Source organism: Clytia hemisphaerica, unplaced genomic scaffold, assembly GCF_902728285.1.
Source record: "Clytia hemisphaerica strain Z4C2 unplaced genomic scaffold, Clytia hemisphaerica genome assembly, whole genome shotgun sequence".
In the NCBI taxonomy this organism is placed as follows: Eukaryota; Metazoa; Cnidaria; class Hydrozoa; order Leptothecata; family Clytiidae; genus Clytia; species Clytia hemisphaerica.
Genome location: NW_027103892.1, coordinates 28,319 through 172,497, shown reverse-complemented (window position 1 = coordinate 172,497; position 144,179 = coordinate 28,319). Strand labels below are relative to the sequence as shown.

The following is a 144,179-nucleotide window of genomic DNA, read 5'->3' as shown; positions in this document are numbered from 1 at the left end:
TAATAAACGGGGGGATCCTAGAATGGTCCGGGGGATGGAAAACATCGAAAGATTAAGAACCACGGCCCCCAGCCTTTGGGTCGCCTCCGACTGCGGTCACAGACTTACTAACAACCTTGGGCCCACTTATTAGGACGGCTTTAATAAAGACTTACCTGTCAACCGTACGATTTTACTGCTGAAGTATTTGAAATATTTTTTAGATTCGGTGAAATCATTGTTCTGTTTGCCGTCGTTTGATTGGTTGGTTAGAGAAAGGTGTGAAAACTGCGTCTTCTCTTCCACAAGTGTGACGTCATTCGTATCGAATTCCAAAATCTGTTGAAGGAATGAAAAAACTATTTTGAAACCCGTTATTTTGAAACCCGTTATTAAGATATCCCTTATTAAACCTTACTTTATCTTTATGCAAAAAAATGAAATAAAGAAGGCACTTTTTGGCCCAGAAAATCGGGCTTTGTCACTTGTTGGGTCACTATGCAAAAAATCATCTATCACGTACCACGTTTTAAAAATCAAAGACCACGCCATCACCTTTAAAATAAAGATCCAATCACACCATCACGCAAACCACCTGTGGCCTCTTTTAAGTAAGGCACGCAAGAAAAACATCCATCGACGATACATTAAACTTCAGACACATTTGACGTCAATCCTAGCTTGGAAACTTTAACCCAGTCTACTCACGCTTTATGAGTCGATAGGTGATCATAACCTACTATTCTATTTATGTTCAGGCACCTTCATCGACTCTCATCAACACCAGATTGAATCGAATAAAGAAAGGGTAGGTCACGTGATATGATGATGACGTCACCACAAGAGATTTAGGATGAAGATTTCGTCAACGAAGACGAAGAATTGCATAAGGATGAAGGTTTTAAGGTTACGAATCTTTAAAATAGTAAAAAACTAAAATTCTTAAAAGTCTTTAACCAAATGCAGTCAGTTGGATGCAAAAGATCATGCTGCTGCAAATCATTTTCTGAGATAATATTTTGTTTAAAATCTGTTACTGGACAAAAACTCAGCTTCGTAGCAGCCCTCAATCCTGAGATACGAGCTGGGTGGCTTCTCTAGATCCTTCATAATTAAAAAAGTATCGTTAACCTTATTATCATCAACCTTTTTGGGGGTTCCTAATATCAAGGATAAACTCCCCGGTTTCCACCAGCCTCGAAAACTTTTGATCTAGAGGTGCTATGGACTTGAAACTTGGCAGAAATGATCCAGTCCGTGAAAGAAATTAATAGTAAAAAATATTTGGGTTGATGACGTCATTATAAAGGTAATGGCGCCATCGTAAAGCTATCCCCTACCACTGACCAATGCAAAAGACCAAAAAGGATATTTTAACATACTTGCTGGTTTTCAAAATACCAATGAAATTGATGAGTGAAGTTTTTCAAAAAAAATTTTATTTCAAAAATTTAGTAAACACGTTGCTAAAAAGATTAAAGTAAAAGTCAAAATGTTTCAGAGTGTCAAAAATGAGCTATTAGCAAAAAAGCAACAAGGTGGCGGAAACATCCCCTAATAAACATAACGAAAATTATGAAATTTTTTTCTCAAAAAACAATGATATATTTGCGTACGAGTAGTAAGATAAAGTTTTCCTAACATTACAAAAAAAAGACCATTCCCCGTGAGAATTACAATATCAATGTCATGTTGTGAGATGAATTATTTTCCATAGCGTTTGTTGTGAGGGTATGGACGTCCGCCAGGTCCGTGAGGGTATCTGCCGTATGGGTAACCACCTCCGTATGGATATCCACCCGGGTAATAAGGGCGACGTCTTCGGAAACCAAATCGTCTTCGGAAACCAAATCGTCTTCGGAAACCGTGTCGTCTTCGATGTCTTCGTCGGCGACGTCGCCACCATAGCAACGGTTTCGGATCGTTCAGGTCTGCTGTGTTGAAATAATTTCAACAAATTGTTGAAGTCGGATCTCACAATAATCAAAAAAATGATTCTCTCGAAAAACTTGTGGTGGACACCGATCAGTAAAAAGATCATTTCTAATCACTTCCAAGAAAGAAGAACGATGTAAGATTCAGATTCTATAGAAGACAAAGGTCAAGCGGATCCACAAGCTGTAATCTAAGTCTCATCTAAGTAGAGAAAGCAAGTGAACATGTAAAGATGCCTAGAAACCAGGTAAAATAGAATAAAGATGAAACGGAGCAAAAAAATCCATCCAATGGATTATAGGATTTGCAACATACCTTCTTCATCTTTGACTTCGTCCAATGAGCTTTCATCTTGCTCCACGATATCTTCTTCATCTTGCGATGACGTCATCATGTCTTGCGATTGGTCGTCTTCTTCATCTTGTTGTTGTTGATCGTCGAGAACTTTGTCTTGTTGTTCGCTCTCTTCCGTACCTGAACATAGAAATTGGTAAGAAATTTATTCTTTTCGCCTTGAAATAGTATCTGGCCTGTTAACGACAAGTTACAAAGATTCGATTTGGAAGGTGAAATAAATTGTAAAACTTACAATGCACTGCATAGACACAAAGTGCCAAAAGCAGCAAAGTTTTCCAAATCTTCATTCTGTTGATTGTCTTGCTTGCTTGAGCAAGTTGAATAATTTTGGAAGTTGAAACTCCAACTTTTTATACAGCAATGAGACAAGGAAGTGTCCATCTTGAAAATGAGAATCTCTCCTCATACCACATCCGGCCCATCGATAATAGCGGGATATACATGAGCTCATTTTGAACTTTGTTAATTGCTGCTTCCTTGTAAAAATACCTTAAAATATTTTTGTGTCGATTATAGAAATAAATATTACAAAATTGAAACTGAAACCTCTTTCAGCTCGAAAATATCCTATTAAGGTCCTATTATGAACAATTAAACCGAAAGGTATATCACCAACAAGAGTTTGATAATCTAAAAGCGTGCGTGGTTATATGAACTACATGAACTAGTAAACAAAAATCAAATTTAGTAAGTTCGTCCACCGTATCGAGTACTTTCGTTTTCTAAATTTCATTCCACACCGCTGCCGCCACGAAAGGCTATCGTAATACTTTCACTAGGAGAAATTAATAAATAAGAAATACTTTTATGGGCCCACCTGGTTAATCTACAGAATATTGAACATTGAACACAAAATTTGAAACGATTGAATCAGTAGACTATATAGCCCTTATAGTGACTTTCTTTGACAAATGTGACACTCATTAAAATTGTAAAAGAAGGCCGAAAAGCACTGTTATACAAAATAACAATACAACGATGTATGCTTACAAAACATAAAACTAACTAAAGTCTCTAACTAAGTCCTCCAAAGTTGGATAAAAATGGGCAAAATGGATGGCTTGTGGCTAGTTGGCTTTTGGTCCAAGAAAGATATAAAAAATCCGAAAACATATTTAAAAACTTATTTAAAATCAGCTAAGCTCAAAGTTTTAAAAAAATACAAATTTAAAATTTTGGTCAAGTAGAAAAGATCTTATTTCATTTTCATTTTTCAACTTCATTTTTTTCATCTTCATTTTTTGTCTTAAAAGTCTTAAAATGACCCACTTAAGATTATCTTTTCAACGAGGTATTACTTTACATTTTATGTTTTCTCCTGAAAAGAGCAATGCATCAAAAACAAAATGTACGGATGCAATTTTTTGGAACAGACTTTAATTGAACTTTACAAAACTTTGGCAAGGATACAAATCAATTCTCAAAAGATTTAGTAATTTGGTAATCAAATATATTTTTAAGTACATTGTGAGTTTTTGGAGGCTTTTTTTCCAGAGATTAATTTTGAACCTAAAAAGAATTTTCGAGACAAATTTATCTCAGCGATTATTAGCACCCAAAATTTGTTCCGAAAGTCGGGTCCAGTTATATTTTACTTTTATTTAAAAGCTTTGTTTGTCAACCCAAATCTCATGCCCAAACATAAATGTTGTCCAAAATGGCAACTTCACATGCAGAAACCAGGTGCTTATCAAAGAATTGCGTGACTAGGATAAAGAATATTTATTTCTTTATAGCTAAAGATTCATTTATTGAGCCGAGAAAATTTAAATTTCAAAAGTCTGCGTCAGCCTTCTACCTATAATGGCATCCTATTTTTTGGAAAGAATCACAAAAAGTGAACTATGCTATTTTTCAAAAAGCCGAAACACCCTTTTTTTACCCGTTTTTCGGCTGAAATCTACCAGAATTTTTTTCTCGAAAATCAGGTGCGGTCATATTTGAGAGTTTTGTGGTTACACATCTTTGTGCGAAAAATTTGAAACATTGAATAAGTTCATCACCAGGAAAGTTTAAATGATTGGCAATCCAATGTGCTCCTTCCCTCTAACTGAATCGAATTGTTTTAATTCCCGAAATACAGGGATATAGACAAAGCTCGACGAAGAAGAAACAAAACATACCCATAAGCAGACAATTAGTAAAAATCGAAGAAAGGAAACAAGGAAAATACCATAATACTGATCGAAATTTCCTTGCTATGATTATATCTCATGATTTTAATCGCATCCGATGTTAAGTTTCATTTTTGTGCAATGAAATAGGAATTTAGAATATAATGTGATTTATTTTAGGACGAAGGGAAGCTTAAAGCACGGAAAAGAGACAAGGAAAATACCATAAAGGTGATTAAAACTTCCTTGTCTTAAGGAACTGTCAGAATATTTATCACATCAATAGTCAGATAGATGATTATGTAAATATCTATAATATAATTAGCACACGTTTTAACGCAATACATGTTTTTTTATAAGCAAGTGTATGCCCCTTGGTCAGGCTCGTGTATGCTTAAGTTCTCAAAGCATCCAGGCATAGTTTATGCTTATTATATGCTTAAAAATTATGCTTATGATTTACCCCGAGCCAAGTTTTTTAATGAAATTTCAGAAATTTTGTAAAAAATTCGTTCAGATTTTGGGAGCAGTGGAATGTAGCTAGCCGTGGAATGTCTTATTTTTTACTTGACCTCTACCAAACCAGATAAAAATGAAACAAAAACAGATCAAAATGACCACTTGAAAAATATTATGGCTGACATATATGCTCATGTTATGCTTAGGAATTCTGCAAATCTGAGCCTTCATATGCTTATAAGCGTTATGCTTATAAAAAAAAAACATGTATATAGATAAACCAAGATATTCAGTGCACCGATGGAAGAAATGGTGAATGGTGAATGAAAGCAAGCAGAATGTTAATCATATAGTCGGAACAACAACCCGTCATTTTCGAAGTTCTGAAAATAGTAGAGGGATTAATTAATTTTTTGAGAGTTTTCCAAAAATATACAACAGGTCTCTCTTTTCTCATAGTAGGGGGCCAAACCTGGGCTCCCATGACATATTTTTTACGACCTGGTCATTTTAGCCTATTCTAAAGAACAGTATATTACAAGATATCTTTGAGAGGGAGGACGCAGATTTGGCCCGGGAAAACTTTTTATGACAAAAATATTGACGCCATAGGCAAAACTGCAAGGGAAAATAAGGGGTAAAGAAATAGCTGATTTTCAAGAGTCAAAATAAACGAAAATGATTGGTACCATCTGAAAGAGCATGAAATTCTGAGCAAAGAAATATATTACAACAACTCTCTGACTAAAACACACAAAGAAATACTGTCGCTTGAAGTTCAAAAACATACCTACGTCAGTACGATCAAGACAAGATTTGACGTCAAATCACAGTAGTCCTATTATCAAGCTAAAATTTTCATAAAAAGTTGACCCTATGATTTTTGCCTAAGACCGTTATATTTGTCGGAAAAACACATAAAAGTGTTTGAAAAATGTTATATAACATGTTATTTTGGTTCCCTTATCCCTTAGCTTTTCAGAAAATATAACAAGTGCTTTGACTAAAAAAGTCGAGCGACCTCAAAAAAAAAAAAAAATTCCCCCTTACTAAGATATGAAATGTTAATCTCGAATAGTATATATAATTTTGCCACCTTTTGAACAGTAAAAAGATTGACCGATGAAGCAGGCATTCCAATTTTGCCCGTTGAATTGTTTTTTGCAATATTATGAAACAAATACCGAAGGGCAATTAATATTGGATTGTAGACACAACTTCAGCTTTACGCGTAACAGAGAAGAAACTGTAGCAGTAGCAGAGGGCTCAACACTAGAGTCTTCTAAACATCTTTTAAAGGGGGGGGGTTTGTGTTTTTACGGTGTGACGGGATTGGCCATTTTTTAGTACGGTATTATGGGATTTGACGAAAAAAAAGACGGGAAAACGGTATTTTTTTAAATCAGACGGTGACGGTATTTGGCCTTATTTTTTGTCATTATGCCGGTATTTGAACCTGTACAAACCGGTGTGACGGTGTTATTACTGTTCTCAATTTTCGGGATTCCGGGATTAAGCAAAAATTTTGGCGGGAAAACGGTATTTCGAACCCCTACAACAACCCCCTCCCCCTTTATAGGTTTAGCCAAGAAGGACTTCATTTTAAAATGTAAAATAGATAGGCCTGGAGAATATTTTTATGACCAAAAAAGTGATGCATGCAAAAAATGCAAGGAAATGAGGGCTAGGAAAATATCTGATTTTCTGAAGTCAAATCAAAATGATTGATATCATGTCGAAGAGCGTAAAGTTTCGAGCTAAAAAAATGTATGTTCTTTTACTCGAATTCACAAAGAGGTAAAACTGTAGCCTGACAAGATTTGACGTCAAAATGATATGGAGGTACTTTTCTTTGAGTGTTTGTGGCTCAAAATTTCATACTTTTTCAGATCAATCATTTCCATTTTAAATGATCTGGAAATATAATTTATCGACCGACTAAATGTCTTTTGATCTAATGAAGCAAATCACACCAAATTTTCACAAGAGTTGTAAATTATGATTTTCTTTTGACTTCTAAAATTAAAAAAATAATTTCTGAAAAATGGCGATTTTACAGACTCAAAATTTCGTTCCGTAAAAAAGTCTCCGTTTGAGGTATTGGAATAAAATTTAGCAAAACTTTATTAGCCCCTACAAAAAATTTGAAAGGTCTACGTCTACGATGAAATTTTTATTTCGAAAATAATGATATATAATAACGACTAAAAACGTTTTACTAACATTACAAAAAACAAGGTTCCATTATTTACAAGCATTTTTAAGGTACACACCAAGCTGTAAAGAGCAGAAATATCAAAAATAAGAAAATATTTCACAGCTTGAATATTCAGGCTAAGCGTTACAAAGTGATCAAATTATGAAATCTTTGTACAAGGAAGCAGCAATTAGCAATCTTTAAAATGAGCTCTTGTATATCCTCCCAATGGCATATAGTACGGAAATGAGAGACACTGACAAGTCTTATTTTTACATATTAAAGTCGAGACTTCCTTGTCTCATTGCTGTATAAAAAGTCAGAATTTTTGACTTCCAAAATCATTCAACTTGCTCAAGCAAGCAAGACAATCAACAGAATGAAGATTTGGAAAGCTTTGCTGCTTTTGGCACTTTGTGTCTACGCAGTGCATTGTAAGTTTTACAATTTATTTCACCTTCCAAATCGAATTTTTGTAACTTGTCGTTATCAGAACAGATATCATCTCAAGGCAAAGAGAATGAATATCATTTAGTCATTTCGGATCTTTTTGTCTATATTTGATAAATCATGTTTGTCGTAATAATAATTTTCTTAACAATTTTTGTGTTCAGGTACGGAAGAGAGCGAACAACAAGACAATGCTATCGCCGATCAACAACAACAGGATGGAGAAGACGACCAATCGCAAGACATGATGACGTCATCACAAGATGAAGAAGATATCGTAGAGCAAGATGAGAGCTCATTGGACGAAGTCAAAGATGAAGAAGGTATGTTGTAAATCCTTTAATCCATTGGATGGGGTTTTTTGCTCTGTTTCATCTCTTATTCTATTTTTCCCTGGTATTTAGGCCTCTTTACATGTTCACTTGCTTTCTCTACTTATATCAGACTTAGATTACAACTTAAGGGTCAGTTTGACCTTTGCCTTACATAGAATCTGAATCTTAAATCATTCTTCTTTCTTGGAAGTGATTAGAAATGATCTTTTTACTGGTCGGTGTCCAGCACATGTTATGCGAGAGAATTTATTTTTTCATTATTGTGAGATCTGACTTCACAAATTTGTTGAAATTATTTCAATACAGCAGACCTGAACGATCCGAAACCGTTGCTATGGCGGCGACGTCGCCGACGAAGACACCGAAGACGACACGGTTTCCGAAGACGATTTGGTTTCCGAAGACGATTTGGTTTCCGAAGACGATTTGGTTTCCGAAGACGTCGCCCTTATTACCCGGGTGGATATCCATACGGAGGCGGCTACCCATACGGTCGATACCCTTACGGACCTGTCGGACGTCCATACCCTCACAACAAGCGTTATGGAAAATAATTCATCTCACGACATGACATTGATATTGTAATTCTCACGGGTAATGGTGTTTGGGACCTTTTTTTTGTAATGTTAGGAAAACTTTATCTTACTACTCATACTCGAAATATATCATTATTTTCGAAGAAAAAAATTCATAATTTTCGTTTCATGCCTTTAACCCTATTATTATCAGGGGGTGTTTTCCACCACCGTGGTGCTTTTTTACTAATAGCTCATTTTTGACACATTTTGACTTTTAAGGCCGGCGCAAATGAATTCAAAATTTAATCCAAAATTTCAAATTCATTGTTGGACGAAATGTTGGACGAAAAGTCACGTGGAAAAATTAGAAAAATTGCATGAAAAGTCATTTGTGCAAAAAAGTAAAACATTTTCATCCAACATGATTACGCAAATGCATCCAAAATTGGATGTCAATCTCATAGAAAATGTTGGATGAAAGGTTTGACGGCGATCAAACTTCATTCAACATGATTTCGAACAATTTTCTTAAAAAGTTGCAATTTTATGACTTGCGCAAATGAACCCAACATTTGATCCAACAATAAAGCTGAATCAAATTTAATATAGTTTTATTAGCAACATGTATATCAAATTTTACAATCATGCATCCACTACGACCACACTGTATAGCAAAACTGCTTCGCTCATAATTTGCTTCACAAAAAGTTGAAAATTAAACGGTGTATTTGGAATGAACCACACCTTACACGCTTTAATAAGAATAGTGTACTTTGGTACGATGAGGGTCAAGTATGCTTAAGAAATTGCCAAAATTGAGGGTGAAATATTCTTGACGTATTCTTACTTTTTTAGACTTGACTTTTTTACAAACATGAGAAATGATCAATTTCAAAGTTTTGAGCTTTTGAATGAACATTTGGAACTAAAATTGCATTTCTGCCTCAAAGTTTAAATTCATATCTAACAAAGGAAGCAGTTTTTTTCTGTTAATCAAATACAAAATGACTGTATTCTTATCAAATTCTGTGAAATTCACCCTAGAGGGCATTCTCAGGGTATTCTTACGATTTTGCCAATTTTCATCCTGATATTCTTATAGAAGACATTCTTATAAAAAAAAGCGTGTACTTCGAAACACGGAAGAGTGAAAAATATAAATAAGCTTATACAGAATTTTCTTGCTTTGATTAGCTTTCGTGATTTTTGAAATTGTAGTCTGGCAATGATACAATCATCTAGCTCAACATGTTTGCACAATTCTTTGAGTATGCGATGTTTAAAGGTACGGAAGAAAAGGACAATCTAAAAACATGGCTGAGAAAAATGGAAAAACGATAAATATCATTTATAAACTTTCTTTGCTCAAGCTATCTCTTGAGAGTTTTCAATAACGTCAGATAGCTTGACGATTTTCAACTTCATTGCAATGACCACCTACAAATTCATGATATGCACCACTGGAGAGCCTTCCAAGAATTTTCAAAATGTCCACCCCACACGTCACTTTTTCTATTTTTTAAGTGACGTATTGGTAATCGTAAGCTACGTCCCTTTGACGTCGAAGGGTACTCCCAATATCAAATTACTCCAAACATTAGACAGACTTTGAAATTGAATAATTGAAATTTTTTTAACGTGAATGATACCTGTAGTAGAGCAGAGAAGAATGTTTTCAAGTGCGAGGAGGACGATAAGAAATCTTCGAATGAGTCACCAAAGATTATTAAATATCCTTTGATGATGTCATCGCTCCCAGAATGCATTATCCATGGCAGAGATAGAAACATGGAATGGAGTTTGTTTTGTAGAATATCAGTCATATCAAGGACACCTAAACACGGGTAAAGTGCACATTTTTAATTAAAATAGTAAAAGAACACTTAAGGCTACGAGGCTCAAAGTTGAAGTACATTCAAAGAACAAGCACATCAATGTCGTTTTTCATCTTTAAAAAGACATGGCTTTCAGCTGTTTTCAGATCCAGAATTTAAGAATATTCAAGCGCATTAGGGCTTTGCAGGCTCTAGAACATGGGATTTTTTGATACTCACAAAATGCTGAAAATAAAAACATTTCTAAGAACCTTTAAACGCAAAGAGGTATAACTGAGGTATTCAAAGGTTTTTGTCTTAGTTTAATAAAACGTGTATAGGTGTAGATTGTACAACTAAACCAATAATGTTGAAATTTGTACACCTAGCTTGCTTTTAAAACGAAAGGGAAAAAGTCTAAAAATTACTTGGAAATTAGTTAAAAAAATTAGTGTTTCAAATGTGAAATTAGGTTGTTGTCAGAATATTTTTTGACTCTTTGCAAAGCATTTCCTAATCAGTATGTGGTGGACTGGATGTTTTCCTATTATTATTTATCATTTAAAGGCAACTTTTTTCAATTATAAATCTTAGAACATATGTTTAATAAGTTTAATTAAGGCTAGTCTGGTGCTGAATAAACAATATCAAACCCAAAGAAAAGTCGCTCTGCTAAAAACTACCATTAAAAAAAGCAGGGTTTTTAATCAAAAGGTAATACCTTTAGTTTTGAAATCATCTTTGACTTGTTCCAACAAATGTTGACTCTTCATTTTTACCTAATCTATATCATCACTAAGAAATTTGGCAAGTGAATCCATAAGAATGGGAATCGAATCTTTCAATGCCAATAAACATTTGTTCAGCAGTGTTCCAACAAAATCAACCAATGCTAACCTTATTTTGGGGTTGTAAACACCAATACTGGAAGAGCGTTTTGTAAAATGGTTCTGACGTGTTCTGAAGTTGTTTTGTACCAATTTTTATCACGCTGTTTCTGTATACTTTGAGAGCCTTCGTCCTTGCTGGATTTATCTATACAATCAGCACCGTTGGTATTATCAACTTTGACCAAAACCAATTGCTGTATATTATCCAAAGACAGTTTGGGAGGTTTTGGCAAGTCATTATCATTCAATACCAAGCTAGTAACTTTACCAAACATTTGCAAAGCTGGGATCAATAATTTTGTTGATTGGTTAGTATTTGAGGTGAAGAATGTATGATGCAACAGTATTAGCAAGGGATGAAGTGGTAAACTTGCCACCACTTAGAAGTTGAATGGCATCAAGAGCTGTCACCAATAACTCTTTATTTCTTTGTTTCTCTAGAAATTTCAAAATAATCGACAACACATGACCAAGGAGCGGTAAATTATCCTCCTTATTGTAAATGGTTTGCAGAACTTCAAGATTTGTTTTATTCAATAGTTGTTTGATCATTTCTAATGCTGCTATTATATGCTCTTCTGATTTTACCAGTGATTTCGAGGCTAGAATATTTTCAACTGTGGCATCATTATGCCATCCCACATTTGTTTTGGTGTGAAGTAAATTGAGAATGTATTCAGCATCCATATCACAGTTTCAACTCCAATTGATTTATCAGCTGCTTTACAGCACAAAGCTGATAAACATTGGAAGAATAAAATCTCTTCATTCCCACATAATTTTGCTTGCCGGAAAGTTAGTTTGAACGGAAACAAAGCATACTCAAATAACGACTCTTCACCGATGCAGTCATTATCTAAAATTTGATTGCTTCAATAAACCGCTGCAAGTTTCCATAAGACGAGTTTTACACCAAAGGAACACAGATTGCCTTCAATTTTTGAAATATTGTTGATGATTGCATTATCTTTCTCTAGAATAAAATTTAAGATATATGAATTTATACATTTACCATCTAAAATATTATAATAGATTTATATGGTCAACACAAAAATCATATATTCTTTTAAATACTTTCTAAAACATTCTATAATATATGAAATTTAGATTGATTTTTTTCCGAAAAATCTTTCAGAAGAAATACTGGATGACATTACAATAAAAAACCTCTTAAAAAGGTCATTTCTCAGTACCAGGTGGTGTTGAAACTATATCATATTAGAAGATATTCAAAATGAACCTCTTGTATATTTTGAATGAAGCATTACACAAAAAATATGCATTATATTGTACATACAGGTCGTAGATACTGTAGATACCCTGTTTTCTTATGAAAAATCTCAATCCATTAAAAACAAAAAGATTCCTAAAAAAATGCGACAAAAAAATTCCTTTTAATAAGCGTAAAAAAACCTTTCAATTCAGAATAATTCAGAGAACTGTAATAAACTGGAGAAAAATAATTTTAAAATTCTTTGAAAATGAATAAGAAAAAAATAACTTTTCGTCATTCTTTGATGCCAGAAACTTCATTTTGTGCTTCACTTGGGCAAAGTTAAGGATACAGACTTCGGTCAAGAGTTATTTACCACTGTGTGCATAGCACTACTTCGTCATATATCCTTACTTCGTCTCATATTGTTATTTTCTTTTCTACATCATAATTTATGCTTAAAAATTAAACAGCTGAATATACATGGTTTCTACTAGATTATTGTTAATCATTTAAACATGACGTAACATACGCTATTATGCAAGCTAAGAAGTTGATTGACAGATATCTTTGAATAAAATATGGAAAATTGATTGACAGATATATTTTTCTAGAATACGTAAAATAACTACAGTTAGGTGTGAAAATGATGGGCGCAGAGGTAAATAAAAAATATATTTTGACATTATACATTTCTTTAACTGACCAATCAAATCACTACTATACATGTAACATTTTGAAGAGTGAGTGCACGATAAACAATCGTGATGGAAATTCTAAAGAAATATCTCGAAGAAACCATAATACGCATGCACGGATGCTCTACACATTTCACATGACTTGAAAATTATATTTTGCAGATCAGTCAAAAAAATTTATCCCTATTTGGTCACATGACTTGAAAGTTAGATTTTGCAGATTAGTCAAAAAAATTTATCCTTACTTGGTCACATGACTTGAAAGTTAGATTTTGCAGATCAGTCAAATAATTTTATCCTTACTTGGTCACATGACTTGAAAGTTAGATTTCGCAGATCAGGCAAAAAGATTTATCCTTACTTGGTCACGATGTTTTGCGTAAGAGTTCTTTAAAAATTTCACAAAAATTTATATTCTGACCACACGGTCACGTGATTTAAAAGTTAGATTTTGCAGATCAGTCAAAAAGATTTATCCTTACTTGGTCATGTTTACATCAAACACTACTTGGTAACGTTTTTTCATTCATTAGAAATGTTAATAACTTGGACCAAAAATACCAAACACTACTTGGTCACGTCTTTTAACCCATTAGAAATGTTCATAACTTCGACCAACAACTCCAAACACTACTTGGTCAAGCCTTTTTGCTCATAAGAAATATTCCTAATTTGGACCAAAAACTCCAAACACTAATTGGTCACATTTTTTTATCCTTAAAAATGCTCATAGTTTGCACCAAAACACCAAACACTACTTGGTCCTGCTTGGTCACGCCTTTAAACTCATAAGAAATGTTCATTATTTGGACCATAAACCACACCTTTTTACTCATAAAAAGTTTTCATAGTTTGGTCCAAAGACATCAAACACTACTTGGTTACGCCTTTTTACTCATAAGAAATATTCCAAATCTGGACCGAAAACACAATATACTACTTGGTCACGCCTTTTTATTCATTAGAAATCTTTATATTTTGGACCAAAACAGGCACGACGGAAGCTTTTTATATCTGGTACGGCGAATGAGGAAATTTAAGCGATTCTATTGCGATTTGACCGACGAAGAGGAAAACTTCGGGTATTTTTGTGAAAATCTGGTACGGCGGCCGCCGTACCTGCCGTACCCGTTGCGTCGTGCCTGCAAAAACATCAAACACTACTTCGTCATGCCTTTTCACTCATAAGAAATGTTCATAATTTTGATCAAACAAACTAAAAACTACTCCGTCGCGCGATTTTCCTCATCAGAAATGTTCATAGTTTGGATCAAAAACACCAAACACTACTTGGTCGCGACTCTTTACTTTTTAAACATTCAGATATTTTTCACATAAAACCCCACCAAATGTTACTTAATCGTATCTTTCATTAAAAGCTCTCCTCACTTCCATTATTCGTCCAAAAATTTCTTCGATATTTAAAGAATTTTACGATATATTGAAAGTTCAGGTGAAGAGGAATTGCTAACTTGCACTTTTAGTACATTTGCGGCCGAAACGCCCGACGAGACAGAATGAGATATACCTTTTTCTATTGAGATTCGTTAAGAATATTCAAATTTTTTTTAAGCTAAGGGTGTTCTTTCTTTTGAATCTTAACCCTAAAAATATTATTGAAATTTTTAGGGCGATCTTTAACCCTTTAACCGGTATGACCGATTTTAAGGGATCCCAACCGTCACCAGGATAGGATAGAGTGATCTGTCGAAAACGAAAGTGTCCCAGAAATTGTGACCTGGTTGATGTATGTATCAAAAAACTTCTTTCTTCTACATTTTGACTTGTTATAAGGAGACTTTATCATTAGTTTTAGAGATACTAAAGAAACTAGCTGAAAAAAATTCGATTTTTAAAACTTCCACAGATAGAAATTGTTCAAAAAATAATAAGCGATCATCCCGGCGATCATCCATTCACTTTATTAAGTTTGTTTGTTAACCCTTTGAGTGCCAGGGTCCTTTTTTCTAAGTTTTTTTTAAAAAATCGCTAGTTCAAACTTTAAGGGCTTATATCTCCTGATCTAGAAGGAATTAGAAGCTCGTATATAGCTCGTTGGATAGCTTAGAGTCTCTTCTTTCTTTTGGGCGCCTTCGGCGCCGCCCGATTTAGGAAGGGCGTGGTGGGCGGCGGCCAAGGGGGGGGGGGGTAGGTTAGGGAATTAAAGCAGTCAAGCCCGCTGCGCGGACCTGACTGAACTGATGAAAAGGTGCCCAGTGGTAAAATTTCAAATCAATTCACTAGAAGACAGAATAAAGTAAAACAGGGCCAAATTTGGAGGTTCTTGGATCACTCGTTGACCAAAAATAGTCAAAAAACGGTCAGAATCTCAAAAAAGTGAATTTTTGTCAATTTTTTGCATTTTTTTGACTTTTTTGCTTAAAATTTCGCTGGAAAGACTCACTTTTGAATTTTTTTTTGCTTGACCATAAAGGACAATCTAATTCCTACGAGTTCGACCAAAAATAACGATTTCTAACTCAAACTGGGCATTACAGGAGGGCTTCGCCCTCCTATATAGCCCATGTCGTATATATACGACATCGGCACTTAAAGGGTTAAACAAAGTGAAAAAAAAATTTTGAAAATGTGATTTTTTGGTGTTTTTCAGCATTTTTGAGTGAGTTTAGGCCAAAAATTGAGAAATCTAAAAAAAAAAATAATTTTTGCAATTTTTCTTTAACCCTTTGAGTGCCAGGGTCCTTTTTTCTAAGTTTTTTTTAAAAAATCGCTAGTTCAAACTTTAAGGGCTTATATCTCCTGATCTAGAAGGAATTAGAAGCTCGTATATAGCTCGTTGGATAGCTTAGAGTCTCTTCTTTCTTTTGGGCGCCTTCGGCGCCGCCCGATTTAGGAAGGGCGTGGTGGGCGGCGGCCAAGGGGGGGGTAGGTTAGGGAATTAAAGCAGTCAAGCCCGCTGCGCGGACCTGACTGAACTGATGAAAAGGTGCCCAGTGGTAAAATTTCAAATCAATTCACTAGAAGACAGAATAAAGTAAAACAGGGCCAAATTTGGAGGTTCTTGGATCACTCGTTGACCAAAATAGTCAAAAAAACGGTCAGAATCTCAAAAAAGTGAATTTTTGTCAATTTTTTGCATTTTTTTGACTTTTTTGCTTAAAATTTCGCTGGAAAGACTCACTTTTGAATTTTTTTTTTGCTTGACCATAAAGGACAATCTAATTCCTACGAGTTCGACCAAAAATAACGATTTCTAACTCAAACTGGGCATTACAGGAGGGCTTCGCCCTCCTATATAGCCCATGTCGTATATATACGACATCGGCACTTAAAGGGTTAAACAAAAAGTGAAAAAAAAATTTGGAATGAAAATGAAATGTGATTTTTTTGGTTTTTTCAGCATTTTTTGAGTGAGTTTAGGCCAAAAATTGAGAAATCTAAAAAAAAAAATAATTTTTGCAATTTTTCTTTATTTAACCCTTTGAGTGCCAGGGTCCTTTTTTCTAAGTTTTTTTTAAAAAATCGCTAGTTCAAACTTTAAGGGCTTATATCTCCTGATCTAGAAGGAATTAGAAGCTCGTATATAGCTCGTTGGATAGCTTAGAGTCTCTTCTTTCTTTTGGGCGCCTTCGGCGCCGCCCGATTTAGGAAGGGCGTGGTGGGCGGCGGCCAAGGGGGGGGTAGGTTAGGGAATTAAAGCAGTCAAGCCCGCTGCGCGGACCTGACTGAACTGATGAAAAGGTGCCCAGTGGTAAAATTTCAAATCAATTCACTAGAAGACAGGAAATAAAGTAAAACAGGGCCAAATTTGGAGGTTCTTGGATCACTCGTTGACCAAAAATAGTCAAAAAACGGTCAGAATCTCAAAAAAGTGAATTTTTGTCAATTTTTTGCATTTTTTTGACTTTTTTGCTTAAAATTTCGCTGGAAAGACTCACTTTTGAATTTTTTTTTGCTTGACCATAAAGGACAATCTAATTCCTACGAGTTCGACCAAAAATAACGATTTCTAACTCAAACTGGGCATTACAGGAGGGCTTCGCCCTCCTATATAGCCCATGTCGTATATATACGACATCGGCACTTAAAGGGTTAACACCTTTGAAAAAAAGAGAGATCAACCATAGAACAGCTATAGAGGTGTTACAGAACAATAAAATAAAAAAAAGCAAGTAGAAACCACCTCTAATCTCAAGATCAATCAGAAATAATTTATGCAATTATTCATGCATATATTATGACGTAAAAGAGAAAATAACAATAGGAGACGAAGTAAGGATATGTGACGAAGTAGTGCTATGCACATGACGGGGTCATGCCCCCTCATCTTTTTTGCCAAAGAAAGCCATTTTATGGTTCAGTTCATATTTTTTATATAGGCTGTATGCATCGAGGGGTAAAAACCATAACTAAAAAACGTGTATTTAATCGAAAGATTTTAAATTTTTTTCAGATTTTTTGAATTATGCTATTGTTGTGTTTTTTGAAAAAGAAAGTTGCAAATGAAAAATTAAAAAAGCAAAAAGCAAAAACAAAACAAAAGGAAAAAGAGTAAAAAAGAAATCTTGAAACAAAATATTCAATTCAATCTATTTTCTACTCTTTCAATATCGATCATGATGTATATTAAAATAATTTAAGGTGTTGGAATTCCGCTTGTTGGCAGTTTCGAATGCCGCTTACAAAATCTGGGTTCTGGGTCAATTGACAAGTGTTGGCTATCCCCCCTGTACGAGTATAGCATTTCTTTACATCATGTTTCCATTGCCAATGATGGCACTCTGCTAGTGTACTACATACATCAGCACAATGTTGCCAAGTTAGGATAGGGAAGAAGTTCACAAAAGAACCACAATCATACCAAAATCGGCCATAGTGTGGTGTGCAACGATTGTGCTGAACTGAGTTGGTGCATCCTTTAGATCCTGAAACCGCTCTCCAATTTTTATTGATACCACTAATTACTCCTTGCGATTTTAGATAGCATCTAAGTTGGTTAGACCCACCGGCTTCGTTATGAACCCATGTCCAAAAGTTGCAGCCAGGCACAGTGTCGCACCAAATAGCACATTCTTGCCAGGTACCCAGAATCTTCGAATCAATGTTGTGCCGTGGATAGTTAAGACCATACTGAACCTCACATCCAATAGCCGTTTGAACTTGAAAAATCAAGAACACAACAACAAGTATCATCTCTTTGACTTTCAACATCTTGAATCAAAGATGAGAGCAGATGAATACAATTCTCAACTAGAATGAAAAGCTATTTATAGCATTCCAGTTTAGACTGCGAACACCCCAACATGTTTTTTTATAATCGCTGGTTGCGAAACCGTCCAATTCTTTCCTGTTCAATAGGTTCACCTGAATTTTCATATTTTTGCACGATAATGATTAATACAATTGGATGAGAAAGAAAAGGAAATCTTTGTATGGATGTTTACAAACTTTCTATTCGTTGAAGAAAGAAAAATGAAGTTATCGTGGGTGAATAATCAAAGAAAAAGTATACAGACCCGGGGGTAAATTAGGACAAAAACAATGGAGACGATGCTGTGTTACACGTAGTCCAGAAAAAGGAAGATATTTCAGTGTTTAATTAGTGGATGTTGCAATGCTTATCTAATGAAAAGTTGAGTGTTTATTTATTTTGTACCAACTAACAGCAAACATATTTGCTATCCCAAGGTTGCCTATTTGCGTCATTGATATGTGTAGAACCTGTAAGCTCACAACACACTTCGCACTTTTCCATGTGGCACCCAAGACTTAACTTTTCACTGTTGCGTGTGTTACCTTGGACTAATTTTTTAGGGGGGGTTTCACTTTTACGGTATGACGGTATTGGGCCTTTTTACCCCCGGTAAATCAGTATTACGAGAAAAAAACGACGGGATTACGGTATTTCATTTTCTACCGGTATCGGTAAATTGCCTGTTTTTTGTCGGTATTTCGATATTTTTATCAATAAAAAAGGGTATTTCGGTATAAAACTATTTACCTTTTAGTTTCTTCATGAGTTTCATGCAGAAAAATTTTCAAAAAAGATAAGTCTACTCCGCTATTTTAACCAGTAAAATTTTCTTGCTCGCTTCGCTCGCACAATCTTGGATGTCCTATTGACTTATTGTCATCGCAATGTTATTCCAAATAAGCAAAACTTTACGATATCTAAACAAATATTTTCGTTATTTTTCTGCGGGCGCATTTTTTTAATGACAACTTTTGTGATGCAAATACTGCATCCAACGAATGAGTCTAGATAAAATTTTCTCCGTCAGCACTAAATGATATGGTCGTATCTCCGTATTCACTTATATTGCTACTACAATACAATACACTGATACTGCAGTAACTTAGAGACAGTAAAGGCGGTATTTACTCCTTCAATAAGGAAAAATTTCAACTCACAACTGAATAAAATGGAAAACCAATTATAGGATCAGGAAAAACTTTTCATAAGTATATACGACAGCACAGTGATGTCGCACTCTCTGTCATAAACTTTGAATTTAAGAATATTCAAGTTGCTAATGTTCCAAGCGGTAAGATTGAAAGATTTCCAAATTATAGATGCTAGGTGTTTTGCATTTATATGAATAACTTTCATTTGAATACAAATTTTTCAGAAAATGAGCTAAAACGCTAAGTAAACCAAGTAGCCCTGATTCGTAAATTGAAGTCATTTATAAACAAAATGTGTACCCACTTAAATATCGACATTGTGGATATTTGTCAGTTTTGAATTGAACTTTAGCCTTGATTAGACTCTTGTCATTGTTGGTTTGATAGAATTCGAATTGAATTGCGATTTTGTGCTCGTTGAAAATATATTCTTGAGTGGAATATTATCAAACAAAAAAAATTGGAAAAAAATTGAAAAATGAAAATGAATAAACCAGCTGCGCTGGAAGGTCAGCCCAATAATCTTAGAACAATTAGAAGGAAGTACAATCAAGAAACCTAGCGTTGTTAAAGCCAAAGAGGTTGAAAATCTCATTTTGGTTAAAACTGCATACGAAAAAAAGTTTAACACAAAGTTGAATTTGTCCAAAGCGAAATAGATATGATGTGACATTATTTCGCATTATTTCATCCTTGGAATTTGACCTAAATCTGTTCTTTGGAAGTTGTCTTAAACCTGTTTACCTCCTGTTATTCTCTTAGAAAGTATCCGAAGCGTCCGCTTTAGATGTTCACTCAAGACAGCTTTCACCACTTTCGCTTCGTGTCATATTGTTCATTTTTGACATTTTTATGTTGATTTATTTATTTTTTTCCAGTCCAGACCGCCCCTCGTAAACCTGCTCAAGCATTTAAAGGCATGTCCAAATTTTCAGTAATTTTTAAACACCAATAGCACTCGCCAAGAGGTGTTCATTCATACCGTTTTGGAGCGTATTTAGGGTGTAGAATATGAAAAGAGCTGTTCAATAATTTTTTTGCTTGCCTAAATAAAGATATATGAATAAATATTGCAAAAAATATAAAAATGCTGACGTCAGCAAAACTTATTTTTTGAATAACTTTTGATTGGCTTAACTTTAGATGCTGAAATTTTATTCAAAGTAGGACATTATAAATAGCCACATTTCAAATCAAATTTTTTTTTGAAATCTTGCTGACGTCAGCATATTTTTTCAAAAATGTGTTTTTTGTTTATTTCTGCTGACGTCATCAAATTTCTAAAAAAATTTTGTTCCAAAATGTGCTTTTCAATATTCTCTTGCATTTTGCAAAATTTCAGCATCTAAAGTTAAGCCAATCAAAAGTTATTTAAAAAAGGTATGAATGAGCACCTCTTCTCGCACCTCTTGGTGAGTGCTATTGGTGTTTAAAAATTTGCCCGGGGGGGGGCACTCATATGATCTGGCCTACGTCAAGTGCCGCGCTTAAGGGTGGGGTTTTTCAGCATCCCAAAATGCACTGTAAGGGTGTGTTTCTGTGAGATTGCACTGCAAGAGTCGAATTTTAAAACAAATTCAAAATAATTGATAAAAAGAAAGGTTTTTACTTCTTGTTTGTTTGAAAAAGATTCTATTGTCTGATAATTACAGCTGACAAGAACAATTTTGACAGTTTTTCTTTGAAACAGAAAATTTCCCAAGCTTCTTCTTTCGCACAGATTTACAACTGAGAAATATAGTGCACTATAAGGGTTGGGTAAATCAAGAGAAAATGCACTGAAAGGGTACCTTTTCAGCCATATTGAACTGCACTGTAAGGGTACGATTTTTCAAAAATAGAAAAAGGAGAATCGTTAGGTGGCAGTTACCTGAGATTTAGAAATTCATAAAAAAAATTCTAGATTTTTGAATCATGGGTGTTTTGGCAACTAGAACACTTCCTGAGCATGCCCTGAACATTTCAAAGTCATACCTCAAGTATTTCAATCAGAATTAAGACTTAAGTTCACCATGGTAGTAGAAAAATCTCCTTAGCAACCAAATTTCAAGTCGTTGCTAAAGGCTTATTCACCGAATCCTTACTCTAATATAACATAATTGTATGACTGATTTTATTTAGGTTGCGGGTTCTTATCCTTCAGCGGTGTATTATTTTGTAATATCCCTCTCGAATTGTAATACCCCGCGCTCCCAAACTCTATGACACGCCCGCTTTCCCGCTGTCCCGCCACAAAAAAAGAGGTTATCTTGCAATATATACCTTCCCGAAACTATTGTTTTCTTTTTTATAACTGTCGGACTTTAATGTCGGATAAATATCATGGCATTTCCGTGCACGACGTTGCCGTTAATTAATCTAGCTATAAATAAGATATGTTTATGCGTGTAACTGTGTAATATGTATTAAAATGTATCACATACGACATATGTAACTTCTTCAATAAAACATAATCATTACAACAACACACTGGCCTGGCTAGTGCAAGTTGTCTGGGTATTTGCAAATGTATACACGCCCACAAATATAAACCTCAGCCTGGGTAATGAAAGTTGTCTAGGTATTTGAAAATGTATACACGTCCACATTTATGCACCCCAGCTGGGTATTGCAAGTTGTCTGGGTATTTGAAAATATATATACACGCCCACATATATACACACTAGCCTGGGTAATGCAGGTAGTCTGGGTCATTGAATTCAAAGCCCGAAGGGCTAGAAGCAAATCTTCTTTGTAGGATTTGAAGCCGTCATTTCCTACATAAGTTGCGCGGCCTGGAGCGTTCCTCGTCGTTTTTATCCAAATGCCGAAATGCTAAACAGACCTTCATAAAAGCTGCTCAAGCCTTGCTTTTGTTTATGAACCTTTGGGTTTTCTGTTCTTTTAATTCTGCTTTTATAATTTCTGTATTTTACACATTTTTTTAGTAAGCAACCGAGTTGCTAAGGGTTCAGGCATCAAAATGGCTTCAAAAAATTAGCAGCTTGTTTAGCAACCCTGAGGCCTCAAATCCAAGTTAGCAACTTTTTTCCTTGGCAATTCAAAATAAATTTGACACTACTTTAAAACGGAGCCTTCCAAATCTTTCAAAATTGCCCATTCAAAATTGACAGAATTTTATGTTATTCAATAAAGAAATTCAAACACTAATTTCCCCCATTTTCAACTTGAAAAATTTAAAGCAACCCTGTCAGCAACTTAAGGCCTGGATTTCGAAAGTTCCTTAGCAACTCTAGACCTGACCCGAAAATTGGAGTTGCTTATAAAAAAAATGTGTAAAGCTAAAGGGAAACCTCTCTTGGGTCCTCTGAACTCTTTTTCCCCTTAGTATACTTATATTTATAGATGTTTTTTTAAATAAAATTACTTTGTTTTCACTAATTCTTTGTTAATAAGGTACGTTTTAAAATTGTAAGAATTGTAAATACTTTTGATGATAATATTTTCTCTGATTGATATTATGAAAATCCAAATCATCAGAACAATCAACTAAGATTCAATCCTCCAATCCTTCCACAACCATTGATGCAATCCAAAAACCTGAATTTCAACCGAACAAACCATCTACCGAACCATCAATATCCAACGTTACACCAATAACAAAATATTCATTTCTTAATATCCATAAGGCTTGTGCCCACAAACAAAACCGTCATCAGTTCCATACCTACGTGACATTCTACACACTGACAATCAAATATTTTTAGGTATAACTGAAACTTGGTTGTCGAAACATCACAATAAAGCTGAGCTTGAGATACAAGGTTATAGAATTTTTCACTATATGTTATGATCTTATTATCTTTTTTCCGGTCTGCACTTTGTTGACCTGTGACCTGTGACCTGCGACCTGTGACCTGTGACCTGCGTTTCGAACTAGCCGAGAATTTTTAGAAAGGATCGAAATCGACCAAAAGCCAAACATGGTAGATACAGTGGCGGTGTTGCATTATACATTCGTGAAGATGTTGCCCCTTTTTTCACTCCACTACTGGAATTCTCAAATGGAGTCAACGAAGCCCTTTTACTCTACTCTAAACAATTCAATATTGTTCTTGGCATTGTTTACAGGCAACCAACAAACAAACTCCATAAATCGGACGCCCCAGAATTTATCCAATTGATTTCTTCTACAATATCAAAAATTGAATCACTTCAAGATTACACCCCAGAAATTGTAATCTGCGGTGATTTCAACATCCCTCATACCTTAAAGGAATTATACGGTGTTATATACACCCGACTCGTCTGAAACTGATGTCAGCAAAATTTTAATAAAAGAGTCCTTTCAAATTTGTAAATAAAAGGAAGAAAAAAATCTTGCTCCACATTTTTCTTTATTCATTACAAAAGATTCTATTTATTTCAATCTGCTGAATCAACATACATTATAACTATGTAAAAGGTCAATGGCTTTAATCAATGACAGATACACCCCAACTGAAAATTGCAATAAACAACTTTTAAATGCTTTACAAGATTTCATGATATACCTAAACCTGAATCAATCCATTCACAAAGAAACTCATTCAGATGGAAATATTTTAGACTTTCTATTGACAAACAATCATGAAATGATATTTGATTATGATGTTATTCCTACAGTCCATTCAGATCATCACTTAATAGACATTTTAACACATTTGACTTTTACTGAAACAAGAGAGGTTGAAAACAAAAAAACTTTGAACAGCAAATTCGATAATTTTAATTTTCTTAACAAAAACATAAATTGGGAAGCCATAAACAAAGATTTACAATGTATTGACTGGCGTAAGATTTTGCACTCAACCTCAGACCCAGAGAAACAATACGAAACTTTTATTGATAAGTGTATATCAGTTATTTCAGCAAACAAAGTACCAGCTCGAAAACCAAAACATTCTTATAAAATAATCCCAAGAGACAGATGTGTTTTAATGCGTAATAGATCAAAATTAAAAAAAAAGCATCGAACGAACAAAACCGCACAGAAACTTATCGATATTGAACTCAAGCTTCAACAGTCACACATAAATGAAAGACAAAAGCAAGAACTTGATGCTACTTCAAAAATTAAATCTAATCCTAATATTTCTATGCCTATGCAAAGAAGTTTTCAAAGCATAAAACCCAAGGTTGGACCCTTAATAGATCCGTCAACAAATGAACTTACAAATGACAGTAAACGTATGGCTAACATACTTCAGAACCAATACAGTTCTGTCTTTACTCAACCATTGGAGAGATACGACCTGAATGAAAATGACAACAACACTTCTCAACTATGTGATATAGACCTCACAGAAGCTGATTTCATCAACGAAATCAACACCCTATCTTCAAACTCTGCCCCTGGACCTGATGGTTTCCCTGCCATCCTGCTCAAAAAAGCCAGACAACAACTTGCAAACTCCTCTTTGTTGTCTTATCTGGAGAAATATTCTAGACAAAAGTCAAACTCCCCATCTACTGAAATCAAGCTACATCACACCAATCTTCAAAAAAGGCAATCAAGGTTTACCAGAAAACTATAGACCAGTCGCTTTAACTTCGAATGTCTCAAAAATTTTCGAAAAAATTGTCAGAAGTAAGATACAAAAACATCTTGAAGACAACAATCTTTTTTTTCATGGTTTCAGATCTGGTAGATCCTGCCTGAGCCAACTTCTCTCTCACACAGAACGACTTATCCACCATATAGAAAACGGCAATAATGTGGACGTGATCTACCTTGACTTTAGCAAGGCTTTCGACAGAGTCGACCATACCATTCTTCTGAACAAAATTAAAACCAATGGCATCAAAGGCAAACTGCTTGCTTGGATCAAATCCTTTCTAACAGGTAGAACGCAACAAGTTTCTGTTGACTACACATTATCAGAAAGGTCAGAAGTCATCTCTGGTGTTCCCCAAGGATCTGTGCTTGGACCACTACTGTTTCTGATAATGATACAAGACATTGACAAAAAGATATTACACTCTTTCTTATCATCATTTGCTGATGATACACGTCTAATGAAAGAAATCAAAAACCATGCTGATATCATTCAGCTCCAAGATGACATGAACGCAGTCTATGAGTGGACTGGATTGAATAACATGAAATTGAATGGACTTAAATTTGAACATCTCAATTATGGTAGAAATGAAGAACTTAAAGAACTCTCCAAATACTTCTCTGATACCCAAAAGGTGATAGAGACCAAGACTACAGTCAAAGACCTTGGGATCACTTTAGATGTGGGTATGACATATGACAATCATATAGAAAATGTAATCGACAAGGTCAAAGGTATCAGTTCATGGATATATCGAACTTTCAAAACAAGGGACCCTACTGTAATGCTGACCCTATGGAAGACATTGGCAATCCCTCATATTGATTACTGTTCACAGCTATGGTCACCATCCAAGAGACACCAAATGCAACGACTAGAACAGCTTCAAAAATCATTCCTAAATGGAATATTCTCTTTACAAAAACTGAACTATTGGGAAAAACTTAAAACTCTAAAACTATACAGTCTGGAAAGACGTAGAGAAAGATATCAAATCATCTATACTTGGTATATCTTAGAGAAATATTCTCCAAATTTCAACCACTCTGAGAACAAAGGGGGTATCACCTGCTACGAAAACCAGAGACTCGGACGAAAATGCCACCTTTAAAGAAGTAAATTCTAAACACAAAAACATTTGGAGAGGCTCACTATCTGAAGAAGGACCTAAGCTTTTCAATTCTCTCCCATTCTACATTCGTAATATCACAAACTGCACAAAAATTAAATTCAAAAGACAACTTGACCTTTTTCTTTCCACAATGCCGGACGAACCACTGCTCCCGAATTATTATCCCTACAGGAGAGCGGATTCAAACAGTGTGAGAGAAATGGTGAATCATCGGATTTCCAAATTGGATGATTGAGAGACTCAAAGAACCCATCAAAAGTATCAAAAGTAAGTATGAAACAACCTGTCAAATTTACTTAAGAATATCATGAAATATTATGTTGCGTCATTACAGCACTTAGTAAAGTTTCGTTCCTCGGCTATTAGATTTTGAAAGATTTTAAACCTCAAACTATTCCATACTTTCTCCTCCCGTCAATCAGATATCCTTGTTGACTGTTATTATGGTGAACAGGGATCCGACTGGCATTACCCAGCCGTGAGGGTACTGACGGGTGCCGGAGGAGTGCCGCGCGTAGTGTGGAATTTGAAAAATCGACACTATCAGAAATTAAATTTAGGCAAAAATATCAGATAAGATTCTGACCCTGATAGACGAAATTTGGCTCCGGAAAATGTAAAATGTGACAAGCAGCACGTCCCCGCATCCTATCTTGAACAGTGTATTGATCCAAATTAGCCTTTCACACCAGCCTTATGGTAAACAAATTGAAAACATATTGGAGATTCCCTTTAGGACAGACTGAGTACGAAACATGTTGGGAAAAAGTAAATAATAGCCGCATTCGTTTTTCATCCTTTGACATTACTTTACAGTAAAATACTAAATGTCTTGTTTAGAGAAAAATAATGCAGTTCAAAATGTTTAATTATTGGTTTCAGTCATTCGGTCTACCAACAATTGGTTATACTCGACTACACTTTTGACTGACTCGAATGAAACAGAAGCACCAACAAACCACATGTTTCGTTTCCCTTGTAACTCCAACACTTTCCAAATAGCACCTGACAAAAGTTGAGGTTCCGAGAAACGAGTGAAATACTTCCACGGATACTGTTCGATGATTTCCACGGAACTAGCCCCCATTTTTTTTAAATGTCGCTTTAAAACTGAGGCTAAATGATCTTTCCGTGGTTTGTTATGAGAGTATTGATAGAAAACGGAAGTCCGGATTTCTGTTTGGTTGTCACTTCCGGTTACCGTTTGTTGTTGACTATATCTCATCCCGTTCAGGTCATGAAACATGGTGTACGCATCTCGATTCGCCCAAACTGAAAAATCTTTTCCGTCCTTGATATTCTCCATCCACCAATTCACAGAGCTTTGGCCCCGCTTTCCGCCCACGTCATCAACAAGTGATGTTGCGTAATAGCTATTTGTCATACCTAGGAACAACTTTCGTTCCCCGGGGGGGGGGTACTTAGGCAAAAATAGGTGCTGGGTATGTGCGGACGGTAAGGGTCGGGTTTTTCACCTTTCAAAGTCTCTCTAAGGGTTACAAAAATCAGGAAATTTCAAAGTAGTCTCTCTAAGGGTGGGAAAAATCACGATTTTTAGAAAAAAATTTTGATTTTGAGAGAAAAAATTACAAAAAAGTCTCACTAAGGGTAGGAAATTTTTGAAAATCAGGGAAAATTTTTCGAAAAAGTCTCTCTAAGGGTCACTTTTTCACTAAAATTTGGTCTCTCTAAGGGTCGGTTTTCGGAGGTCCCGTCCGCACATACCCCTCATTCACCAACCCTAGTACCCCCCCCCCCCGGGTTTCGTTCTTCTTGCAAACCAACTCCACTGAGAATGCGCATAAGGGTGTTGACAGGGGGTGTCCATATAAGGAAATCAAACTTTCGGTACCGTAATCTTCCATTGTTGATGTAGTAGACGTAAGCTTTTTCGTTTCCATGGCGACCAGACAACATAACATGGCGTACTTTCGATTTAAACATTACATTGAGGTGATTTTTTTCTGCAATAGCTCGCCATAGATTTTCGAAACCATCCTCTAGCATGTAAATTGCTGAGAAAAAAAAAGAAAAAAAACATCCTTGAGTTCCGAGACGGTCGAGCTAGTATCTGAAAACGCCTACATACTTTTGTTATAAGAGTCAGTATATTTTCAATTAGGCTGGCGTAGACTGAAATTGAGGTATTTTAGGATTTTTACTACTTTGACCCCTAAGTTTCTTGAAATTGAGTAATACCAAGTTCTCAGCATTGTTCTTAAATTGTTTAAAAGTTTTTGGCAAGTTTGAGCCTCATTACTCTAATGAAATTCTTATACAAGAAAGAGTGTAATATGCACCCCAAACTAATGAAATTGACATGATATAAGAGTTCAATAAGGTGTACAAGTAAATCACTCCTCGTTTAAAAATAAAAGCTAAACTGCAATCACTCTCTAACGAAAAAATATCTGATGATACATATATAGTAAGTATTTATATAGGTCTGCAAATTAGACCCCGGTTCTCATTCTCATTCTCATCTTCACTTTCACTCTTACCTCCGGCCTTTCCTTTGACCAGATCGACCAAACTTCCGATTACTTTTGGTGTATTCCACATCAGCCCATAAAGTGCCGGAATTTCCGAGATTCTTCCGTATCCTTGCAATGTGTGAGATGCTGTAAACATTTCTTCCAGATCAGCAAGACCGTTTGGCTCCAAAAAATCCAAAAACGTCCCTGAAAATGCAAAGGAATATACTGAACATTTTTGAAAAAAAAGAAAAGCGCTGCCTAAGGTAGAAGGGGAGAAATCCTGATCTTTCGTGGGATGCAACCTCGTGTGATTGTTCGAAAGTAGATAGGATTTTGTTGACGATTTTTTTGACATTGAATTGAACGAAAACGATTGATACCATTTCTTAAATTTTGCGCAATTACAACAAACCTCGTGCTCTGTCTGGTTTGTCCCCTACTAAGAAAATATGGCGCAACTTTGAAAAGAGAAGAGAAGTGAAGCCTCCGAATCATCCGGAATGAGCCTTACCCTAGGATAGGGAAATTGCCACACCAGACACTACTAACCCTGCACGCGACACAACAGAGTGAAAATATCCAAAATCTAAAGGATTTTAAGTATACAAGAAAGGATTTTAAATATAAGAACAAAGTTTTATCAATCTGAAACCCTCGACTTTTTACCTTTGATTTTCTCCATAGTTTGAGGCGACGGTTGTGGCATGATTTCTCCGTAGTAATCTCCAAACATTGTCTTATGGAGATAAACATATGTCTTCAGCTTACGTAAGAATAAGCTTTGTATCTCCATCATATTCAATTTCGGGTATTTCATTTTTAATACCATGGAGTAGTTATGATTGAAAGTGACGCTACTGTTAGGTGTAATGCGTGACCAAACACTTGCAATGGGTGGACGTTTAGTGGCGCTCTGGGTAAATTGATTGACAAGGCGGAGAATATTGTGCTCATAGTCTGTAGATAAATAGCAGGTTCCCATTTCATGGTTTGCTCCCCGATAGTTGATTGTCCTTGATTTGCCACCTAGAAAAAAGTGAAAAAAGATACAATATCGTACATAGAGCCTTCCCCAGCGGACCCTCAGTTCACGCAATCACGCAATTTGTTTTCGAAATTTACGCATTCACGCTAATTTTCCGAGTTTCACGCAATAACCCAATTTAACTGCACACAATCAGTGGAAAAAAGGGAAAATTCACGTATTCACGCAAAAATAGCCCAGATTCACGCATTCACGCAGTCAAATAGTGGGTTTTCACGTTCACGCAAGTTTTTTCAATTTTGTTTTTTCAGTTTTCGCGCATTCACGCAACCGAAAATGCCCATTCACGCATTTACGCAAACCGCTGGGGGCCCTACATAATGTATTGATAATTTTGATTTAGTAAAACTAGAAAACAAGTTTCCCTTATTATTGATGAATTGCTCAGTTGCTGGAATTTTTCAGCTGGAATACTCAACCAGTATTGCAGTATATTATATTACAACCGGCATTGTAGGCGATTAAAACATTTTCGATTTATTGATTTTCTTTAACAGTTAGAATCTAGTTCAAAAGACCTGCAAACGATTGAACGCCACCAAAAAGTTCACTGAGGAATAATCTTAGGTTTAGCATACTATGGGTTTAGGTAGGTTTTATTCCTAATATCTAACTACTGTGTAAGAAATATGATATCTGTAGTTTCAGTGTATAGAATTCAGTGCCACCGCTTTGGGGGATCCTAGCTTACGTCAAAAATGTTCCTTTAAGTCAGTGTTTTTTACACTTTTGGCAAAAACGTGAAAATTTGGGCACTTTTTTAAAACCAAATTTTAGAGAGAGCAAGTTTTCGTTCATTATCAAATTTAGTGGTTCTATTGGAGAGAGAAAAGATTAAAGATTCCATTCCTTTTTAAATGAACTATATAGCGTTATTGTACTAAAAGTAACGATCTTTCAAAGTTTGGAGCAGTTAATCATAAATTTATTCCATTGGGAAATGGAAGAAATATTCCATCGGCAATAGCTCATTGAGTTTTTAAGCTTTTGGGCTAAAATTTGGCAGGCAGAAGCCTTTAAGCGTTCGCAATCCATAAAAGGAAGAATTATTCCATTTAGAGCAATTCTGGAGGAGTTATTCTACTTTTTCGTTGGATAAATCATTAACTTCATTCAAAATTTTATTGGGTAGTATTTGAGAAATCATGTTCAAGCAAGCATTTGTTCAATCTCAAGCATCCCTAGCATTGAAAAGTTAACATTTTTTTGGAAATAGAGCATGCAGGGATTCCATATTTCACTTTTTGCATAACCCCTTATCATGGTACTCTTTTTTTATTAGTTTGGTAGAAAAGGTCTCATTTCAGAAGTATCTTTTTGTAAAGAATAATTTTACACCACCTGATAGTAAAAAGCCTGCTTTATCCGTAGGGTAAGATATAAATTCATTTGGAGCTCTCTAGAATGACATATTCCAAATTTACAAAAAATCATGCATGTCACGGATGGAATGATTCATCCTAAATGACTTGCTACATTCGAATGTTTTCATCAAATCCTTTCGAAGAGAAGGTTAGATAATCACTTGATAAAGCGTTACTTGTGATAGAGAGCCTTCTAAGATTGATATATTCCTAACTAGTTCTTGTGTTAAAAAATACGAAATAAATTACCCAGAAGCATATAATCTATAATCTGAGCTTCTCGTTCAAAAGTGCTCCTTTTCACAGACTTGTTTCATATTATGACAAAGAAACTTTTCATCGAAAGTATTGTAGTTTAGAGCGTGCAAAGATTATTTATTCCATGAAACTTTTGAAAAATGCCAGAAAATATATATAATTTTGTTGGAATTCGAAATGTTACATTGCTTGGGTGACTGGTAGACTTCGACTTCTTTGCATTATTAGAACTAGGTAACCCTTTAAAAACGGAATATTTCATCCTTCTGAACTCTAGAAATATCTTACTTCTACAATTAATCGAGTTCTTGATACTTATTATGTTTCTAAGCTTTTCAAACTGGGAATAGTCCGAAGAAGCTCAAAGAGGTTACTATGGTTAGGTTTTTCTGATATTTCTTGTTGGAATATTAATCTTTCTCAGCTCCTTTAGATTATTTCATTAGTATTCATTGTTAAAATTCGTTAACTTTATCTTGATATGTATTATGAGTTCATGCTAAAAATTCTTTCTTTGTTAATGGTTTAATAAATTTAAAATAAATTTCTATGGTTAAATAATTTTGCTTCCATATAGTCCAAGTTAAATGGAATTTCAAATACTTATTGACTCTGTAAGGGTTGGAATATCATTCTAAAAACTTTCTAGGGTAATCTTGTACGACTCAGCAGACTTTCCACCAAGTTTAGATGTTATAGGACTCAAAATCATTTGATAAAACCTTAAAAATTTATGTTTAGCTTTAAATGACTTTTGTGACGGAATAAGCAATAAAAAAGTGCTCTTCGCTTGTGTTTTTCGAAATTCAGGGATGAAGGTGTAAGGAAATCGTATTTAGAACTTTGAAATTTGTATATAACAATTTCAAATGAGAAAAACACAAAATCTAATTTTTTGGAATATCTCATCAAGTATTGCTCGAGGAAAAAATTTCAACAGATTTGAAATTATAATTCGCAACTTATTGGAAGTTTTCATCCCAAAATACTCAAGAATCGTGATTTTAGACTGAAAAAACCGTTTTTGACTAAAATTAGTTTTCACGTTTTTGCCAAAAGTGTAAAAAACACTGACTTAATTAAAAGTCAGGAAAATTGCTTTAAAACCCGAAGAGGAAAACTTCGCAACATAGGGTGTAAACTAAATAAAAAATAAACCAGCTGCGCTGGAAGGTCAGCCCAATAAGCTGAAAACGATTAGAAGGAAGTACAATCAAGAAACCTAATTCTTAAGTCAAAGAGGTTGAAAAACTCATTTTGGCTGAAACTTCAGACGAAAAAAATGTTTAAGAACATGGTAAGAACTTGCCCTCCAGCCTCAGTTTGGAAAAAATGACAAGAAACTACAATCTTTTTTCAATCAGTCAGTTTTAATCGAACTTAGGGATGGATTTTCTAACATCGAGAGTCAAATATTGTCCAAATTTTATTTAGGTGCTCTTTATTTTGCATAATATTATCGATTTAGGACCTATATATATTTCGATCTTACGATCATCCTCAGGTCTAAAATCAATAAAAACAAGAATTAAAAATCCGTTTAAAAAATTTTTTTATCAACATATCTACAAACACTCCTTCCTCATCTAAAACAAATTGCAAATGAATAACCTAAGAAAACATTTTTTTCCCTAGAAAACCGTTTCAGTTGAGACATAAACTGAAGTCTCAAGAGATGAATAAAACAATCATAAACAATAATAGTCATTAGATATTCTTCTGAGTAGAAAGTTCCCGTGCGCAAGCATTCATGTGAATAGAGACAGGTGCCCTTGGTGAACAATGTTCCTTTATTCGTGTGATCAAATGTCGACAAGTAAAGCCAACATAGCACGACTGACATCGTGAACATTTAATTTTATAAACGATCCAACTCCTAAAGGATATTTCAATCGGACACTTCAAAGATGGTAGCACTGTTTTTAATTTTCTGATTTTAAAAATTATCTTACACGGTGCATTCAATCTATAGAGTGATTTCTGGAACTGTTCTGAAATCTTTCCTCTATATTCAATGAAGAACTTTTTCTTTTCTTCCTGATCCTCAACATCATTTTCCTCAGGTTCATTCGAGACACTATTGATTTTTGCTAAGGTAACCGTAATGACTGATTCAACAAATTTCTCTGGATACTGGTTCCGTTTTAAGATTCTTCTCGCACGATTGAGACTTTCATCGAGATTTTCAGATGTACTACAAGCTCTGTGAATTCTATATACCATCCCTATTAAAGTTGACCGTTTGTACTGTAATGGGTGTAATGGCGCAAGAGCATAGAAGTTCATAATTAAACCCGTATCAGTTGGCTTTGTGTACCAAGTAGAGACTAGCTTTTTACCTTTACGGATTATTCTCATGTCAAGAAAAGGTATAGAATTCTCGTTTTCTCTATCTATCGTGAACTTTAGGTTATTGTTTAAACCATTCAAATTTGTTAAGGTTTCATCAATTTTAGATATTGCAATATCGCGTAAGATATCGTCCATATAACGATTGTAGATCTTAGAGCCTTCACTGATTTTTGTTTCGAAGGTGCTCATCCAGCCATTTGCTAACATTGGAGCATTACCCCCATTTTCTTTATCTACCTTTTACAATGAATTCGTTTGTAGCATCAAACATATTCATACTTCGAAAAGAATGTTATTATAGTGGGGACCTTTTATATATTCTATTGATTAACTTTAAACTGATTCCCTCAGTTGGATATTTTTAGGTAAAAAGAGAAATTTTTTTTCAACATTGAAAGGGCCCCCCCTTGAAATGCTGAATCAGCAGACATGCAATTGTTAAACCATCGTTCTTCATTAAGTTTTGTTTTCAACTGGTTTTTGTCGGAAATGCAGACTAGCAAAATCGAATCATGAAAAAAAACTTACAATGAGGGTTTTGTTTTCTCTTTCTTGCTGTGTTTTGGCATCGATGCATGATCTTTTTACGTATCATTGAGCAACAACAAAAAATTTAAAAAATCACTGTTAGAAATCAGAAACACCTATTCTTCGATGCTATTTTACAATTTTAAAACACGTCTGCCATCTTTACCTTTATAAGGACAGCACATTTTTGCTGACTAAGCTTTTCATCATTGAAAAAATTGCCTAAAAGAGCAATAATTGTTGTTTTTATCTTAAATACCCAACTGATTCTTTTCTGTCGAATTCTAGGAATATTATATTATAGGATTATATTATAGGAACAAAACATCAAAATTTGCCCTGATCTAAAGGGCTACTTAGACTACACAATATATTGACGAACAATATTTGACAATATGGTTTGCGGACCGTAATGTACGAAGTAAACAACAGGTACTCTATTATAAAAAGGAATTTTCTTTCGGTAAACAATCCCCCTTTATTGTTGGAATATTGTAAATCGAGCTGACAATATATTGTAGACACCTTTTCAATATATTGCCGACATTCAGCAATATATCATCAATATATTGCCTGACAATATATTGTGTAGTGTATGTAGCCCTTAAGGGTTATCCAACAAAGGTTGCTGAAGTAGTTGAGAACAGTTAGGGATGCCATCCAGGATCTTGACAGTCCCGTGTTTTCACAAATCGTCCCAAGTTAGAGCAGTTGACGGTATGTTTTGAAAATAAAGGCCAAGGGAATTTCAAATACCGTGTCCCGTTGTAACCACCGTCGACATGGTTAAAAAATTTGTGTGTTTGTATTTTATTGGACGTCTGGTTCCGAGGGGCAAATCACTAAAACAAATCTCGTACACAATTTTATAAATCAAAAATAAATCAAAAATAAATCATAAATCAAAAAGAAATCAGAAATACATCATAAATCAAAAATAAATCAATAAATCAAAAATAAATCAGAAATAAATCAATAAATCAAAAATAAATCAGAAATAAATCAGTAATAAATCAATAAATCAAAAATAAATCATAAATAAATAAAAAATCTTTCGAAATGAAATTGACTTTTCAACTTTTTTTATTTTTTTGACAATGATTTTGAGTATCAGTTCGTTATAATTTGAAAAAATTATCCATAAAATTACTCCTATTCATAAATTAGAAATAAATCAAAAATAATTCAAAAAATAAATCAAAAATAAATCAAAATAAATCATAAATAAATCATAAATCAAAAATAAATCAGAAATAAATCAGAAATCAAAAATAAATCAAAAATAAATCAAGAATAAATCATAAATCAAAAATAAATAAAAAATAAATCATAAATCAAAAATAAATCATGAATAAAAAATAAATCATAAATCTCGTACACCATTTTTCGAGTGATTTGCCCCTCGTCTGGTTCTATAAAGTCAAAAAGTTTGTTCAGTTTTGATTTGAGCAAAGTACGCTCCTGCGTTCAACATCAACACGGTACAGTGTGCAGTGGTGGAATTAGTAGAGAGAGTGTTCGAAAAGAGCAGCCACTGGCTAGGAAGTATGAAATATCTGTTCTTGAGGTCCCTTTCTCCTGGAAAAATAAAACAGCTATTCTCTAAGAAAGTTAAAATTCTCCTAGAAAATTATGAAGCTCCCTGGAAAAAAAATCTGGCATCTGGTTGTGTTTTTCACAATTTAGCTCCTAGATTGTCCGCTGGGAAATTGTATGTGTTTTTCCTTAAAATGTGCTCCTGGATTTTAAGAACAGATGTCTTTAAAGGGCTACTTAGACTACACAATATATTGACGAACAATATTTGACAATATGGTTTGCGGACCGTAATGTACGAAGTAAACAACAGGTACTCTATTATAAAAAGGAATTTTCTTTCGGTAAACAATCCCCCTTTATTGTTGGAATATTGTAAATCGAGCTGACAATATATTGTAGACACCTTTTCAATATATTGCCGACATTCAGCAATATATCATCAATATATTGCCTGACAATATATTGTGTAGTGTATGTAGCCCTTAAGGCGACCCCTGGATTTTACCTAGGTGTTTTGAGGAAAGTCTCTCCTAGATTTATCCATAAAATTTACTCTCCTAGAAAAAAAGAACAGATATTTCAAAAAGATCTGCCGGCGGCTCGGCGGCTGCTCTTGGTTCGAGTCTGTTGCATAATATGAGGTAAATATGAGGCTAAAAATCTTCAGCGTACATACATATCGTAGTACCGTTCTGGTACAGTGACATAAACTGAATTTTCAAAGTTTGCTAAAGCTTCAATATTGGCGTAAAGAATTAGTATATGTAATCAGATGATAACGAGTGCAATTCGAATATAATTGCACGAGTGATTTTTTTGTTATTCATTTTCCGAAAGGTCGAAGAAAATTCAAAACAAAAAAATCACGAGTGCAATTTTCGAATTGTACGAGTTATTATGTGATTACGAGCTAATCGCACAATGGCTTTCACTACTTTTTCCCAGTTAGGAAAGTAAATTACAGAAATTACACTGAGAGTTTTATATTTTTCTCTTCTCTCTTTGTCTTTCTTTTATTGTTGTTTATTGATTCTCGTTCTCAAAAAATGAATTTCGAATGCAATTAAAACGTTCGTTGCAAAAAAAAATGTAAGAAAAAACATTAAAATCATTTTTGTAAACATTGGCGCAGCATTGAAGAGTGTGATTAACGATTAATTGGTCTCTACAGGATGCAATTAACGATTAATTGCTCTCTTTGAGGGCGTGTCAAATAAGAAAAAATAGCCCATCGTGCGATTATTCACAAAATAGCATCAAATACTCCATAATCCATCGTTTTTCGGCTTTTGTTCTGCTTCTGTTTATATTTTTCTGCTCGCTGCTCCCCATGCTCAACCATTTTTTGCTGTAACATTGTGCTTCAAATGTCCACGAGAATGAATCAGTTCATGTTATTCATAGTATATTCTCATTGGTATGTCTCACTAACTAAACCCTCTGTAAGAAACTCAATGTTGGTCAAAAATTACTTTTTCGGCGCATGCAATATCCATATAGGGTACTGTGGGTTTTGTCTTTCCACAAAAAATTACAATTTAATTTCCTTCAAAATGAAGTCACTGTATAGGTAAACAATATGAATTAACGGTCAATTTCCCTTTTGTCTATGCCTTTATAATATCAGTATGGTTTCGGTCGAAATCTATTGAGAATTAAGCTTATTTCCTCATTTTCGAAATTTGGAGTTCGGGCGAGAAAGTCGATTTTGGGCCATCTCTTAAATTCAATCGGATATTTCAATTTGGCACGGGTTTATAGACTTCCAGGCTATATTATGAGACTTATTGGACCATTTTTGAACTTTTGGATTGCCTCCTTTCGTGTCCAATATGTTTCGACTGAATTCTTTTTTTTAATTTTTCGAGAAAAAAAATTTCACAGCTGAAATAGAAAAATGGTGGTTATAGCATTGCTAGATAAAAAGCTGATTTTTTTGTTTTTCGTTTTTCATCTTCGAGTTAGAAAATTTTAGAAAAATTTTATACGCATAATATTCCACTCCAGATTGCCTTTCCAAAAAGTATAAAATCGCTATCTAATTCGAAATCTATTAAAAATTTATTGCCAGCTGATTTGAAATGTACTTTAGTAAACCACTTCGTTGTATTTCGCAAATTTTATTCCTAGGATTAGGAAGACTTTCCGTGTTCATTCTCGGGATCTCACCGATAATTGGGTGTACCGGCGACGCATAATTTTAGACTATGTTCAGACGTTGCTTTGAAACGAAACTGTCCCGAACCGAAGCAAGTGTGAACGCCAAAATTTGAAACGTCAAAAAAGAAGACGTTCAATACAAAGCAAAACAGATGAAACGGTTTCGCTCCACTATTTGCATCGGAACAAAACTTCCCTGTTTTCCTGCTCCAAAACGTTCCGAGCACTCAGAGAGTACCGGCATACCGGAACGATGCGAAACTGTAACGTCTGAACATGGTCTTAATGGCCAAAGATTTACATAATGGGAACGAGAAAGTTCAGCTGTTCTATCTTCAAGCTTGGATTATGTAATATAAAATTTGTTATTTCCTAGTCCAAGATTTCACTTGAATAGATTTTTTCATAATTTACGTCATGAACATCACTTGCCTCGTTTTGAAATTATTGCCATGGTGATTAACCCCCAGCAAATTTTATTAAAACTACTATCGATTCATTTATAAAAAAGTCGAGATAAAGTAAGTCAACCTTAATTTTTCGGGACAAGCTGGAGTGTTTACAAGCTCCTATTTGATTTGGTTGGTCGTTAAGATGTAATAAAATAATCTTATTACTTTTTCTAAAGAACGCGTCATCTCTATCACTTTAAATGACCAATTAGTGAAGTATCTTGTAAAAACTCCAGCTCATCCTAATTTTTCACATCTAATTTTCCATTCGTTTTTTTTCAATTTAATTAGTTAAGAAACAATACTACAAATAGAATTCAAAAAATTGTAAAATAATTATTATACCCTTTGAATAAAATTACATTTAAATTTATGGAACTAGAAATAGAGCTTAAAAGAAAGTTTCTAAACATTCGCATCAAAGTATTTGGTGTAAAAGGTTTAGTTCCCAGTGTCCCTTGGAGGAAAAAGGTATGAGTAATGCAAAGGTCAATACTTTGGTATAATTTTTTTTCTTCAGTGCGCAAGCGTTGTAAATGGAGAAATTCAATATTCAAAACAAGAGCAGTGCGCGTATCCCGATGAGAAGGAGTTTTACACTCGAAACGAAGGAAGATATGACGCAGCCTAGCACTCGTTTTCTTTTTGTGCTTTGTTGACGAAACAAATGTAAACTTGTAACTAGAGTGTGAATGCGGTGAAAGTTTAAAAAAATAAATTAATAATATTCTTTTAATGCAAAGATAACTATCCAACTAATATTGGACAAACTAAAGTCCGCTCTAAGAAAATTGAAAGACCGTACTTTTTCAAATATTTCTCTCGAGGGAAAAATATAATGAAAAGTAATGTCTCGTTGGAAAGGTAATTTTTGTGCATTGATGTAAGCTTTGAAGAGTCTTCTAAAAAAATTGAAAATGAAAATGAAAAATGAAGATGAAAAAAGTGAAGATTTTTCTGCTTTATAACAAATTTTCATTTTATGCTTTTTCAAGACTTTGAATATCGCTGGCTTCAAAAGTGTATTCAGATTCTTCATATCTTTTTTGGATTAAAAACCAGTCCTCAAAAAATGGTTCAAATTGATGATAAAAGTTTCATCTTTATTTTCAAATTTTCAAAATATTCTCAAAATCCTACATCAATCTGCTTAAAATCATCCTTCCAACGAGGTATTATTTTTAATAACATCTCCCCCCAAAAAAGCAATTCTCAAAAAAGTACAGTCTGTCAATGTCTTTTGAATACATATTCAATATCAGACACGAATATGCATATATTTTCCAATTTAAACTAAAAAGCCGTTCCAACTGAATTAAACGAAGATCAATGAATATATGAAGCTATAGTAAAAAGGCTTTTATCAGCAAAAATAACGAGATCTTGCTCCTTATACTATTATGAATACTTGAAAAGGTACGAAATTCAGAATAAATTCCCGTCGAACCCTAAAATAAATCGCACATTTTTCCCTTACTCTTTAACTCTTTCATGTCGTGTGGCTTGGTGACCCATATTTAAGATCATACTTCAAACGAGGATATGCGAGGATATCGAGAACTAAGTCTTCCCAAGAGCTCGTACAGCTACCGTTAAAAGCGCGAAGCGTCGTGCGAAATATTGTCATCTTTTTTCAAAAAGTGCATTTCTGTCGTATTTCTATCAAATTGTGTGGATGTATGTGAGATGCTGTATAAGAAAACCTAAAGAAGAAGAGTTTGTATAAAAAAATGTCGTTTAAAAATACTCAAAAATCAAAAAAATAGACAATTTTCCCAATTAGTAAAAAATATAACATCGAAGCAAAAAAAAATCCAACAACTTAATTTAAAATAATTCTTTCGTAACAACCCACAAATTGAATATAAAACCTGGCACAATTTTCATTCTATAACATTTTAGCATCTCTAAGCTTTAAGATAAACCAGTCTGCAACAGCACTAGACTCCAATATCACTTCACGTGTGTTCGTCGATTTCTTGAAAATTGAACGTCGCGTGTCCTGAAAAAAATGTGACGTAATGTTGTGATTTCCCGAAAAAAAAATCTAATTCATTCATTCATTCATTCATTCATTCATTCATTCATTCATTCATTCATTCATTCATTCATTCATTCATTCATTCATTCATTCATTCATTCATTCATTCATTCATTTATTCATTCATTCATTCATTCATTCATTATAACCCATTCCCTTTCAACTACGAGTTTTCTCACAATATAAGTGGACTCCATGCGACCAAAATCGATTTTGCTGGAATAAACCTACATTCACATTATGCTTGCTCGCTACGTTCAAAGAAGTGTTCTTCCAGCCCATTCAGAGCTTTACTTTTCATGCGTAGCAGCCCTTGAGACAGGATCTCAAGGGCTTGAATTCGGATCAAACCAGGTACTGATTTCGACGAAGAAGTACATATGAGATTGTCACATATTGAGTGGGCCCCCTTTCCCCGACCGCCCATTCAATCTAGAATTCGATGTTTTTCAATTCAAGTTCATATTTTAGCATTAGTATTATGACGGAGCTACATCATCACACATCCTCTTACCGTATTATGGATATGGAAAATAATCTTTGTCTCTTTCACTTCTGGCTCACGTTTTAGCTCATTGAACTCGATAACCCAAACCGATTCCCATTCACCCATTTTCAACTCGTTCTTTCCAACATACAAAATGTTCCTAAGAAAAGAAATAGACATCAAAATTCACAACCTCGTCTCCGTGTATACCATGCTTTATTTACACATTTGCCTGGCATGCAACCATTCAGAGTGTATATAGAACTTTTCCACCAGGTTTTTCATTTTGGTTGAATTTTATTCATTTTCGAAAATGTATGCCTGCCTCGAATTTATTCAAAGGATCAAAGCACTTTGATTAACAAAAATTGAAAGGTTTTTTACGGGCCAGTGTTTTCTTGCACAGGCGTTTTCAGTGAAAGTTATTCGCACATCAAAATAAAGGACACAGCTCAACCTGGTTGCAGAAGACCCATGATTGGCCCACTAAATGCAGGACAGGAGTGCTTAGTAGCGAGGTTAAGCACGGGTTTATTTTGAACGGTCTAAATAAACACTTGCTTAACCTCGTTAGTGGTAGATAAGGAACGCAGTATAACAAGTAGGAGTGATGAATGGTGTTCAACTTACGATTGAGTGAGGATGAGATAGTTCTTCTTGTCCACTACATGAGTGATATAAAAATTCTTCTTCGAGTATTCTCCTTTGTTACATTGCTGAATGGAAAGACAATCAGTTGGTTTACTTCAGCATAACATTTTTCAGGCCAAACAGAAGAGCAGTCAATTGTTCCCTGAGTGACAATCTGAGGGTTTTGTCAGTATTAAGTATAAAAAGTATTCATATCCAAGTGAAAAAATAAAAATATTTAAGAAAGTTAAGTCAACATTTTCAAGTGACCCAGAGTCAGAGAACACAGTTTGTTCAGACGAAAAGAAGTTTACCATAAGAATTTTGTTTCCATCTGCTTCGTACAGATTGAAAGGTCGTAAAACCTGAGTTGAAGAAAATATGGAGATCATTGATTGGGGAAACAAACGGTAGCATGAGAAAATTGAGGGAAAATCTTCGGAGATGCCCAAATCTTTTGAATAGAGGTTTTTTTGTTTCGACGTCCTTCGACGTTTTTACAGTAAGCCCCTAAACCACTACACCAGTTGAGACACCAACAGTCAAAATATTAAAATAAATAATGCCGGAGAAATATCGAGTAACGGCTAGCTGATTCGAACATGAAGCATTCGAGTTTTGGGTGTTCCAGTAGTAGAAGTTTTCTTTAAAAGAGCATAAAATTGGGAAATTTTCACGGTGCCAACGAATTCCTTCGGGGTAAACAGACGTTCATGCAATGGAGTTCGAGTTATGGAGACTCTACTGTCTAAACACGCCTTAGAAATCTTGAGCCTTTTCCTAAATTTTATGTTGGTTGTTGAAATACACATTATAAGCGCTTCTTTGATGTTATTGTGACAATATTTCATAATCATATTTTACGGATAAGGCTCAAATCTCTATGGCGACTTAATTCCACGAAAGTCGCTATAAAGTTAACCTCCGCGAAATTTGATGATCATACCTTATCTGCGTGGAAAACGCGGGTAACACGGCTCAACTCGATTGCTTTCACGCCTGATGTCGTGCTGAAAAGTCAGAAAGAACATTTAAACATACGAAAATTAATCAGTATATCAAACTCAACCCTAGTCCCCACAGGCTTGACCTGGGAAGTGATAATTTGATGAATTGACCTAAGTTCCCACGGGACACATTATACCTTTTCAAACCATCAAACGTGTTACTGGCCATATCTACCACTCCACCAACAGGGCGTGCAACCACACCAATCAGGCCTTTACCAACGCCCTTAAAAAAGCCACCTGCACCATCATTCTTAGCACCTATAAAAAGAAGGGAAACAAAAAAGTAACGCAATCATAGATTTATAAAGCCCGAGGGACTAGATGTCGTTCTTTAAGCCATCGCAGGCAAAAACAGTGAATATCGAAAAAAATAATGTTGCTGTTGTTTTCCAAAACCCGCGAAGCTTCTGATTGGTCAAGCGCTGAAATTCTATTGTAATGTCACGTGACTAACCACGGCACACTTTTTAGCAAAAGTACGCCATCTAGCCCTTCAAGTACGCCATCTAGCCCTTCGGGCTTAACAAATCTATCGACACAATAACTTATTATCTGCTGACACAGCATTTTTAACAATCAAAGGAACAACTTTCGCCACCTCCCATGGCGTGCGAGGACAAATTTTGTTAATATACTAATAACGGTGTTTTTATGGGCGTTATTAATATTTACGCCCATTTTTCATTTACGGCCCGCCAGTGTAGATAAATAAATGACACTGATTGAAAAATATCGATAACGTATCCCAACAAAAACGGCTCTATTGCTATCAAAATTCGCTAACTTTGAGGGTAATGATTGAACTTTATTAGCATACTATGCGCGCCTGCTTTAAATATCATAAAAAAATCTTCTGTTATCTTAAAACAAAACAAATAATCCTGCAAGTACCTTCATAAGGTTTGGTAACGATCCCTGTAACACCAGACACGATACCCTGAAAAAAAAAGTAAGAAAAATGATAAAACATTTGCAAAGCTTATTTTCCAGGTTGACATCCATATTTTCCAGAAATTCTTTAATTTTTCCGAGGGATTAATACGGATTTTAGAATTTGTAAATTCGTATTTGTTTGTATTTTCTATTAGTATAACACAGACATAACGCTTAAAAGCATGCAGGCTCAGTTTTTGGTGCCTGAACAATTACTCTCTTATTTAAGGACAATACAACGCTTAGCAAAATGAGAAACTGGTATAGGGGTAGACACTTGTTAAATGTATTGCACAGGATTTTCTCGGTAGATACCTAAAACCGCGAAAATGTATTCCAAGAAAATAAGTTTTCTCCTAAGGAGACCATGAAGAAAAACAGAGTCATATATTTTGTTATTTTTACCTTTACAAGGCCTTTACCACCTTTGGCGAGACCTTCACCGAGGTTAGTTGGACGTTGGCTCATGTTCTCGCGTCTCTTTTGTTGATATTCTTCATCCAAAGTCAATGCAGCCAAACCTTTACCGAAGGTACCGGTAATCTTACTCACAGCTCCGGATACTCCACCTAAGCGATGGAAGAATACAAAGTTTACGATTTAACATTTAAGTTGCTTTATGTTTTAGTTTGAGGTTTCGCCTTGATTACTACATGAGAAGGAAAAGCGTAAAGTGAGACCACTGAAAATATTGTATCGAGTCACTTTGCTGCTGGGTGTCTGTGTTCAGAACACTTTGTGATTGAGGTCATACACGAAAATTTGCAACTTACATCGATGAATTAATTTTCGAAAAATTGATTTTTACGGAAACAAAAAATACTGGTAAAGTAATTTGAAATATATATGATATATAAAGCACTGATCGCCTAAGAAAATTTGAAACATTGGATTTTGGCGAATCAACTGAAACGACGCGCATTTTTCTGTTTGAATTGAGTAATTCGAGTTCCATACGTAATTGACAAGGATTGGAAAATGAAAGTTGTTCACTTACCCACGGTTCCACCGACAAGACTCTTCACCCCATACGCCAATCCTTCCGCGAATTCTTCTGGCCCTTGAATCAAGCCCTGAAAAGAAGAAACAACTATTGAACATCTACGGTCGTATACACCCCTCTCTTTACCTCTATTTTGGACCAAAAGAAAGTCGTTATCAGAGGGCGGCTTCTTGTCTAGATTTGTCCTCCTTCTGGAGGACATCAAATATAAATCGTGAAGATAAGAGATCTGACCTCAAGGAGAGCAAGTATTGAAAATGCTAAATAAAATAAAAATGACTAAATACTTTGTTCTGAATAGCCTGGTTTCAGTCTATAAATACCTCCTTTTGGAGATTTTCAGAGGTACAACTCGACTATTATTTTCATAATTATAAGCTTTTTCTATATACCTGGTAAGGTTCGTAGAAGAAATTTTTAGCTCCTGTTCCAACACCAGATATCAAACCATACGGATTACCAAGAACGTCTAGTCCGAGTACCAACACATAAAGCTGCTTGATAGCCTGTGTTTGATAATGTTTAGTTATTCCATCACCGAGCTGTGAATTACTCTGCATGGACTTGTGCACTTCGTAACATGCTAATCTGTAAGTATAAGTGGAAGGTGACGAATCAGGGCGGAAGGAAACTCACCAAGCAAGAGCTGTCATCGTTCGGCACCGCCACCTGTTTGTTAATTTTTCCAAATTTTTTCCACCCCTCCGGACCTTATTAGGAGGACCTTACTTATGTTTCAGCTGTCAGAGGAAGAATCTAAATAGTTTGCTCTAAATAGCCTGGTGTTAGTCTATAATAACTTCATTTTGGGGGGTTTTCAGAGGTACAATCTCCTAGTATTCCCCGGTAATTTGATCAACCGCTCCTCCTAAAAATGAAGATTTTTCCAACCCTCCATCTTATTACATGAGGGTAATTCAAGACTAGGCCATTTGGTCAGGAGCTGGCTAGAAGTACCCGAAAAGAACCTGAAATTTCCTTGTTTTTCACTTAAAAGAGAAAAACAGCGAGGAAAGTTTAGATATATTCAATTGTTTCTGAGAACGAGAACGAAAGACGTAAAGTAATCTTAATTTCCGCACAGAGCTTGAATAGCAAAGAAATCTACAGGCTAGAACACCTGAACAGACTAGCGTTTTGAATCATAACAAGCAGTTCTTACTTGAATTGTACGTCTTGTACTTCGGTGAAAGCCAGCCCAACACTTTGCAACAATAAGTTCAACACGTTACCATGCAACGAAGCAATAGCATTTTCGTCTTTTGAACCACCCGTCAAAGAGAAACTGACGTGAATCTAAAAAAGATGACGACAAAAACAAAGCGACTCAAAGGCTCCTTTTTCATAGCTGTCTATCTGAAGATAGTAGAGAGGGTGCCACCGTATTCCCTTGATATATCTCATCTTTAGTTATTGATTATCAAGTAGAGAGACATCAACAACCTCTATCTCAAACCTAGTTTGATTCAGTCACTACGAAAAATCTGTTGGTAAGTAATGACTGAAAAAGTCAAATAAACTCCAAAAATCCCAAGACAAATCTTAAAAGCGCCGAAAAGGCTATATTACCTAAGTCATGTGTCTTTATAGCCTTGTGAATACGGGCTTAGTTAACTAGGATAAGACAACAAGTACCACTTCGGAAATCTTTAGTATGACCTGGCTGAGGATCGAACCCACAAACTTACGCACCGTAGCTGGATGCTCTACCTTCATGCTAAGATCACATCTCACTAATAAAATACAAATCTAATTGAATAATATTGAAATTAATACCTTTAGCGGTGATAAATGAAAGTCGTTCAAAACGTAATATCGATCTTGTTTGGCTGCCTGTATAATAAAAAACATTTAGAATCAGTAGAATAATCAACACTAATGAAAATTTCACTCGATTAGTAGACTGTAGTCGTTTATAAGAAGAAGCATAACTCAAAAATAAACATTTCCTTGGATTTTTAAATGATATATAATGCGATAATATCATATCGATAATGTTTTTATAAACTACAATTTGTCCCTTCGTTTTATTTTTTCTTATTTTCTAACTATGTTTGAATTAGTTGTCTAGCGTGCTAGACTACTTAGTTAATGGAAAAAATGGTTAAAGAAATATTATACCTGAAATTCAGCGCTTTCTTCAAACTTTGTTGCTGCTTGGCCAATATCAAGCGCGTATTGTTCTTTCTATAGCAAACATAAAAGACATTAAAAAATCTGTTACTTTTGCTCTTAAAAGCGAGGTTGTCAATTGAAAATACAATCATCGACAAGAGGAAAAAAGTCCTGAATTGCCTGAAAGCTAAAGGCTCGGAAAATATGCACCATGTCTCTTGATGATACCAATGGAAGCTCGTTAAATTAGACAAAGAAAACAAAAGGAGAATTAATATAAGACACCTTAAAGGACAACATGGAAAGACTTTAATAAATTGATAAAAGAAGTGCTTTCTTTATGATGATTTGATGCCCTCGTTTTTCGCCTAATGTTTTAGCATTTAGGGCATAACTTTTGATCTAGTCTACTGAATTTGATAAATGACTCAAGAAATTTCACTTCAAAAAGGGGGACTTTTTTCTGGTACACCCGGTACATAGGAAAAGAAAACTTACTCATCACAAACAGTCAAATAACTTTTTGTGAAACAATATCTACCTCGGTTGTTCGAGCTCTTGCATGACTGAAGAGTTCCATCAGAGCCAATAAAAATCCAATATCAACCCTCACATCCATCTCTTGAATCAACACGTGACAATAGCTAAAACGAAATGGAACCATGATCACGCTCAATGAAAAGACTGGGGACAAGCGTCTGGTTTTCAAAGCACGTTGGGTCACCGTTGGGATACTCATCCAATTCTACCAACTCTGCTCTAATGCAGCGGATGTGAAGATCAGACCTGGTTATTTTGCCAAAACATTTAAAATCGCCATGTATTTTGCCCAAAAACAAAAACGGAAGAGATTGGGTTCTATTATTACGGTTTCGATGGACAGCAATTATTCCCGCGGGGAGATTGTTTCAAGTTTAGCCAAGTACAGCACCCAAAAGCTTATTTTGTATAGTCTGAAAAATAGTATGAAAATCTCAAAGCTTGTTCAGTGAGCAAGATCTACTCGGATGTTATCAAAATCAAGAGCTATAAGAGATAATACACGTTTTTTTATAAGAAAAAACCATATAAGAACATAAGGCTTCGTTGGCCAAAATGTTAAGAACAAGTTAAGAACGTTAGGCATTGTGGACTCAAAAACACTTTCAAAAATATTCACAAAATCCTCAAAATAAGAACATGTTAAGAACATTTTTAGCCTTAAAACTCAAAAGTTTAAAACATCCAAAGGCTTCAAAAAACGTGTATGAATGTATACTTCGTCGAGAGGATCCTCCAATTTCGGACACTCTTCCGATTAAAATTTGTAAACAAACCTGACTTCATTGACCACATTTTTGTCACCGATCCTTGTCATTAAACTCAATTCAAAGAATGGCTTTGGAGCTAAACACAAAAACAAACTGTTACAATACAGTAAACAAATCGAGAGTCAGTTATGTTGTACAGGGTGTCCAGAAAAAAGTATAATATCAAAACAGAAACAAAGGTTGTGTTCACCCGGGGAGGGAGGGGGGCACTCAAGGTAAACGATCGACCGTACATGCGACCCTTAAGGGCTCTGACCATAGTGAATTTTTCATAATTGCTGTGTTTAAAATGTGTTTTCTGACGGATGTAACCAACAACACTATGGCATGTTATACATTTTTTGTTAGACAAACTATTCCTGAATCTTAAAATTCAAAAATTGCATTGAAAAAATTTGATGAAGAAGAAAATGAAGACTTTTGCGAGGAAGAGTATTTCAACTTTGAAGAGCTTAGTTTCGGCGAAGAAAAAACATTTTGAAAAAAATTTTGCAGTAGATGATGTATCTTTTACCGAAGAATAAGAATTTTTGCGGAAAATTTTTGTAAATGCTTCTTTGTCTCGAAATCTTCAAAATAGTGGTTTTTCATCAATTTTTCATCTGGATTTTGCTTAAATAAACAGTCATAACTTTTGACACATCTTTTTAGAAAAATTTTCCGCAAAATTTAAAATAGTTCAATTCTTTGCGGACAGTTTGAAAAAAGTTCGAAACAAAAAGGTTAATTACCTATTAAAACTTAGCACTTTTTATAAAAGAAGGTGATGCAACAATATTTAACGTCTTTTTAAAGTTCATAACGTCATTTTAGCAATTAAGTTCTTAATTACTCTTAAGGGATTTGATTAAAAAGCAATTTATAAAGGCAATTCTTTGTTAAAAGTGTTAAAGAATCTAAAACATACCTTTTATGTTCAGATACTAAAATCAATTTTCTGACTATGGTCAGAGCCCTTAAGGGTCTCAAAAAAAAGGCACCGTAAGGGTCGATTTCTCACCCTAATTCCAATTCAACCGTTTTAATCATAATTGCCGATAGACATCAAACATATTTCATTTTTTTCCGGACACTGTGTAACCGGCAATTTGTACAATCATAATCCACAACTGACACGGCGGGAAGCGAGAAAGCAAGATAAATGTTTGATTGATCAAAGGGTCGGCAACGAACTATGGTTACTTTGAAAGATGGCGCATTATTTTGTATCAGCCAGGGACAGAGAAGTTATATCTAGCATTTTAATATATAATATCTGTGAAAGAGGACTATACCGTTTTCCGAAGCAACAGATTTTGGTGGTTCAACCATATGCAAGACTGTTGGAAAGGTCGAACCTGGAACATGACTATCCAACTGAAATGTAAAACCAGAGTGAGTTATTTTTCAGATTACATAATGGATAACCAAATAAGCATTTTCATGTATTTGTGGTATTCAGAGGTAAGTTTTTTACTTTAAATACATGGCTTGAATGTCTCAGCACAGAGATACACAAGTGCATTAATTGAGTTTCAGCAGACGGCTAAATGAGAATCCTCCAACTTTCTCAAGCAAGAAAAAGTGAAGCCTTCAAAAATTATAACTAGGCCCCTGGAAATTCCAAAAAATGTTCTTATACCTTCATGGAAGTAATTCTCAGATTATCCCCTCCAAATGTTTGTCCAACCCCCTGGTGTAAGTTGGAATGACCCAATGTTAGACATTTGGTTTGGTAAAACTGACCTGTATTGAGCTGATAGAAGCATGCACACGCATTTCATTAGGTGAGATTGTGTATTTGAAACCAAGACCGCTGTGGTACGTTCTTCGGATCTTAATCTTCTCAGGTTTTGTAATAAACATCTTCTCGTAATCCACCTAACAATAAAGGTAATGATCAAATTTAAATTTAGAAATGACATCTTTTTTGCACCTTGCTTTCCAATGTTTGCACATCTCATCCTCTTTATTGATCTTCTAAAAAGCACAGTAGCCTCTCGCTCATTGAAATTTATATTATTCGAATCTTTTTATAATTCGAACTAAATTTTCAATCTCCGTCAGGAAAATTCTTTTTAAAATACTTTCTATAATTCGAAACTCTCAGCAAATCTAACAAATAAGATTCCCCCGTTCGAGTTCGAATCAGCGAGAGTCAACTGTATTCAAGCATGATATTTTCATAAATCCTATCTGGGGGGGGGCGTACGGGGTTTCTGATTTCCGAAATTCCGAGCATTTTTGACCTGATTTCCGATATTCCGCAAAAATATTTTACTAATTCCGATACCGAATTTTTTTCTGTAGATAATCTTCACTTAATTAAAGAAAAACTTGAAGAAAAAAAGGAAGAAACTGTGGGAAAAGAATATTTTTGCCACATACAGTACAACTATTACACCCCGCGGACACCGCACGCTGCAAAGAGGTGGTACGACACAAAGACCAGAGGACACAAATTCCAGTTTAACCCCCGACCTCAAAAAAGGAAGTTTGTAAAAGATAATGCGAGCGAAGCGAGCGCGAAAAATTTTCCTTGACTTATGCTTTAAAATCCACCCTTTTTCTCTAAAAAAAGTGTTGAGAAGAGTAGTTTTCCCTGACTTAGAATGGAAAGAGAAGATTCTTTCCTGACCAAAAACGTCAAATTTTTCGTCTTGTAGTAAAATAATTATTTCAAAAATAACCCGGCCAGCTTTACAATGGTCAAAGTGTGTTGACTTTTAAAAAAATAAAAAATAGAGATTCAAAGATTGACTGAAAACCATCAAATTCAAGGCATTCTGGAAAAAAAGCTCCTTGACTTTTCCCTGACTTTTGAGAAATTTTACGAAAATTCCTTGACTTTTCCAGGTTTTCCCTGACTTTTTCAAAAAACAACCCATTTTCCAGGTTTTCCCTGACCGCTGGGCGGGAACCCTGTTATAGGACTGGATTTTCATATCGTTCCGAATGATAGGTGATGATTTGACTCTCAGTAAAATATTAACGCCTTATTATAAAGATGTTGACCTTCTCACAAAGCCCTCGAGGCATCGTGCCATTCATCGTACCAGCTTTGGTCTGTTTTGAAAAAGCTTCAATTTTTCACTGCTTACAAAAGGTCCGCGAATGAAATAAGATTGTGTTGGGGAGCAATCTATACCTATACCCATCATATGTGCGCGAACGCCGCTAGGATCTAGCGCGCGCTTGTGCTTGACGTCATTGATTCAGAAGGTCTTTTGTGGATAGAAATTAGTGAGGTTAAGTCCCCAATGGTAAAATCACGACCAGAAATTAAAACAGGCTAGTGAGTTCAACCAATCAATTTCGTGTTTTCGTCCCGTTCATCGTGATTTCTGGTATGCTTAACCTCATTTTATCCGCACACCAATCGGATACCGAAAAACCGAAACTAAAGCTCTTCAGACCGAATTTCCGCAGTAAAAAAAGTTATTTTTCCGAAACCGAGGTCTTTTTGGATTCCGAAATACCGAAGTGTTTTGACGTGATTACCGAAATTCCGCACAAAAACAAGCCCATTTCCGCAATATCGAAATCTCGTACGCCCCCCACTATCTGTAGCAAACCTCACATATTATACAACATCTTTGTCCGCATACACTAAACGTTTTATCAATGAAACCATCAAGTGATACTAAAGATATACTGACCTTTATGTATCCCTGGACCAAGTTTCTTAATCCCGGCAAAACAAAATCTTTGATCGGAGTTTTTTGTGGTGCCCTAATGGCGGCACTAATCAATAGCGGTGTAAATGCATCGAGAGCGCTAGGTCTACTTTCCATCAAATACTTTTAATGATGTAGCGCCATAAGATGTTAATTTTTAACATTGCCATGGCTTCATCTCGAGTACCAATTTCAAAAAAACTTTAATCAAAGATGGCGGATATAGTTTGGTCCAGGGATATAAAGGTCAGTGGTATAAACGTACCTCTTTATCCAGAACTTTCTCTTTGACTGCGCCTTTTTTGTTTTGATAATTGAGATAACCTTCTTCGAGAGCTTCACACATAGCGAGCGGTAAAGCCTTCCAGCGGTTCTTTTTCTTGCGTTGCTCCCATACAGTCTTGCTCCTATAATGAGAAGTCACGAATATCATTCGAAGTACCCAGGGGACCAATCTATAGCATTCCCATGTTCAGGGGTTTGAAATAATTTTGAAACTTTCGAACTGAAAAAAGATGCTACGGATCCTAAAGGATACCCCCCCGCCCACTAAAGGTGACAGCACCCTATCTTCCAATCAATATCCAAGATGAGAAATAAAGGAAAATTCGTGACGTTTTATCTCCAAAGTGAGGTTACAGCGGCAGATTTCAGCAGTTCTTTCTATGAAATCTACCTCTGCAACTTTCTTCCGATTTTTGCCATTACCAACGGTTGTTTTAATGGTGTCAATAATGATTTGAATTTGAGGTAATATACAAAGAAGGGTTTTAATTGTTTTTCTTTCTGATATGTTTCTGCTTTATACTTACTGTCGGATAGCTAAGTAGCCAATCTCCATTCTCTTATCAACATTGACAAGTGACAAACCAAAACTCTCAATCTCAAAATCAACTTCCATGGTTGGGCGTAAATTTTGCTCCTGAAGAAAAATACAAATTGTTTACAATGATAATTACACTTTTTACGCTTAATCAGTCGAACCTAATTAGTTTTCAAAAGAGGAAAACATTTGTTCACATTCGACTTTATACATTAACAGTACCGTTGTTTTTGTCTAATCATTTTTGAGATGCCCCGTATTCTCTTTGGAGGAGCTTTCCAGTGTGCGCAAGTGTTTTGCCATATGTTTTGCTATGCACAGTACAACTTATTCATAGACTACATATATTAAGAGTTGGGAAATTTCTAACATCTAATGGTATTTTTCTCTCGATCCTTCGTCCGATATATAAGAGTTGACTTAACTCTGAAATAAGAATTTCGTCAACTCTTATATATGAATGCTTTACCAATTTATCGAGCACTCTACGAAGAGAAGATAAAAACTTCCAAATCATTTCCTGCGATTACCTGACATGCGCAGTAAGCAGATTTGAAGTTATCAGTGAACAATAGAACACGTTGAAGACCATCCAGAAAGGAAACCCAATAAATTGCACCATCTCCAACTCTCATTCGTCCGAAATCGTTCTGTAAATAATCAAAGAGAAGAACTAACTAATAGACCTTATCGGAGTTTTCGATTTTTCTAAAAAAGCGATGCATTGTGGGATTGTTTCGGGAGTATTACAATAGAAATCTCTTAGGAATTCCTTGAGGGAATTCTATTGTAATTTTCCTGAAACAATCCCACAATGCAACACTTTTTTAGAAAAATCAAAAACTAAGATCTATTACAATGAATTTTTTCAGACATTACAATTTCGGTCAACGGTTTCAGAGTTTTGTCGAAGATTGATGTTTTCTTATGTTGTTCAGTTAAACCTACTTTTTAGTAATTACAACAGTGTTGGAATCTTAAAAATTGGACTGGTCTTCTCTAGCACTAAATTATGTGAGTAAAAATTCATAAAATAATTGATCATCCATAATGCAACACTGCCCTTATGTGGCCTTTTCATCCTTGGTTGAAGATTCGTTTAAAAATTAGAAACGTTTGCGAAAGTTAAATGAAAACAATACTTATCAAATCATGAACCGGCAAACAACGTTATTTCAACGTTCATCTAACTACTGTGTATGTGGATGTCACGAACATTAGATGAACGTTGAAACAGCGTTGTGTGTAAGTTGGAACAGGTTCATTCTTACGGCATCGAGTTTGATCCTTGTTTCACTGGCTTCATCATTGACAATGGAACAAATCAATTCTTGTTCCATGGTTGGATCATCCCACGTGTACAACACTGATTGGTCGTGTGTTAACACGTGACCCATTACCGAACCTCTGTTAGAAAAAGAAGGACAAAGTGAACAAAATGTTTCCGTTCGGAATTTGTTAGAGTGGAATATCCAGAACTCGAAAACGCACGGTGAGCACAATTTGTTCAAATATTTTACCAGAGCTTAACTTAAATCGAATCTTCTTAACTTCTAATTTTCGCCAGAGCTTTTTCCTTAATCATTTACATTTACATTTAACTCGTGACGTGTCTTGTGGTTTTTAGTGTCAGGTGAAATTTCTTTGCATGAACACATAAACGAAAAAATTACTCACGCTTGTTTATAAGCGATCATGCCGATCTTTTTGCAAAGATTTTCAAGCCGCACAGGAGCTGCACCGGCGAAGTAAGGATTGAACGAAAGGACTGAGGACGAGTCTTTTTCTTGGTAATCTACACAAACTCCTCCAACCTGAAAAAAAAGCGTACGAATTTGCTCATGATATTCATTAGGTGGGCCGTAGTCTGAATCGCAGACCTCTACAAAACCGCATATAGTAGAAAAACACGAATCCGTTGGTTAGGATGCCAGCAGCCTACCTAAGAATGCCAACAGCCTACCCAAGGATGCCAGTAGCATACCCAAGGATGCCAGCAGCATACCCAAGGATGCAAGCAGCCTACCCAAGGATGCAAACAGCCTACCCAAGGATGCCAGTAGCATACCCAAGGATGCAAGCAGCCTACCCAAGGATGCAAACAGCCTACCCAAGGATGCCAACAGCCTACCCAAGGATGCCAGCAGCCTTCCCAAGGATGCCAGCAGCCTACCCAAGGATGCCAGCAGCCTACCCAAGGATGCCAGCAGTCTACCCAAGGGGTGCGAAGTTTGAAACCAAAGGGAAGGTCACAATCAAATTTTAACGTTGAACAGGGAATCTTTAAGGCGGCAACGAAAATACTGCTCGTTTTACCATTTAGGGAGTTTGTTTCAAGTCAACTAGGGTATCTGCGATAGATAAGAAATCTAAATGACAATTTTGAAAGAAAATTACCTCATTCTGGAACTTCAACAGTAAAGTTTTTCCAACTTCAGGGTTGAATTTCACTGAATCTTGCCCATTGATGTTAATGTAAAGGTTGACCAAAGGAAGTTTCGTCGGCCAGAATGGAATGTTCTTAAATTATGAAAACACGAATTTTTCTAGAACTCTTCTACGATGCCAAATCAAAGCAAAAGGGGTATTCCAAAAACAGATTTTACCCCCATGCTGAGAAATTTATATCGTCCGTCCAATGGTTGCAATCAAAAGATCTTGGAGATCTAAGAAGGTCAGGGAAATTTGCTGAAAATCCAAGTTCCTTAAAAACAGGTAAATGTTCAGGGGAGGTCTCAAACGTTAGACGAAAATACACGGGGATAACTAAAAAAATCTACTGAAACTCCATTGATGATGATGATTTCTGTGATGTTGCGACAATTTTAGGGGGTTCATCCTCCCCAACATACTCGAGGGTAAATTGTTTTTTGGAATAGCCAAATATAAGGAAAAATTTGTATGGAAAGATACGAGTGAAAGTAAAAAGGTTGTTTTTTGGGGCATTTGACTTACTTCATCAGGGTTTACCGTGTGCCATTCGGATGATTTAGAATTACTCTCTGCCATACTGATGGTGTACTAGAAACAAAAATGAAAAGACTTTGATTTACAAGCGGTCAGAGAAAGGTTTTCCGACTGAGAAGAAAAACGGATTTTCCAAAGCAAATTATGCAGAATTTTGAGACGGAAAAACATCTTTTTATACTCCCCTTAGACGTTGGATACTGAAAAGCTTTAACACTGTTGTTATAATAAGGGTTAAAAATCACCAACTTCACGCAAGAATAAATTTCAATAGGGGTGTACTTGTTCAATGAATAGTGTGTGAAGTACAGAGAGCATCAAGGTTTTTCTCAAAATGTGTTAACTTCCACCATCTCTGAGCAATTCGACTGCGCTCCCAAAAAGTAAAAGGGAGGAAATTAATCCTGAAGGCATATCAAGTGAATGACCAGCGAACTTGAAAGGTCTGTGAAGGACCTCGATATAATAATAGGTTGGTTCTATGAAAGTTTAGCCTTTCTGGCCCAGTATCGAGCCTTAGTTAGGGTTAGCTGTCCGTGGTACTGTATGTCAATTAGGTGCTCAGTCAATTCAAGTTCGTATTGGAACAAACGGTGCCTTCTGGTACGAAGTGTATCCATTGCGAACAAATAATCGACTATTGTTATGCCATTGGACCTTCATGCCTTGTTGTTAAGGCTAGGGTCAAGATAATATCAGATGCCCTTTGAAATGAGAGAAGTGCGTCAATACCTTGGTGTGGTTAGATAACATTCGGAGTGGCGTGAACGTCACAATCTTCGTCAATCCAAAGTACGACAAACTGATGTTCAAACCAATCTAAAATAAAGGGGCGGGAAACTATTAAGAGAGACTCGAGTTGGAAGTTCATACCAAGAACGAATTATGTGTAGAGAATGTATAGATTTCATTTATTTGCAATGACCACGAACAAGTTGACAATTTTTCTACCGGGTGCGTCACAAAAAGTTTTCAAAAAAATCTAATTTTACCCTTCTTCTTTCCAGAGTAGATATTGTACAAAAAAATAAGTTCTGTCAAAATGCGTAACAAGAAGATTGAATTATCAAAGGGAGGAAATTTTTGCGTCACACACAGTGAAGAATAATATAAATATACCTCATAAACTCGATCTCTTGGACCATTGCATTTCAAGGAACCACCACTGCCAACAGTATCCAATGAAAATTCATTTGACCATGACTCGCTATTTTTCACTTTCACTTTCGCCTGTGAGAAGAACATTGTATTATTAGAACTCCTAGAGTCTAGAAAACTGATATTTTGGCTTAAGGAAATGTGTTATTAATAGACAAGACTCCGTCAAGTTTACGCAAGGCCTAATTCACGGGCCTCTCTCAAAAAGAGTTTCAAAATTATATTTACTTTCGAACCAATCAGATGCAGTGAGTGAGTCCAGCGAGACATCAGAAATTGGTGAAGACAGAGCAAGATGGTTTAACTCACTAAAGATTAATTGTATTTGTTTACTAAACAAAACATCTTTCACAATCTCCAACCAAACATTTTTGATATTTTAATATTTGTCAGAATATAAAGCTCGGGCAAGAATTACGATTTCATTGGGTTTTTATTTGGGAAGGTCGAAACTCTACTTTCCAACCGCATTTCAAAGCACTTAAAAATCACTGGCGGTTTTCAAATTTGAGGGAATTCCCCTTTTGTGCCAAATATTACGGTGGAGATTGTAGATAAAGTCTGTCTCGAAATAATTTGCAGCTGGAGAAAGAAATGACTGTAACTTTTGATAGAATTCGAATCAAGTTGCGATTAAGTGCTTGTTAGAAAGATATTTGTGAGTGGAATATTATCAAGTAAAAAAATTGAGAAAAAAAAGGAAAAGGAAAATGAAAAATGAAGAAGAAAAAAATCAACTTCTTGTAGAAATGTGGTAAAATTACCATTTTCACAGGAGTGATTCTTCAATCTTGGATCATCATCACTGTCAAAAAAATTTTCAAAAATATTCATTCAATCAAAAGATATCAAACAAAAATTATTGCTAGTTGACTCTATAAAATAGTAAAAACTGGTAAAAAACGACAAAAAACAGCCTTTTGTCGATCAACCAGCAATAAACTTTGTTCGATATCTTTTGATTGAATGAATATTTTTGAAAATTTTTTTGACATTGATGATTATCTAAGATTGAAGAGTCACTCCTGTGAAAATGGTAATTACACCACATTTCTACAAAAAGTTGATTTTTTTCTTCTTCATTTTTTCATTTTCATTTTCCTTTTTTTTATCAAATTTTTTACTTGATAATATTCCACTCACGAATATCTTTTTAACAAGCACAAAATCGCAACTTGATTCGAATTCTATCAAAAGTTACAGCCATTTTTTTCTCCATTTGCAAATTATTTCGAGACAGACTTTAGTTCAACCATAGTATTCGTTCTCCACTCGAATAATCAGATCTTTTCTCCTTGAAGAGTAAATCATTACATGAATCTTCGGGACACATTATTTCGCTTACCTTTTTATGTTTCCCTTTGACGAGCATCATAAGGGCATTTACATCGTTCTCTTGGTGAATTTGCTGGATGCTGCTCCCCGCTGGCTGCAAACAATTTAGAGAAAATAATTCCAACTTTAAAACTGCTCTACTAACTCACTACATTTATATAGTTTATAGTTGTTTTTATAGGCGAGACCAAACAGCTGATTGGTTGAAAGTGACGTATTGACTGATTTGACGTCTCTTACAACCAACCAGCTATTGGGTCCGTGATGTAATGTGATGTAATGTCAGAAGACATTGCAATGGTGCAATGGTGCATATCTAATAGTTTGTTTTTTTGAATTTCGTAGAACACTACCTTTGTCCCGCATTGTCCAATCAAAAAGGATTTCTCGATTTTTATTTTTTTGAGTAGAGGGTTCTTTTTTCAACTAACCAAGTTTTGCCTGAAACACCTAGGAATTTGTACACAGTTTTAACGTAAAAATGTCTTCTTTAAAACATTACATTTTTGGAAAATTTTTTAGCGGAGTTAACTCTTTCAAATTCGATCTTCAAGGGGCCAAAAATCTTATTCGAACTAGAGAAAGATTCGAACTACAGAGAGTAATTCAAACCACTTTACAGCTGAGAGCAGGACCAATATCTTAGCTAAAATTACAGAAAGATTCGAGTAACGGTTGACGGTTCAAGATGGCGGAAGTAAAAATGTCGCAGAAGTAAACATGTAAAGAAGAACGCGATTGTAAAGTCAAAAGAAAGCTGATTCTTCTACAAAGTTGCTTGACAAGGAAACTACTTACTGTAAGCTACAATTTAATAACCGTTTCAACACAAAAACAACGAAACTCAACCAACTCAACCCAGGTCAAGGTGCTAGATAAGGTCGAAAAATCCTGAAGAAAAGACTGCCGCTGCAAGGTAGCCGGAGTGAGAGGGCGAACAATTACCTCGAAGAAAAGACGCCTGTAGTCAAGGGTGCAGAAGGTCAGTTGAAATAGACTGACTGGCTCGAATATATAGCCAGAAGAAAAATCCTCTGCAGCCAGGAGGTAGACGCGTCTCTCCAACAGAGTGAAGAGTCTAGAATACATCAAGACCTGGTGTTTTACGAGAAGACAGGAGAAATGGCATCCAGCCAAGACTCAGAGATCTCAACAACCATAAAATGTGAAAAATGTGGACAAATTTGCAAAACCACTGGAGGGCTGAAAAGACATATGCAGTCAAAAGCTTGCAAGGAAAAAACCCCACCAGAAGTAGATACTGTCCAGACCAAGGTTCAGACCACAAACACAACAGTGACATCAATCAGTGACGAGGTCCTACAACAAGCCACAACAGATACCAACAAGCTGCCCCCAAAACCTCCTGATCCACCACCATCTGCGCCAGATCCAGTGAAGCCTTACGATTTCAAATGGGGAAGTTGTGATGGTGATTCATTTGTAAAAAAGGTGAACCATTCGTACGAGAAGATTGTGTACTGGAAGAAAAACATATTTCTTCTTCCAAAAGGTGCTGCTGGTAAACAATACATCCACGAATTAACCAGGCTGATCAATGCATGGGTAGAGAACTCACCACTGAAAAGTATCGCCCTAAAGACCATCATGATAATGCCAGCGCTTCTCCTTCAAAAGCCATCCAAAAATTCGAAGTCGAAAGACCACAAAGCAGCACTGGAAAGAAGAATGAAACAATGGAGTGAAGGATTCATCCTTGATCTTCTTTTAAAGAAGGATCAAACGATTCAAGATCGTCTAAAATCGCCAAAAAAGACTGTGAGTTCGATAAAATCAACATCGAAAAAATTCATTGAGCGGATGTCAAAGGGCAATGTCAATGGTGCCATCAAACTTCTAAGTGATAACATGGTCGATGGTATCGTCCCTTTGAATGATGAGACACTGGAGATACTTCGTCAGAAACATCCTGAGCCACAACAAGCTGAAGACGATGTTCTCTTAACAGACAAACCAATCGAAGTCCATCCTGTTATCTTTGAAGAAATCGATGCTGATGCAATTCGTCAAGCAGCAGCAAGAACTAAAGGTGGCTCTGGACCCTCTGGAATGGATGGAGATGGCTGGAAGAGATTGCTGACATCCAAACAATATGGTCAAGAGTCTACTGATTTGTGCAAAGCATTGGCGAGATTTGCTAGAACACTTTGTACAGAAATTCACTCTGAAGATTCACTTCAGCCAATCTTAGCCTGTCGTCTTATCCCGTTGAACAAAAACCCTGGCATCCGCCCGATTGGTGTTGGTGAAGTACTCCGACGTATTATTGGAAAGGTCATTGCTTCCGTCGTTAAAGACGATGTCCTTCAAAGTGTTGGTTCCCTTCAAGTCTGCGCTGGTCAAGAAGCTGGATCGGAAGCTGCTGTTCACGCAATCAGACAAATATTTGCTAATGAAGAAACCGAAGCTGTTCTGCTCATCGATGCGGCAAATGCATTTAACAGCGTGAACCGCATGGCGTTCATCCATAATGCCAAAGTCATTTGTCCGTCCCTCTCAACGTTTGTCACCAACTGCTACCAATACCAAGCAAGATTGTTCATCATTGGTGGTGCTGAAATCAAGTCAATGGAGGGAACCACACAGGGAGATCCCATAGCAATGTTCATATATGCTATTGCTATAATTCCCTTGATCCTGAGAAGTGTCGAAAGAATCCAATCAATCTCAGCCGATGCAAAGATTGCAGCATTCGCAGATGATCTTGCTGGTGTTGGCAAGCTGGTTGGCCTTAAGATTCTATGGGATGAAGTCTGCCGACTTGGTCCTAAATATGGATACTTTCCTGAACCTTCAAAGTCATGGTTGATCGTTAAACCTCACAATGTTGACCTAGCTCAAACTGTATTCATTGGTTCAGATATCAAAATCACAACAAATGGACGTAAACATCTTGGCGCAGTTGTTGGCTCTCTTCAATTCCGCAGAGACTTCATGATGGAGAAAATCACTAATTGGTCAAATGAAATCACAACGCTATCTAACATTGCAAAGTTCGCTCCACATGAAGCTTATGTATGCTTTATAAATGGCTACAAGCATAAAATCACGTACTTTATGCGAACAATAGATGGCATTGACGATTTTCTACACCAGCTCGATAACATCATTACAACAGAGTTCATACCAAACATCACTGGTGGTATCCAGCTACAGGCAATGAACGAAAGCTATTTCTCTTCCACCAAGCATGGGTGGGCTGGGAATACCTATCTTTGCTGAGGAAGCCAAGAACGAGTTCAAAAACTCAATTGAGATGACACAAAGTCTGGCTAACAACATAGCCAACCAAGAACGATCATATAATCTGGATCAAAACGAACAGCGAAAGATAAAGAACAACATCAAGGCTTGTCGCAGAGAAAACCATCGAACGAAGGCAGATCACGTGTTCGAGAACATGACAACAACGCAGCAACGCTTACACGAAATAAACTCGACGAAAGGAGCATCAATCTGGCTCTCGACTCTCCCACTCAAAGAGGAGGGTTACCAACTCGACAAAGGTGTGTTTTGGGATCTCATCAAGATACGCTACGGGAAACCGCTAAGCAGACTTCCCGAAACATGTTCATGTGGTGCACGATTCGATCTTCAGCATGCCTTATCCTGTAAGAAAGGGGGTTTTATTACATTGCGTCATAACATCTTAAGAAACATCACCGCCGATCTTCTGACTGAGATCTGTAAGGACGTACGAATTGAACCTCCGCTTCAGGCGATCACTGGTGAAGAGATTTCAAAAGGCTCTATAAAGTCAAATGAAGCAAGATTGGATGTGAGTGCTAGGGATTTCTGGATTCCATATCAGAAGGCATTTTTCGATATAAGGGTGTTTAACCCATTAGCCGGACGTTATGGAAATATGGATATCGAGAAAGCTCACGAAATTAACGAAAAAGAGAGAAGAGGGCATACAATGAGCGTGTGTGATTCAGATTGAGCATGGGAGCTTTACGCCCCTTGTATTCTGTTCAAATGGAGGTAAAGGACGCGAATGTAGAAAATTTTATCAGAGACTCAGCCAAATGATTGCTGAAAAGCGTGGAATTAATTAACTACAATATCGTGACAAATTGGATAAATCGAAAGATTTCATTTGCCCTGAACAATTGTGTTATCATGTGTGTTAGAGGTTCACGGTCATTGAGAGACCAAAACCTCACTGAATCAAATGACATTGAAATTGCTGAAGCAATTTCCAAAATCAATTTCTAAATTTTTATTTATTTATTAAATTTCCCAAACTAGCTATTTTTAAAAGAAGTTTATTAGAATTGTTTTATAGCGTACCGGGAATGCCTCCGGCTTTTATTATTGTATAAGTTAAGATAATATATTCGAGCAATAATAAAAAAAAAAAAAAAAAAAAAAAAAAAAAAAAAAAAAAAAAAAAAAAAATTCGAGTAATAAAGGTTCGAGTTGACTGATATGAAAAGGATGTACCCTTGCTCCTTACTAGTTAATTCTTTACAAACAAATTTTCATCTCTCAAAAAGCTTTCATACTAAAGTTACCTGATAGACAAGCGGTTTTCCAGTTTTATTGAGAAGCCAGTAAGGCGAATATAAGGTGATGTTCAATGAACCGTCTAACTGGTAATAAACACCCAATTCCTGTATCAAATGAAAAATAGATCGTAAATGATGATGGTGACGTGCTTCTCCTTTGCAGAGAAAACCCAGAATGTGATGACGTGCTTTTAAGAGTTTTCTCGAGATTTGTTATGATTTATACAGCCAATGTGGACACACAGTTTTTGGATTTAAGCACGTCAATCCGACGTGAACCACTAGAGAACAAGGCCTATGCATTTTTACCTCTGCGAAAATATAACAACAGTAAAGTCTCCATAACTATAACTCTGGCGTAGGACGAAAGACTTCAAGTACACCTTTATATGAGATCAAACTATATTAGAATATAAGTAATTTTTTTCGAATTAGAACAGAAATTGAAATCAGTAAATAGCTGTTCAAGTTCAAGCTAAATCACAGAGAGATTAAAATGACAGAGTTGATTGTTTCCTTGATTAAATCATTTTCCTACCATTTTGCGTTCACCAGACATCATGACGAAAGATAATGATGGTTTGTTCAAAGAATCTGCCGGTTTTGTTGGTAATGTCAAACCTCCTTCCCATCTTTGGTTGTTATAAGACTCAATCTGTACACAATGAAAATGAAACATCAATAATCTGAATACTGTACGCGTGATTGGAAAGTTCTTCGTAAATCAAATTGGAGCCAAATATCAAAAGAGAATTGTCTTTCTAGAAAAAAACTTATGTTCCCTAACGTTGAAGAGATCCCTGGGGGTACCTAAGTAAGTGGTACAGGCTCTTCTTGGAACGTAAAGTTTGGGAAAATCAGAAATTTAAATCTCAGTCACACTAAGGGTCTGAAATAGGATAATTTCAGCAATTTGGTCCCACTAAGAGTCGCTAAATTCACAAAATTTTCCTATTTTTTCCTCCTTTTTAGTCCCACTGAAAGTCTGAGGGTCGAAAGTCGGGTGGCAAATACCTGTCAGTTTGGAGCCCTAGTACCCCCGCTCGATCCATGTCGTAGTTGCGATAATTTACAACCCAACAAAGGGGTTCGATACCTCTCTAAACTTAGCTTATGAATATCTCAGCTTTAACTTTTGTTTCAAAGATCGGGAAAAATAAAGGAAAGAAGTTTTTCAATCAATGTTTTCTTGAGTGTAGCTTGTCATTTGAGGTCTGTAAAGTGTCCTTTAAATTGATTAAAGATTAAAGATGTTTTTTATCAATCAGCTATAGTGTAAACTAATGAAGCTCTTTTACCTCGATATAGATGGAAGGTTTATCACTGAAGTTGACGGTAAACAAAGGCCAATTGTGTCCGCCTGGTAGACTTTCCGATTTCGCCATACCCTTAGGAAATAAATAGACATTTTATTATATTAGCGCAATATGAAGAAAGACTAAAGAAGAAAAAGCTGTAAAAGAAATATGCCGAGATTTGAATTCCCACCTAAAACTCCACAACGGCTGTGAGATAGGGAGTAGACGAGTACAACTTAAATACAGGGCTTTACTGGCTAAGCGAAAGATTTTTCCAGTTTTTTTTTTAAGTAATAGAGACAACTACCAGCTTTTCGGGTGATACCAATATGATCAAAGCAAAATCTTTTCTGAGCCGGAAAATGGATTTTCCACAGTAAATTAGCATATTGTGACGAAGGGAGTTTATGTCTTTTTCCAATTATTATCAAGAAATGTAAGATATAATGACATCAAATAAATTAATAACTCTAGCATGTGATTTACGATAGTTCTCTTTCAAATCCTTCTCCTTCAACTTCTCCTTTTCAAGTCCTTTTCCTTCAAGTTCTCCTTTTCATTTCCTTTTCCTTTGAGCTCTTCTTTCGAAGTCCTCTACCTTCGAGCTCTTCCTTCCAAGTCCTTGATCTTTTTCCTTTTCTCTTTCATATTTGCTCGCCCTATTCAGGGGTCTGGGCTCGGGGGCCTGAGCCCCACTCTATTTATTCCTTTCAGTTCATTAATATCGTGTTGGCTCAGTCCCAGTCTCTGCTTGCATTATTCATCAATGATTAGTTTACTAGCTTCACAATATTATTGAATTTTTGGTAAATTATACAGAATTTTGACACGAAAAGCCTTTTTATTTACGTCATTGAGACGAAAATCTGTCTAAGACAGAGGAACTTTAAACATTGTATGAGAAAAGTGTATTCAAAAAAATACTTTCTGAAATGATATTAGAATCACCTTGATCTTATAATTAATAGTGCACGGTAGGTAATTATGCAGCGTGATGACGGGAAAGCACTCCAACGTGTAACGTGGTACACAGTCCAACATGCCGTGTACGGAAGAGTACGTCTCTTCTTTCATCACCACCTGCACAAATATAAGAAATACACGGACGAATGAATGAATGAAAGAATGAATGAATGAATGTTTAGAATTACAGGGATCTACAGTAGTAAAAGAAAAATTATCAAATATATTTGATGGCGGGAGAATATTACCTGCATGTAGAAAGGATCAGCACTTTTGTCAGGTGAAGGGCAGGAGAACTGTTTTTCGTTGCTCGTCTTCAAATCACTCCAATTGAGAGCTTCTGTGCAATCACCGTAGCTACGGAACAAGTATGAAAAACTTTAAAAATGTAAATTTCGCATTTTTGGTGTCAATTTTAGGGGGTCCATGAGAAAGAAAAACATTTGTGTAACAAATGAGTGAAATAGAATGTAGATTAGTAGTTTAAAGCATCGAGTCTAAAGCCCCGAAGGGGCTAGAAAGGAAACTCTTGGATGGGAAAAGAAGCCATTTATTTTCCATTCAAAAAGTGCAACCCGTGTGGTTTTCACACAAATGCCGGATTGAAAATAAATTCTATCGCCGGGATGTGCCCGGTGAAAACAAACAAAGGCTAGGTTCAATCCGTCATACCAGAAGGCACAATTCTTAAAAAGGCTTCACTTTTTCTTGCTTAAGAAAGGTTGAAGACTTCTCTCTAACTTTCGGCGTTAAACTCGATGAAGACTTACTCGAAACCAGCAGGTTTGAGATGAAAAACACTGTGGTAGGTTAACAACAGAGGGAAGGAATAGATATCTCCCGATCCCACTGTTGTCAGTTTAACTGGTTGGTTTTCTTTGGAAATGTAGCTGACATCCAACGGCATTGGAAAGTGATTTTTCAACTGAAAGTGCGAAAAAGTATTGAGAATTAAATTTACAAAGGTTATACTGGAAACATGATATTGTACCACCCAAGAGTTCAACCGTAACAAGTTTTTAGTGCACATAATATTAGATAGAGTTTTTATTTCACAACAGTCTTTCGATGATACTCGTGAGGATCACGGACAGCCAACCGTGACAACTGGAATGGAGCGTGATTCGAACCTCAGGCATCTAAGATCTAGAAGAAATTATCAATCTGTGGGGTGTTTCAACTGACCCCATCGTTGAAATTAAGATACATAAACTCACTATTGTCGAAAAATATTCACTACAAATCGGGAAACAAAGTATGGATGAAGGATCTCAGATTAGAGGAAGCAAAAGTTGACTTTTTGAGAAAAACAAACCTGCAATGGTGATCGAAGCACGATGATACGTTGTCCGTCTGTTGTCTTCACTTGGACCACTATCGAATATGAAGACTGTGCTGATAATAGCTGAACACGAGAACAAGAATAGAGTAATCAAAAATTCACTAATTTTCACGGAAACTAACTTTCGCGGTTTCGAGTGTTGGCGACAGAAGATTTGATGATACGGTTACTTTTTAACAACACGGTTTGACGATAATCGCTACTTTTAAGATTTCATAATTAGAAAATATAGAAATGCCTTATCGGCCAAAACTTAGTCGGCCCTAAGTGACTAAATTTTGGCTTGGTGACTAGAATTAGGGCCGAATAAAAATTTGGGCCGACTATAATTTGGCCGATAAGGTAAAACTCAAATAATGAAATATCCCAATTTTTTGAGGTCAGTAGTAAAATCTCAGTCATATATGAGTACTAAAAGGGTTTTCAAGAATTTTTTACATACCACCACCCCACTTTAGAGAAAGTGGTATTTTAGTACCCATGTACTAAAAATTTTGGGGATATTTTGGTAAAGGGACCACCCAATTTCGGTATTCTCAGGACAAATTTTGTCTTTTCGGGACCATTTTTCTCAATTTTTTTTGCATATATTCATTTTTGCAAAAAGTGATACTTTTAAATAATGCTGCTTTTTGAATCGAGCAAATATTAAAAACATTTGACTGAATGCAAAAATGAGTAAACTTAGGAAATTAAAATGAGAAAAATTCAAACGTCTGTTTAAAAAATTCAAAAGAATTCTGGAAAATCACGAAAAATTCTGAAAAAAAAATCAAAAATAATACCAAAGTACTAAAACATTTCTCAAATGTTAGTCTCGATTGGTATTTAGTACCCCGTCGTACTAAAAGGATTTTAAAGATATTTGGGTATACCACCACGCACGTCACTAAACACCATGGCGTTCAAGATTTTAGTACTGACCCCCTGTTTGAATATGTTTTCTACGTACTTTTATTGGTACAAGATCATAGATAACGCTTCGCTTTCTTTGAACCACAATATCTTTAATGTCATGAAAACCGTCCACCTAAAAGAAATATCAAGTTGTTGTATCGGAGGATATCGAGCGCGACGGTAAATGAAGTCGACGCAAAACAAAGTCGATAATTGATGTACGGCTCTATATCGCCTTTACTGACCTAAACAGACGACGGCATTTTTTTTACCGTCTCTGAGCAAAGTGGACGGCGATTTCGGCGACATGTCAACTTTGCTTTATACCGTCTCCTTCGATTTATCTCGAATATATCAACTCGCTAATGACGATAAGAACGCTAAAGATCTGCACCCCTTTAATATCGTATTAGACGAATCTGTATGATGACGTCATCAACTCCAAAAGTTTCATTATTACGGGATATTTATATCAAAAGTTATTCATACCTATTAGTTCTCGACATGCGTAATAATACAACTGTCAAAGAAACCTGAGCATGCAATAAATCATAAAGTTAATTTGAAATTTCTCGATTTTTTTATAATACCGATAAATTGATTGTGTATAGATCGTTGGTCTTTCGTTTCTCAAATTTCTTGGGAGCAAAAGTAATGCCAACAGGATTCGAAGAAGATGCTAGCTCGATTGTCGAATCTCCATTTGGTCCCTTAAAGAGAAGAATAAAATAAAAGTATTTAATCCAATATAAAACTTAAAATGGAAAATTGGAAACTTTAGATAAAAAAAAGTTATGTCAAAATTCAGATGATGTGGATGGTATAAAAAGAATCGAATTTTTACGTGGATGGCCCAGTAAAGTCTAGGACGTTTCAGACAGGTTTTAAATTTTTTTCACAGGGTCCAAGGTTGGTTATCTAAGAGCTGAATAAAACATTCCAGCCATGAACCTCTTAACGCTGACGTCTTAGACCACATGGCCATCGCTGCTTTATATTATGTGCCGTATAAAGTTTAATTGCGCGATTAAGCTCTAGTTTAGACGGCCAACTTTCTGCTCTGCCTATTCTAATTGTTAGAGTAGGCAAAAAGTGGGCACAAAGTTGGTAGTTAAAATCTTTGCTTGAAAAAGATTGAAAGAAGCCATTGCATTGAAAACATTTTTGTATTGGCTTTCAAGAAGACAGAGAAAAGTGAAAGTGAAAGTGAAAGTGTCATACCTGCAGAAGTTCATTCAATGTTACTGTCACCTTCTTGGAGAGCTGAAAAGAAGAAGAGGAACGCAACGAGGTATATTATAAAGGTTTTCCAAGAAAAAGATTGTATAGAGAGTGTTTTGGACGTCATATTTTTGGATATCCAGGGGTCATACGTCAAAAACTCGACGTCAAATATTACAAAATATTTCAAAGTTTCAAGCTTTAGCCATTCTTGAAGCGAACGTAACATATTATATTTATGGAATAGTCAAAATTCAATGCTAAACTAAACAAATAACAAATATCTAAACACAGTCAAAAATTGATATTATCTTCAATTTTACCAAGAGGTAAAACAATGGGAACTTTTACCATTCAAACCTTTCCAAACTTCAAACTAATTGAAGGATAAGCTCTTATATAAAACATGTTCTGTAATTTGAACAGTATACTACTCCTTCAGAGAGTGTCAGCTGTATAGTTTCATATCTGATTATTTTCTTTCCCGTTGAAAAGAGTAATACCCGGGGGGTGGCACTGACCTTGACGACCGACGGGGACGTGCCGGTGGATTTGAAAAGTTTGAATGTTTGGTAAATTTGGGACCCTTTCAGAACGAAAAATCGAAGAATTTTCCCATTTTAACCCTGAAAAGTGGCTAATTTCCCCCGGAGTAATATTATATACATACCAAGTTTTCGATCATGAAAGGTTCTTTTTCGACCAGGACTTGTGGTAAAACGTCCACTGACTCTACTGCATCACCAAACACCTGCAAATGAAAAACGAATGAATATATGCGCATGTCGAATCGCTCATTTCTGTTCTTTAGCGAAATACAGCGTGTCCCAAAAAACGAATTTTATAAAAAAGCTGGTTTACAATAATTAAGTAACATTAAAATTCTCTGTTCAATCAATAGATATTCAATTCCCAAGATGATTGAATAAGTTTTGGAGATTGAAATATTAAGTATAAAGTCATAAAATTTCGCATAAATCAAAAGGTTTTTACTTTAAGCCATGTGTCCACTCCGGAAAGTTTGCAACAGATCGGTACGGATTGGAACGTTTTCTATCGTTCTAAGGATTATCTTCGACCCACATATTTTTTTTCACGTGGACAGCTCAATTGTTCACGTGTTAAGATCAAGACGGATCGATAAAAGATTTTTTTAATTTTTTTTGCGATCCGGGCCGGATGGAAACGGTTCTTTTGTTTTGAAATAAAAAAAAAACTGAAAATTCCGAAAGATGGAAAGTTGGAAAGACTGCTTTCCAATCCGTACCAATCTGTTGCAAACTTTTCCGTGAGCCTTTTTTGGACACTGTATATCGGAAATTGCACAGTAAGGCTTATAATCCATACATAATTCGAAAGGAAAGCTTTTAAAGATTTTAAGATCTTTAAATACTTAAGGAAACGAAATCATTTCCAATCCTTTTTTTACACTTTTTTATATTGTCTTTAGGGGCGAAAAAAAGACTGGGACGCTTTTAGGGTGGTAAAGCGGACAAAAAAATACCCGTACGGCAATAGGCGGCGGCTACGGTCGAAAAGGTGTATGTCTAAAATAGTTGTTGAAGACTCAAATACACGCTTTTTAAAATAAGAATGTTGTTTTTCATTGACTAATGGATAATATTTAGCTGCTTGATAAAAATCAACCTTCAAATATTCACACTAGGTAGTATTGTTAGGTTAGGATTTAAAATTAACCTCAATTTAACATGTAACACAGCCATTAATCAATCAACAATATATTTTTTTTGTCTTGAGCATTGATTGGGGGATTTACAGGCCATTTACAGGCAAAAAGGCTCTTAAAAAGGCATTTTTAGGTTCAGTTGCAAATTTTATGATGTTGACAGTTCAATTTTATCATGAATATTTTTTTAGAGTGTATTTTTATAAAAATGCGTGTTCAAGAAGGCATCCATATACAGTAGAGTCTTTATCAAAACAGACAACGCATCAAAATCTAATGAAACGACAAAGAAAAGTATACTGTACCTGTCCCAATTCACCGAGTAAAGCAAGACATGATTTGGAAATTGTCAATTCAAGATTATCTTGAGATTTGATTTTCAGGTTTGATTCCGGTTTTTGTAAAACGATTTCGTTGGAAGTGGATGAAGCAGAATTGTCGTCACCTTCCATCGTGTACTACGCGGAAAAAGAGTGAGAAGATTTCCGCATTTGATATAGAGATTGAAATAATTTTGTATGTAGCTGATGATTGTACGCATGAAACTTAAAGTACTACACAAAAATGAAGTTTTGAATTTTTGTTTTGTTATAAAGCTCCTTCTGGTAGAGCACTTTGTTGTTGTTGACAATCATTTTCAACTTCTTTGATTCATTTGATATATAAACATACGACACCCTTTGTAGCTAATGAAGGCTGCGCGCATCCCCTGTTTTGGTAAAATGGAAGCATATCGTGCATAACATCCCCGTCCGTGAGTTACCCCCGTATTTGTGTACAAAATTGATTAGTAAGTTTTTATGAGAAATGGATTTCTGAAACTTTTAAAGAAAATTGAAGCAGGTTACCGGACGGGGTCAATTTCGGGGATGCACGCAGCCTATCTTTAATGAAGATCTATTTCTTATTATGACATAGAAAATCATACAAATATTGTACTTATTACAGAAAATGGTAAAACAGGCTGCACTATAATTTAATTTTTGAAGAAAGTAAATTTTGATGAGTTGAACCCTCGCTAAATCGAACTCGAACGGGAAATCCATTACAGAGAGATTCGAATTATAGAAGGCATTTTAGGAATGTTCTTTTTTAACAGGGACTGAAAATAAGGTTCGAATTGTAGGAAGATTCGAATTATAGAAGTTCAATTAGAGAGAGTTCAATGTATGTAACTCTACAGTCATCGGTGAGACATAGATCACTCTTCGAGAATCTTCATTTACAAAATTGATTGACAAATTTTCATATGAGAATTCTCAGTGGCAGACAATCTATTAAAATGTGATACCTTATTGGGGAAAAAAATGTCGGAGTTTTATTTAGTCGGGGTTTTTTTTCGACGGGGAAAAATTTCGTCACCTAGAGGCATTTTCGTCACTTTCCCCCGATCAAAATTTCAAATTCGTCACTTTTCCCCGACGAAATTTACAATTTAGTCACTTTCACCAACTAAATTGTACAAATGAAATGGTTTCCTTCACTAGCTCGAAAAAAGATCTTGTAAGTTCAATACTATTGAGAGAGTTCAATGTATGTAACTCTACAGTCATCGGTGAGACATAGATCACTCTTCGAGAATCTTCATTTACAAAATTGATTGACAAATTTTCATATGAGAATTCTCAGTGGCAGACAATCTATTAAAATGTGATACCTTATTGGGGAAAAAAATGTCGGAGTTTTATTTAGTCGGGGTTTTTTTTCGACGGGGAAAAATTTCGTCACCTAGAGGCATTTTCGTCACTTTCCCCCGATCAAAATTTCAAATTCGTCACTTTTCCCCGACGAAATTTACAATTTAATCACTTTCACCAACTAAATTGTACAAATGAAATGGTTTCCTTCACTAGCTCGAAAAAAGATCTTGTAATTCGACGTTTAAAGCACTAATTTTGGTTAATAAAGGTGTAAAAAATTTAGATCTTAATTTTTTCCCCGATAAGGTATTGTCAGTTCAATTTGATACCTGATAAACCGAATATTATCTTTAGAATTTCAAACAAAGATTAAGAGCTTAAGTGTTGTTAAACGCTTCATTTCAAAGTAGAAAGTTCATGAAAAAATAACACTCGCATTCTTCTTATAATTATTAGCTTCAAAGTTGAAACCAAAAATTCGCTTCACAAGTTTCATGTGTAAGGGAGAGCATACTCAAAAACTGCAAGACCTATATGGATAGCTTACATTGACAGAGAGTTGCCACGGTCTTTCCCTCCTTTTCTCCATCAAAGGTTCAATAACTGGCTCCCATTCGGCAACGTTTTCGTTATAATAACTGGCTTCTAATGATACAGTAGCGTGTGCATTCATTTGGCTTGACCAATCCTTCAAGTTAGCTGTGATTTTGGAATCCATTTTGAGCATGGGTGTCAACACGCCTCCCAAGTAACCTTCCACACGTAATGAGATACCTAAAGTAACAAATGATACTTTTATGGACCTAATTGGCTAAACATAAGTTCTTAATAAACAAATGATACTTTTATGGACCTACCTGGCGACAACTAATGGGAAAATCCCCGGAAAACAACACTTTTTCCGGGACAATTCCGGATCCAGCAGCCAAAAAATTTTTTCTTCGTAAATTGGGCTGCGTCACATTTTGGGAATTACTATTTTTGAATCCAGCTAAACTGAGAGTATCTTTGGAAAATTTTGATGTATGGAAAATACCCGTAAATACAAATGTAAGACGTTGTTCGACCCCTCCGTGATTACAGGTGTTATCCTTGTACTAAAAACTATTTTAAAGTCTTCCCAATCTTTCTATCAGTAGAATAACAAACGATAAATTCTTGGATGGCAAAGCCTAAAACTACCCGATCGCTTAAAACTTGTCTGTAAAGCGTGTTTTCCACAAAGGGGCCTCGAACACACTATGCGATGGAATGTTCCGCCATTGCAAAACCAATTGGTGATAGGCGATATATATGAAAACTTTTTTATTCTTTTGAACACTGTGATAGAGGTGCGATAGTTTAAAAGGCATTTTTGAAAGAGAAAATAAGTTATGAACAAAGAACAGACCTTGCACATCGAGAACTAGTTCCTCCTGTCTTGTTGTGATGATGTCAGCATTTTCTTCACTCGTTTCTGCACTTCCGTATTGAGAAAGGATACGGATCCGGCTGGGTGTCACTCTCTTCTTGGATCCATCCGTAAACTCCACTAGATAACGGTTTGTTTTGTCACCTGTAAGAGAAAAACATATAAATTTCTTTTTGAAGAGTTTCAATACCTTTATCGTATTCAGAAAAAGAGTGGGCGTGAAAAGATTGGTCACTCCCTGAGAACACCCATTGCATTTAAATTTCGGAAAGGCACCCAAGCTGAGAAGGCTACATATAAACAAACGTGATAAAATGATTTTCTTTTGACAAAATAAAATGAAGTAAGGTGGGCTGTGTTAAATTCGGAATATAAAATATTAGGAGCGACTTTTTGACCTTCTTTTTTGGTGACTTCCCTAATGACAGCCAAATACATTTTTTGATCGTCATTGTCAGGTTGCACTATGACGTCCAAACCAACCTTCCATAACAAAATGAGAATATTTTTATACATCTATCAACTCCATTCCAGTATCCTTAAAAGCTAATAAAGTTCTAATAAATGGTTTGTCAGATGTATTTTTTATTCATTTCGAAATCTGTACCGTTAAAATGAAAATTATATTGCACCCGGAAAAACAGTGGAGAATAATAAGGACAAAATAGCAGATATATTCAGTTGCTACTTTAAAGAATAAAACAACTTCGACCCCTAACTTTTTGTGTGTTAATAAAAACAAACCTTCAACGATGACATGAGAGGAACGATATTTCGGACAACAAAATGAATGTTTTGTATTTCGTGAGCCAATTTCCGTCCATTTAAATGTTTAACGCAGATCATTGTGTTCTTCTCTGCTACGATACCCTTCTCGTATAAAGGAGCGTCGCGTGACACTCGGGAATAAACGTATGTGCCAACTTCAGGTAAAGCTATTTATAAGCGAATGAAAAATATGAAAATTATTAAAGTAACTACTCCAAATTCAAAACTTCCTCCCTGTTTGCAAACTCACTTCTAACCTTATGAAAAAGATTGACAAGCATTTTAGAGAAGAGAATATTTATCTTACCATCAAAAGGTGCTTTTGGCATCAAGATCAATTTCGTGATGGGTACTTGGTTAATTGTACCGTCTTCGAAGCGTATCGAATACAATCGGTTATTTCCTTCACCTTGGATGGCGGTCACTTTCCCCGGATGATATCCTTTAGTTGTGCTTCCTTTGGATGCAATGACTTTGAAATGCTTTTTGACTTGACGGTATTGAGGCGTCAGGTTCAAAATAACGGCTGACGGATCATCGATGTCGTGTTCGATTTCTCCACTGATCTCATCCAATTGCACTCGGATTCGATAATCCTCGATGTCATCAACTTTGCCCCGATAGTAAAAACCATCATTAAAGCGGGCGTAAACACACGCCCCTAGTCCAGGGACAACCCCCTTGATGGGTTTACCAATGATACGAAGTTCATCAGGCGGGAAGAAGTTCTCCGTTTGGTTGTCATAGAAATTGACAAGGTATTTGATTGGAGCAATAGCAGTTGTCTTGACAGAAACAGATTGTTTGGCGCCATCCGAAGAATCTTTATCCACATTCGAATCCCAAACCTTTAAAGAAATAGTTGAAGGATATAATTCAACACATCATTTATTCCCAGAGCATCTTTCAACAACATTTGGAATATTATTTAATGCTTTGTCAGCAGTTTTTTGCGCGACCACTTTTTGTAAAGCATAAAAAGCTCAATACATTGTGTAAGAGTCTGAAATTGTGTCTTGATTCCTTGGCAATTTAATATTTTCTGAAAATAAACTATTATAAGTGGATACTGAATCGACCTGCCTGTAAAGAAAACGAAAAACGTCGTTCGAAAAAGACCACGGACCAACGTCCAAGATTCAGAAAAGACCTTAAAACAAGTTTTCGTAGGTCACCACTCAGATCTGGGCATATTTTTAATATCTTGCTCCTAAAAATAGGGTGCAAAATTTAAAAGAATGTCTCTCGAATTTCCTGCAGTTTTCATACGAATCGATTTTAAGTTAATCGATAGAGTTCATTTAAGTAGTAGATAAGGTCTATTTGTTAAGTTTCCAACATCTCGTGCCAAAAAACATTACCTTATTAAGGTGAAAAATTGACGTTTTTGACGTTTTTCGATGGCGCCACGATTTTTCTGAGAACATTTCCAGAAAAAATCAACCTCACAGCTTGATAGCCCTGACTTAGAAGTATCCAAGAATAATATGGTTCGTTAAATTTTGGTGTCTAAATCAGGAGATCATTCAATTTTAAAGTCGGTAAAACTGCCGACTCATCAAAAAATAATTTTCAATATTTGAATAAAAAATGTCGATTAATTGAGAAAAGTTTAAAATTAAAATTTTCAAGTCTAAAAGACGTGATCAATCAATTTTCATCATATCCTTCTTCACGACTAATTTATCGAAATAGGTAGACAAATAATTTATAAAACTGCAAGTAGCTGTCGCTAAAAATGCCCCGCAGAGCTTCTTTTCGAAATATCCCTAAGTAAGCAAAATAACGCATGTGAAGATTTTAAATTCGTTTAATATCGATAAAATTATAGTTGGAGGAAGAAAGCTTGGTTTCAACTTTACTTTTGAGATGACATGCGGTAGACGTTCGCTCACATCTCAAAAAGAGAAGTTATCGCTCACATGTTATCACAGTGCAAACGCCAAAAATTCTGAAATTGATTTGATTCTTATAAAGTAGACACTTATAATAAAATTAAATATGCTCATCTTTTTCGCCATACTTTGTTTACTCTGTAAGAACTAATTACAGAAAGGCATATTACCTTCAATCAAGAGTTATTGATTTGATTCTTATAAAGTAGATGCTTATAATTAAAATAAATATGCTCATATTTTTCGCCATCCTTTGTTTACTTTCTAATAACTAATTACTAATTACTAATTACAGATAAAAAAATTCACTCCATTAAGAATTAGTGAATAAGTTGTTCTTTCAGAAAAAATGAACTAAAAATAAGGGTGTGGTGGTTAGTAATCCTGTAACCGACCATCCAATAAAAAGCAGGTTAAGCCGCTACACCCAAAAGAGCAACATGAAGATCAATCTGTGAAGTTGCTGTACTGTACATCAACTTGCTGTACTGTGGTGTGTTTGCCAGTCACTTGCCTGCCTCGCACTGCAGGAGTTGATCATTAAAACTTCCAGCCTAGTGGTGTCGCGAGCCTCGGGCTATAATGCCAGCGAAAAAGTACAAATTTAAAGACCTTAACATCGTCACACAAAATGTTAGAGGACTTAAATCAACGACAAAGAAACATATATTGTTCAGTCAATTCATCGCTCGAAATTTATTCGCAATGTGTCTACAAGAGACATGGACTAGTGATTTCAAGAACTTGGAATACAACCAATGTATGCTATTGACCAATGGACGACCCGTATCGGAAGTCACCAGTAAACGAGGACAAGAGGGAGTTGGAATCGTTCTCAGTCGAGACGCCGTGTTAGCTTGGGAAAGCAGCAGGTTCAGAAACCCATGTTGATCTCGTTCACGAATCATTGCTATAACGATTGTTATTGAAAGATGCCAGAGGAAAGGATATCGGTATATTTCTCGTATCAGCCTATTCACCTATTGGAGTGGCAAAAGAAGATGTTTGGAGTGAATATTTGAATAAACTCGATATTATTATGAGTAGAAAGCGTAACTCGGACGTTCTTATAATCGGATGCGATTGCAACTCAAGTTTGGGAACTTCTTATCGAGACAGTGAATCTATGTATAAAAACTCAATTGGGAAGTTCGGTTTAACACACAGAAATCTCTCGGGAATACGTTTCATGACCTTCTTAGAATCTCGTAACCTTCTTGCGTTATCTACCTACTATCGTAAGAAATCATATACAACATGGACCAACCCGCGTTCGAAGCTTCCTCATCAAATAGACCATGTGTTAATTCAAAAAGACAGTTCAAAACGTTTTACAGACTGTGGAGTTTTTACACCTCTTGTCGATAGTGATCACAAAGCGGTCATTTGCAAAATAAGATTGATTACACGTTTTAAAATCCAGTCATCCATCCGGCAAAATATGATCCGACTTAATAACAACTCGCTTCTCGATCAACAGATTGCTAAACACTTTGCTCAGACTGTAGTACAGAATTACGACAATACAGCTGATGGTCCCACCTACTCTAAATTTGCCTCAGCTATTGAAAAAAAAAACTGCTTTTGAGAATCTTCCCAAATCATCTCGTCCACAACCAGACTGGTTTGAAGCTGATGAGGAGAACCTTTTCAGTTTGATTGACAAGCGTAACCGACTCTTGAAAGCACACATCAATCGTTCAACCCGATCGTCAACACAAAAACTCCGTACTGCTAGAAAAGAGTTGACTAAAGCGATCTCACGAGCAAAGGAGAACTGGATCTTACTGAAACTTAACTCTTTGAATTCGACAGCTGCGTCTGTTAAAGGAACTAAACTATGTTGGGATTCAATAAAATCACTTAAGAACGGTTTGAAGAAACCCGCCCCAGTCCAAGAGAAAATGATGACTAAAACCGAACGGAACAAAATGTACACTCATCTGAAGAAAATGCCAAGTATTTAAAAATCACTTCGAAAATTTGTACAACAATCAAGCTACCTTCGATCCTGAAGTATTAACGTTTCTCGACCAATGCCCTATATTGACGCAATGCGAGCAACGTCCAACAGATATCGATATCAAAAAAGCTTTACATCTCTCAAAAACAAAGCCCCTGGTGACTCTGGAATCACACCACTCATGCTGAAATCTTGTATCCACAACCAGCATGTTTCGTTTTACTTCGCGACATCATTCTCGAGGTTTGGGACAATGAATCTCCACCCGAATCCTGGGATACCGGTCTGCTGAAAGTTTTGCCAAAAAAGGAGACCTTAGTCTACCCGGCAACTATCGTGGCATCATGCTTTTGGAAGTTGCTTACAAAATCCTTGCCATACTTATCCATGATCGTTTACAGCCACTTGTCGAATCTCTAGACCATGAAGCACAATGTGGCTTCCGCTCAGGAAGGGGTTGTTTAGACGCTTTTTTGCCGTGAATATGGCTATGAAAAAGCGTAGAGAACATAGTAAAGAACATGGATTTTGTTCCTTGACTTAGTCAAGGCCTTTGACCGAGTCCCGAGAGATATGTTGTGGGAAGTTTAGAAAAGTTTGGCGCACCCATCAAGTTAATTCGACTGATAAAATCACTTCATGAAATTTCAAATTAGATTTGAATAGAAAATTGCAAGCATTCAATCAACTGCAACCTCGGAGTTAAACAAGGGGACATTCTTGGGCCTGTACTCTTCGTTGTTTACATAGCCGCTCTAATGATCACTTGGCGTAACTACACGATCGACTCTTTGTATGTTCAGAACCAAGAAGGATTTCTGTATGACAGGGAGACGAGTTACTGCCTCCGGAATCGATTTCGACTTCCCTGACTCAGAGTACGCAGGATATACAGCCGTGTTGTTCGAATCCGCATCGATCTCGTCATTTCATTCCTCTACTGCTTGACACATTTCAATCGCTTCGGAATGGAAGGTCATGTTGGTGATATATCTTTACCCATAAACCATCAAAAACTGAAATATTTGTTTGTTTCTGCTCCAGTCAAATCGTATCACGATTCTATACGTTTGACAATACGAATCTAACATCAATCGACTTGGGAGATGGGAAATTTATACCCGTAACCGACCGTTTTTGCTATCTTGGTAGAATCATGTCACGCGATTGTACAGACAATCTTGATATTACTAACCGTATCAAAAGAGCTAGCAATGCTTTTGGCGCTCTAAGAAAATCGATTTTCTCCAATGCAAATGTCTCCAATAAAGTCAAGGCATCTGTTTATGAAAGCTTAGTACTTCCGATTGCTCTTTACGGATCAGAATCATGGAGTCTTACAGAGAAGTTATTCAATCTTTTACGTATGTTCCATCGTGTTTGGTAAGAGCAATGTGTAGAGTTAATATGTTACAGGTCAGGCGATATAGAATCTCAAATGAGGAGTTGTTGAATCGTATTGGCTTGTTGTCTATTGATAGTTACATCACGAAAAGGCAGCTCTCATGGGCAGGGCATGTTGCTAGAATGAATTTTGATCGTCTTCCACGGAAAATGTTATCGTCATGGGTAAGGTGTAACCGCCCAAGTGGTTCACCTGAATTTACTTATGGCCGTGGTTTGAAAAAGTGTATGAATAAGGCTAATGTGCCTGTAATTAATTGGTTTGATTTGGCGCAAGATAGAATTGGCTGGAAAAGAATGGTGAATGGTATTGTTGTAATATGATATTATTATCTTGGTTGTTTTAGTAATCTAATATTTATTATGCTACTAGTACTTTTCTTCCTTTGGCTAGCGCTATGATTTCCTAGGACTATTTTATTTTTAATATATCTTAGATCTAGGCCGATTCCTTTTGCTTTAGGACGGATCACTCTCTCTCTCTCTCTTTGTTTACTTTCTAATAACTAATTACCGAAAGATATATTGCCTTCAATCTAGAGTTATTGATTTGATTCTTATAATGTAGATGCTTATAATAGAAATAAATATGCTCATCTTTTTCGCCATCCTCTGTTTACTTTCTAATAACTAATTACCAAAAGATATGTTGCCTTCAATCAGAGTTATTGATTTGATTCTTATAAAGAAAATGCTTATAATAAAAATAAATATGCTCATCTTTTTCGCCATCCCTTGTTTACTTTGTAAAAACTTATTACCGAAAGGTATATGGCCTTCAATCAAGAGTCATTGATTTGATTCTTATAAAGTAGGTGCTTATAACAAAAATAAATATGCTCATCTTTTTCGCCATCTTTTTTATTACTTTGTAAGAACTAATTACCCAAAGGCATATTGCCTTCAATCAAGAGTTATTGATTTGATTCTTATAAAGTAGATGCTTATAATAAAAATAAATATGCTCAATTTTTTCGCCATCCTTTGTTTTCTTTCTAAGAACTAATTACCGAAAGGTATATGGCCTTCAATCAAGAGTTATTGATTTGATTCTTATAAGTACCAAGTAGCAACAAAAGAGATATCGCGCGCAAACATTTTTAAACCCTGGCGGCCCGCTCAGAATCGGAAGAAACAACATGAATCTGAACATGAATATTTTTCTGGCGAGCAAGTCCGCTGCGTGAAGCAACAAAAGCCCCTGCGGGGCAAAAAATGCTAGAAATGAAACTTCGACCTTCCAAAGCAAGCAAAACCGATTTTTTTAGAATTTTGGCCATATTTCTTAAAGCGATAAGATCTACCATTGATCTCAGACTTCTGTCTTCAGATTATCGCTCCTTTTTGTGTTTTGTGCATTCCTTTTGTCATTTATTCTCTAAAATATTGTTATATTTTATTTTTTATTGCCCCCGCAGGAGCGTAGCGACGAGGAGGCACTCATAGTTTCACGCATAGATATTGGACTGGAATCTCAAAATTTTGCGAATTGTTTTGTGTAAGCATATCCGTAGTTAGTCTCTTCCGTAAATGTTCGGGTTTTTTCCGGGACGGTAGTATACATATTTTCATATTACGTTATATGGTATTATCATTATTACATATTACAATTTTAGTTTTGATTTATTTTTTTTATTTTTTTTGTTATAGGAGTATATTTCGCAGGTCTATTGACCTCTATGAAATAATCTAATTCAAATTTACAGTTCATCAATAACGGTCTTTTTACATATTTTCTTAAAGTAGAGCTTAGCCCGAGGGCTACCTCTCACTTTCCATACACATTTAGCTTTGAAAAGCTGAAGCGAGTTTTATAAATGCAAATCAAAACGGTGTATGATATAGCACGAATTACAATATTACTTGTGCAAATCAAAACAAACAAAATGGCAGACTGGTTATGATGATGATGAGCTGATTCATTGACTAGAAAAAGTGTTTTGTATGTCAAACTTTGTTTCTTGTCTTTGAAACTGAATACTAACTACTGTAATTTAGTCAGAAGTTCACTTCAGGAATGATTTCAATTCTTTTTCCAGAATCTTTAAAGAAATTTGCTTAAGTTTTCAAATGTACATTTGATATTTTTGTTCAAACTCGAATTTAAATACCATCATATGGTATTAACTCGAGAAAGTCCTTCTTAACTTAGTAAAACAACCGGCAAAGTACAAAAAAGATGAATGTACGCATGTGTAAAGTTGAATCCAAACGTGGTTGACTTTTTCTTTTGGTCTTCAAAATAATTTACCTCACTTAGAGTGTTTTTACGTCTTTTCAGTGTGGTAAATCTTTTTCAAAAACCTGAACAAAGTTTCGTTACTCGTTAAACTTTACATGCGCACGTTAAACTTTTTCATGCAGTTGTGATAGCCTAAATAACTTACGCTCCAGTGGTTTGGTGAAATAGCTCCAAATTCTGGCTTTCTAAGTTAGGAGAGACCTCCCCGAAGGCATTTAACGGTGGTTAGACTAGGTACACAGACAGTCATACCGAAAACACCATAAAGGGAAAGTATATCGCTAGCTATAAACTCAAAAAGTCTAGCTTCCTGAAGGCACGTCTCTTCATTGTCTGCGCTGCGATCAGCTTGGAGAAAAAGTTGCATCATGAAAAAGGACTATGCACTTGAAAAAAATTTAGGCGCATTTAACTTTCTCGACTGTACGTCTGAATGAACCACAATGGCATTCCTTTATTTCTTTGCCCCCAAATAGAAGATTTTGCTTGAGAAGTGCAATCAGCGTCGCTAGTGGAGCCCAGGCCTTAACTAGGATAATTGAGTTTCTATTTCTCAACTTAAGATGGCCAGAACTTTTGATAAATTTCATACGCCGATCTTTTGATATTGTTTATTAGGCAAAGTACATAGAGATATGTTGAATATCAGCTAATGAAAAAAAACAAGCTATTTCTGATTGGTTACCTTGGGATTTATTCACTGCTTGTCCATATATTTTGCCTACAATCTAATGTCTGCGACATTATTAGAAAAGGTCTATGTGAATAATAATCATGACATATATCGTTATAAAAAGAAACTAGAGAAAAAAAAACAAAACAGGAGATGAAAAATCAGTAAGATAATGATAGCATAACTTTTAAATATATTTTTGAGAGGCTTTTCCGCTATTCCTTAAATTTATTAAGTTATCAAGCCGCATGAATTCTTCAAGTATGTTTTTTTATAATGGAATTAATTTTTTTTTTCAAGCAAACGCCTCAATCAATCAATCAATCAATCAATCAATAACTAAATCAATCAATTATCCTGAATTTTTTAATTTCAAATGTTGCTTATTATTGTTATATTATGCTGATATAATCCTCTTTTAAGCAATCTTGCCACATCCGTGTCAATCCATGTAAAAAGTTTGTTAATTAAAATTAAGCAACGATATCACTCGATCTCTCACTCTTATTGAATCGTCGCTTTTCTCGTTTATTATTTTTTAAACGAGGTTTCATGCTTTTTCAAAGTTTCAAGTAAAAGCTTTAAACTCATTCTTACGCATTACCATTTTGCATTGTTATGTAAATACTCAAAAAGTAGAGCGAAAAAATTAAGGAAATTGAAACCCCCCTCCCCCAATCGGACGACTTTTGGGGGCACAAAAAGCAAAAATGGCGCCAAAAGGCACCTCTGATCGCTGATCACTGATCTCTGTTATCCTTTATACATCCTTTAGCAAAAGCAAAAGAACTAATCTCGAAAATTTGTCTCCTAGGTCAGTCCAAAGTCCCGCACAACCACCTAACGATTACTGTGTTACCTTAATCTACCTTTGGCGAATCTGAACGGAAGGCCTAAAACCATACATCGAGTTAACGCTATCTCTTCTGAAATACTTGGTAACTATCCTAATTTGAAATCTCAACTCTGTTCACAAAAACATACCTAGCTGACCTAGCTAGATTCAAAATTTTTGGTCTAAAATATTCCATTTTTTTTCCCCGTTTTCAAACTCAGTTTCCGGTATCATTATTAAACTTAAAGATCCCTCAAAGAAAGCCTACTTAAGTTAAGGGCTCTGATCATAGTCGGAAAATTGATTTTAGTATTTGAACATAAAAGTTATGTTTTAGGTTCTTTAACACTTTCAACAAAGAATTGCCTTTATAAATTGCTTTTTAATCAAATCCCTTAAGAGTAATTAAGAATTTAATTGCAAAAATAACCTTATGAACTTAAAAAGACGTACGTTAATAATATGTTGCATCACTTCGTTTATAAAAAGTGCAAAGTTTTAATGGGAGGAACTTTTTGTTTCAATTTTTCAAACTGTCGCAAAGAATAAACTGTTTAAAATTTTTCGGAAATTTTTCTAAATATCATCAAAAGTTATGGCTGATTTTCTATGAAAAATTGGGTTGGAAAATGGTCAAAAAGCAATTTTCAGATTTTGTAGCCAAATAAGCTTTAGAAAATTTTCCGAAAAAATAATCTTGTTCGATAAAAGTACACCTCTACCGCCCAAAAAAAATTAAAATGTTTTCTTCGCCAAACTAAGCTCTCAAAGTTGAAAATACTCGAGAGATCGCAAAAGTCTTCATTTTCTTCTTCATCAAATTTTTCATTGCTATTCTCAAATCTCAGAAATTAAAAATTCACTTGGTCGAGCCCTAAGTATCATTCTTATTAGGGATACTTTTATGGACCTACCTGTATGCATTAACACATTTATAATTGATATTACGGAGCGCGACCATTAAACAATCATTCAGACACATATAGTGACGATCTATTAAAATTAGTCTTTGTTTCTTATTAAAAAAACGTTAGAAACAAAATTTCATACTTTGAAATATTTTCATATTCAAGATTTGTGACAAAATACATCTTCTCATAATAAATTGAGTCATTTAACTAAGAAATCGATGTATGTATTAATAGTAATTCGTATACCGGGTGCGCCACAAAAAAGTTTCTCTCTTTGAACTAATTTTCTCATCAAAAATTGTAAAAGAACCATTCTTATTTTGTTGGAAAGAGAAGAAAGATAAACTTAAAATTATGGGTCATTTATTAATTTCGATTCGTTAGATCAAAAGTCATGCGCAATTAAATAAAAAGATACTCAGAAAGTGCTCGAAAACGTTAAAAATCGACCTATCAAATTTTTTTATTTTAATATTTTGGCAATTACAATAGCTTTATGATTATTTTTAAGTAGCTAAACACATAAATGTGGAAACTGAAGGGCGAAGGGTTTACTTACCTACTGAGGGGGGCACAAAGTGCCCCCTGTTAGAAAAATTGACTGGCATTTTTAACTAGTGGCTATGAGAAATTTTATGACTTTCATCAAATTTATTGGGAGGGTTTGGTTAAAATTTTTTTTCATTGGTCATTATTTGTCCCAATTACAGACCACTACAATCCAAACTGTGCGCGGATTTTGCTCTTTTCTGGCTTTCTCCAACACTATAACATGCTACCAGGTACTTTAATTGTCCATTTCATTGTATGCTTTTTTCATCTAGGAGAATTAGCAGCAAAAAATAAATATAAATTGACCAAAAAAAGTATCCCGACTTGAAAAAGTTGAAATGTTCTGATTACGCGGGTTTGAAATTTTTATGGCTGATTTCTATAAAAATTGGGTTGGAAAATTGGTCAAAAAGCACTATTTTCAAGATTTTGAAGCAAATAAGCTTTTAGAAAAATTTTCCGAAAAAATAATCTTAGTTCGATAAAAGATACACCATCTACCGCAAAAAAAATTCAAAATGTTTTTCTTCGCCGAAACTAAGCTCTTCAAAGTTGAAAATACTCGAGAGATTCGCAAAAGTCTTCATTTTCTTCTTCATCAAATTTTTTCATTGCTATTCTCAAATCTTCAGAAATTAAAAATTCACTGTGGTCAGAGCCCTTAAGTATCATTTCTTATTAGGGATACTTTTATGGACCTACCTGGTTATGCATTTAACACATATATAATTGATATCTACGTGAGCGCGACCATTAAACAATCATTCAGAACACATATAGTGACGATCTATTAAAATTAGTCGTTTGTTTCTTATTAAAAAAACGTTTAGAAACCAAAATTTCATACTCTTGAAATATTTTTTCATATTCAAGACTTTGTGAGCAAAAATACATCTATCTCATAAATAAATTGAGTAATTTAACTAAGAACATCGATGTATGCTTATTAATAGTAATTCTTATACCGGGTGCGCCACAAAAAAGTTTCTCTCTTTGAAACTAATTTTCTCAAAATCTAAAAATTGTAAAAGAACCATTCTTATTTTGTTGGAAAGAAGAAAGATAAACTTAAATATTGATGGGTCATTTATTAATTTCGATTCGTTAGATCAAAAGTCATGCGCAATTAAATAAAAAAGATACTTTCAGAAAGTGCTCGAAAACGTTAAAAATCGACCTATCAAATTTTTTATTTTAAATATTTGGCAATTACAATAGCCTTTCATGATTATTTTTAAGTAGCTAAACACATAAATGTGGAAACTGAAGGGTCGAAAGGGTTTAACCTTACCTACTGAGAGGGGGGCACAAAGTGCCCCCCTGTTAGAAAATTGACTGGCATTTTTTAACTAGTGAGGCTATGAAGCTGAAATTTTATGACTTTTCATCAAATTTTATTGGGAGGTGTTTTGGTTAAAAATTTTTTTTCATTGGTCAGTTATTTTAGTCCCAATGACAGGTTTGTTGGTGACCACTACCATCCCACAACTGTAGCGCAGGCTATTTTGCTCTTTTTTCTGTGCTTTCTCCAAGATACTATAACATGCTACCAGGTATACTTTAATTGTCCATTTCATTTGTATTGCTTCTATTTCATCTTACAGGAGAATTAGCAGCAAAAAATAAATATAAATATGACAAAAAAAAGTATCACCGACTTGAAAAAGTTGAAATGTTCTGATTTTACGCGGGTTTGAAAGTTTAAAACATTTTCTTCGGTTTTGGCGCGCTATAGTAGAACGTCACGACAAAATTGTTGATTTAGATTTTAATTTCCATTTAGTACATTTTAAAAGCTTTCAAATAAAAGCAAAATGAAAGAGATTGTGTTGCTCCATCTGTTTCAATAGCAATTTTAAGAAACATCAATTTTTTTGAGTTTTTTGGGTGATTTTTGCCAATTGTTGATACAATTGATGACGTCATCAAAAATTGCATTCAATTTTCAAAAAAAAAATTTGATAAATTTGTTTGTTATAGGTTTAAGCATTGCTGTACCAAATTTCATGACCAAATAATGTTCCTATCCTAAGTTATCCACCGGGGGCACTATGTGCCCCCTCTTTCAGTTGTAAGGGACCGAAATAGCTCTCATTTAGGTAGGGTTAAAATCTTCATCAAAATCAATTTAATTTACTTTTACCAAAATTTTCCTCAGACGAATTTTACAAGATTTTTTGGCCTTTTTTGACGAATTTTCTTCTTTTCATTAAAATTCGATCTACCTTTATATAACAAAAGGTCATTTAGACACCTAATTATCATTTTTAATTACTGAAACGAAAATACTAATGTATCATGTAATTATGCTTCTGTTTAATTTGATAGGTCGATTTTTAACTTTTTTGAGCACTTTCCGAAAGTAACTTTTTTATTCAATTGAGCATAACTTTTGATCTAATGAATCGAGTTTGATAAATGACCCATCAAATTTTAAGTTTATCTTTCTTCCTTTTAATGAAAGAGGAATGGTTCTTTTAAAATATTTAGATTTCTAGAAAATTAGTTTTAAAGAGAGAAACTTTTTTGTGGCGCACCCGGTAGATAAACATGCGTTTTTTGAGCCAACAAATTTTTTTTGAAAAAATCTACTTGAGCCATCTTTTACATATGATGGTACCCTACTTTCATGCAAAAAATCAGTTTAACTTTCTATTTTTTACTCCTGGAAAAGACGCTGTGAGCAGAACGGAAAGCCCAGAAGTGGGTGCACGATAAGGGAAACCAGTGTATAAGTTTTGGCGTTTGTTATTTGGCTAACCACTCCTATACAAATAATTTTGGGGATAAAATATTTCCCATATTTGACAATAATTATAGTGTATAAGATGGCCGCCTGCAACCATGTCCGCAAGCCTTGAAGGGAGGGAGGGAGGGAAAAAATTTTCTCTGTCTTCACTGTAAGATGAGCTTCGTTGCGAAAGAAGGATCGTGCTCTAAGTCATAGCTCTAAACCACCTCTCGATTCTACCGAACGGGGCAAATGCGATGGGCGCGTACTACGGGCGAACGGCCTGCTGAAGCCACTCTAGCTAGATGTGTTGAAGGGCGTGCCGTCGTAACAAAATAAAAGTTAAACTAAAACTTAACCTCTTAAATTACCATTTAACTTTCTATTTTTTACTCCTGGAAAAGACGCTGTGAGCAGAACGGAAAGCCCAGAAGTGGGTGCACGATAAGGGAAACCAGTGTATAAGTTTTGGCGTTTGTTATTTGGCTAACCACTCCTATACAAATAATTTTGGGGATAAAATATTTCCCAACCGAAGGTATTTTCGAAAATCGGGCTCCATCACATTCGAGGGTTTATAGTTACACATCTTTGAGCAAAAAATCAGAAAAAACTAATGAGCCAATCATGAGGAAAGCTAATAACGAGCGAACGAACGAACGAACGAACGAACGAACGAACGAACGAACGAACGAACGAACGAACGAACGAACGAACGAACGAACGAACGAACGAACGAACGAACGAACGAACGAACGAACGAACGAACGAACGAACGAACGAACGAACGAACGAACGAACGAACGAACGAACGAACGAACGAACGAACGAACGAACGAACGAACACCACCGGGGTAGGTCCAACACCCCACCGGGGTAGGTCCAACACCCCACCGGGGTAGGTCCAACAAGAACAACGTATCAAAATATACAGAGTCTTGAGTCTTGAGTCAAACTGAAGTTCAACGAGCACAAAATCGCTACTTGATTCAAATTCGATCAAAAGTTATTGAGGTTTGAAAAACACTGCCAGCCAATTTGAAATAGACTTTAGAAAGTTGGATTGGAGTTAAGAAATCAAGGGAATGAATGTGATGTCATCAAACTTTTTAGACAACTATGAATGCATCAATACAATGCACCGTCACTGCAACCTTGAAGCCAGCCCCCTATTCTCAGGTGTATTAAAAAAATTAAGAATTTACCAAAAGTATTACCTGAGTAATTCGACCAGTACGATATCCATGTTCTTTCGATTCCACAGCTAAAACATTACATCCAACATATAGATCACCGATCAGCGGTACGATATCCAAAACAACAGATGAGATATCCATAGCTCGGTGACTGGCTGTTCCTCGCTCCTCTGAAAAATAGACTTGATACGAGACATCCTTTTTAGCTAAGAAACCATGCTTATATTCTCCTGTTCTCGTTCGCGCCAGGACAAAGCTGCCAGCACTTAAGACTTGTTGTGGTGGGTGGTTTAAATACCACGGTCGCTTATTGGTGAACGTTTGAATATGCCATAAATCACGCATGGCTTTTCGTGCTTCTTTGATCTCTTCATCTGTTGGATCATTGGAGATGTAACCAGCACACGCTGATAAAGTTCGGATGGTTTTGGGTGAGATATTCAGTTTGATCAAAGTTGTGCTGACACTCATATGAGGTTTACCATTGATGGGTGCTGACGAGTGGAGATTGATGGAATCTAATGACAACACTGTTGATATATCACTCCGATGCTCATTCTTGAAAGCAGTTGACAAAATGGCGGTGTTAGAAACAGCACCAATCATTTTTTGAGTATCTCGCAATTCGAAATATTGGAAATTGATCTCGGTTGTAAGAAAGAGTGCATTTGTCTTGACATCCTTTGCATCTGCTAGTAAAACAATTTGCGGGTTATGGACGAAGATAGAGACTTTAGTCTCAGGTCTTTCTTGATCACCAGTGCAGAGGACAATCTCGCTGGCTTCTAAAGAGTCCTCGTCATCGCTGCCGCCAGACCCTGCCGCCGAGTCTAGACTACTCATTGAATGGCCATGTTGCAGACTATCATCTTTAGGTATGGCAGCTTGCAACGTTTTCAACAGGACCATGATAAACTCAACGTTGAATATACAAAGCATGTTACAAAGTTTGATGTCGATATTTTTATCTTGCGATGAAGTTTGATCGAATTGGATTTCGATCATTCGTGAGTTGTCGATTGGTCGTTTATGAGAAGAGGTTTTGACTTCTTCAAGGAGTGGCTCGGGACTGTAGTTGATCATACGCTTAACACCTTCAAAAAGAAACGGAAAACACTTATTAAGTTATTCTACTCGAAAAGTTTTTTTGGTTAAAGTTATAAAATCTTCTTTTTTTTCATCTTCATTTACGAAATTTTCGAAGTCTTAAAATGACCCACTTAAGATTATCTTTTCAACGATGTAGTCCTTTTAATTTTATGTTTTCTCCTCAAGAGCAATGTATTAAAATCAAAATGTGCGGACTGCCACTTTCATTGGGACAGACTTAAAGGGACATTACAGTAGTAAAATGTAAACATTGCGCGAACCACGTGTCATTAAAAAGAACAATTAAAATCACGTGTCCAAAACAAACTTGTAAAACAATTGAACAATCAAAATTAGCCATATTTGGTTTGATTTTTTATTTTGACATGTGACATTTGTTTTGATTTTGTATCCGCTGCATACAGTTTGTTTACAAATTTCGCAAGTACTGTTATGTCCCTTTAAGGTGAAAATAGCATCACATCAGACATCTAAGTAACAGAGGAAATTTGTTAACAAAATGGAGCGGACTTAGAGGCATAAACAATGGGCCAATTCACAGGCGAAAGGAATCATAGGTAAAAAGGATCACCGCGCTCTGAAAACCACTTTCTGTTGGTCAAAAATATCGGATATTTTCCCTGTAACCAACGCAAAACCGTTACTTATGAGGGTGCAAGCAGTCCTGACTACCCATCTTTAAGATCAACTTCTATCTTTTATTTCTCCATTAAAACCCTTGCGTTCTCGCCAATGTAATGCTTTCCAGCCATTCAAGTTTTCCCCGGCTTTTAAATCGAACGGGCATGAGACTATTTCAACCATAGATATCTTCTTTAAAAAATTACAATCATGGTCGAAATCATCATTTTTCGAAATTCGGAGTTCGGGCGGGAAAGTCGATTTTGGGCCATCTCTTAAATTTAATCGGATAATTCAATTTGGCTCGGGTTTATAGACTTCCAGGCTATATTTTGAGCCTTTATTGGACCATTTTTGAACTTTTGGATCCTCAGATCCTAAGGTCCCGAGTCTTACGTCTCATGTTAAAAATCAGAGTCAAAATTCTACCCTTCCAACCTAAGTTAGAGCGCTAAATCGATTGTGGCTATAAAATTTCCCTTTTTTCTCAAATATTACGACCATGATGGTAGATAGAGATTTTCGAAAAACAAAATAATCCGCCATCTTGAATGAAGTGACGTCAAAATTTAACTTGCGCGATCCTTTAAATCTTGAAGTCATTGGCAGTGTCGAAAAAGTTTCAACAGTGAAAACAAATATTTTTGGTCTATTGTGGTCTACTTTCAGCAAAGATGGCGGACTATTTTGCTTCACCTGCTGTTGCTTGGGAAATACAGAGAGAGAGTAGCTTTATCAAGTGTTTCATATAAGATATGGTGATTAGGACTAAGAGCTAAGATGAACACCAACCTTCATGCTCCTCGATAGGTCTCATATCATCCAACACCAAAGTGTCCAATCGAACGCTCATCTTCATAGCTTGTGTGGACATGATGTCTCCATCAACACACAGGTTACCAATAGTGAACAAAGCTAACAACAAATCATCCGTTCTCGCTAAAAATTCATCTTCAAATGTCATATCAGATGGTTTCAAGTAAAGCTTGATGTCAATTTTAGCCAGATCGAAGGATAGTTTGGTTTGAAGATATCCTTGTGGATTCTCATCTTCATCTTCCGGCTCCTCGTAAATGTCTGCTAAACGATCTTGTGGTATGTTTAACGTTTGTTTGGCAGGCTTGGCTTGCTTCTTCGGCGCATGTGACTCACCTTATAATAAGGAAAAGATTAATTTATGCGGATTAAATTTCACGTGGACTTTTTTTTCGCGAATTGAGAATCTAAAATTCAGCGCGAATCAAAGTTTGCGAGTGAGCTTCTTTTTCTTCTAAAAATTTCTTCTATTCCAATTTTCCTCTTTTATAATCTTACGCGGTTTGGCGGCGATTTGGCTTTTTTTTTTTTTTGCAAGGACTAATATTTGGGCGAAAGCAGCATAAATTCAACAAAAGTGCGAAAATAAATCCACGCAAAATTGAATCCACTTAAGGTTGAAGCGAAAATTGATACCATATGGAATACAAAGAGATTCAACTCAAAGAAAGTATTATATACATCGAGGGGGAGGGAAGGAATTGTAGAAGGATTCAAATTAAGGAGAGGCCACTGTAGTATTTGTCTGTACACAAACCCCAAAACCTTTTCTCATTTGATATTTTTCAAACCGACCGTTGCGATGGAGTGTGGTGAGAGAGGGGAGACAACGAGAGAAGTGTTGCTATTTATAAGTCATACTTCATCGCAGAGGTCTCCGTACGGGAATTGTTCTATCAAACAGATAATGCGCACAGAGTGTATTACGAAGCGATAAACTTGAGATACACTCTGGTACAGAGTACTGCAGTAATTACCTTCGGCGAGATTCCCTTGGACAATCTTTAGAGCTACGGTCACATCTTCTTCACTGATTGATAACAGAATAGCTGGCATCTTTGCTTGAACTGAAACATCCGGTATGGAATGGTTACCTTTCGTTAAATTACGAACAATAGTTATTTGTAGCATCATAGGTTCAATAATGGCTCGTTGATGCAAGAAATCTTTACCATCTTGGATTAGTGCCTTTAACAATTTCAGATTGGATAACTTAATGGTCATGTTATCAGTGATGATAGATTTCTTATGGTGTTGATCATCGTTGAGGAGTTTGAATGTGTTGTAAACACGCAATTCACCCAGATCCACCAGTAAAGCCAATTCATTGTTTGATCCAACTGGAATGATAATAGTCGGTGCTTTCAGAACCACATTTAGTTTGACACGAGAAGAATGTCTATTCAAATCGGTCGCTGTTTCCAGAGCTTTATCCTTGGCAGCTTTACCAGCTTCCACAACTGCTTTCTGTGCTTCTTCGAAGTTTTCGGTGAATGACATTAAGTCTTGTATGAATCTATACAAGAAAACAACGCGCATTTGACCGAAGTTCAGTTTGACACTGGTGTCGACACACGACATATCGTATTGCTTGCTACCAGAAGATCCATTCTCGTAAATAGCCAACTCTAAATCGAACACTTCATCAGATCGCATGCTAATGATGTCTTTGTACCTGAAAAGTCAAATATCGGAGTATTACATGGTTAGCTCATTTTGGTGCATTGCACAGATTCGCAGTTTTGTCAAATTTTACAACACTGATTTTAGAACACTGGTGAACAGTTTCTGATGAACTGTTGTAAATAATACCCCCTTTTTAAATTTAACACAAGGCTGTCAAATTTTGTAGCTTTACAACTGTTTGAATTTCTCGTGGTTGTCGAAAAAACAACGTTTCAAAAACGTGCATTTTGAAGAACTATCGTTTGCTTCAAACTTTTCAAAAATAGGATGACAAATTTCGGCCCAGACAAATTTAATTAATCAATTTGTTGCACGGTACTGCAAAGCTATACATCGCCAAACTAATGTAAAATAAATTTCATTTGTACTGGAAAAAAGACATAATTCACTGAAAATAAAAATTTAGTTAACTCAAAAAACATTAAACGAATATGCAACGTACTTTGTTTCGCCAACATTATCTTGTACTTGCATATCTTTCATGCTGGCTTTCACTTCTAACAAGTCATCTTTCATCAGTACTTTAGCAGATAACCCTTTAACGAAGGCTTGTGCAAGGTCAACTTTGGCTGAACAAATCATGATACCAACACCATCCAGGTGGGCGGTCACTCTCATCTTTTTTTCTTCTTCTAAGCCAACCTGTTCCAAAGAGAAAAACAAGTAAATCAAAACCAACCTAATTGCCACCAAAACTCTAAAACCACTTTCATGAGTCTCTGCGGTAGAACGCAAACTATTGTTAGCATTCGAATAGCTTAACTATATTGACGTTACTTTATCGCTTCAATGCAAGGGTAAAAAAGCACTTCTACACTTGTGTTTTCGAAACCAAGAATTTCTCTTGTTCTTTCGTTACCAGTCTTCTCAAAAGTGCTAAAGGTTGATTGGTGTATTCAATGTAAGGTGTACAACAAGTGTTCTATCTATCATTCTATGAATGCCTAAATTCTATGTTTTTTAAAACAAAGGAAAATCGCAGCTGAAACACAATACGCAAAGACTTGAAATAATATTCTGCAAATGAAGAAAGACAGGACAGCGTCCACTGAAGATCGTTAAAGGACAATGGATCCCATTATTTACAGTGGAAAAGCTGTGTCTGCTAAAAAGGGCTTGACTGCGTTAGGCTTCAAGTCATCTAAAAGTAAAATTTTATTCAATGTGTTGAGTTTTCTTTTGTGCATTGACTAACCTGCTGCTTGAGTTCGTTGGCAGCTTCCAGTGCTTTAGGGTTGGCTAATTTTCGTTGTATCTGTCTCTCCTTTTCTTTTTCTTCGATGGAGAGACTCAAACGACTACCTGCCGTACTCAAACTCCGTTTGATCTTCTGCGTGGCTTCCTTATCATGTTTGTTAAGTGGTTCCAGTACTTGGTAGATCAATGACATGATGCTCAAAAGTGCTTCTTGATGAAGCATCAGAAATAAAGTAGCCACTTGTACATCTAAAATCTGATCCGTGGCGCCAAATTCATCTTTGAAATGTAAAGCTCTGACTTGCGCTTCTTTGGAATAAAAGTAACTTGGACCGAGATTCAAACTTTCGTTGAATTCACACCTCCGATAGCTGAATTTCAACATTTTGATGTTTTTGGGTGTACTCATGATGGCGAAAGGTTCTCCATCAACACCCCATGTCATTTCATTCAACACCAGACGACCAACTTCTGCATTGACGAACAAATCCCATCTTCGTAGTATCACCTTGAAAAGAAGAAAACATAACGCATGAAACACAAAATCAGATTCAGAATAATAAGGGGGGAGGACTTGGGCAAAAAGGGATACGGGATGTGCTGCCTCCGTGAGTCCCAGGTAGGGTCGCAAAAACATCAAATTAGAAAAATCAGTCACTGGTAGGATACCTTTTTGTGAAAGATTTTGAGGAAATTTTCGAATTTCAATCCAATTAAGGATCACTTTTTTTCCCAAAGATGTTCAAAAAGACGAGTTCATCGTGTAGGGTCCATTTTTTGAGCCTCAGCGACACAACCCCGTCGGTAGATAAGAGTAGTACCCTCTCCCTGGAATGATATCTTGAGGGTATTGTAAGAAAATCTGAATAAAGTAACTTTTTACATCTGATATTATCCCGTACGAACTACCACATACAGTGGAGTCTCCAGAACTCGAACACGCACGGGGAACACAAATTTATTGACTGTAGAGTATGGTTTATAAGGTACTGTTAACTGGGTACCATAAAACTTGTTCGAGTTAATGAGACATTCGAGCTATAGAGTTTCGAGTTAAAGATACTCCACTGTATATTACTGGATATCAAGTACTCGCCATAAACGACTCCAGTTTGTTATAGTAAACAATATATGGTAAAAGGAATAAAGCTCACCTCTGTATTGATGTCGTCCACGATGAATTCCAGACATTCTTTTTCCTGTTTCAATGCTTTGTCAGTCAAACCAATGGCGATCATCACTTTATGGATTTTAAAGTTCAAATCCACTTTGACTTGGTTCGCCACTCCTGATGAAAAGTCCGGACCAGCTCTAAAAAAATACGAACAAGAAACTTTGCAAAGGAGTGAAATTTAAGAATAGATAGAAAATCACACAAAAAATGTTGTTAATTGATTTTCAAATCTTTTTAAGAATGCCAGTTTTATCCGTAAATTCATGACTTTAAATCCTTCGAAAAGTAGAATTCGCGGAATCTAAATGTGTAAAATTTCACAATACGCCAACCTCACGCACGATCAGCCCCTTCCTTTAAATCAAAGACCCTAGTAATAATATACCCAGCATGCTACTTATATGTATGCAATAGTGTAGCCAAGAGGGGCGAAAAATTTGTGTAGGAGAGCAGATTTTCATGACACAGTAATAATCTATTCACGGTATTTATAGATAATTAAAGTGTCATAAAAATTTTTGCGCCCCTCTTGTCTACGCTACTGGTATGCTATTTCATTAATTTCCTTTCTTTCGTAAACAACAACGTACTCTTGTTGTAACTGTAGTATGGAGCCATCAGGTGGTGTCCCGTATTCATCTTCATCTGACGTCACTGATGTTGGAGATGTCGGTACAGGGATGGAAAATCCTCCGATGTCCACCCCTGTGTCATTGTCACCTGTCAAGCTTATCATTGACAACGCCTAGTAGAAAAAAATATTGAAACAAAGCTGTTCTTCTTCTAAAATATGCGAATAGATAATTTGGAAATTCATTATAAGCTTGACCATGAAAAAGCACAAACTCTAGTGATCTATCTGAACATATGCAGTAAGTTATCTCTAGATGCAACCACAAAAGAAGTATGTTTCTACATTCACTCAGTTTTTCCCATCAAAAACATGAAGAAAGCAATACAAAACTGTTGATGTAGGCCAAAACTGAACCCAAAACTAGTGAATCAATCCAAAGAAAGAATATATACGACAAAACAAAATCAATAATTTGGAATTGATGGAAATAGTTCAAAAACAAAAAGTTTATACCCACAATGCCGCAAAATCATGTTTAAACTTATAATCGGAAAACTATGGCTATAAGAACAAACTAAATATTATATGAACATAAATATTAAGAACAAGTAAACAATTTAAGGCTTTGTAGACTCTAAAAGACCCGATTTCTTGGTCAAAACGCTCACAAAATGGTGAAATTAAGAACATGTTAAGAACATTCGAAGGCTTCAAACATTTTGAACGTTCTTATAAAAAACGTGTAGTGGATGGTTATAAGCTGGCGTTAGTGTACGATAAGCAATAAACTTATGATACACCCACGTCACAGTAAGACTCCTTCGAAACGGGAAGGGCGAAAGAAAGTGATTCCGGTTAGATCTGTCCATGATTGTCATGAAATCCTTCCTCAGCGGTCGACAATTTACCTTGGTGAAGAGTCCTTCAGGTTTTTCTTCTCCGTCGATGTTATCGTGAGAAGGTGATTGAGGGAGTGGTATCGAGTCTGCTAGCTATAGAAAAGGAGAAATCATTTGTTCAAAAATCATAGCTTGGATTAACAATGCAATAAAAAAAACCACGAATTAATATAGATAGAACAACTTCTTTTCCAAATGTTTGCTAACAGTTCAACTAAAATTGGGCCATTCTATTTTATATCCATAAAATGGTGGTGGTGGACGAACTCTTCCAGGGGGCAATCTGAGAAGAATCTCCAGGGGGGTATTTTTCATTTTTTCAGGGGGTAAAAAGCTATTCTTAAACCTCCAAGGGGTAAACGACTGATATTAGTTCGTCCACACTCACTTTAAGACATGAAAATTATTTTTTTTCAGGGGGTATCCAAACATTTGAAAGAAATATGTTTTGACTTGAAAAGGTTCGTCCAACCCCCTTGAAATTTTTTGGAACAGCCCATTATTGGAATCTTTATTTATTTCTAACTTAAAAAATCGATCCCCTCAACTAGAAAGTCGTATATGCGAATTTTTCTATACTTCAAATATCAATATTTTAAAAGTTATCTTCGATTAAAAAACTAAAAAGTACATCACTCTGAGTTCCGTGCTTAGGTACTATAATCATATGTACAGTAATCTGGAAGGAGTAATATTGAAGAAAACTTTTAAAATATTGATATATGCCTCTGGTTATTTACTAATCGAGCAGTCTTATGGCATTGATTTACCACACTTGTTATAACCAGACTATACTGAAAATCAGACTATATTTTGAGATTCGACTATATTTTTGAAGGAGCAAACACAAAGCAAGACAGGATTGGAGGGTGTTGGCGCGATAACGTACCTTGATGAGACGACTGACTTTATCATCCGATACAGAAACAAACAGCGAAGATAATTCGCCAGAGACACATATCCTAATAAGGATAAAATATTTGATTATTAAGGTAGTTGCAATTGGCAATTATGATAAAACAGTAAAGCCCAATAAAGATGGCAGGGAAAAAATTGGAATTTTCAAGGAGATTTTTACCCTCGCTTTTGTCGTAAATGCGGTCCTCATTTCAGGAAATCGTATTATTTTGCATGAGAGGAACTTTTCGAATCTCACGACACTCGAACCCTTATTACTCGTGCATAGCTCCCATACCACCACACTCTTGAAAGTAGAATAAGAACAGAAGACTAACAACCTTTTGAACGAGGCATGGCATATATATCGTTTTGGTGCCGTATGATGGCAAGACTTTCTCATTCTCGGGTTCTTTCCGCTGTTTTCATACTACTTCGTGGCAAATACCTTACAGCCGTGAAACTACTAACCACTTAGAAAGTGGAGCCATGCCATCCTTCAGTACTGGCTGCTAATAACGAAACAACATTCTTACTGTTTTAAACGTGGATCTTGTGGAAGTATAGCTTTGGCAAGTTTGCCATCGAAATTGATGGGGTGCAAAATGTGTGATGACGCTTTACTGACGTTGCTTTTAGCACTCTTTAAATCTTCACCTAAAATACAGATTGATAATTTAGGAATTTTAACACGAATCAAAACAAACACCCTGCATGACGCGAACCAAATGGTCTTGATCGATTAAATTACCGCCACCGAACTGTCGTCTACCTATTAAAGATGACGCTTTATTTTGTTTCAGCTAGGGACAAATAAGCTCCATCTAGTGTATTTTATAAGATACCTGTGGTTTTTTTATGTGCAACCAAATCAAAATAAAACGTAACATATTTTTCTTTAACGATATTTCGACCTCTTATGTGTCTTTTTCAAGTTGTGTATTTTATAAGATACCTGTAGCTTTTGAAATGTGAAAGTTCAAACCTTCTCTAACGAGTAATATTTGAAGAGCTTGAAGCGACAACAAGAATCGATCATAAGCTTTGCTTTGTACTTCATTCACATCCTCAATGTCCTATAATGAGATGTGAAGCTTTTTTAGACAACTACAGTCAATTCTCTCTAATTCGAACTTCTATTATTCGAATCTTTCTCTAATTCGAAGATAATCTTTGGTCCAGTGAAGATCGAGTTAGAGAGAGAGAGTCAACTGTAAACAGTCTCTCTGCAAAACCAAAATCTTTTTACAAGCCTTTTCAACATATACAACAGAGGCCTTTTTACAATGATGGTGTGATGTAATGACCAATTTTATGGTTAAGACTTTTGAATATTTTACGTCGAACGAATTGGAAATCGCTATTAGTCATTTTTGCGTACAATAACATGAAGATTTCCTATTTGCAAAATAAATATAATACGAGAGTTTATATTTAAAAAGTCCTAAGTCTTATTTGTTTTAAAAGAGAAGGGGCTTATATGGTCACTAGACCAGACCTAAAGTATATAAAGGTATTTTAGCAAAATAGGTCAAAACAAAATCTTCGAAGTTTCTTTCGAAATCAATAGTTCCCCCTCATAAATACAATTGACTCTCTCTAATTCGACTTTCAAGAGACCAAGAATTTTCTCCGAATTAGAGAAAGATTCGAATTTAAGAAGATATTTTAAGCTAATTTCTAGCTGAGGGGACAAATATTTTAGTTCGAATTAGAGAGAGTTGGCTGTATGTTGAGATTAATTAGTAATTATTTAATAACGATCTCGTAACCATACTGATACACACGCAGATAATGACTTACCTTAGGGTCAAGGTGTCTGATTTGACTGGGATCGCTGCTCATCGTGATTTTACCAAAGTCGATCACCAGCATATCTGTACAACTGAAAATTAGAGAAAGAAAGTGCCATTTTCATATGGACCTAGCTGGTCAACAGAAAACAAAAAATCAGTAAAGACTAATGAGAAAATTTCGAGAAAATCCCAAAAAACCGCTTTTTTAAAGGGAAATTTCCGGATCTGGCGATCGTAAACCCTTTGTGTAATCCAATAACTCACCCATTGTAAGAACCTTTTTCAGGGATGATCAAATGAGATGCTCCAACATCAATGTCGATGTCCATAACCTATAGGACGCAATAAAAAAAAGATTAAAGTCAGTACATCTATTTATGAGCCTGTTTGCTTATTCTGCAAAAACATTCCACAGCTCCATTAAAAACGCAGACAATTCATTCCAATTCTTATTCGACACTTTGCATTCAAAACATTGTAAACTCTCTGGTCATTAAAATGTTATATTAAAGTGAAGACATTGCAGTGTTGAATTGAACAATTAAGTTGCGTCACGCGCTATCTTTTGTATTGATGATTGGTTGAATAACTGCAATCTTTATGCAAGCTCAGCGTTTTTGAAGCAGCAATTCGGAAAAACATAATGGCTTTAATGATTTGATATTGAAAGATAAGAAGTTAATCTGTCTGCAAGGACTTCGAAAATTTAGAATTTTTTAGAACTTTTTATTGACACGGGTGTCAGAAATTTCATCTATATAGACGAAGAATTGTAAACACTGAAATCTGAATATTTGATTATTGAAGTTGGTTAGTATGTAGTAGTAAATACTATTGTTACAGAAAACTTCAATACCGTTCTTTGTTCCATAGCATGTAGCAGACCAGCCGTACTTGAAACTTTAAAATCTTCGAAAGTAGAATACGCTTTGTCTTGTAAACTAAAAAAAAGACATCGAGTTAATTAACGACGTACTTACACCACAGTGTAAAATAGGTAAAGAAGAGAATTCGGCTATGACGCGCAAGGTCGTGGGTTTAATCCCTTGCCAGCCATACCAAAGACTACGAAATAATACTTAATGCATCTGAACTTAAATACTCAGCAATTAAAAGGATGGATCAAGGGTAAGTGGAACAACCCAGGGAGAAAGAGTAGCCCTCTCCCCTACATTTGGGTCGATAGCTATCGAAAGAGAGCCTTTGCATCGAGTCACTTACTTAATTAACTGCTTAATATTTACCAATCCTATTGTTTGTTTCAGAGTATTTCTTAATCTGAAAGAATTTGCTTTTAACCATCTCACTATCAATTTCGTGATAAAGTAATCAGCAGACTGTACACAGGATTTTCTCATCGGTTTTGTTTCGTTAGCAATGAGAGGTGGGAAGTTTTGTTGAAGGTGATTCGCAGTGTACTGTCGTGGTGCGCCAGCCGGTTACTAAGGCTGGGCCCACGGCAACAACATTTTTATTTAAAAGTTTTCCCCCGGATATTGGCCTGACTGCCGTTAGAAGACAGGAGATGGAGTTCATGGAGTAGATCAAGGAGGGAGACACAAAATGTTGAAGTCTAATTTCATTCGATAACTCATTATACAATATCCAAACATACAGTTCCATAAAGCATAAAAATTCAATAACTTTCAACACTCCGAGAAGACGGGAACGCACGATCGACTCTGCCTGGCCGGTGTCATTTCCGAACGAACTCTTTACTCTTCCTGGTACCTGGATCTCTTCTCTCATGTTGATACTCCCCGACGGGAGGACTTGCCTCGCCCGAGGCTAAAAGCGAAGTGTTTTTTCTCCTAATAAAATTTCTATCTAACGTACTCAAGGTGAGCTTCCATTCAATGGTTACCATAACTACGAACATAAATAATAAAATTGCAGAACTATGTCCTCATGACAGTACTTACTCTTGCAAGATAACATGTTCAGGAGGCTTGAAGAAACTAATGATATGGTTGATCGTGTTCTACAAAGAAAATAGAAAATAAGACTACCATGCAAGAAAGCGGCGGTAATTAATTGAGAAAATAACTTCAGTGTCTTTACCATCCCGAAAACCCGGCTCAAAACATTCGAAAAAGTCCCAAAGTGGAATAGAAGTTAATTGCGTAGAAAAAACGCAGGCGACATCTAGTATAGGTTGGTCAGGATCTAGCCGAATCAAAACCTAAACCATCCCTGTCGTAGAAAAACCAAAACACACATAAATTTGCTAATTACAGTTGGCAAGGGAAAAGAGTTATATTTTACACCAGACTTACAGCATCATAGATGATTTCTAAGGGTTGACAAATAGCAGTGATACATTGGTCAATGTCCGGTTTCTTCAAAGGATTCGTCTCAAAGATGAAATCCACCAATGGCAGAAATTCCATACCTCGACCTTAAAATGTAAGAAATTTCTTACCGTAACTTGGTCTAAAATAGCCAGTTTATGTATTTGTACTTTTGAGGACGGCAAAGTGACTGAAGTGATTTGGAAAAACCCGCACTTCTGACCCGCAAAATCGAGGACAGTAAAAGTGCTCGTTTACCGTCGTTCTCAGTTGGTCAGGATGTAGTCTAATTAGAACCTGACCTGCCTCCGTCGCTGAAAAACACACATACATAAACTCGGTAATTAACGTATGTGCAGACAGCAAATTAGGGTCTCAAAATTGGACTCTTTCAGCTCAGATAATATTAACCAAATCTGGGTAAACATGTGCAAAAAATCAACCCTTACGGTGCACTTTTTTCCATTCAAAGTTAAAGATTAGATTTTCCTAAATCTTGCCTCAAAAACATTTTTCTCATTTTTCACCCTTAAACAGTGCACTTTAGGAGGCCTGAAACACGTTCCCTTAAATATCCGCACTTACGGTAGGTCGCTTACCTTGAGTGCCATCGGGCTTTTCACAAGGTAGTCTAATACCGTACTAGTTAGAATAAACGCACCGGGTGTTTATAAAAATGTTTTGGATTTTAGCAGGGGCGTTTATTCGAGTGGGACGTTTAAAAGAATGGGACGTTTATTTAATAATTTATAAACAAGGTCACTTTAGTAACGTGAATAGGAATCTTATTTTGCTGTTTCATTATTATTTGAGTACAAATATGTCAATTTAGGGATGTAAAAACGGGTCAAAACCAGTTCGAATACAAAAAGCAGGGTCGGATACAGGAGGTAGGCTATCTTATTCATGGAGAGTAATTAGTTTCCATATAAGGTAATACGATAATAAAGTGCACGCTCCTCCATTGGTTATAGCCTCCCTCTGTATCCGACCCTGAAAAGAATACAATTATTGTTGTATATCTAAGTTTTTCTTCGTAGTATACTTTCAAATTACAACCTGTTTCAAATAAACACCCCTCCTAGGGGAGGAGGCGTTTATTCAAAGGGGGCGTTTATTCGAGTAATACGGTATCTGTGTGGCTTTCAGACTTACCTTATTTACACACTAGAAGCTAGAAAAGAAGCTATGGACCTTTTGGATTTGGTGTATTACCTTGTAACATGTTCTTGATGATGAGAGGTGTACATTGAGCAGAAGCTGTACCAAATAACTTCATCTCTCCTATCTTTGCACATAATCTAAATATGACAATCCGAGAAATGATGTAGATATTTTATGTGGATAGAAATTATGACAACCTTCGATTTCTTAACAATCTTTGATGTCACGTTACGACGGGACTCAAACAGGCTCAATGTTTAGGTATTATAGAAACGTTATAAAAGCACTTGGTTACTAATACGTTTACGGAACATTACAGTGCTGTTGATAAAAAGATGATTTTGATGGAGGCTCGTTGGCAAAATATCATTTTCGTGTAAAGAGTTTTGGTCCGTATTTAAACCCTTTTCAAAATAAAGAGAATAGAATAGAGCGTTTGCTAAAGAATACAAAATGGTGGAAGGTTTCTTTCTTACTTGAGAGCTTGGGCAGAAGGTCTTTGGAAAACTTCTACAATGATGTTGTTGAGTGAAAAATCCAACACTTTGAATTCTTTCGCCCTTAAAAATTAAACACCCAGACAAAATTATCAGAGCGAGCAAGTGTTAAAATCAAGTCTTAGGATTCGGGAAATGGAATATGGGGATGTTTCTTCTTCATAACGTGAGCCACTTTATTTAGAAGATCTTTCAATAAAGATGACAAAAATGTATACATTAAAATTCCATTAATTTATTAATTTTCGCGCACTTGCCCGCGCGAAAATAAAAAGATGCACGAATTAGTGATCGTTCTGAACGTGTAGAAATCTCATCTGAAGGCTTTTTTAATAAAATGGGACCTAGATTCATGATAAATATGCCTCTGGGATGTAAAATCTAGTTTGAATACACACTTAAAGTGGGTAAAACTCACTTTAAATCGTCAAAACACTCAAAAAATACTTCAGAATCTGCAAGATGCCCAAAAATTAAAGGATGCGCGAATGATCTATTTTACGAGCTGCTCGAAAATTGATGGAATTAAGGTATTATGAATTAAAACTTGACTATTTCCCCTTAACAGTAAAAAGTCTGCCCGAGTTTTAGGAGCATTGAAACAAAAAATCGTCGGAGTGTATCATCAAAGTAGCAACCGTAGTGCAAAGGTAGCATTTGGCTATGGTACACAAGGTGGTGGGTTTAATCCCTGACCGGGTCATATCAAGGACTGTGTACTTGGATTTAGTACAAAATTGGTGAATAATGCATCTCTGCTTAATTGAAGAGGAATCAAGGATGGCGCAATCCCCTACGTTCGGGTAGATAGCTATCAAAAGAGGAGCCTTCGGGTCTGCCTACAACTGACAATATGATCAAACTAATTGAATTGAGTCAGTTGATGCTTACTTATCTGTGTCATCGATGAGGCTGATGAATAATTTCTGGAGAATCGATTCCACTGACATCGCCACGTACTGAAACACACAGAATGAGATCAATTAGTACAAAGATTTCCAGGGAATTCTTGATATTTGTAAGATAACATGACATCAAATTTCTAATGGAAACACCCGAAAAAGCCGGGTTTTTGGACAACCGTGTTTCTTTTTTTAAGTAACAGACAGTGGTCAAATCCCTGCTCTTGTCGGATGTTTCCGTTATAAAAATGACTTACGCATATCAAGAAATGTCAATTAACCGTTAAATTCGGGCAAAACTGTGCGAGTTTTTCTTGTACTAAAAATTATTAGGATTACGGCTATGGCGGAAACAAAAGACCTTAATCGGGAGAGAAGCCACAGGGCGTAGGGAAGTCAATTTGAGCCAATTAGTGATACAATTTTTATGGCCCAAATTGTTCCACGACCAAAAGAGTCGCAACTACTGAAAAATTATTTTAAAAGCGTGATGTAATAAAAGTACCTCTTTAGGGAAGGGAGTGATGACTTCATTTTCAGTATAACCGATTGCGTCATACAATTTCTGCATTTCCTTCTCCTGGTCATCACCCATTAAATCTAAACAATTAAAGTACCTTCCCAATAATTTTGATAGTCCAAATGTTTTGGAAAATCTATTTTGATGATTACAGGAAGTTCGACGCAAACAAAGTCAATAGTTGATGTACGGCTCCATATCGCCTTTGTTTACCTAAACAGACAACGGTATTTTGGTGTTTTCACCGTGTGGACGGCGATTTTGGGGACATGTCAACTTTGCTTTATACCGTCTCCTTCGATTTTTCTCGATTACATAAACTCGCTAATGAAAAACATCCAACGGCGTGGTTTGGAAATGACCATGGGAAAAAGAAGATTAAATCAGGTTAAACTAATCTCGTAACAGATCATCCATTCTGTATACACCTTGCTCTGCTTTTAAGGGGCATTGTGAATGTGACCTGGTTGTTCCGCCAAAACAAACAAAAACGCGTTGTATTTTGCATCAACATGAACCAATAACATGCGGTTGCGTCCCACGGAAGATACTACGGATCCTAAGGGTTTACTCGCTTGCATTAAAACGAAAGAGAAATGTATAGACCTATCAATATTATATAGATTTCTATATATTTTTACATATTTTTTTCTTCTTTCTTAGACTTGAAAATGAAACACAGTTTTCGAAATATATTGTCAAATCAAATTAAATTGTTGGCTACATATTTATATAAACTATTTTGCCACAATGCTGTTACCGTTCAGATTGTTTCAACGTTCCTGCGAACGTATGAGTTGTTGGAAATATTTCCTCCACTACCGCGCATCATTACGTAAAGTGGATAATAACAAACTTCGTTTGCAGTTCCTGAATCAATGTTTGAGATCACAAATTATCCCTAAATTTCTAAAGTTTCGAATTCCAAACAATGGTTGTTTTGACAACAAGGCTGTTCATGAGTTTCAAATCAAACTGTTGAAAAAGGAGATTGTAAAAGCTGGTAAAGATGGTTTGATTTTGGAAGAGAAACTTGCTGGTAAAAGGGATATTTTGAAGCAGGAGATGTGTGAAAAATACTTTCCATCTGTTGTTACATACAGTCGACTCGACATTATTCTTGCCCGTAGAAAGCAAACAAAGAAACTGAATAAAAAGCTCTCACGACTTTCAACAGATCAAGATCGACCACTATTCAATGTCAAAAACTCTATATTTTGTTTTGAGCTTGATGACGACCCTCCGAAATATGTTATCGAGACACTTCAACTTGGTCCTCGTAATGATGTCCTTGAAAAGTTCAATCAATCAAAGTTCCTTGCAGAAATTGATGGTTTTTTATCGTTTTGTAAAGATAACGAGGTTGATGACCAGTTAATGACTGACATAAACGTCAAAACTTTAACTTATGTGAAAAATTGTAAGAAGCAAAAAACTAAACGCAATATTCAAATGACGAGAAAGTACCTGAAAGATAAAGGACTCATAGCAGTACCGTTTGACAAAGGAGTTGGTATTTGCTTGATGAAAGTTTCGACTTACAATGATAAAATTCGCGATATTGTCCGGTTACCGCAATTCAAGAAATGGTCACCAGAGCGCAAGAATGCAAAGCACCCTGTCTTCAAGGAAGAGGAGAAAGTAGTAGCTCTACTGAATCGATTGCTAGCTGAAGGAAAGATTAGTCAGAAATTGTTCTCTGATTTAAAACCCATTGGAAGTCAAGCTCCTCGTTTATATGGCCTTGGGAAGGTACACAAAACTAATTTACCCTTACGCCCAATTCTATCAATGCCAGGATCTGCTTACCACAAAATTGCCAAGAAAGTTTCCGACTGGCTTACCATAGTGCCCGAATGTAACATCAATACCTCTTCGAAAGAGATATCTGACAGCCTCAAAGACATTACCCTGGATGAAGGAGAAGTCCTCGTGAGTTTTGATATCGTATCACTTTACACCAATGTCCCTGTTCTCGAGGCTATCGACGTGTCTACAAATCTTTTATATTCGGGTAGATTTAAGAAACCACCGGTTGACCAAGAAACTTTCAAAGAACTCTTAACTATTTGTAGTCAAGATGTTTTAATGTTAACGAGTGATGGCTACTACCGTCAGATTGATGGCCTTGCCATGGGTAGCCCTCCTGCCCCACTCTTGGCAAATGCATGGTTGAGTCAATACGATGACCAAATTCGAGGAGATGCTAAAATTTATAATCGTTATATGGATGATATTTTACGCGAGATAAAGAAAGAGAATATCCAATCAAAGTTAGTCGAGATCAATGGCATCAAAAATGAACTGAAATTTACTCTTGAGGAGGAAAAAGAATGTTCTATTCCTTTTCTTGACATGAAGATAACCCGTTCAAATTGCTGCTTAACGTCAACTTGGTACAATAAACCAACTAATACTGGACTAATGATGAACTATTATGCCTTATCTCCTATGAGGTACAAGCGCTCTAATGTTATTGGTTTAGTGCATCGTATTTACCGTTCTTGTAGCACAAGAGAAAACTTTTTAACTTCGTTACAGAGAGCGCGAGTTTTGTTGATTAAGAACCAGTATCCAAAATCGTTTTTTTGAACCTTTGATCCCAAAAAACAATCAGGAAAATAGATCATCCAGAGGAAAAGGAGTCTGAAGATGAAGTCGACCGCGTTGAAAAGATGAAAGTTTACGTTGAGTATCGAGGCAAAATAAGTGAAAAGTTTTCGAATGCTCTACGAAAATGTAATGCGCCCTGCATCATTGTGTTTACAACGAGAAAACTGAGATCATGTTTATTGCCCTTAAAGCCCACTATTGAGAAAGAGATGAGAAGCTTCGTAGTTTACCAAATTTGTTGTCCTCGCTGTAACGCGAGCTATGTCGGTCAGACGATGCGACATTTACTAAGTCGTTTCAAAGAACATCGCTATGTCTCAAGTCCCGTTGGATCACATTTTAGTAGATGCAATAAAACTCTAACAATAGATGACGTTTCCATTGTTGATTCATCTATGCGTTCCGTAGAGGCTGAGTTAATGACCCTAGAGGCTATCAAGATAAAAGAAATTAAACCGTCGTTAAACACTAAAAACGAATACAAGAGCAAGGCGCTTGTGATTGATTTGACGTGAAATAGGAATTTTTTTTTCAGTTATGCTTTGAAATTGTAAGGGTAAGATGTATGTTTGATATGATGTGTTTGTTACAACAAATATTATATAGATTTCTATATATTTTTACATACTTTTTTCTTCTTTCTTAGACTTGAAAATGAAACACAGTTTTCGAAATATATTGTCAAATCAAATTAAATTGTTGGCTACATATTTATATATATATATCAATTTTTACCTCCAATTTTATTAGCAGCAGACTTTTCTGGTTCTTTTGATCTGGAGAAGAAACTGAAGAAACTTCCTTTGGAGCCTTTCTTCTTTTGTTCCGTTAAAACCTGAAAAATAAGGGAAAGTCAAAGTTGGCATTGCTGACTTTTTCATGCTTTGAATTGAGAACATTTTTTATATCTGCCTAAAAATAAGCATAATGAGTCTCGTTATCAAAAAATCTTTCTATCGAATTTTACCTCATATAACAAGGAACTTGTGTGAAAAAATTCATTTAAAGACTAACTATAGATCAGTCGTTAAGGAGTGGTACAGGAAAAGCCTGTATAACCGGTATGAAAAACACATATACATAAATTCGCTTTTATGCTTACATCGGTCGGACTATTTTAAGAATATATTTAGAGGCTATTCATGTTCATTTTTTTTGAAAATAAAATAAGTAGTAATGCCTCTGTAGCAGCAAGCTGTCGAAAAATGGTGATGCTTGCAATATTCAACTCGTCCTCCATGCTCTAACAAAATAAAAAATAAATGGGGTGATGTAAAGTCGATTCGATTGGCTTCATATAAACACGTAGGTTTCTTTCATAAGTTGGTTCGGTAGAAATTTTCCTGATGCCTCAATTAAAAGCGAAACGTAGCGACCATAGTACAGTGGTAGAGCATCCAGCTACGGTGCGCAAGGTTGTGGGTTCAACCCCCAGCCGGGTCATAGCAAAGATCTCCGATGGTACTTGATGCCTCTCTGCTTGATGTTCAGCAATTAAGAGAAGGTTCAAGGGTAAATGGAGCAATCAAGGGAGAGTGTGGCGCCCTCCCCTACCTTTGGGTAGATAGCTATAGAAAAAAGAGCCTTCGGGTCGCCTCCGACTGCGGTCGCAGACTTACTTATACCAGAGCGAAACAAATCGATTAATAATACGAGACTGTTAATGTTTTACCTCTAGTTCAGTGAGAATTTGTTTGGACGGATTTTTCTGTTTCAATTTTTCCTTGTACTTCACTTTGTAAGCTTTGCAAAGAACTCTAGAAAAACAAAATAAGGTCATCACCGTTACATTCTCTTTCTCGTCAAGAATAATTTTAGAAATTAAAACTGGGTTTTCCAGCATATAATACCTGGTAATATCGAAGAACAAATTATAGTTCAATCTGATGCTTAGAAAATAATGGAATGTCAATTTTAGGCTCCTTTTATGTACCCAGGCCAAATAAATAGCACAAAAAAAGTAAAAACAAGAACACGTTAAGATCATTTTAACATAAATTGTCAAAAAATGAAGACCAACTGAGATTACTAGAAGGTTTTTTGAAGAGCGTGTAAAAAACACAGTGAGCATGGGTTTGATCATTATTACCCGAGATTACTGGATGTTTTCGAAAAGCGTGTAAAAAGTGCAGCGAGTGTGATCATTACCGATGTTTTTGAATATGCTTCCAACTCCACATTTGAGATCGTCTTTTGACATCCACCTCCAGTATGCTGGACATGCAGTACTTCCACCTGAAATCACAAAACCACTATACACTAGAATGCATGGTCAGTTTAGTCACCAACCATAGTGCAAAGGTACTGTATTTAGCTACGGTGCATAAGATCGTGGGTTCAATCCATGGCCGAGTAATTAAAGACTTAGATACTAAGCTGTTTGATGCTCAGAATCAAAAGGAGAAGGGTCAGGGCCCGGGGGGGGGGGGGGGGCAGCTGGGCAAAAGGACCGACGGGTATGGGCGGGTCCTAAGGGTACCTTTTCCAATATGTTTAAAATGCACTGTACGGGTCGGAAAAACTAGAGATGCACTGTAAGGGTAGAAATTTCAGAAAATTCTTGAAAAATCTAGATATTTTGACCAAAAATGCTAGAATTTTGACCAATTTTTGCACGAAAGGGATCGAAAATTTGGGGGAAAATGCACTCGAAGGGTATGATTTTCACTGATTTTTGCTGCACTGTAAGGGTGCAATTATAAAAGCCAATTTTTGGCCCGCACATACCGTCAGTCCGCAAACCCAGTGACCCCCCCCCCCCCGGGGTCAGGGTAAGGAGAGCAATCGAGGGAGAAAGAAAAGCGCCCTCTACTTTCGGATAGATGGCAATCCAAAGGGGGCCTTCGGGTCACCCTCGACTGCGTTCGCTGAATCACCTACTTGATTTTGAAAAAGCAAACAGATCCGGACACTTACCAAATACTTTCGTTCCCAAGAACGGAGGTATGTGGTCTGTATTTACGAAAAGGTTGGTTCCTATTCATTCGTTCAAATGATTCAATCAGTTGCACCACGCCATGATATTGACTTCTTGCCACGATGATACCAAGTTCTTCCAAAACCAAGTTCAAAAACATCTAAAAAAAATAATCAATTTATTTCAAAATTTTGAAGTTAACAAAAAGTATACTACTTCAAGTTTCATGCCTTCTATGAAGATTTATCGATAAAAGGTATATCAGAAAATGAGTCACTGAGAGGCAATGCTAATCTCTTTTGTCAACCTCAATCATCACCTACTGTGTCTCTACAGTCTCGCTTTTTGCCCCTTTTGTCTTTTGGAATTTACCCTTTAATAAATTTTGTACCCATATTTATTTCAATATTTCAACAAGTAAGAAGCATAAGCGAGTGTCGAGCTTGCTTGATTAGGCTTTTCCTTTAACAGTCGGAGAATGTCAAGTTGCTACAGATTATCTTAATGGGCCATTCCATTTTATAACCTTAGAGGATAGTGGACAAACATTTCCAGGGATTAATCCAAGAAGAATTTCCAGGGAGTCTAAAGAAGTGTTGTTTTTTTTTCATTTTCCAGGGGGTACGGCTGATTTTAGTTCGTCCATCCTCACTTTAAGACACGGAAAGAATTTTTTCCAACGGTTTTCTTTGCAAATTTGCCATTTTCAAGAACATTTTTTACTTTGAAAAAGTTTGTCCACCCCCGTGTGTGGAAATTTTATGGAACCAATGGAACAGTCCAATTTTGACAAGCATTCTCTATTTCATGTATTTCACACGATAAGCTTACCTTTGGGATGTCAAGGTTGGAACCTGGTTTGGTGTTCAGCTTCAATTTCTTCGTTGCAACCATGGGACTCAAAACTAAAGAAATAATACATAATTTCAGGCTTAAAAACAAGCATGCAAACATGCAAACTAAAATGCATTCAATTGTGAGAATGAAATTACATTCGAAATTAGAAAAAACTATTTTAAATCTGAACTGCTATGCAGCAAATTAATCTTACTATATTTCGTTTTCTCTGGCTTCGATTGGTGTGTTGAAATTTGCTTCGTTGAAACTTCCTGAAAAATAAAACAGAAAAACTTTAGTTTAGTTTTTTTAGTAACCTATAAAACCCACAATAACTGATAACTGATGGTTTCGTAGCCCCGCTGGAACTTTTTTCCACAGTGGGGACAAAAATTCCTATTGAAATACCAAAGAAGATAGAATTTCTATTGTTCCAAAGTTAAAAAATTCAACGGGGATGGTTTGATGTGCAATTTTTAAACATTTAATTTCGAGTAGGGATGAAATCATCCACCGGGGACAAATTTTTTACCAAACTTTCCAGTGGGGCTGGGGTCCCGCGGGTCTGTGAGACGGGTGTCATTATCAGCATCATCAACAACAACAAATAAGTACTTCTCCAAAGGAGGTAACCTAATGGCGAACTTAATTTTTCTGGGCACTAACCTTTATATATACCCCAGACAAAGTTTATCGCTTCTGGTCAAGCAAAAGTGATATCCTAATGGTAGCACTACTCAATAAGGGTGAAAAATATTTAAAATGAAAATTTCATTGAATAATTAATTGGCTCACATCGACTAGGGTGCCACTTTTTATAAAACTCAAATCAAAGATGGTGGATATAACTTGGTCCAGGGTAAATAAAAGTTTTGTATGTGATGACTCACCAACCATTGCTTGGTATCAAGTGAAGGATCAATCAGTTCGTCTCCTGGATTCCAATATAAAGCCAAATTGTCTAATTTCACCATCTGAAAAAAAACAACTTGATATCAAGGATCTTCCAAACTAGATGTAGATGTCCTTACGGGTGACTATCCAAAAGTCCACTCGACCAATCAAATCCCTTTGAGCACTGATTGGTTGCTTTAGCTTAATTACATCATAATTTTGAGATTCAACCAATCGATTTGATTGAATTGTTGGGCGATCTTTTGGATAGTAAGCAATATATATGGTAGATGGTCGAAGAAAAAACTTTTAAAAGTATTATCATGCCTTTTTGACAGGGTAGCAAGCAGTCTCCCTAATAAGTTTCCCTGACTTTTAGTTGTAAATCTGCCATTTTTCCTGGACAATTGCGCTGATAAAGGGTAGCTTTTCTTTGAAAGGTGAACTAGACAAATTATGGTTATAAATCTTGCATTTTCCTTAACAATCGTACTGAAAAAGGGTTAAATCTTATCCCCTTGCAAAAAAAAAACAGCAAAAAAAAAGAAAGTGATTATAAATACCTTATGAATTAATGAGACAGATTCTTTGATAATCTTTGGAACAAAATCTTCATCTGTGGTCTGGAAAAGGAAGAAAAAATCATCATTTATTCATCATCAACAGAGACAAGTTCCTCAAAGGTATTTAACGTAATAGAGATGACTCTCTATAATTCGATCTTTAAGGGTCAAAAGTTTTCTTCGAATTAGGGAAAGATTCGAATTACAGAGAGTAATTAAAACATCTTTTCAGCAGAGGGGACTAAATACTTTAGTTCGAATTACAGAGAGATTCGAATAATAGAGGTTCGAATTAGAGAGACTTGACTGAATGAAGTTGAAGTTGTTTTTGCATTACAACTTAAAACACACAAGTTTGTATAAATAATTTATATGTGAGTTGTTGTCGAAAAGAAGTAAAAAGTCAATAGAAAAGACGTAATCATTTGCAGTCCTAATCATGACTTCTTTTGAAAAAGGTCTAACAAGCCTCAAAGCCAATATTATTACAACAAATTTTTCTTTTTTTAATAGCTTAGAAATTCCAACAGTTGTAGGTAGAAGGTGAACAGGTATTCTGTTAAAGCAAGAAAATTGTTGAACTTTTTATAAGCATTTTTAAAGAAATTCTCCCTGAACAAAACGAATCTTTTAGAATTAAGGAGAGATAAAGAAATTGGTGGGATCATGGAAATATTACATAAATTGTTGGATCACCTTTTTGTAAATTTTGTTAACTCAAGTCAAGTCAAGAGAAAATCAGACTTAAACGAGGGAAATGAAATTGTCTGGCCACCTACTTGTGCTGTTAAACTTTCCATTGTAAGACCGACTGAAAAGGGTCCATTCACATCACTGATCTATAAAAAAAAGATTGGGAATTAAACAGTGGAAAGTAATAAAAGTATTGATATTCTCGTTAGGCATTTAGACGAATTTAGAGTTTAATCAAACTTCGCCAGTTATAAAAAAGTAAAATCAATGAAAACTAAGGAAGAGTCGTATTTCACATTGAGTCGATTGAAGAGAAACATTTCTTTTTATTTTAAAGAGAGAATAATCTTACTGAGTCTTCATAGCGAACATGTATGTTCTTGATCGTAACCTGGAAACGAGAATAAAGTAAAAAGCGAATCCTCATCTTCTTCTTCTTGATTCGTTTATTAGACTCATGTTTTTGGGAATTTTTCGATCGAAAACGGTTTTATTACAGAATATAGCTGTATCATGTTTTGTTAAGTTACGTAATTCCCGCCACTTTGGAAGCAAACGTTCGAATCTGTAAAGGTGGTCCCTTACGGAAATCGAACGTTTTCTTCTGTAATTAAAGTAGTATGAAGACATAGTTTTTATAAGACGCAAAGAAAAGACACATTCGTTCAAAAGTTTATCATTCCATTTCTGATCATTCTCTGAAGATAAATTGGTTTTAGTCGAGGCGGGATAGGCAGTAAAAAGCTGACCACGAGCGACTTTGACTTTGAAAACCTTGACACATTGAAATATGTATGTATTTTTTACCTGTAGATTTTTTATGACATTTGTTGCAAGTTTCTCAGCAAAACCGTCACTCTCCTCTTTCTTGGCGCCTTATGATGAAAATGAATGAAAGATTAAAACATTGAAAAAGCATAAGGCGAGGCCAATTTCATTTGTTGTTTTACAGGCCAAGCCACCTAAAAAAGAGGGTCGGTCGGGTCCGTAAAACAACTAATCAAATTGGTCTCGCCTAACGTAAAAGAATGTCACTGACTCTATATATCACGACAAATTAGCGATCAATTATGAAATATAGCCTATGTACCTTTCTTTTTGTCTTCTTCTCTTTGCCTCGCTTCTTCGATATTGTGTATCTGTTGTTGTTTCTTGTCATGTTTTGATTTTTCTTCGCGTTCTTCATTGTATTTGATGTCTGAAACAAGTGAGGCTATCATTCAAACCAAAGGGTTATTGTGCTACTTTTAAATTAACCAAAAGGCAATGACTAATTTCGTTACTCAAATTGTTAGAAAAAGTTTGTATATTGGGGTATGCCAGAAAAGAATTTAAACCAATCGGGTAAGCCATCTTATTTCACGAAAATTTAAACCCGCAGAAAATAGAAAAACACCAAAACATACCAAAATTAGGTTTAGCGACAAGGTGGAGATCTTGAATATCGACAACAGTTGATTCAGTGTAAAGATTCTTCCATGGGATGGACAAGACCAATTTACCTAAAAAGAAGAAAAAGAAAGATTGGCTTATTCACGAAGCAGGTGCATTAATAATGTTGACAAAGCAGAAGCGAAATGAAGCCATTCTATTGGTTAAATTCAAGTTTTACGTCACTTCTGACCAATAGAATGGCTTCATTTTGTTTCATAGCGAAACGGAATCGTTACATCCAAACATGGTTTTAGAGAGATTTTTAGGATTTCTTTAAATAAACCAAATTAATGAGCAGAGGAGAAATTGAAAACTAATGCATGAGGAAGTGAAACGAGGGTAATGATTGAAGTGAAAATTTATCATTGTACACCTACCCAAATATCCACGAACAACTTTTATGGGTAAGTCAAGATCATCCTAAAAAGTAATCACAAAAAAGAGTCAAACATATGGATATTAGTTCATAGGGCGACACAAATTTAATTCGTTGTTCAACGATTTGACCATCAGAAAAATATGGGCCGGTCAGTACAAACAATAAAGATAAATTCTTAAAATGTAGGATCGGAGGGTCAAGGTTTATAAAGTTTGTGGTGTTTTGAAGAAGTAGAATTTTTCCTCTTTATCAATGATCAATTTTCGCACAATTGCCATTGTAATATTTTAGATTGGTCTAAGTTCTGGGATTAACACTTTTTCAACCTGTTAAAACCAGTTAAAAATTTTTGTTAAAAACTTCAAATCCATACTCCAGCTTTGCAAATTCAATATTATCATAATGTTTTTTCAGAGTGGTCGGGCCCGTAGAACAATATATTTAATTTCGTCTGGCCTTACTTCTCATTATTGACCCAGTTTTCGTGTAACAAAATGATAAAATAGATCTCAACAGCTATCTAAGATGATTAAAATTCCATAAAAATATTTCCGATAATCAATATATTTAAAGGAAAAATTTTACTTTCAGTCATGATTAAAGTAATTACTTCTCTTTGAAAAAGAGGCGTCCAGTTTCAATAGAAATTTGAAGACAAGTAAAAACAATTCAGTAGTGTTATATTACTAGTTAAATTGCTTTTTCCCCTAAAAGTCAAGTTATATTTCACAAAAGTAATATTTCTGTAAGCAAAACCAAAAATTGAAAGTAATATCAAGCTCAATCAAGAGATTGTTCAAAGCAGAGTTCGCATCATTTTTGAAGTTACTCACTGGTTGCTCTCTGTCAAATTCAAAAAAATTCAAAGAAAATCGCATGAAAATTATTTTCTTTTAATTCAAGATACAATTTACAAACACATGAAGAAAATATAACTCTGATTCATTGGATAACAATGGTGCTATAATTCTAAATCTCCAAAATTGAATTCTTTGGAATCGAACAAGACTTTACGAAGACAAAATGCAACGACAAACGCTTCTACTCATCGTTGTCATATTGTCCCTGGTCTTGGATAGAGCAGTTGATGGTTGCAAACAATTTTATCAAAAGACAGATAAGAGAATTTGGTTTGTAGAGGAATCAATAGGTATGAGAAAGAGAAGCAGATCTCTTGTTCAATGCTTGTTGACGTGTAGCAGGAGAAAATACGAGTGTGACATGGCAGGATATTCGCCAGTTACTGGAGCATGTATTTTGTACGAAGAAAGCACACAAATGATGATAGTTGATGAAGACGATGGCATTGATTTATACGTCCCAAGAAAAAATCAACAAGTAACCATTATCATAAAAACTTTTGATTCTAAAAAACTTTTGATGGTTTACTTTTTTTCGGTTTTCCATCACGTCTAGTGCTTCATAAATATGTATTTTCCAAAAAAATATAAATGTTAAAAACATTTCAATGCCAACAACATGTTTTAACATTTTGATTTTTGAAAAATACATATTTATGAAGCACTACAACTGTATTGTGCACTCTTTGGATGTTTGTTACACATTCGTCATTGATGGTTTTCCATCACGTCATAAAAAAAGTAGGTTAACCACACCATAAATCGGGGAATAACCCTCTAAGTAAACTATCAGGTGTAATTGTGTGGTGCTCACCACTCTTGACTCCGTCTGAGAGGGAATTCCCTCTTCATAAGAAGTGGGACCCATTTCCCATGGGGAGGGCTCCTATCATCATTAAACCACCAGTGGGAATTAAGAATACAGTGACGTCATTATTCCAATAGTACGACTCTTCTCAAGCATTTTTTTCCACCTTACAGGAATACGCTGAAAGTCACCCAATAACAAATGTTGAACAGCCCGCAACACCGAAGACCGCGACCACAACAACGAGCACATCAACTTCTACAACACCGACGACAACGAGCACGACAATTTCTACAACACCGACGACCACGACGACGACAACCCCTACACCAACAACAACAATTGCATGGCCATTGATTTGTACTGATCCGTACAAAACTGGTCCCACCTGTCAAGACAACAAAGGTTTGTTATATATATTGCCTACATATAGACTTTCCCTAGGGTTTATAAAGCTCAGTGTTATACCCAAGCTTCAAAAACTCTATAACATTTAGCAGTTACAATATTCAAGACACCAGATGTCAAAGGAAAAAATATACGGTATTTTTCTTTTTCTCGTAGACCTGAAGCAAGGTTTAGACGAAAGATGCAAAGAAGCTGACATCAACAGACCAATTGCCATCTTTCAAGCGATTGGTGGAAATTTTCTTTGGAGATGTCATAACGTTAACACATTGAGTGCTGATCACCTGTTTTACATCAGTGGAAGTGATTATGATGAATCGATGCACAACAAGTTGAAAACGTGGATAGATAACCATCCATATTGTGAGTTTTCTGCACCTTTTAATCGCAAAGGTTTCTCTTTCTCTATCAGCAAAGGTCCTTTCAACAACGATGAACCGACTCTTCGCTCTACTCTTAGCTACCTAATAAATGGGTCTCCTTTCTTTATCTATCGATCATTTTTTGCTGCAACAACCTCCTCTCCAGACAGTACGACCCTCCGTTTATCAACTTTGAAAGTATTTTAGCTGTCTGTATTTTGACGAGGCTCGGTTGTTCTTATTTTATTGGTACTTTGAGCCTCAAATTGTTTTTACCCTGCTCGTATTTGTAGGGTGAAAATTAAGGTATTTTAGGCTTTATACCCAATTTTTAGTACATTGACCCTTAAAAAGCATGAAATTGAATAATTCCAGACTCAGCATTGTTCTCAAATTGTTCCTATTTTGAGCCTCACTGTTCTCGTAAAATAAAAAGAGTGTATTTTAGCTGTCAAAGGAAAAGTCTCCTTATCTTGCTTATTTACTTCATTTTGACTACATTAACGCCCGTCTTTTAGGTACTGCGGTGCATTAAAGGCACCATTTTTCTTTCTACCTTTCGTTATTTTATGAATATATCTGCCAATCTATTTCTGATAAGTCGAATCATCGTTCCGAGGGAGACTCCCGCCACCATCGAAGAAAAAACATTCGGCCACCGTCGCAGTATAAGTACACGGGTGGGAGTACCTCAAACAGGGTCATCGGTCTTATATTACGATTCAGCACCCCTCCCCCCAGGAATTATGAATTGATGACAATTTTTCAAATCAATTAAAACAGTTCGTTTTAATATTACTTTCAGATAAAGGAGCACAATTCGAAATGAGCAGAGCATCCAAGAGTTGCGATAACAAGTGCACAGAAATACAGAAAACATGTAAGCCAACCGAAACGGCCAATTCCATTTATCCTTTCCACCTGACCGGAAAAAGCTGTCACCATCACGAGATAGATAAATCATCAGGCGGAACAAGTTTTTGGCGTTCCGGTAAAGACCCCATAACGTCGTCAACTGGCCAGTGCCAGGGTTTTATTAATATTCAAACATTCAGTTGTAGCAGTCCGTCAGGTTCACATGAACAAAGGGTCTGCAGATGTGTTTGATGGGGTACAATAATTAATCCTATCAAAGTTTATATCTTGGGTGTGTCTTTGTTTTCTGACAACGATCATAACAACAATTATGAGCCAGGTTGCGTAGACACACGAACTGTATAGTTGATTTTCTGGCACGGCAGTTCCTCACAACCAAAAGAAAAGAATTCTATTGGAAGATCAATGATGGAAAGAGATATTATTAGATACTAGCAGTCCAAGACATCAAAGACGACTTTCCACTATTTCATTAACTTCAATGAAGAACAACGCTTCTTAAAATGGCAAGCTCAGCCGTTGAAAATAACTTCATTCTCCGATAAAAAGTTATGTAATCAGCTCTGGTTGAAATAATAAATCATATTTTATGTCCTTGAAATCCATTGGAAAAGTATAATTTATTCCTACTGATAATTCTTCTTTTATCGTATAATTTAGATGATGACTGGGGAAATGTGTTTAGAGTAATGCTGTTTTCCTAATCCATGTACGTACTCAGTCGCTAATACCAAGTACTTCACTATCACCTTGGGTTTACAACTAAGCCTTCTCCAGGGGCGGTGCAACACCCTTGCGAAACATGTACTCACAGGGTATGCCTACGGAGGCTTTTTTCCGTATCTTTCTTTATTGTCATTAGATTTATTTTACTGGCTGAAAGTCCGCGGTAAATATAAGCAAATTATTTATCAAGTCGCGTTACAAGAAGCGTGAATTTGAGTCTGTGTTTTAGATCTTGTGCACGAAACGTTTTGTAGACCTTGCACCCTGAAAATTTTTTCAGAAAGACCTGTATCAAGTCAAAATGCAGGGTTTGCCCGGGATTTGGTGGCTGTTAGTGTCGAAACATTAAAAGTCAAGACTTCCGATGCTTGAAAATTTGTGATTTTGACCTTGGATTAGGGTATCTTTAGTATCATTTTTTGTTGGGGGAGAAGAGCTTCACAATAATTTACGATTGATTTTTTGATTTACGGTATTATTATATAGATGTATATCATAATTTTATATTATTGTGTACAATCTTAAAGTATACTGTTTTCAGCTCAAAATTCTAGTGGTGTAAAAATGACATGTTGTGTGCGTTAAATCGGAATTAATCGCCGGCAGGTGCCTTTTCCCGAGAAAAAAAAACAAGCAAAATTACAATGATTATACAATGGCAAATCAATTTGGAATATATCATATTATATATTATATTAAAAGTTATATTGTAAAAATAATTTGTTTTTATCTGTTTTTAAATCGTCAAAACCTCAATAAACGAATCTCAATATAACGAATGGTATTGTTTTTGCTAAAAACTAGGACGATTTTATTCTCGATCGATTAATTAGAGTGAATAGAAAGATCCAAAATGATATTGCCTTTTAGCCTTTGGTTATCTCTTCAACGAAAAGAGGAGCGTTTATCATGTAGTTACACCTGTTTATTAAAAGGGAATATTGCGTCGGTTTTGATACACAGATTTTACTTATTTAAGAAGAAAACTACACGCAAACTTTCATTTGTTTTTTTAACCATGGTTCGAAAAAAAATTCGCGGAATGAGGCTCGCAATTTTCACACAAAAATTCTGAGCTCTATTTTAGACGGCCGACTTTATGCCCTGCCTATTCTAATTGTTTGAGTAGGCTAAAAGTGGGCACAAAGTTGGCAGTTAAAATCTTTGCTCGGAAAAGATTGAAAGAAGACATTGCATTGACGTCAAAAAAGGGCAATGCATTGACTTTAGACAGCCAACAATCTGCCCACTTTAATTCACAATTAGAATAGGCAGGGCGAAAAGTGGGCCGTCTAAACTAGAGCTGAAAGCGTTACTCGATATTCTGTCTATTGGGCAAAGACTCTCTAAAAAGAGTAACGCCTCAATACCAACATCACATCCATGATCTGTATAGAAACATCGAATAAATGATATTCTTACCCGTGGCGTTCTAAATCTATAGGCCTAGCAAGCGTGTAGCGACTTCGATTTTACGGGGGATCAACTTTTCGAAGTCGTTGAATTTTGATGCAATTAGAAAAATGTAACGCGAAGAATATAGTAGAAAAAAATTGATTTTTTTTTGTTTCTGTCTTATCATTAGTTGAGAAAATTTTAAACATTTCTTCCGATAATTGATAGGGAAAACATCAAGAAAACATCATTTAAAAGAGCTTTTAAATGACGAAGATGCATATTCAAATGGTGCTGAAGTGGTTCACGATTCTTCTGTTGTTTCTAAACAAAGATTCTGATTGCAGTGAGCTGTATGAGAAAACAGAACAGTTGCAATTTCACTTGAAGATGGGGAAGATTGCAAAAGGGAGCATCTCGCTTGTTCAATGTTTGTTGATGTGTAGTGTACACGAATGTGATGTGGTGGGGTATTTACCCCTGGTCGAAGCATGTATTTTGTACGAAGAAAGCAAACAAATGATGATATTTGATGAAGACGATGGAATAGATTTATACGTCCCAAGAAAAATGCAAAAGGTAAATTATTTCAGTCTGTAGGCCAATTTGTCGTTTTATGGGTGTGATAGTCGGCCATTAACGTGCAACATCCCCAGTTGGGCCCTTGTACACTTGCCTGAAAATGACTTCATTGGGCCCGACAGGACTGCGAAATCCTTGACGCAGCCTGGTGTAACTAATCTAAACTTTCCAGATGTTGATAATTTTCCGACATCCAGAGCTTTAGCGTATCGGAAGAAAATTTCAACATCTGTTGTCAGATAAGGGTTTGAGTAGCCCTAAACTGATACTTCTTTTTTCATGCAATTGAAGAGTTATTGTGGTATCTTATCCATTTTCTCAGTTTCCTACCGTAGATAAATTTTATATCAAAATCACCATATATGACTAAAAATAACAAATGCAATAATATAGCTAGGGGGGGTCCAAAATTATGAGTTTAACCATCTTTTTTAAATTAATTTTTCATGCTGATTCCGAATTTGAAATCCGTTTTTCTATATCTCTTACCCCTGGGCGGCTACCGGAGACCCTTTTTTCGGAAAACCGCCAAAAACCGCTAAAAGTAATTTTTTTGAAATTTTCCATATTTATGAATAGCTTTCTAGTGATGTGATATCTTTTTTAAATCAGTTTTTCATGCTGATTACGAATCTGAAATTCATTTTGTCATAGCCGTCACCCTTGGCCTGGTATAGGAGGCTGTTTTTTTACTAAAATCTTCGAATCCAAGGAAAATTTATTATTTGAAAATTTTTGGACATTCAAAAGTTGATATTGGCTTTAACAAGCCGTATATCATTGTTTGAAAGGTTAAGTTACAATGAAAATCATAGGGATATATAGACCTTATTATACCAAATAGATAGAATCTAAAAATCCCACATTCGAATAGTTGTTTATTGAACCAATCGAAAGGCACTATTGTTTTATCCATCCCTTAAATACTTGCTTGAATAGATTTGAAGAAGTAAGGGTAATGCTTTTTACAAATAAACCAGACCTTAAGCTGTTGATTTAATTACAATATTATTGGTGTCAATTATTAAGGACTTCCACAAAATATGACTATCTGTTCAAACAAGGGTTCTTTGAGAAGTTAATTAGAAAAAAGTTTTGAGAAATTAAATTATCTTGTGAACTTCTAAGTAGTAAATCGCCCCTCCTTTCCAGGGAGATAACCATGTAAATGCTTTCATATTGGTCCATCATTTGTTTGGAAGTTACTTTTTAGGAATAGGTTATATTTCTTAAACATTGGTATCTTTCAATAGATTCACTATAAACCTGTTCTTATATGACTTGTTTGAATTAAAATTATTTGAAAAATTCCATATATCAGCTATCTGTATAACCAAGTGATTTTAATTTTAACTCACCCCTTAAATGATTAAGGCTTCTTACAAACAATTATCAACTTTTCAATGTTCAATTGATTTAGGGAATCATTGTATTTGAAAGGATTTCACTAGCTCAAGATATTTTAAACGAGATTCTAAGCAGGTTGAATTTTGCTTCATGACTAGTTGAGCAGATAAATTCATAGCAGACAAAGGGTTAGCTCATTGGATAAAGATAAAATACTCAAGACACCCTATGACGATGAATGTATAACATTAGCCAAGTGTCAAAAAGCCACAGAAGAACTAAAAGCTTAGAAATATCCTTTCAATAATATCGATCTTTTCACATTTTCTGCAATATTTTCTGAATAAGGAACCTCATGTAGCCGACCCCGTAGCAGGCCATAGGTAGGAGATATGCAAAAACTGATTTGAAATTCGAAATCAGCATGAAAATCTGATCTAAAACAAGTTGTTATCGTTATATTTTTCATTCAAAGTTCATTCAAATTCAAACATTTTCGAATTATAAATTTTCCTTGGATTCGAAGATTTTAGTAAAAAAACAGCCTCCTATACCAGGCCAAGAGTGACGGCTATGACAAAATGAATTTCAGATTCGGAATCAGCATGAAAAACTGATTTAAAAAAGATATCACATCACTAGAAAGCTATTCAAAATGGAAAATTTCAAAAAAATTGATTTTTAGCGGTTTTGGGCGGTTTTCCGAAAAAAGGGTCTCTGGTAGCCGCCCAGGCTTTTAAGTTCTTATTCACTAATTCTTAATGGAGTGAATTTTTTTATCCGTCTAAAAATATGAAAGAGACTGGCTTCTGATGTATTTCATATGCTTTCTACCTTCTAGTTTAAAGCAACAAGAACATTTAAAGCAAAGACGATGAGTTGTGTAGACCAATATCATATTGGTGGAAATTGTTCAGTTATCATAGGTGAAGTTTCATAGTTACTAGTCCCCCTCTTAGGTAGGAACCCCCCCCCCCCCTCTAGGTAATACATTTGAAAATTCAGACCCCTCATGGGGTTCTAAATCTACAGTCTACTAAAATCTACATTTTCATTGTTCTTTTCAAAATATTCTTTGTGACGTGTACGTGTGTTAAAAATTGAAAAGAGAATCAATTCTCGCCACATCTACCACCGTGTAAAGGCCGCTCTCCACTTGCACGCGCTTCAATCGCGTATTTTCGAGCAAAGCTTCCACGCTATTGGTCAAAAGAAAAATGAAGCAACTCCATTGGCGCGATCTGACGTAACGGTTGAAAAAAGTTAAAATGTGTTCAACTTTTTTTTCCAGCGCGCGCTACATTTTTATGACGTAATCTTTTTTCCAAGCAAAAAAGATTGAAGTCAAAAAGTACGATCACAGCGCGCGCAAGTGGAAACCGGCCTTAAGACACAATGTTCCATTACATGTGTAAGAAACAAGCTCCTGAATTTCCAAAACTAGATCAAGGTTGATGTTTGTTTATCTTCCTAAATATAGGGTGGAACTAGTGGTAGAAACAATGATTTTACTTTAATCATCTTTGATATTCCGTTCTTCTTGCACACCATGTATGTTAACTTGGTTCTTCGTACACCAATTTTTGTATATATAATGGTCATACTAATTTGCTTAATTTTGAAAGAGCTGTGTGAATTTAAGGCCTTTAAAATAACGGACCAAAATACAATGGCGATTGATATTCCTCAACATCGGGGATACAAATTTTTTCTGGAATAGCCCAATTGTGGTTGCAATACCGAAAATAAACTCCAAACAGATATAGTACATTCTGAACCAAGCTGTTCCATCATTTCTTAAAACAGATCCAAAGGTGATCTTAGACGAAACATGCAAAGAAGCTGATCCCAACAGACCAATTGCCATCTTCCAAGTGATTAATGGTAATTTTCTTTGGAGATGCCATAACGTCAACACATTAAGTGCTGATCACCTGTTTTATGTCAATGGAAGTGATTATGATGAATCTATGAATTATAGATTGCTTACATTGATTGATAATCATCCTTACTGTAAGTAGTGGGTATTGTTTGACTATCATCGCCGTACAATGAAAATAATTTCTAATTTGTATGTCTTATATTACCAAAGCACATTAATCTTTCAACTATTGGACTTGAGTCAAACTTGATCAACTCGAACCTCTAAGATGACTTTTCCAAAGGATGTTGACACAGTTTTCGGTTTTAATGAACTGAATTTTTCCCCAGCTAAAATAAACTGTGATAGTTTGTAGAAAGGGTGAGCCCCCCCCCCCCAAGTTAAATTCACCCCGCCCCCCCCCAAAGTTAAATTCCCCCCCCCCCTTTTGTAATGAAACCTTATCCCCCTTTTTTACAGAAAATCTGAACTCGCTCTATGCGCTAAAAAATATAGCTAGTGTGTTTTTAGCATGATGTACATTTTTGTGCTTTGTTGGTACATATTTTTACTTTAAAACATACTGTAGCCATTTGTATGTGATAAAATTGACCAAAAATCTCCAACCCTGGCTTCTTATTTGATCCCACCCTACATTCCCATCGCCTTCAATTTTTCTTGGCAAATCTTGGTACCCCCCCCCCCCCCCTCCTGCTACAAATTGAAATCCCTCTATAAAGAGAAGGGAGTGCAATCTATGGTTAGGTACACGTTTTTATAAGAACATCCTATATTTTCAAAGCCTTCGAATGTTCTTAACTTTTTGAATTTTAAATTATTAATATAAAAATATGATCTGAAGATGTTCTTAATTTGACCATTTTGGGAGCAGCCATTATTGAATCTAAATTCTAAACAATACTATTTTCTTTTCAGACAAAGACTCGCACTTCATTCTCTCTGTTTTGATCAGCTGTACAATGAAGTGTACGAAAATCGGCCGAACCTGTCAACCAACCTTCACTGCCAATTCCATCTATCCTTTCTACAAAGCTGGAAAGATTTGCAACAATAACAAGATTGATGTAACTCACGATGGTGCTAGTTTTTGGCATATAGACGCAGAACCTTTGGTATCTCCTGATCAATGTAAAGGTTTCATCAATGTTGAAGCTTTTAGTTGTGAATCTACTGCTCCTCCTGGTGAAGACAGATTGTGCAGGTGTACTTGATAGAACTACACTACCATTAGAATGAGATCATCATGTTTTATTGCATATTTTCAAACATTCAAAAAGAAAGCAAACTCATCAGTGTAATGGGCCTTTCCAGAATTCTTCCATACCCCTCCCCCCTGTTGAGGATATCCATTTTTCAAGTTCCACAGCCCTCTGGATGTCTGGCCAAAAATAAAGACCGCTGGATTTCCTGGATGTCCAAGTGGATAGAAGGGTCGAGAATGTCCACACATTTTGTCCTCCACCCCCTGGATATCCATATATTTTGTCCTGTACCCCTTGTATATCCATACATTTTGTCCTGTATCCCCTGGATATCCATATATTTTGTCCTGTATCCCCTGGATATCCATATATTTTGTCCTGTACCCCCTGGAAATCCATACATTTTGTCCTGTATCCCCTGGATATCCTCACCCTCTAATAACGTCCTATTCCCTTAATATGCAGATAGCATTGAACCCCTTGATGTCCGATATCCTTAAAAGAGGGGACACAGACTATTTCTGGAAAAGCCTATGTTTAAGCAATAATAACTATTATGAATAAAATTCTTACCAGAGCTGTATCTTTCAGTTCAAGTTCTGTCAGGACAACATTTCCTGGAAAGATAAAAAAAAGAAATAGTAATAAGATTAATACTCATAACATTTATCAGACTTATTCCCGTCCTACTGTGTGGAAATACTGTACATGAATAGTCCCGATTGAAAATATACTCTAGATTTCATCCTCAGAAGAGCCTTACTTTACCCAAACCCCCTTGAATTTGTTAGCTTTAAATAGGATTTAAAATTCCCACCCATTAAAATAACATATCATAAGTACAGGGCTTTTAAGAGTGTTTCTAGGTTCACTTTATCAAATCACTTTCCTCGTAACTTTTAAAAGTGTTTGTAAGATTACTTTTATTGAATCGCCTTCTTCGTAACTTTTACGAGTGTTTCTAAGATTACTTTTATCAGATCGCTTTCTTCGTAACTTTTTACTGCTTTTTAGAGTGTTTCTAAGATCACCTTTATGGAATCACTTTTTTCATAACTTTTACGAGCGTTTCTAAGATTACTTTTATTAAATCGCCTTCTTAAAGTCTGTCCAGATATAATTGGCAGTGGAAATAAGAATGCCTGTAACTTTTTATAGTCAAATACAATTATGAAATTTTTTTTTGCTTGTTTTAGAGAATCAAAAGCGCTATATTTGAATGTATTTTTGGTTGAAAAATTCGCGATTTTTAGCGGTTAAATTTGCGATTGTAAAAATTGAGCTTTTTTTCTACTTATGCTATAACGTTCATTTTTACACCAGTGGTAGTTCAACCTTAGGTTAAGAAGTTTGTTAAATTTCAAGGCAAACAAAAGAGTCCTTCGGAAGATATGGGACCCGAAATACCCCTTGGTAGCACTTTTCTATGAAATATCAAATCTCCAACTTATTACTAAAAACGGGGGTTATGTTATCTTTTTTGAACAGTTCAATTAAAAGTTGGAAAATGTTAAGTGATGGTGCATTGGTATTATTGGTATCATTGATTATTTCGAAACGAAGTGAAATCATATGCAATATAATTGTTTTTATTGAAAGGATAAGCATGAACTTATATTGCCTTTGTTATTTTTAAGTCATTAAAGAACTTTGCTAATTCCCAAAACACTAAACACAGTTTGGCTATGAGGTCATTAAAGAGATTGTAAAATGTGTTATGATCGAAAAACTGTTTCATCAATCATATCACTACCCCCGTTTTAGTAATAAGTTGGAGATTTGATATTTCACAGAAAAGTGCTACCAAGGGGTATTTCGGGTCCTATATCTTCCGAAGGACTCTTTTGTTTGCCTTGAAATTTAACAAACTTCTTAACCTAAGGTTGAACTACCACTGGTGTAAAAATGAACGTTATAGCATAAGTAGAAAAAAAGCTCAATTTTTACAATCGCAAATTAAACCGCTAAAAATCGCGAATTTTTCAAACAAAAATACATCTAAATATAGCGCTTTTGATTCTCTAAAACAAGCAAAAAAAAATTTCATAATTATATTTGACTATAAAAAGTTACAGGCATTCTTGTTTCCACTGCCAATTATATCTGGACAGACTTTAGTAACTTTTACGAGTGTTTCTAAGACCACATTTATGGAATCACTTTTTTCATAACTTTTTAGAGTATTTCTAACAAGATTACTTTTATCAAATCGCTTTCTTCGTAACTTTTACGAGTGTTTCTAAGATTACTTTTATTAAATAGCCTTTTCGTAACTTTTACGAGTGTTTCTAATTTTCACTTTTATAAACTTACCACTTTCTCTATTATTGTATGAACGAGTTGTTCCAAGGTCACTCTTATCTCTGCATATTAGCTTTCTAACTAACTTTTAAACGATATCCTCTTATTGAGGTTAGAAAATATATCCTGCTAGTTGAAAAATTATGGCGACTGAATAACTGAGAGGATTTTGAGTCTGACCGACTGGATTTGATTTCACTCGGACATAATGTCCGAGTGACCAAAAATATTTATTTGCAGCCCTGCAAGTAATATTCTAAATAATGAATAAAGGCGATTTCAACACTGAAATGCAGTATCTATAAATATCTGCAAAGCACTAGGATAAAAATAAGAAGATAAATTTTCTTACCTCCCCAAATGCCAATCTTCAATTGAGAAGCATCAAGATTTTTCACATATTGACCCAGATACTTGTTCAAGAGGTCAGCAACCAAAGATTCAAATACCATTTTTTGTTTGTTATTTTATTGTCAGTCAATCATTTTAATTTTAATTGCAGATCTGCAAAAGTACAAGAGAAAAAAAGATCTGAAAGGAAAACGTTATAATTTCGAATAACTGAAAAAAATAAAATAGACTTGAACCTTTAGACTTCAGACAGACATTGTTTAGCGTTTTAACGTTATGATTGTTGATAGAATTTGAAAACATTATTTACATTCGATCAAATGATTTAGTCTTGTGTCTTGAACATTTGTTTTATAAACAAACAAACATTATCTTGAGAGCCTTAGAAACCAAACTGGGAAGATAACGCAACATAATCTGATCTGTACTATCAAAAAAACCCTAGTAGTGTAGTAAAACAAAATTGAAGGTATAACGATATCAATCAAGATAAATCTTTGGAATAGCTCTGAATTTTGTTGGTGTGGTCTTGTACCACATACTCATTAACCAATTAGAAGATTATAATGACCTTCTTGTTATTATTTAATCACAAAACCAGATTGAGATATCAAATCAATCACTCTTTTTTGGAGAATCACTTATCTCACAAAGCTATTAACATATGAATATTTTGAGCCTTGATAAAAGATACACGATTCTATGATTCAAACTTACACTTGGCACATTGAAAAAAACTTCCAAAAATATCTTGATTTATATACCTTTAAATTTTTTTCATGCAAACATCTTTAATCTCACCACTTGAATGAGTCCAAAACGTTCAGCAATGTGTTGGTGATTTCTCTTACGTGAAAGGACTAAATATTGAGATTCAAAATCTCCAAAAAATTATTCTAACATGGTTCTTAACTTAAATCCTTCCCATACGAAAATTTTTGATAACCTTTTAAGAAATATGAATTGACATCTGTGGTGAAAATTTTGGCAAATGCCAATTAAATAGTTTTTTATTAGTTTTTTTCACTTTGATTAATTTTTGCTAAACTTTTGTGAGGCACCCAAGGGACATCTATATTTGGGGCACAGGATCAATTTTGTGTCATATATACCTGCTGATATCATGTATTTTAAAAAATTGCCTTTTTTTGCCTAAATCAGCCCTATGTTACTTGGAAAATGATACTGACTTTAAATTTTGATATCAAGCTTGTAACCAAAATTTCAAAAATCAGTTGAGCGATTATGCTGAAAGTAGGGTAGGGCGTCAACAGTCATTTTTGGGGCAAAGTCAGAAAATTCAAGATGTAGTGTTTTTTTATGAAAATTTAACCTATTGTGAGGCATTCTGCGCAATTTTTAAGGTCAGAAGTTCAAAATTGGCCGAACCCCCCTGGGGGTACTGATTCGCACTACAGGCAAAAATTGGAAAAAATGGCATTTTCTGGCCTTTTCAGGCCTGTAAATATGTTAAAACTATTGCAAATCTTATTTTTTTCACTTGCTGTACTAAATTTTATGAAGAAACAACAAAATAATCATATTGGATTGAAAATTGTGCCCTTTAGAGCCCTAAAAGAGCCGTTTTAAGCCAATTTTGGGTAGCAGAATGCTTTTTAAGGCCAATTTTGCAAGCTCATAAACTTTAAACTTATCGATTCACATGCCTCAAATTTTCAGAGATGGAAGTCTTCAATAAAGTCTTTAAGCAAAATGAATTTCAAGTTTTTAACTTTTTTCAAAAAATCATAATGGCGTCTTCAAAAATTGCTTTTTAGCAACAAAAAATCATATTTCTCAAAAAATAGCATTTTTTAAGGCAAGCTTCTACAAACTGAGTTTAAATACTGACTGAAATTATTTTTGCAGTGATAGTATACTGGAGATACTCCAGGGAAATCAAAATCATTTGGGTCTGGGATGGGTCTATGTCCGCCATTATGGAAATAAAATCCCTGCCAAGAGCCATTTTTCAGGCCAAAAACCCAAATTTGGACTGAAAAAATCTCTAAAATGTCAATAGACATGGATCCAAATTTTCTTGCAGTGATAGTATTCTGGAAATACTACAGGAAAATCAAAGTCATCTGGGCTTGGGATTTGGGTATATCCACCATTTTGGAATTGAAATTCCTGCTAAAACGCAATATTTCAATCAAAAATCCAATTTTTGACTCAAAAAATCTTAAAAATGGCAATAGACATGAACCTAAAATCTTTTTGCAGTGATTGTCTTCTGGAAATACTCCAGGGAAATCAAAATTGTTTGGGTTTAGGATTTGGGTATATCCGCCATTATGGAATTGAAATAGGTGTTAAAACTGGCTAAAATACAACGTTTCAAGCAAAAACCCCGTTTTTGAATAAAAATTGCTCTAAAATGACAATAGACATGGACCCAAATTTTTTTGCAGTGATAGTCTTCTGGAAATACTCCAGGGAAATCAAAATTGTTTGGGTTTAGGATTTGGGTATATCCGCCATTATGGAATTGAAATATGTGTTAAAACTGGCTAAATTGCAACATTTCAAGCAAAAATATTATATTGACTTAAAAACTGCTCTAATATGGCAATAGACATGAACCTAAAATATTTTTGCAGTGATAGTGTTCTGTAAAGACTCTAAGGGTAAAAACTATTCAGGTATAACATGCTTCTGGGACCGCATTTTTTAAACTGAAGCCAGTTTTAAAATGTATATAATATTTCAAGCTAAAATTCAATCTTTTTTTGACGGAACAAGTCTTGAAAATGGAAATGTAAGTGGGCTATAAAGAATTGTTGAGTGAAATGGGATTTTTTAAATAATATATTTCAACTAGTATTTCTAAATTAAAGGATTGTAAATTCACATTCTTTGCTTAATATAATATACAAAATATTTAGTCAATTATGATGTATCGGATGGAAATATGTAGCATTTTAACAGAGATTTCATTTCCATAAGGGTGGATGTAAACAAATCTCAGACTGAAATGATTTTGTTTTTCCAGGAATATTCACAGAATACTATCACTTCAAGAAAATTTGGGTCCATGTCTATTGTCATTTTAGAGCAATTTTTATTCAAAAACGGGGTTTTTGCTTGAAACGTTGTATTTTAGCCAGTTTTAACACATATTTCAATTTCATAATGGCAGATATACCCAAAATCTAAACCCAAACAATTTTGATTTCCCTGGAGTATTTCCAGAAGACTATCACTGCAAAAAGATTTTAGGTTCATGTCTATTGCCATTTTTAAGATTTTTTGAGTCAAAAATTGGATTGTTGATTGAAATATTGCGTTTTAGCAGGAATTTCAATTCCAAAATGGTGGATATACCCAAATCCCAAGCCCAGATGACTTTGATTTTCCTGTAGTATTTCCAGAATACTATCACTGCAAGAAAATTTGGACTCATGTCTATTGACATTTTAGAGATTTTTTCAGTCCAAATTTGAGTTTTTGGCCTGAAAAATGGCTATTAGCAGGGATTTTATTTCCATAATGACGGACATAGACCCATCCCAGACCCAAATGATTTTGATTTCCCTGGAGTATCTCCAGTATACTATCACTGCAAAAAAAATTTCAGTCAGCATTTAAACTCAGTTTGTAGAAGCTTGCCTTAAAAAATGCTATTTTTTGAGAAATATGATTTTTTTTTGCTAAAAAGCGATTTTTGAAGACGCCATTATGATTTTTTGAAAAAAGTTAAAAACTTGAAATTCATTTTGCTTAAAGACTTTATTGAAGACTTCCATCTCTGAAAATTTCAGGCATGTGAATCGATCAGTTTAAAGTTTATGAGCTTGCAAAAATTGGCTTTTTAAAAAGCATTTTGCTACCCAAAATTGGCTTTTTTAAAAACGGCTCTCTTTTAGGGCTCTAATGGGCACAATTTTCAATCCAATATGATTATTTTGTTGTTTCTTCATAAAATTTAGTACAGCAAGTGAAAAAAATAAGATTTGCAATAGTTTTGACATATTTACAGGCCTGAAAAGGCCAGAAAATGCCATTTTTTCCAATTTTTGCCTGTAGTGCGAATCAGTACCCCCAGGGGGGTTCGGCCAATTTTGAACTTCTGACCTTAAAAATTGCGCAGAATGCCTCACAATAGGTTAAATTTTCATAAAAAAACACTACATCTTGAATTTTCTGACTTTGACATTTGACGCCCCACCCTACTGAAAGTGAGCATTTTAGATAACAACAGACCAGTCTGTAAAATACCAACCATCCACGTGACTAAACCTGAATCTTGCACACTGTCTTAGATATAGTCAATATCTACCACTAGGAAAATTTTCAAGTCAAAAGCTCCAATATTTCCAGAGTTCTGGAAGGGGGCAATTTGTATTTTACAGACCCATCTGGAAAGTACCACACTAGGTTTATTGGGCGTAAACCCAGGTTTACGAGGCGGAAACCTAGGTTTTAAAGCATAAACCTGAGTTTATGAAGCACAATTTTTGTGTATATGGGCTTCCATATTTTTCTCTCTGGAAAGTTCCCACGTGCGTTTGCGTAGGGTAAAATGGTGAAATGCGAAAATCCATTTTGGCAAAATCTTTTTGAAAAATGACCCTACAAGATTTGACTATATCTTTTTATTCCATGAAGCAATTACTTTCAAATAAAAAATATATTGACAATGAATGAATAAGCTTTCTAGAAATCCAAACATAAATTGCATAGTTTTTACCAAAAAATAACACTTTAGGATCAGAAACAGTCAAAAACCAGCTTTTTCCAATTTTCATCAAGTTACAGGAATTAATTCCTTGTTTGTATTGATCTGAAATTTTCAGTAGGTGTGGCTAACATGGTTGCCTTGCTCATATCAGGGGGGCCCGGGACGGGGGTAAGAGAATTAAAGTTTCTAAGTAAAATCTTAATTATCACATGAAAAAATTTCCTTGTGAACTGACACAGAAATAATTTTCATTCTAAAACAAGATGGCGGCGAGAAAAGCAAGTCTTTTGCTTTGGACAAAAGGTTGTAAAACTCTGGTTGATTTTAAAGTTTTATCTTATCTTAACTAATTTTCTTTAATTAGTAAGGGCTTCTTCAGTGTTTGGGGAAGGTAAGTCTAAAAACGTAGTAGTCGTTTAAGAAAATGGCTAATATTTTTAGAATCTTCCTTACAATCTAGTTTTTATATTTATAAAAAGTAGATTGCTGACGTGTGGAAAGGAATTTCGACATGACTGATCCTTTTGTTTTGATAATAACATCAAAGCGGGAACTAATTTTTTTCTCGTTTTTTTTCTTTCCTTTTTCTTTCTTATAAGTTCACGCTTTCTCTCACTAATTTCAAAGCGTGGTTAGCTCAAGCGGTTAGATCATCTGTCTCATATGCGTGGGGATCAATCCAATTTTTTCAAGTCACTTGATTTCTTTTTGTGATTCTCTCATCACTTCAATTTTGTACAGTATCACATTTTCATTACAGTGAAGAGATATCGACCTGTTATGTAATATTAATTGCTATTTACGCGTTCAATTTGAATCTATGATCTGTTCCCTCCTAGTGAGGAGTTTAATACTCTTATAACAACCGTATTTTACTGAAATTCAAATAATGACCACGCAAGAAAGATAAGCAAATGATTGGATCAAGTGCCAAACATTTTGACCCGGAAATCAATCATTATTCTGCCTTTAAAGTATAAAATGAGAAGTTCAATGATTCTGAAAGAAGTTATTTGACGATTCTCTTACAAAGGGGGGGTTTTCACTTTTACGGTACAACGGTATTGGGCCTTTTTTCCCCCTGTAAATCGGTATTAATAGAAAAAAACTACGGGATTACGGTATTTAATTTTTTACGGGTATCGGTGATTAGGTAATTAGGCTTCCTTTATTGACAGTATTACGGTATTTGACCCTAATTTTTTGTCGGTATGACGGTATTTAAGACCCCTGAAAACCCCCCTACAAATAATCGCTTGCTCACTCGCTGGCTGAAAGTGAAAGTGAAACTGAAACTGAAACTGTCAGTCAGCAAACACAGGCGCAAACAACTATACCCGTTCTTCTATATCTCAGCCTTGAATAATCGCTTATGGTAATAAAAAAGATTGAAGAAAAAAAAACTTAAAAAAGTTCTTATTAAGTGATGCTATCATAGCTTATCTAAACCTTAGACAGAGAGCGGAGGTAATATAGGCTAGTTACTTGTTTGATTTGATTGACCTTCATTATAAAAGAAAAATAATTAAAAAAATAAAATTGAACAATTGAAAAATTGGACACCCATCAGAATCGAACACAGAGCCCCATGCTTATGAGACAGACGATCTAACCGATTGAGCTAACCACGCTTTTTAAGTGGCAAGGGAAAGCCTGAACTTATAAGAAAGAGAGAAAGGAAAGAAAAAAACGAGAAGAAAATTAATTCCCGCAAACAAGGGAACAAAAGGATCAGTCATGCCGAAATTCCTTTCCACACGTCAGTAATCTACTTTTTATAAATAAAAACTAGATTGTAAGGAAGATAGCTGTTTTCTTAGACGACTATGTTAAAAGTTATTTGTTTTTTGGTGGAAAAAAGTGTTTGAAAAGCAAGTTTTTGTCTTCAATCTTAAATAGATGAAGAAGTATTTCACTGGTGGTTATGATTTTTTTCACAAAACATAGTAAAACCGTGAGAGGTCCTAAATCCGACACCACTGCCTAAATCCGATGGGGTCTTTCAAAGATACAAACTAAAATAAAAACAAACCTTTCGCTGTGGCGCAACGAAGATACCAAAGTGTCAACTAAACTGATAGATTTGATACACTGAACCAATCGAACCAAATAACAATAATTGCTTCTTATAACAAAACATTTTTTATTGCAATATGCACAACGTCATAAATGACAACAGCAGTAACAACATCATAAAAGGTAATGAGATGTTTTGATTTTCCAAAGCTCACGAAAATATAAAAGAGGTCTGTGTACGAGCGTGCTCATTTTGAAACGTTACGTATCAGGCCTGGTTTTAATTACTTTACACTGGCACTTGGCTTGATTGCGGGCCTTCCGCAAATATACATCCGGACTTATGGGTGGTAAAGAGGGCGTTGATAGTTGCCGCCTCATTGATTCGATGTTTGTTATTCAAATTAAGTGCTACCGCATCCGCCCTTTTTTCAACTTCACACCATTTTTGCAATTTAGTCTGTTTGTTTCTTGATGAAAACCAGCTCAAGTTGTTTGGTATTTTTCCCGCACAAGTCACTTTTATTACAAAACTGTTATCGTTTTAAACATGAGAAACTGATCCAGAATAAAAGGTAATTATTTTTACAACCCACACGTTTTGATTACATTAATTGACATCTTGACATTGCAGCTATCTTGTTAGATGTTTTGTTTCGAGAGTTCTAGCAATAGTTTATCGTTCAACTTGGAGAGGGAATGTTTGTAAACATAGAATTTTTTTCATAACAGTTATTTGGGGGGTCGGAATTAGGCAGTGGTGTCGGCTTTAGGACCTCTCATGGAACTATTCAGGAACTGAAACCTTTTTACAGAATCTCAAAAAATCTATTAGTTCTGGAGATTTATTGAAAAGTTTAGACACCGATAGTTCTCGTTTGCATTTCGCGTTCCCAAACCAGCCAAACGCACGTGGGTGTTCCAAAGGCACACAAAAAACGACACTTTTTGGTTCAGACGTTTCTGGGGCACCGGGAGGGTCCTCCTAAGCATTAAAGCAGAAAGTTTGGGCTTCCATAGAAAAAAAGTGTTTTTTTAGCTGCTGTGAAAAACTCTGGTAGGGTGCGCACTCGTCGGGATTTTTTGCAAGGAACGAGGAAGAATTTAAAAAAATGAACTTCAATGCATTAGTACTTACCTTTAAATCATCCAAATCTGTTCATTCCTTTTTTTAAATCAATCAGGAATTATCAGGGAAACAAGTAAAAAAAACTACATCCAGGTATCTATTTTCTTTACAAAGATATTCATGTTTTTCGAGGTCAAGGATGAAGAATGAACGAGGAAGAATTTAAAAAAATGAACTTCAATGCATTAGTACTTACCTTTAAATCATCCAAATCTGTTCATTCCTTTTTTTAAATCAATCAGGAATTATCAGGGAAACAAGTAAAAAAAACTACATCCAGGTATCTATTTTCTTTACAAAGATATTCATGTTTTTCGAGGTCAAGGTGAAAACGCGATTTAGCGCTGACCACGGCACCGGAAAATTCTCGACCCACATTGAAACAAATGGCTGTCGCTATTGAGCTGGTTCATCTTTTGGAATTTCGAAAAATAAGAAGAAATTGCGATTTTTTAACAAGATTGCAGATTTTTTCATTTATAAAGCACCACACACCATCTGAAAGCTGAGGATTTCAGCTTTCTAGCTCTTTCTAGTGGTGAAATTTGTTTTTAGCTATCATTTCCAGCTCATTATAGCGATAAGCTAAAGTTTAACAGTCATCGGGCCGATTTTCAGACCACACCGGCAAAACTCCCCACACCCCGCCGCACGGTAGACTAGATTTCATTCGCCATTTTTGGCGCGATTTTGGTGCTTCCAAAAATTATTTCTTGCTGGCGTAGTGTAAAAGTAAGGAGGCGACTCTTTGAAAAGGCGATTTTTTGTGTTTTGAAAATGGAATAACTTTGGGAATACTTAATCAATTCTAATAAATGACCCCTCATTTTTCTCACAAAGGTAGGATTTTCAAATAAAATTAGTTTGGTTTCTTAAAATTGAGGGGAAGATTTTGGCCTGTCCACCCTATATATAAACTCTGGAAGTTTCGTTGTCCCTTGCTACGCATTACCAAGCCTTGGAGATTGTGGCAGTCAAAGCTGTCTCGAATGACGAATGACGATGCGCTCTCAAACTAGGTTGTAAAAAGCAAAATTGTGAAGCGAGCGAGAAATTGACTATGATCATACGTGGCATAGACCTTTTTCAAATTAAGAGGCTACCCTGTTGAATAATTACGTAGTCCAGCAGAAAAACTGATATAGCCATGCATAATTATTACAATATGCATGATACAAGTAATTATGTATAGTATATGTATCATTGTTTTTATGCTGGTTGTCTATCCAACAAGACATACATTATGATAATAAAAAGACAAGTATCAGTAGCTCACAGACAGGACAGACTCGGAGATGATTCTTTGAATATATCCCACGTTTGTATCAACATTGACCAATTAACTGTTTACCTTACAGGTATAAAACATCGACTCAACTTTTCCTTCCTTCTGCCTGTTTTGCAAAAAATGGCAGCTCATTGTATAGTCGGGTCAACATGGTATATAAAGGTCAGTGGTATAACTCAGTATAAATTTCCGGCTGATTACGCACGGAGCGAGCGTTAGCGAGCGGAGTGCGACTCTTTTGGCAAACGCATGCGCGTAAGCAAAATTTACAAAATTTCAATGATATGCGGGCACTAAAAATTGAAATTCACCTTTTTTTTCGTCTAGCCGCTATCCCGTTGTGTTTAGCCTCTGGAATGTTTCAACTTTGAAAATTTCGTGAAAATTAGCGTTTTTTAAGAAGAAGTCGCTGCAGTGTCAATCTTTCGCAAATTTAAAAACCCACTTTCCCTTGGAAAAAATTGACGTTTTTTGTTTTTTTGGGACCCTTGGGGCATAAGGTACCTGTTGACCGCAAAAATTTCAAAATTCGCGAATTGACCGTTGACAACATTAGGGGTAAAGAGACCCACTGACGTCACAGGTTTGGGAAAAACTTCAAAATGCGATATCTCGAGTTTGAAGAAGAGTGGAGAGGTCGTTGACCCCTCATTTTATCGAGAATTTTATGGGGAATGAGATGAGAGGGTTTGTAAGGCTTGAGTAGGACTTTCAAATTTGGCTGAATTTTTACTCATTTTCAGTTGATGACGTCATAAAAATAGAAAACATGCGATATCTCGAGTTTGAATAAGAGTTGAGAGGTCGTTGACCCCTCATTCTATCGGGAATTTTATGGGGAATAAGATGGAATTGGAAAGGAGTTTGGAAATGGCTAACCCCTATTTGGATCGGAAAATTTATCGAGAATGCAATGAGAGAGGGGTGTTATGAGGCCTTAGGACGACTTTAAACTTGGTTAACATTTGGGTAAGCAGCATGAGAAAATCAAAACAAAACAGCCGAAAAGAACTGAACTCTCTAAATAAATAATGGAAAGCGTAAAAAAAACTATCTTTTGATGAGCTCTTACTCCGTTCTTTCCAAAAAGTCAGTGAAATTAAATCTGATGAAATATAGAGAAATTATTACAAAACTACTCGACACCACACGTGACACGACCCAAAGCAAATAAATTCAGCTTTCGGCACTTTCGTTCGTGAAAACCAAACAGTTTTTTATCAATGCATGCATAAAAACTTGAAATTCTTTAATAAAGTCAAGAATATTTTCCATGACAAAACGAGGGAAATTCAATGTCTTTGATTAAACCAGGTAACGAGGGATTTTTGTAAAAAGTCTCTTGTTTGTGTCTCTCCCAACCTCGTCCCCATGACGATTTGCTTTTTATATAGGATGTAGCAAATCGATTCGAAACAACTATCAAAATTATAAAAAAGTGAAAATCAGGCCCTGGCCCCAATTAGTTTTTGTTGCAAAAATGTTGTTTCAGACCATTCATAGCTTAAACCAGTATATGCATTTTCTCATCTCTATGCATCGAAACAAAAACATCGAAAAGTGTCATCAATCTGATAGAGAAACGCAATAATGAAGAATTTCTCCTCAATCGAAAAAATACAATACATCTTCTTTTTCTGTGTATAGTAATGTATACAGTAATCATTTCACATTTCTAAAAGCTGCTGCATTTATTTTGAAGCTTCTGAATGACAAAGTTTTTCTTTATTTTGATGTGCATAATTTCGAATGTTTTTTTTCGAATCTTAAAATTTAAAAATTCGAATCTAACAAGATTTTCGAACAAAAACATTCGAAATTATCTAGAAACCCGGAAGTTATTTTTCATTTTTTAACTTTGGAATTTTTGCTTTCTTTAGCTTTCCGAGTTATTTTTCATTTTCTAACTCGGGAAATTGTGCTTCCTTTAACTATCCGAGTTATTTTTCTTTTTTTTACTCGGAAATTTTTGCTTCCTTTAACTTTCTGTAAATAAAAATACATAGACTAAATCTCTTAAATTTTATGTTTAATAAAAAGGTTCGCCTCGCTCCTAAAATATTTCTTGTAATTGCACTCAAAGTCATGCGATAACTATTACTTATTGAGTCTTCATTGGTTTGATAATCATCGATAGAATCTATCGGATCAATTAGAAATCGATTTTATTTCAGTGAAGTTAAAAATTTATTACCCTTTTGGTGACGACATTTATTAGGGCCAAAATGACGTCCTTATCACAAGATTCACAGTATTTTGAGTTTTGATCCGTTTTAAGTTGTAATTTTTAGATTTATGGAATTTTTGATTTTCGGAATTTCTTTGGGGTTTGGGATTTTCGGAAAAAGAGTACGATATTCTTTTGAGCAGCGCATTGATAGCCTTCACCTCTTCTTACATAACTAGTGTGGGCTTGAGGCGTCTATTATAGAATCCTTTCGCTTTGCGAACACGAGACTCGTTCTCCGTGCGTAACCCCTTTTACGATTGATTTTCATCAAAGCAATGTTACTTCATAATACGATTATAAGTGATATGAATTACCTTATAAGTTGCTGTTTGGACCGACTAGACAGTGAAAGTGCGATCTTTGAGATCATTTTTACAGCCCGCGATGATTGTTCTGCAAACAAACCTGTAAAATGTCCCCTGCAAATCTAACAAGAGCCGATAGACTGTGAAATTACTGGGGTGGCTAAGAAAAAAAAGAAGTTCACATCACAGGGTTTAATTTGACATTTCAAAAACTCACTCTAGAGTAAGAACTTTTAGAGTAAGAAAGACCCAAAGGGGTTAAAGATAAAACTTTTGAAGTGCAATAAAGCCATTCATTTTCCACCCACCACCACCATTTTCAAGTACTAAAATGTATTGCCAGATAGATCTCGAAAAATATGCCGCGTGAATAAAAACGAAAGTGCTATATATTTCATCCCATCCTCGATCCTAGGGCAAACATTATTGACGTTTTTATTTGGATGTTATATTTGACGAGGTTAAGCCCTGGTCTTGTCTTTTGGATCATGTATGTATATATGTAATGATTTTCAAACATTACTTAATCTTTTCAGCAATAAAAAAAGAAATTAGACTTGGGCTTGGGGTTGAGGCTGATGATTCCGTCCGTCATTCTGAAAGCGATACAAATCTTTTAAAGCTATTCACTTTCCTTCCTTGCTCAATTCACATCGGGATGGGTATTCTCATTGAAATTTCATTCAAATTGAAATGTACAGTTTTAGACCCAAAATTAGATTTTTATATCAAAATAAAGGACTTTTGAAAGAAGCGCAGAGAATATTTTTGTGAATTAATATACGAAGGTTGCTAACGAATCTGGCTCTGCCTGGGTTAAAAATCGAAAAATAAATAACTTAAAAAAATTGAGAGGAGTTTTCCCAATATAGAAAAAAAAACATTTTTATCTATAACGGACAAGAATTTTCAAAACAAGCAGCATAAGGATCTTTAGTTCAAATTTTGCCAATTTTTCTTTGAGCTGATTAAGGGTCCAAATGTTTTACCCAATTATTTACTGCATAGTTACATTCAAGCTTCTTTAAGGTAAAAGCAAATAAGTCACAAAAACAAATTTCTCTTTCAAGGGGATCCCTAAATAATGAAAAACAAAATTTTTTCGAAAAATCCGCGAATTTTGGAAAAGTATTTGGTAAAAACGAGTTTGATTGATAGAGGATTGGATTACCAGTTCAAATTACAAACTATTTACTTGAAAAGCTTTCTAAAATGTGCAGTTGAGAGAAGAGATTTTTGGCGGAAAGAAATTTCGGCGAATTTGGCGAATTGCCTCAAAAATTTGCCAAAATTTCTTCCCGTCAAGTTTAGATCTATAGACCATTCGCCAAAAATTAATTCTCGCCAAATTTAAATTTTTTTAAAAATTCTTTCACATTAGTCTCTACGTCTCCTAAAAAAACCTTTTTTCATCTTTTTAAGCTAAAATATTCAACAAAAAATGGGTCGTTCTCGGATGGATGAATTCTCGCCAAATTTGAAATTTTTTATTAAATCGCCAGCACCAAAATTGGCGAATGGGCGAAAATTTCTTCCCGCAAAAATTTCTACTCTTAAGGTGTAAGGTAATCAGTGCGTCAACAATCTTTTGTAAAGGTTATGAATTTATAGAGGGGGGGCTATTTAGATAGTTTTGAAAAAAGACGGATTGTCATATACAATATGGATAGATCAAACGTTGGTTTTCTTGTTACGTCTAGATATTTCCTCGTCTTTAAATCTGCTTAAATCTACAAAATATATACTTTGATATAAAAACAAGATATAAAACATGTTTCGTGTGAAAAAAATAATTCGAAAAATGTCGAAGCATAATAAAACAGAATCAAGTGTTATAAAAATGAAACGAAACATGTTAAATGAGGATTTTCATTCATAGAAATAGAAATCTCCTGGTCAAACGGATATCCTTTCAAAACCTCGGAGAGAGAAAAAAACACAGGTCTTCATAATTTACCTTTCTGAAAGAAAAATCAGATAGGCTCGAGTTCAAAACATAGAATTTCGAAAACTAGGCAACTCTGATAAGAAAAGAATAATTGTATTTTCCTTCTAAAAATACGTCATTCCATTTTATACAGGGGGTGGACGAGCATTTCCAGAGGATAATGTGAGAAAAATTTCCAATTTCCAAGTTTTTCAATTTTCTAAGGGGGTAAAAAGTTATTCTAAAATTTCCAGGGGTTAAAAGACTGATTTTAGTTCGTCCCTCGCTTTAAGGTACGAAAAAAAGTACTTTGCAAAGTTTGCCATTTTCCAGGGGTTATCCACACATTTTCAACAAAATCTTTTTGACTTGAAAAGGTTCGTCCACCCCCTGTATGGTTTTTTATGGAACGGTTCAATGTTATGTCAGACATCGTTGAAAGTAAACCACAAATCAGTTTAGTATAGGTTCTCTTATCAAAGCTCCTAGCAAATGAAAGAAAATTAGTTTGGAACCATTCTTTAAGATTCACAAGAAAAAACAGATTAAAGGGATTTATAAGTTCGTCTTTTGCATCTGTTATGAGTATGAAAATTTCAATTTTCGAAAACACAGACATAAGGTCTAGATTGTTTACTATCAAATATTCGAAAGAAAACCTGATTTTCATTAAGGGTAACATTTCATCACATAGTTCCTAGAACCAAAACTAGTTAACTCAAACTTAAATGTTCAAAAAAGAAGTTGTTTTATCATATATGTGATAAAACAAGATAATCAAGATTTAAAGACATTTGTTTACCAACCCTCTTTATATAAGAACCAGCAGTGCATCTTTGGGTGGGATCCTTATACCCCTTTGATTTCTTTTGTTATAAGGGATGCAAAAAAGCCTTAAAATCACGTGCGCTTAGCAAGTTTTTGTTGAGGAAATTTTTTGAGGTGGGAATTGTTTTGACGTCATTAAAATTTCAGTGATGGAGGATATTATCGTACGCAAGGTATTACGTTTTTGCTTTTTTGTATAAATTTGGCGAAAAAAGATAATTAAAAAGGGTCACAGCCATAAAAGTTTGAAGTGTTTTTCCGAGTCTGATTTGCCCTCATAACAAAACTATTTCAGGGAAGCGCGCCTAATCTTGCAAAGGTCCGACTGTTTTGACAATTTTTTTAATGGGCAGAGATATTTTTAAAACTCAGCTCTCATTGAAAGAGAGATTTGTTTTTCTCAAAACCTTGATTAGCTTTTATTAAGGTACATGACTAGGTTGTAATAGAGAAAAAAAGAAACAACTAATTCTATAGAAAAATATGAAAACAATAACGAGAAAAAAGCAACATAAGAAATCTAATCATCAACCAACAACAACTCAATTAAGATGGTTTATTTTTCTTCCAGTACCTTTTCACATCATCGTGTCCTTCTTTAGACACGACCATCAAACGTTTCTGACTGTTGGCCCAAAGAAGGTGTTGATTCTCATCAGCATATCTACGTAACATTTCAAAGTCACTTTGCGCCAGGAATTGATTATACAAAACTCCTTCTGTGTAACGTAACCTATCTCTCTCCATCTCCCACAACTTTATTTGATCAGTTATGGTGGGAGGGATGATGGGTGTTCTACTTAACATTTGAGGACGAGCTCTTGTCCTCAGAAAATCAATGATCTGTGAAGCTGATATACCGCATGCTAAGGCCTGTTGCACGCTTTCACGACTCAACGTACCGACAGTGAAGTCTGGAAAACGTGACTTGATGTCTGTGAACAAACTAAGCAATGACACTTGAAGAGCAGATTCGGTGTACGCGTAAACACGATAATTTGTCTCTACTACTAAATAAGATTGTCCTTGTGATATTGTGTTGGTACTGCCAGTCACAGCAGTGCCCAGGTTAATGGCTAATCGAGTCGGGTAATACCTTTTTGATGTACGCTTCCGTTGATGCGCTAATCCAACTTCACGAAGCAATTGTAAAAAATTGAACTGTTCTGCTGTCAAATTTTTGACCGGGTAGTCTTTACCAAGTACAGAGAATCCAGTTTGAAATAAAAACGATAAACATTGCACTAAAACGGCTTTGTCTTTAGAATTCAAATGCTGGACCATGAAATACCAGACTTGGGAAGAAGTATCGAGTAACAAAAACTGAAAGCCAGCGGAAGTAATCGAAGTGTTATTTTCACTTTCATTTAACGTTAACAAACCCGACGAAATCAAAACTTTTGCAACATCAGGACTCACTCCTACATTATTCATTCCTTGTTGTGAGCCAGTCATGTATTGTAATATGCACTCCCATCGCTCTTTGGCATAATTATCTAAATAAGTTACATCTCGAGCATGTCTCTCTTCCACTGCTTTAAGCGGCTCTTCTTCAATTTTCCCTCCACCGCGAACACCTATTCGAAGGTTTTGCTGGAAAAATTTGTTCATTTCAAAATGTACGGAAGGCGACGTAACCCTGTTCCAAATTTGTAATCCACATAATCGATCGACGGCTACTTTGTGGTCATTACGATGCTCTTTCTTGCACCAAGATAAAATGACGTGCTCTGGGAAAGCTTGGTCTGTGAACAATGTTCTCATGACGTAATGTTTTCCAATCTCAGGTAAACCACGGAAGACAGCTAGACAAGTGAATGGGTGGTCATAAAGACCATTGAGAACTTCAGATGACAATGTCAATAGGTAGCCATACAAATCTTTACAGGCTAGTTTCTTTTTCCCAAACGACTCCATCATTATTGTATGATAATTGTATTTGCTTGCTAGAAAAATAACAATATCACAAAATGAGTATTTCGTCGCTGGAAATTAAAATTTTGCTGTTTTGAGAAGATTACAATCTGGCTAGTCTTACCTCATCTATTTCTTTTCAAAATGCTGTAAAGTATTGCAATAATTGTTTTAAAATTTCACCCTTTTGTTCGCTAATTTTATGGACATATATGAAAGCTTTTTTATTCAAAATTTTGCAAAAAAAAATAACAAGAATGTAAAAAAGAAGGACATAAGCTTGGACATAAGGCTATCTATCTTGAAATTAAGACTAAAGTGTATCCAGATATAATTGGCAGTGGAAACAAAAATGTCTGTAACTTTTGATAGTCAAATACAATTGGGAAAATTTTTTTTGCTTGTATTAGACAATCAAAAGCGCCACATTTGAATGTAATTTTGGTTGAGAAATTATAGCACTTTTCTGTGAAATATCAAAGT

The 144,179-nt window shown here is 35.5% G+C and overlaps 6 protein-coding genes and 1 long non-coding RNA gene across 8 annotated transcripts in view; 3 read left to right on the top strand and 4 right to left on the bottom strand.

The window, feature by feature from the left end:
* Positions 1–307, bottom strand: part of LOC136808696 (uncharacterized) — a 1,734-nt gene extending 1,427 nt beyond the window's left edge. Inside the window, exon 1 of the long non-coding RNA XR_010846912.1 lies at positions 156–307. This is a non-coding gene — a long non-coding RNA (uncharacterized lncRNA). The remainder of the gene's footprint in view (positions 1–155) is intronic.
* Positions 308–1,543: 1,236 nt separating this feature from the next.
* On the bottom strand, positions 1,544–2,607 carry LOC136808695 (uncharacterized). Of its 2 annotated transcripts, none has more exons than XM_067065238.1 (3): positions 2,504–2,607; positions 2,230–2,388; positions 1,544–1,910 (listed from the first exon to the last, which is right to left on the bottom strand). In XM_067065238.1, the coding sequence occupies exons 1-3, from the start codon at positions 2,556–2,558 to the stop codon at positions 1,684–1,686; spliced, it is 441 nt and encodes a 146-aa protein (XP_066921339.1). In that variant the 5' UTR covers positions 2,559–2,607; the 3' UTR covers positions 1,544–1,683. The 2 variants fall into 2 exon arrangements, with proteins under 2 accessions (XP_066921339.1, XP_066921338.1); XM_067065237.1 differs by having other exon boundaries at positions 1,544–1,913; positions 2,504–2,604.
* Positions 2,608–7,364: 4,757 nt separating this feature from the next.
* LOC136808694 (uncharacterized) lies at positions 7,365–8,507 on the top strand. Its single transcript, XM_067065236.1, has 3 exons — positions 7,365–7,475; positions 7,656–7,814; positions 8,133–8,507. Exons 1-3 carry the CDS (start codon positions 7,421–7,423, stop codon positions 8,378–8,380), a joined length of 462 nt encoding a protein of 153 aa, XP_066921337.1. The 5' UTR covers positions 7,365–7,420; the 3' UTR covers positions 8,381–8,507.
* Positions 8,508–39,962: 31,455 nt separating this feature from the next.
* On the bottom strand, positions 39,963–127,557 carry LOC136808687 (intermembrane lipid transfer protein VPS13A-like). Its single transcript, XM_067065229.1, has 81 exons — positions 127,377–127,557; positions 125,297–125,340; positions 114,274–114,316; positions 113,869–113,964; positions 113,553–113,660; positions 113,270–113,337; positions 112,815–112,853; positions 112,549–112,608; positions 111,770–111,829; positions 111,203–111,286; positions 110,527–110,584; positions 110,307–110,380; positions 109,475–109,635; positions 108,707–108,793; positions 108,231–108,315; positions 107,739–107,801; positions 107,294–107,393; positions 103,931–104,025; positions 103,415–103,482; positions 102,503–102,586; positions 102,078–102,163; positions 100,848–100,969; positions 100,494–100,552; positions 99,428–99,512; positions 98,836–98,903; positions 98,579–98,660; positions 97,761–97,851; positions 97,312–97,432; positions 96,768–96,840; positions 95,888–95,971; positions 94,996–95,150; positions 94,386–94,542; positions 93,230–93,739; positions 92,477–92,676; positions 91,326–92,023; positions 90,325–90,684; positions 87,823–88,895; positions 73,707–74,247; positions 73,376–73,566; positions 73,030–73,114; positions 72,611–72,775; positions 71,768–71,994; positions 69,886–70,038; positions 68,564–68,644; positions 67,894–67,935; positions 67,263–67,382; positions 66,728–66,805; positions 65,749–65,838; positions 65,204–65,358; positions 64,682–64,790; positions 64,419–64,550; positions 63,471–63,560; positions 62,711–62,827; positions 62,179–62,277; positions 57,651–57,734; positions 56,267–56,377; positions 55,880–55,966; positions 55,136–55,201; positions 54,578–54,700; positions 53,858–53,994; positions 53,452–53,587; positions 52,711–52,830; positions 52,170–52,279; positions 51,623–51,764; positions 49,427–49,561; positions 48,976–49,057; positions 47,708–47,777; positions 46,933–47,035; positions 46,398–46,463; positions 46,053–46,109; positions 45,439–45,572; positions 44,669–44,864; positions 44,271–44,346; positions 43,679–43,842; positions 43,232–43,277; positions 42,475–42,598; positions 42,277–42,340; positions 41,645–41,695; positions 41,331–41,416; positions 40,728–40,860; positions 39,963–40,174 (listed from the first exon to the last, which is right to left on the bottom strand). The coding sequence occupies exons 1-81, from the start codon at positions 127,474–127,476 to the stop codon at positions 40,061–40,063; spliced, it is 10,893 nt and encodes a 3,630-aa protein (XP_066921330.1). The 5' UTR covers positions 127,477–127,557; the 3' UTR covers positions 39,963–40,060.
* LOC136808689 (uncharacterized) lies at positions 115,206–117,916 on the top strand. Its single transcript, XM_067065230.1, has 4 exons — positions 115,206–115,613; positions 116,117–116,348; positions 116,508–116,714; positions 117,519–117,916. Exons 1-4 carry the CDS (start codon positions 115,299–115,301, stop codon positions 117,818–117,820), a joined length of 1,056 nt encoding a protein of 351 aa, XP_066921331.1. The 5' UTR covers positions 115,206–115,298; the 3' UTR covers positions 117,821–117,916.
* LOC136808690 (uncharacterized) lies at positions 119,940–124,808 on the top strand. The gene is made up of 4 exons (XM_067065231.1): positions 119,940–120,289; positions 122,481–122,565; positions 123,446–123,652; positions 124,437–124,808. The coding sequence occupies exons 1-4, from the start codon at positions 119,978–119,980 to the stop codon at positions 124,730–124,732; spliced, it is 900 nt and encodes a 299-aa protein (XP_066921332.1). The 5' UTR covers positions 119,940–119,977; the 3' UTR covers positions 124,733–124,808.
* Positions 127,558–141,269: 13,712 nt separating the features above from the next.
* On the bottom strand, positions 141,270–143,750 carry LOC136808686 (general transcription factor IIH subunit 4-like). The gene has a single exon (XM_067065228.1). The coding sequence runs from the start codon at positions 143,700–143,702 to the stop codon at positions 142,329–142,331; it is 1,374 nt and encodes a 457-aa protein (XP_066921329.1). The 5' UTR covers positions 143,703–143,750; the 3' UTR covers positions 141,270–142,328.
* Between the last annotated feature and the right edge of the window lie 429 nt (positions 143,751–144,179).

Excerpts from the sequence above, each read along its gene's own strand:
- LOC136808694 (XM_067065236.1), top strand. The coding sequence starts at position 7,421 with ATGAAGATTTGGAAAGCTTTGCTGCTTTTGGCACTTTGTGTCTACGCA. Across the intron at positions 7,476-7,655 it reads TTGTGTCTACGCAGTGCATT|GTACGGAAGAGAGCGAACAA; the intron begins GTAAGTTTTACA and ends TTTTGTGTTCAG. Across the intron at positions 7,815-8,132 it reads CGAAGTCAAAGATGAAGAAG|CAGACCTGAACGATCCGAAA; the intron begins GTATGTTGTAAA and ends ATTTCAATACAG.
- LOC136808687 (XM_067065229.1), bottom strand. The coding sequence starts at position 127,476 with ATGGTATTTGAATCTTTGGTTGCTGACCTCTTGAACAAGTATCTGGGT. Across the intron at positions 72,776-73,029 it reads GGAAGTCACCAAAAAAGAAG|GTGACAAAACAAACCGTTAT; the intron begins GTCAAAAAGTCG and ends TTTCTCTTACAG. Across the intron at positions 46,464-46,932 it reads CAAGAGCTCGAACAACCGAG|AAAGAACAATACGCGCTTGA; the intron begins GTAGATATTGTT and ends TGTTTGCTATAG.
- LOC136808695 (XM_067065237.1), bottom strand. The coding sequence starts at position 2,558 with ATGAAGATTTGGAAAACTTTGCTGCTTTTGGCACTTTGTGTCTATGCA. Across the intron at positions 2,389-2,503 it reads TTGTGTCTATGCAGTGCATT|GTACGGAAGAGAGCGAACAA; the intron begins GTAAGTTTTACA and ends TTCTATGTTCAG. Across the intron at positions 1,914-2,229 it reads CGAAGTCAAAGATGAAGAAG|CAGACCTGAACGATCCGAAA; the intron begins GTATGTTGCAAA and ends ATTTCAACACAG.
- LOC136808689 (XM_067065230.1), top strand. The coding sequence starts at position 115,299 with ATGCAACGACAAACGCTTCTACTCATCGTTGTCATATTGTCCCTGGTC. Across the intron at positions 115,614-116,116 it reads TCCCAAGAAAAAATCAACAA|GAATACGCTGAAAGTCACCC; the intron begins GTAACCATTATC and ends TCCACCTTACAG. Across the intron at positions 116,349-116,507 it reads CACCTGTCAAGACAACAAAG|ACCTGAAGCAAGGTTTAGAC; the intron begins GTTTGTTATATA and ends TTTTTCTCGTAG.
- LOC136808686 (XM_067065228.1), bottom strand. The coding sequence starts at position 143,702 with ATGATGGAGTCGTTTGGGAAAAAGAAACTAGCCTGTAAAGATTTGTAT.
- LOC136808690 (XM_067065231.1), top strand. The coding sequence starts at position 119,978 with ATGACGAAGATGCATATTCAAATGGTGCTGAAGTGGTTCACGATTCTT. Across the intron at positions 120,290-122,480 it reads TCCCAAGAAAAATGCAAAAG|TTTAAAGCAACAAGAACATT; the intron begins GTAAATTATTTC and ends TCTACCTTCTAG. Across the intron at positions 123,653-124,436 it reads GATTGATAATCATCCTTACT|ACAAAGACTCGCACTTCATT; the intron begins GTAAGTAGTGGG and ends TTTTCTTTTCAG.